This window comes from Jaculus jaculus, chromosome 5 (assembly GCF_020740685.1).
Source record: "Jaculus jaculus isolate mJacJac1 chromosome 5, mJacJac1.mat.Y.cur, whole genome shotgun sequence".
NCBI classification, from domain to species: domain Eukaryota; kingdom Metazoa; phylum Chordata; class Mammalia; order Rodentia; family Dipodidae; genus Jaculus; species Jaculus jaculus.
Window position 1 is genome coordinate 74,397,677 of NC_059106.1, and position 108,157 is coordinate 74,505,833.

A 108,157-nucleotide genomic window follows, 5' to 3' on the forward strand; every position below is an offset into this window, starting at 1 on the left:
AAGAGCCCACAGCAAGATGAATTACGGTTATCCTCTGAAATGAATCCTTGTAGAAGTGACAGTATAAAATTTATCCACTGTTTACTGTGCGGCTGGCCTCTCAGGGCACCTTGGGTAAGGAAGCATCTCATTATAGATGTCACAATCCTCTAATATACATGTTCTTGTTGGGTCCACATTAAGATGAGGAAACCACCACAGCATCACCGTTGCTTTGTACAGCTTCTTTTTTCTGCGTGTATTGGTTGAGGCAGGTATGGACCTGACATGCAGAACAGGGCAAAGGAGTCATAGATCTGGACTTGCCAGTGCAAATGCTGCAATGACCACAGCTGCATCCAGATGAATACAGAATGCTCTAGCAGCAATCTAGAGTGCGCTCCAAGGAGTTCATAGATCTGGACATGCCAGTGTAGATGTTGCAGTGACCACAGATCCAGCCAGATGAACATGGACATGCTCCAGCAGCAATCTAGAGTGTTCCAGTGGCCCACATTGTGAAGGGTTGGCTCCCACTATGGCGATATTGGGAAGTGGTGGAAATTTAAAAGGTGGGACTGTGAGGTGTCCAGGTCACTGGAGATGGACCCTAGCCTGGGGATTTTGGAACCTGGATCATCCCTCTCCCTTTTTTGTTTCTTAGTCATGAAGTTAGATGGATTTCTTTTTGTTTTGTTCTGTTTTTGGTTTTTCAAGGTACAGTTTTAGCCCAGGCTGACCTGGAATTCACTACATAGTCTCAGGGTATATATTCAGTTTGTATCCCAGACCAAACCTCTTGTATTCTAGATGCTGTTTCTTCTTGCCTTCAGGAGGACTTTTCTCTTACAATTCCTTCTGTGTCAGATTTCCCCTTTACATTTGCCTCTATCATTTCAACACATGCTTTTTCAAATTTCTCATCAAGTTTTGGGGTCCAGCCATATTGGCCTTGTCATTCTCCTTTTCTTTTTCTTCCCCTCCACTTCCCTTTTGTTTTTTGAAGCAGGGTCTCATTCTAGCCCAGGCTGACCTGTAGCACACTCAGTAGTCCAGCTGGCCTTGATTCTCCAACCTCAGCCTTCCCAGTCATGTGTCCCCATGCCTGAATCCCCTTTCTTTCTTATTTTCTTTGTTCTGCCTTATTTCTCTTCTCTTTCTTTATTACTTTTTATTCTTTTCTTTCTGAGTTAAGGTCTTGTTATAGTCCAGGCTGACCTGGAATTCACTATGTAGTCTCAGGGGGCCCTCAAGCTCATGGAGATCCTCCTACCTATGCCTCTTGAGTGTTGGGATTAAAGGTGTTCATAAACTTTTTATTTATCAGGGCTAGAGAGATGGCTTAGCAGGTAAGGTGCTTGCCAGCAAAGCCAAAAGGACCCAGGTTCAGTTCCCCAGTACCCATGTAAAGCTGGATGCATGAAGTGGCACATGCACCTGGAGTTTGTTTGCAGTGGCTAGAGGTCCTGGCATGTGCACATTCCCTCTCTCTCTCTGTTTCTCTCTACTTGCAAATAAATAAATTTATTTGAGGGCGACAAACAGAAAGAGAAAGAGGCAGAGAGAGCGAGCGAGAGAGAGAGAGAGAATGGGCACATCAGGGCCTCTAGCCACTGTAAATGAACTCCAGATGCATGTGCCACCTTGTGTATCTGGTTTACGTGGGTATTGGGGAATTGAGCCTTGAATCAGGGTCCTTAGGCTTTATAGGCAAGTGCTTAACCATCTCTCCAGCCCCATAAAAATATAAAAATATTTAAAAAATTATTTATTGGGCCAGGTGTGGTGGTACATGCCTTTAATCCCAGCACTCGGGAGGCAGAGAGGCAGAGGTAGGAGGATCGCAATGAGTTAGAGAGAGAGAATGGACATGCCAGAGCCTCCAGCCACCAGAAATGAACTATAGATGCATGCTCCATTTTGTGCATCTGGCTTTATATGGACACCAAGGAATCAAACTCAGGTCATTAGGTTTTGTAATCAAGCACCTTAACTACTGAGCAATCTTTCCAGTCCAATAATTTTTTTTAATTTTTTTAGTTTTTTGAGGTAGGATCTCACTCTAGCCCAGGCTGACCTAGAATTCACTCTGTATTCTCAGGGTGGCCTTGAACTCATGGTGATCCTCCTACCTCTGCTTCCCGAGTGCTAGGATAAAAGGCGTGTGCCACCATGTCCAGCCTCCAGCCCCCTTTCTTTCTTTCTTTCTTTCTTTCTTTCTTTCTTTCTTTCTTTCTTTTTTTAATATCTTTAAATGCCAAGTGTCTTCTTTATTTCTTTTATTATCATCATAGTCTCTGCATCAGGATACATAGCAACAATAGCAGGATTCTTCTTAATGCTTAGTATTAAATATTAAATATATTTCCCCATTTAAATTTTACATTATTCTGCTAAGAAAAAAAAATCAAAACTCAAGTTATCTGAAGTCTAGACATATTTCCATGATTAGCTGGGGTACATAAAAGTTGGTGGATTTATTCTTCCTGCTGTGTAAGCAGGTCTAGGCCCTAGAAAGATGGGACTAGGTTATAATTGTTTTTGAAAAGTGTGCTACAAAAGTGATGGCTTGTTATAAGCCAGGTTACAAAGTAAGGAAAGGGATATTTTCTTCAAGAAAAACAAGCAAATATAATTTATGAAGAGTTGCAGGCCATAATTTTTTTCCCAAAATGGTTGGAGGGGGAAAATTTCAATGTGAGTTCCAAAGTCGTGTGTCTGTGAAGGACTAGTAGTTGCCTTGCTGAGAAGGTGACGACTGGGGGGGGGGGGGATGGCTGCGTTGACCATTCACACCTTCCCCAGGCAGAGAATGAAAATGGAAAGTTCATTGCCCAGTGGCTGTGAAAGTGAGCTGAAGCTTGACTGGTATTGAATTCTCGAAGAGGTTTCTTCTAGAAACAAACAACCCAGACTCTTCCTCTTGCTTCAGCAAAGAAGTTATTTTTTAAAAGCACTTGGGAAGTTCCTTCTCCACCCCTCAGGTGGGAAAGCTCAGAGCAGGGAGTCATCAGTACAGCCACCTTCTAGGCCATCACGGAATTCCTGAAGGTTGGAGACGCCATAGAAGTGAATAAAAGCTGCTGCCACCACAGGACGTGGAAAATCTGATGAGACTGGAACCATAGATCAAATTTTTCAGGGAAGAAGTGTTCAGGAATGCGAGCAGCATAAAGGCCAGCTCTGGTGATGTACATCACGGCCATGAGGAAGAACTAGCCCATCTGGCCCACGGTGGTGGCCTTGACAAAGTCCTCCGCCATGCTGAAGTGCATGGTAGGCACGACACCACTCAAGCCAAGTCCCAGGAACACTCCTGCTCTTGTCTGACAGTGCTTAGGAGTGGCAAACCGGTCCCACTGTGCCACAATGATGGCAGAAGTGCGTAAGACACAGACGATGGTGAGGTAGATGAGCCGAGGCTGTGGGGAGCAGTAGAAGGAATAATAGAGCCAGGGGACAAAGCTCCCCATGATGACTAGAGCAATCCCTGAATAGTCCAATTTGGAAAAAGTCCGGGAAACCTTCTCTGAATGACAGTAGACAGTGTGAAAGAGCCAAGAGAAGCTGAGGCAGAGCACTGTACCCAAAAAGAACATCCCAAAAACCACTTTCTCCTGCAGTGGGGCTATGAAGTACATATTTGTTTGGAGCATGGTCAAGATTCCCAAACACAGAAACAGCACAAAACCAAGTAAATGGGTCCAGATATTGCCAGTTGCTGTGTGAATGTGAAAGATGCTCTTGAAGCAAGCCCGGAAAGAGGGCATAGGTGGTCTGTGGCCATGTAGCAGGTAGTCACTGTCTTTCAGCCAGTCAGGAAGTACATCATATGGAATGACCCTCCAACGTCCTTCCCAGACCTTATACACAGACTCCTCCATCTTCTCCATAGCATGGTGGGCCTGCAAGGGACGCAGTACTGCGCACCTCTTCCTCTTCTTCCTGGGGCACTGGGCAGGTTTGCTCTTCTTCAGCTTTGGTGGTGGTGTTGGCAGTCCCCTGCTTGCCCTTCTCCTCCAGCAGGTGTCCCAGTTCAGCCAGCTCCAGTGTGTCGGTTTCCCTGTTGCTGGCAGGAGCCCCGCTGCCCTGTGCCACTGCAGATGCTTTGTGGGAAAACATCTTGCTAATCTCTCAATACCCTGTAGCTTCAGCTTGGGGAAAGGGTGGGGGTCTCCCAGGTCCAGGAGGCAGAGATCTTCCTGTGGTGGTAAACAAGCACTGTAAGGCATCTCTTTGGCCAAGGTTTCAAATGCTCCCACATTCCTCTTGAAAATCAGCTCCAAAAGGCCAAAGCCACACAGTCAGGTGTCTAGCAGCAACCCCTCTCCTGGTACCACTTTACTGTTGCAGTCTGGTTCACATTGCTGGTAGAAATCACCCAACAAAGAGCAGTTTGGCTGGGCAGGATGCCTGTGCGGGGGGACACCACGGACCAGGCGCTAAATCCTGTGGCGCTGGAGGCGTTCCCCCTTTCTTTCTTTTTGAGACAGGGTTCCACTATGTAGCTCAGGTTGGCCAAGAACTCACTTATGCAGGCCAAGGTTGGCCTTCAACTCATGAGCCTCCTGCCTTGGCCTGCAAAGTTCTAGTATTACAGCTGATGTATTCTTTCAGACAGGATGGAAGATTTTTTGTTTGTTTTTGTTTTTCAAGGTAGAGTCTTGCTGTAGCCAAGGCTTACCTCCTGGAATTCACTATGTAGTCTCAGCGTGGCCTCAAACTCATGATGATCTTCCTACCTCTGCCTCCTAAGTGCTGGGATTAAAGGCCTGCACCACCATGCCCAGCTGGAAGATTAATTTTGAAGACACTTGTGCCTTTCCCTTTGGCTATTGGACTATTGAAACCCTAAGAAATTGAACCTGGGAAAAAGAATAAGGCTTCTGAATGCCTGGACCTAACCAGAGGAATTTGTCTCCAGGGAAAGATACACAAGTCAGTTGACTCAGACTGGAGTTGAGACAATGGGATGGGAGGGTCCTCACCTTGACTAGAACCGCTTAGCTATGCATACTTCTTGCCTTCTAGTTAAACCCAAACCTCTTTTCAGGACCCCAAATAAGGGGAACAGTCACTGGACCTCTATCTCCTGCTTTTTTGGTTTGCTTTATTTTTCGAGGTAGGGTTTTCCTTCAGCCCAGGCTGACCTGGAATTCACTATTGTAGTCTCAGGGTGGCCTCAAACTCATGGGGATCCCCCTACCTCTGCCTCCCAAGTGCTGGGATAAAAGGCATGTGCCACCATACCCAACTTCTATCTCCCTTAAAAAAATATTATTTGTAAGAAGAGAGAGAGGGGGAATGGGTGTGCCAGGACCTCTTGCCACTGCAAACGAATTAGATTCACATGCCACCTTGTGCATCTGGCTTTATATGAGCACTGGGGAACTTAACCAAGGCCATCAAGTTTTGCAAGCAAGTACCTCTAACTGCTGAGCCATTTCTGCAGCCCCGTATGTTCTTTTTTTCTAGATTTAAATATATATATATATTTATTTATTTGACAGAGAGAAAGAGGGCGAGAGAGAGAGAATGGGTGTACTAGGGCCTCTAGCCACTGCAAATGAATTCCAGATGCATGCACCCCCTTGTTCATCTGGCTTACGTGGGTCCTGGAGAGTCGAGCCAGGATCCTTTGGCTTTGCAGGCAAATGCCTTAACCGCTAAGCCATCTCTCCAGCCCTAGCTTTTAAAAAAATTAAAATTAAATTTTTTTTTAATTTTAGAGAGAGACACAGAGAGAGCTTACGTGCCAGGGCCTCAGCCACTGCAATCGAACTCCAGACGCTTGCACCACCTAGTGCACATGTGCAACCTTGTGCATCTGGTTTACATGGGACCTGGAGAGTCAAACATGGTTCCTTAGGCTTTGTAGGCAAGTGCCTTAATCGCTAAGCCATCTCTCCAGCCCCCAGCTTATACATACATATATATATACATACATACATACGTGTGTGTGTGTGTGTGTGTGTGTGTGTGTGTATAATTTTATTTGAGAGAGAGATAGAGAAAAAGAGAGGGAGAGAGAGATGGGCATGCCAGGGTCTCTACCCTCTGTGAACGAATACCAGACATGTGCTACCTTTGTGCATCTGGCTTATGTAGATCCTGAGGACTCAAACCTGGGTCCTTTGGCTGTACTTTCACGCACCTTAACCAATAAGCCATCTCTCCAGCCCTGTGTGTCCTTCTTAATGTCGCCACACACCACATTATATAAATCTTTTTCTTTTTTTAAAATTAATTTATTTGCAATGAGAGCAGTGGGGGAAGGATAAAAGTGCTAGGGCCTCTTGCCAGTGTAATGCCAGATGCATGTGCCTCTAGCCACTGCAAACAAACTCCAGACGTAATGCGCCACCTTGTGCATCTGGTTTACGTAGGTACAGGGGAATCAAACCTAGGTCCTTAGATTTCGCAGGCAAGCACCTTAACCGTTAAGCTGTCTCTGCAGCCCAGCGTTGACATTCATAAACAACGCACACAGGCCCCATAATTTATGCAGCTACTACTTTCTGTGTCTAGGGAACTTATTATGAACCAAGTTCCCTTGGAGTTAGTTTTCATTTGGGCTTAGCAACCGTTGTTTATTTTTCTCCAACCAGGGGATGCTTTTCTCTATGCAAGCTCCTCGCAGAGCTACGTCTGCCTCTCGCACATCAGTGTGCAGCTCGGGTGACATGTCTTCACATTCTAATCCAGTCTATAGGTATTTCCCGCTCCGTGACTACAGGACTTCAAAAGGCCTAAAGAACCGAGATGCTGATACAGCCTGGGACCTGTCGTCGCTATGCTGTTGCTAGGACGGCAGCTGCGGAGGCCTCTGACATGAGCGGATGTCGGCGGCGCCCGAGTGACGGAATAAGACTGGCGCCAGCGTCGCACAGGGATCGCGTCACTCTACGCGAGCGACGGGGGCGGGTCCAGGGCAAGTCACGTGGTTCGGTTGCCTACGCGCTGCTGGGCCGTGGGAAGATGGCGGACGGAAAGGGAGACGCCGCCGCCGTCGCCGCCGCAGCTGCCGTCGCCGGGGCTGGGGCTGAGGCTCCGGTGGTAGCGGGGACCGGAGACGCAGCCGAGACTGAGTCGGTGGCTCGGGGTCATCGCCCTGCATCTCCGGCGCCGGGAGCCTCGGGCCTGCGACCGTGTCTGTGGCAGTTGGAGAGCGAACTGAGGGAGCAGGAGGTGTCGGAGGTCTCATCGTTGAACTACTGCCGGAGCTTCTGCCAGGTGAGGGACCGGCCGGCCGAGGAGGGTGGCGAGGTGGCGAGACCCGGGGGCGAGGCCCGCAGCCGCCGAGCCGGGACGCAAAAGCACCGGCCCGGGCCTGCTGGCCCAGCTCCGTCACATCCCCACTTGAGCCCCGGCCAGGGCGTCTCGCGCTGGGCCCTACCGTAGAGACCCCGGAACGTCGGCGGCTCCCTGGAACGGCCGTGCCTGGTCGCGGTTGACTAGGTCCCGGCCGGTCGGTTGGAGCGCCACTGCCCCCCTGAGGGATTGATGGCCTGTTCTGCGGGGAAATGCTGCGTTATTTATTTATTTATTTATTTATTTGAGTAGTGTGTTCATTTCCAAACTGGAAAACCTAGTTTTGCTCCCCCCCCCTTGAAAAAATCGGGAGAGGTGGTTTTGGGACCAGAGACTTAGGACAGACTTCTGGCTTGTAAAAGGTAGGACAGTTGACTTTGAAAGGCTTCTAGGACTTTCTAGTTAGGGATTACCGAGACGGCTGGGGTCGTTTTTGTCTTTTTGTGGGTAGGGGCTATGTTGATGCCGTTCTTTCACCTGTTCTGTATTCGTGTGATGATTGCACTACCAATAACGATCCTGGGGAGCTTTGTAGTTGCGTTAGTCCTTGAGTGGGAGAGATGTATAATGTGGCTTTGACAGTCGTACTATTCATCATTTCTGTGCCACAGTAGGTTCCAGTCTGTGACTACATGTGTATCGATGTGTTTAGTTTGGTCTCCAAGAGCACGCCGAGATCTTTTCAGGTGTCTTCCAAGTGTTAATATTTGCCATTGTTGTTTCTGCTTGTGGTATTTGTACTATCAGGTTTCATCCCTTTGCTCCTCACACGGCGTACCTTAGAGAATACAAAATAATGGTAGTATGTCCGTACTTGGGTTCTTAATGAGCAGTATGTTGAATAAATCGTAAAGTTACAGAGTTGTAATGGAAGGGGGAGCAGTTTGCTGTTGGTCCTGAGCCGAATCAAAAGTTGACTTGCTTAAATCCTGTTCTTTTCCCCACTCTGCTGACCCAGAAACACCTTCTTGTCTATTTGGACTTTAGCCTTTGCTAATCTCCCATACATTGTATGACTCCAGATTTTGTGTGCACAGCCTGAGCATTTCCCTGTACTGTTATGCATCAGGGGGTTATCGATCTGTTTCTTTATTTGTGATGCTCATTCTCATTTAGTGCACTCATTTACTCGACTTTTTTTAACCAACTCTAGAATTATAATGATGCCAGAGACTTTACTTAGTACTGAGAAACAGGAATGAAATACAGTGCTTAGCCCTTGATGAGTTTACAGTTGAAGGGGTGTGGCAGAGGTGACATTTGCTGGGCATAGTGGTACACATCTGTAATCCCAGTCACCGGGAGGGTGAGGCGGGAGGATCTATGCAAGTTTAAGGCCTTCTGGGCTTCATAATGAGCTCCAGGCCAGACCAGCCCTGAGTAGTGTGAGACCCTATCACATTTCACTTCCCTATCCACAGAAAAAATGGCTGTGTCTTCAGTGCAGCTTTGGAAAATCATGGAAAAGGAGGTGTTGCAGAGACAATGGTTAAGAGTCCTTATGGGATATCCTAGTGAGAATGACAGTAAAAATAAATGAAAAGTTATGGTTAAATATTGTCATATGTGCTTAAAACTGGTAGAAGCCACTATATTAACAAGCTGGCCAGTTCTCTATGCAACAGCTCTTTCTCTGAGAAACTGCTTTAGACAGGATTAGACCCTGTGGCTGAAAGCATACAAATGAGTCCCATGAAGGTCTTGGGGTAGGGGGAGTGCCAGCATTCCGGTGTCAGATAGAGATGACAAGGGACACACAAAATGCTAAGGGAGAAGGAAGTAATTGCAATAGGAGTTTGGGAATAGGAAAACAACTATGGATTTTAAAAAATTAATTTAGCCCGTTGTGGTGGCAAATGCTTTTAATCTCAGCACTTGGGAGGCAAAGGTAAAAGGATTGCTATGAGTTTGAGGCCAGCCTGAGACTACAGAGTTCCATGTCAGTTTGGGCAAGTAGGCAGAGCTGGTGGGATGGTTTAGTGGTTAAGGCGTTTGCCAGCAAAGCCAAAGGACCCAGGTTTGATTCCCCAGGACCCACATGCACAAGGGAGGCGCATGCATCTGGAGTTCCTATGCATGGCTTGAGGCCCTGGCACGCCCAGTCTCTCTTTCTCTCCCTCTTTCTCTGTCACATAGATAAATAAAAATAAAATATTTAAAAATAAACAAAGTAGATCAAGATACTGAGAACTTTGTCTCATTCTAGACATATTTTTAGTTTTCTTAAGTTTGAGAAAATAATAAAACTCCAATGTAATAGCTACTAGGAAAATGATTCTTAGATCAAGTTATATTCAATAAAAATTTGTATTCACTGACCAGAATGTGATGCTTTTTTTATATACTCTGTTCCTTTTGTGAAAATATTCCCATTGTAAATAAGATTAATGCTAGGAAAACAGTATTTTTGTTTGTTTGTTTAAAAATTGATGATGTCTTAGCCAGGCGTGGTGGTGCATGCTTTTAATCCCAGTACTGGGAAGGCAGAGATAGGAGGAATGCTGTGAGCTCAAGGCCAGCCTAAGAGTACATAGTGGTTTCCAGGTCAGTCTGGACTAGAGTGAAACCTTACCTCAAAAAAACCAAGGGAAAAAAAAAAAAGATGAGGTCTTGGGCTGGAGGGATGGCTTAGCACTCAAGGCATTTGCCTGCAAAGCCAAAGGACCCAGGTTCAATTCCTCAGGACCCACATAAGCCACATACAGAAGGTGGCACATGCATCTGGGGTTTGTTTGCAGTGGCTGAAAGCCCTGGCATGCTCATTCTCATCCCCTCCTCCATAACTAAAATAATTTTAAAAATGATGATGTCTTTTAAAAATGTTTTTGAGTATTATTTATTTATCTACAAGGTACAGGAGGAGAAAGAAAAATATATAAACAAATGAGAATGTGCATGGCAGGGCCTCTTGTCATTTGCATGCACCACCTTGTGCATCTAACTTTACATGGGTACTTGGGAATCAAATCTAGGCCAGCAGCAGCAGACTTTGCAAATAAGTGCCTTTAACTGCTGAGCCATCATCCTAGCACTGTTTTTTGTTTTTTTTTTTTTCCCTCCAGGTAGAGTCTCAGTCTAGCCCAGGCTAACCTGGAATTCACTATGTAGTTTGAGGGTGGTTTCAAACTCACAGTGATCCTCCTACTTCAGCCTCCCATGTGCTCGAATAAAAGTTGTGCTGCTGTGTCCAGCTGATTCTTGCTATATTTTGAGAACCAAGATTTTGAAAGCTTTACAACTGGTGGCTCTATTTGTAACACGTTTTGAAGACTTTAAAGTTAAACTTGATGAACATACATGAAGTTAGTAGGTAAGTGATTATACTTTGAGAATACTAAGGAATTTTATGAATTTTTAAACTACGTGCATATGAGACACTTTTTTGGTTCTGGAGTTTTACAGATTTTTTTTTTTTTCCAAGTTAGGGTCTCACTCTAGCTCAGGCTGACCTGGAATTCACTATGTAATCTTATGTGGTCTCAGGGCGACCTTGAATTCATGATAATCCTTCTACCTCTGCCATCCAAGTGCTGGGATTAAAGGCATGTTCCACCAAGCCAGGCATCAGGCTGGTCTGGAAAACAGTGGTCCTCCTATGTCAGCCTCCTCAGTGCTGAAGAGTAAATGCCTGAATCACCACACCTGGCTTACTTTTTAGATTTTTTTAGTGATGAAAATCAAGTACTGTAGGCTGGAAAGATAGTTAAAGGCAAAGCCTATCAGCCCAGGTTCGATTCCTCAGGACCCATGTAAAGTCAGATGCACAAAGTGTGCATGCATCTTGAGTTCATTCACAGTGGCAGGAGGCCTGGTGCACCCATGTGCATGTGCTGTCTTCCTCACAAGGAAATAAATCAAAATATATTACTTAAGCACAGGGTCTCTGAGTCAAATAGGCCATATAGTAACTCTCCCTTATGCACTGGGAGATACACCACAAGATTGCCAGTGGATACTTTAAACTGCTGGTACTACTAAACTTTTACTGAATTTTTTCCCTTATATTGACCTATGATAAAATTTAATTTATGATTTATGCACAGTAAGCCAGTGACAGGAACTAATCGTAAACTAGAAGAGTAACAACAGTATATAGTAGTGAAAGTTGTGTAAGTGTTGTTTCTCGAGATATTTTAGTGCATATCCTTTGTGTATGATGTAGATGGTACAGTGCCTAAAAGATGAGTTGAAAGAAGTGAAAGTTATAGGCGTTGTGATTTAGTCTTAGGCTATAAGGGTCACTTGAACACAGATACCATAATAACTGAGCTATCTTATTAGAAATACATGTGCAAGCAGAGAGAAAAGATAGAAAGAATGAATGTGAGTGAGAGTGAGTGCACCAGGGCCTCTTGCCAAATGAAACTCCAGACTCATGTGCCACTTTGTGTATCTGGCTTTACTTGGGTACTGGGGAATTGAATCTAGGCCATCAACCTTTGCAAGCAAGCATTTCCAACTGCTGAGCCATCTCCCCAGTCCTGTGCTGTCTGTCTGTCGGATTTTCTTTTCTTAAATGAGAAACTCACCAACAATTTTTTGTGTATTTTGATTTATTTATTTGAGAGCAACAGAGACAGACAAAGAGGCAGATAGATAGAGAATGGATGCGCCAGGGTCTCCAGTCACTGCAGATGAACTCCAGATGCATGTACCACCTTGTGCATCTGACTATCGTGGGTCCTGGGGAGCTGAGCCTCGAACTGGAGTCCTTAGGCTTCACAGGTAAGTGCTTAACTGCTAAGCCATCTCTCTAGTCCATCTTTTTTCTTTTAAAAATATTTTTAAAAATTTATTTGCAAGGAAAGAGAGAGCCAAGATAGGAAGGGGGTACACCAGGGCCTCTTGCCACTGCAAATGGACTCCAGATGCATGTGCCACTTTGTGCATCTGGCTTTATGTGGGTATTAGGTAATTGAACCTGGGCCAGCATGCTTTGCAACTAAGCACCTTTAACTGCTGAACCATCTCTCCAGCCCACTCACTTTGTTTTTTTTTTTTTTATGATAAAGTTAAAGCTTTTATTTTAAAATATGATTAAAACAACATACATATTATGTTGGCTTCCCACCTTACTAAACTTATAGTTTTTAAGACAGTCATAATGTAGCTCCTGCCTCCAAACTCCTAGAGGAGACTAGGTTGGCCTAGAATTTGTGATTGTCCTTCCATTTCCTCCCCAATGTTGGGATTATATATGAGCACCAATTTGCAGCAGTCTCTTTCCCCCCACTCCCTTGAGGTATTGTTTTACTCAGTCCAGGCAGAGTTGGAATTCACTGTAGTCCCAGGCTGCCCTTGAACTCACTGTGATCCTCCTATCTCTGCCTCCCAAATGCCTGGATCAAAGGCCTTCAAGCTGGAGGTTTTTTTTGTTTTTTTTTAAGTTTTTTTTTGTTGTTGTTGTTGTTCATTTTTTATTTATTTGAGAGCGACAGAGAGAAAGACAGATAGAGGGAGAGAGAGAGAATGGGCGCGCCAGGGCTTCCAGCCACTGCAAACGAACTCCAGACGTGTGCGCCCCCTTGTGCATCTGGCTAACGTGGGACCTGGGGAACCGAGCCTCGAACCGGGGTCCTTAGGCTTCACAGACAAGCACTTAACCGCTAAGCCATCTCTCCAGCCCTGTTTTTTTTTTTTTTTTTAACTTGTGACTGAGCCAGGTATGGTGGTGTAAACCTTAACCCCAGCACTTGGGAGGTGGAGAGAGGAGGATCACTGTGAGTTCGAGTGCAGACTTGAGTTCCAGGTCAGCCTGTGTTACAGACCCTATTTCAACCCCTCACCCCCACCCCATAAAGCCAAAACCTTTTGTTATTGACAACCCCTATGTGTATGTCTATACATACATGTGCATGTATGCATGCACACACACAATGTACTTGATCATAATCCCCTCCTTCTGCCTTCTTTTCCCCCTCCTTATCCCCCTACATTGATTCCCTTCTTTGCAACTAGTCCCTGTTCTGTTTTGATGTCATCATTTCTCCCCCTTTTATTATGCAGGTGTTATTGGTACTTGGGATTGGAACTACCTTATGGTACAATACTTCTTTGTTTTGACACTTTGGTTTTTGGTGGTGGTGGGTTTTTGTTGTTGTTGCTTTTGGAAGCAGGGTCTCACTCTAGGCTGGCCTCCAATTCATGGCCACCTTCCTATTTTGCCCTCTTAAATCTGGAGATTAAAGGCATGCACCACCATACCCAGCTAACTGCTAACTAGCTAGCTAGCTGTCTTTCTGCCTGCCCCCCCCCCCCCCATCTAATCTATCTTCATCAGACAAGTGTCTCACTTTGTAGCCCAGGCCTCTGCTGCTGCCCTCTTGCTTCAGCCTCCTTACTGTGGAAATTTACAGGCATAAGCCACCACACCTGGCTGTTTTGTTTGCTGTGTATCTAGCTATTAGTAGAATGCCTGGCACACAAAACTAATTTATTAGATGAGCTGTATTGTACAGACTGCATGGTATACTCAAGTGGTGAGTACTTAAAGGGGAATACCTAGCTGGGTGTAGATCACTGTTTGCTTGTTAGCACGCATAGTGAACTGAGTTCCATTCCCCACATCAAGATAAAACTTCACTAATCAAAAGCAATATTAAAAGCAGTATTTAATGTAAAATCTAGTATGTTAAAAAAAATTTTTTTTTTTTTTTTTTTTTGGTTTTTCGAGGTAGGGTTTCGCTCTAGCCCAGGCTGACCTGGAATTCAGTATGGAGTCTCATGATGGCCTCAAATTCACAGCAGTCCTCCTACCTCTGCCCCCCCAGAGCTGGTATTAAAGGCGTGCGACACCATACCCACTTTGTAAAAAACTTTGACCAGGGCTGGAGAGATGGCGCAGTGATTAAGGTGCTAGCCAGCAAAGCCTACCTACCAGAGTTCAGTTAATTCCCTAAGACCTAGATAAAGCCATATGCACAAAGTGGCTAGAGATCCTTGTGCACACATACTATCTCTTCTGTCTCTGTGTATCTCTGTATCTCTCTGCTGCAAATAATAAATAAAATAAACAAAGAAACCTTTTGCCATAGGAAATTACTGTAAAGGAAGAGGATAAGAGATTTTGATCACTTCTTGGAGACATTACTTTGCAGTTTTAAGTCTAAAAAAAGCACCTCAGTGTGTACCCTGAGGAGTAATGTTGGTGGAGAGAGAATATGCAAGGCATTTTAGTACTGGGGAAGAGTTGATTTAGCAACTAAATAGCACAGTTTGGAGATGCTGAGATAGGGCAATTCAGTCTACCCAACTCTTGAGGTTGGTGCCCCTGATGATTCTCAACTTTGACCTCTTTCATATGTTAAGGATTTTTTATATTGGACTGAGGATGTAGTTAATGGAACAATGTTTGCATAGCATGTGCTAGGCCCTGGTTCTATTCCTAGTACAGCAAACAAGGTTTTTTTTTTTTTTTTTTGAGGTAGGGTCTTGCTTTAGCCCAGACTAACCTGGAATTCACTATGTAGTCTCACACTGACCTTGAATTCACAGTGATCCATCCTCTTGCCTCAGCCTCCCGAGTGCTGGGATTAAAGGTGTGCACCACCACACCCAGCCGAGCAAGTATTTAAAACAAACTAGCCTCTCTTGTATTGTCTTCTCTTAAAAGATGTCTAGAAGCTATATGACAGGTTGTTAGCAGAACCTAGCTTTGTAGTAGTGTATGCAACCAAAACATGTCTGATCTGCAAAGCAGTGACAGGTTGGTTACTGTAGTGTTCTGTGGTGCCCCTCCCCACTCTCACTCTTGCTGTGCGCTGGAACTATCAATTTTTTTTTTTCTTTTCAAGGTAGGGTCTCACTTTAGTTCAGGCTGACCTGAATTCACTCTGTATTCTCATGGTGGCCTCGAACTTGGAGCCTACCTCTGCTCCCGAGTGCTGGGATTAAAGGCATGCGCCACCATGCTTGGCTACTTTTTTTTGGTTGTTTGTTTTTCAAGGTAGAATTTCACTCTAGCCCAGGCTAACCTGGAATTCACTATATAGTCTCAGGGTGGTCTTGAACTCATGATGATCCTCCTACCTCTGCCTCCCAAGTGCTGGGATTAAAGGCATGAGCCACCACACCAGGCTCAGCCCTAGATTTTTTTGTTTTAATTTATTTGTGAGGAGGGAATGTCTTTTTTTTTCCCCAAGACCCTCTAAAGTTTTACCATATTCACTCCTAGAACATCATTCCCCTTCTCCAGAACTTCCATCCTTTTTTCTTTGAAAAGACAAAATGAATAGATATTTGCTAATGTATAAATAAAAACAACCATGATACAAGGTTTTTGTTTTTCTTCATTTGTCCTCAGTTGTTAAAAACAAGTGTTAAATACAATCTAGTAACAGATCAAGTCCAAACACAGCAGTCCAATGGAGAACCAACTTCCCTGCTTTTTTTCTCTGGGAAAGCCCTGGCCTTGTTCCAGTCCTCTTGGCCCAGACCAGCACCCTACAGTATGGGAGAGGGGAGCAATCAATACAGTCAGGGCGTGGGTTTGAGCTACTGGGCATCAAGTTTGTGGTAGGGGATGGAGGCTCATTTGGTGATAGCCTCACCAGTGATATTCAAACTCCAGAAAGGGACAAGACTGAGAGGATCAAAATTGAAAGGGTGCTTAAAATACAGGTGCCAAAACAATACTCCTTTAATACAGTATTTTTTAAAAATCAAAATTAGGATTAAAAAAAAACTTGCTGAACAAACCAAAAAATTAAAGAAATACAGAATCCATTTCCATATTTGCTCAACCCAGGTTTACTTACTTTACCCTAGTACTGGTCTTGTCATATCCTAAGATTCTGATATTTTGCTCAACATGAGTTTTTGGCATTTTTTAAAATGCTGAATTAAATATTTATTTATGGGTGTGGTGGCCTACAGCTATAATTGTAGCACTTGGAAAGCTGAGGCAGGAGGATCACAAATTCAAGGCCAGTCTGGACTACAGAGGCAAGACCTGTCTCCAAAAAAACAGTCTTGATTTCTGAGTAGACTTTTAAATTATGTATCCAAAGGAAGTACTCTTACCATACTAGATTCCATCCCTACCCAAAAATATTCACACCCCTACCTTTGGAACTTCACTGCTTCCTTAAAAGACTAAGAAAGATGGCCATGGTGTCCCAACACTTGGGAGGCTGAGGTTGGAAGACTGCTGTGAGTTGAAGGCCAGTCTGTACTACATAGTGAGTACCAGTCTGGCCAGCCAGGGTTACATAATAAAAGAAAGAAAACAAATGCCTAAGAATCGCCATAGGAAATGATTAAATAAAATATGTTGAGGAAAAAAGGAAACAATGAGGAACCCTTGGCTGGCTTTGTTACTAGGAGTGGGGGAGGGGGAAACAGGATAACTTTCCTGACCAGGTAAAGGAAACGCAGACAAAAGTCCACACACCTGACTGAGGTCAAATGTGGGGATTACAAGGGAATGTCTTTTTGGTTTGAGTGGTCAGGTTCTCTTTGTAGCCTCCCATTTGCAGTCCTTAGCAAGTTGGCCTACCACAACAGCGCTGTAATTACAGGTGTGCACAGCATACCAGCCCAGTTGTCTTTTCTAAAGCAGCATTTCCCAGGTGCCTTCCTCCTAGGTAACACTGCTTTGTTTTCACATCTCTGACTCCTGAGGTGTCTTCCAAAAGAATGTCTTGCTATTCTTTTTTTTTTTAAATATGAAACACTTAATGAATTTATGTGTTATCCTTGCACAGGGGCCATGCTAATCTTCTCTGTATTGTTCCAGTTTTAGTATGTGTGCTGCCAAAGTGAGCACATCCACCTTTTTTTTTTTTTTTTTTTTTTTTTTTGAGATAAGGTTTCTCTCTGTCCTGGGTACTTGCCAAATAGACCATATTAACTGCTGGTCAGCAAGCCTGAGGGATCCCACTTGTCTCTGCCTCCCCAGCATTGGAATTATGAGACTATATATAGGCTTGTGTCACCACTCCCAACTTTTCAAAAAGTTATGTATGTATTAATTTGTCAGGTATGAGAGAGAGAGAATGGGTGCACTAGGGCCTCTTACCACTGCAAATGAGTTCCAGAAACATGCTTTACTTTGTGCATCTGGGTTTATATAGGTGCTGGGGAATTGAACCTGGACTGGCAGAGCTTTGCAAACAAGTGCCTTTAACTGCTGAGCCATTTCCCTGGCTCTTTTAGCACTATACCAACTGAGCTATCTTCTTAGTCAGTGGGGGCATTCTTTGTCATTCATTGTCAGCTAGTTTCTGCTCTTTCCAGTAGGTGCAAGTCCTTGGGGCTTCTTGTCTTGATCACCTAAGAGTAGAATTTCATTTTTGTATAAATACAAACTTATATAATAGATTTTAGCAAATAAAATTTATATGATAAAACTTAAATTGCTGACACAAAGCCAACATATATCCTAGTTGATAAAAAAAAAATTAGAGATTTTTGTTGTGTGTGCTGATTAAGTATTCAGTGTGGGCTGCATAGCAAGATCACACTTGCTTCCTTCCAATCACAGTCCTCATCCTCCGGCATCCCAGTGTGTTTTTATTATACAGACTGAAATTAAGCAACTTTCTTGCAGTCATGCAGTAGCAAGGTCTTCAGGTACCAGAGCTTATGCTTTTTTCTCCTATATCAGCATTTCCCAAGCTATTTTGTGCTTCAAGATGTATTAATCAGTAGCCCTTACTCTTTTAAAAAATATTTTATTTATTTTTTATTCTTATTTTTTGTTTTTTCAAGGTAGAGTCTCACTCTCAAGCCCAGGCTGACCTGGAATTTACTATGTATTCTCAGGATAGCCTCCAATTTAGAGTAATCCACTTACCTCTGCCACCCAAGTGCTAGGATTAAAGGTGTGCGCCACCACACCTGGCTTTAAATGTTTCTTAATATGTCAAGATTTGTGACTGTCCTGTGCAGCCCAGGTCAAAAAGCATTTTGCCATACCTAAAGCCTGGATCAGTCCAAAAGTCACCTGCCTTTTTTTGTAGTAAGCATATAGCAAAACACAGTGATGAAGAATTGCTTACATTGTCATTCTGCAAATCACACTGGATTTTGAGTATCTAGTTTCCATCTAAAACATGTTTGTGACCTTTTCATAACAATTATAGCCCATCTTAGTGGCACCCCTTTAATCCTAGCACTCGTGAGGCAGAGCTAGGAGGATCAGCGTGAGTTCAAGGCCACCCTGAGACTACATAGTGAATTACAGTGAGACCCTACCTTGAAACCCCACCCCAAAAATCAGTATAAAATACATTTCAGTTTATTATATAATTGGGAAGACTCTGAGAATGAATATGTTGAGTTTAAAGTTTTTTTTCGCAGATATACTTGTATTTTAATAACATGGCTGTCTGAGAATTAACCAATTTCTTCTCACTTTTGTGCTGTGATGTTTCTTTCTTTTTTTTTTTTTAAGGTAGGGTCTCACTCTAGTCCAGGCTGACCTGGAATTCACTATGTAGTCTCAGGGTGGTCTCAAACTCACAGTGATCCTCTTACCTCTGCCTCCCCCAAGTGCTGGGATTAAAAGTGTGTTCCACCACACCCAGCTAGGTTATTTGTTTTTTTGAGGCAGGGTCTCTATAGCCCAGGCTGACCTAAAACTCACTGTAGCCCCAGATTACCTCATACTCATGGTGATATTCCTACCTCAGCTTCCAAAGTGCTGGGTTGAAAGGTGAGTGTTACTAGGTTTGGTTTATAGTATTTTTTTACATCCCAAGGATAAAAAGCTAAATGTGTCATGTTATTCAGAACAAATAATTGGGTACACTTAGTCTATGAATTATTGCAACAAGTTGTTTTATTTTATTTACAGTGCTAACTTTAAAAAGCTCACTGAAGTTAATGGGACAGTAAACTAAGTAGAAATCACTTAAGAGAAAGAGGGAAAGCCTAAAATGCCACTCTCTAAAAGAAACGGTAGTTCAGTTATATTAAAAGTAAAAACAAGCTGTTCTCTCTTTCTGTCTGTCTCAAATAAATGAATAAAATGGTTCAAAAAATTAAAAGGGTTCGAGAGAGGGCTTAGCCATTAAGTACTTGCTTGTAAAGCCTAAAGACCCCAGTTCCAGGCTTTATTCCTCAGTACCCACGTAAGCTTGGTACACCCATTCTCTCTCTCACACACACTCTTTCTCTCTCTCTCAAATAAATAAATTAATTAATAAACAAATTGAATAAGTAAATAAATAAAATAAGTGAATAAAATGGTTTAAAAAAAAAAAGAGTAAAAGCAAGCGGGGCATGTTGGCTCATACCTCTTTAGTCCCAGCACTTGGAGGCAGAGGAAGGATGATTGCTGTGAATTTGAGGCCAATCTGGAGCTACAGAGTTCCAGGTGAGCCTGGTCTAGAGTGAGACCCTGCCTCAAAAATCCAAAAACAGGGCTGGAGAGATAGCTTGGTGGTTAAGGTACTTGCTGACAAAGCCAAAGAACTGAGGTTCTGTTCCTCAGGACCCATGTAAGCCAGATGCACAAGGTGGCACATGTGTCTAGAGTTTGATTGCAGTGGCTGAAGGCCCTCGCATGCCCATTCTCTATCTACTTCTTTCCCTCTCTCTCCAATAATTAAATATTTTTAAACAACCCAAAAAGAAAAAAGTAAAAACATACTCATTTATACTAGATGAAGGTGAGCCATAAATTTGCAGTCTGTACTCAAACTACACATGCAGTGAGGACACTCTTATGCTGATAAAATGGATTCACTGCTGCATTTGTCCACTTTTTGTCTAGTGTTAACAAGTAGAGTCGGAGCACTACAACTAGTATTTGGAATAATATGCCTAATGATGGTGTCAGGCATGGTTCATTTTTGTTCTCTGCTGCCTCTCTTTGCGCAGCTAGAGTTCCTCCTCTTCAGTAGTCAGTTTTGGTAGTGAAGCTTTTGCCTATCTTCTCAGGAACCTTCTTAATCATATTGGCAGCAGTTTTACTGTAATGTCAAACTTGATGTCTAAGTAGTTTGCAGCCAGAATAAGTTTCAAAAGTATTATTCTTATACCCTCAGGAGCCACTTACATACATAGGTCACCCTCATGGTTGCTGCATCAGTGAATGGCTTTTTAGTGTTGCTCATTACCATTTGCAGAGGAACTAGGCAGTCACCTTCATCAGTCATTCCTAAATCTTCCAACATGGTGGTGATGATCACAGACTGTTTAGCAGTTTGTTTGCTTGTTTGTTTTTAGGCAGGGTTTCTCTCTACAGCCAAGGCTAAATTGGAATTTTTTTTTTTTTTTTTTTTTCGGAGTAGGGTGTCACTCTAGCTCAGGCTGACGTGTAATTCACTATGTCGTCTCAGGGTGGCCTTGAACTCACAGCAATCCTCCTACCTCTGCCTCCCAAGTGCTGGGATTAAAGGCGGCATGTACCACCATGCCTGACCTGTTTACTTTTATGTTTTATTTTTATTTCCTTTTTGACAATTTAATATGTATATAATATTTTGGTCAGTCTACCCCTCATTACTGTTTTGTCTTCCTCTCACTTCTGCACTGAGTTTAATTAGGGTTGCTTGCATAAGCGTGGTAAGTATGTGGTTATTAACTGGATGGAGCATGAGTAGTTTACCAGTGGCAGTACCACTGAAGATCATAACTCCTCTTCCTTAAAAAAATTGTTTTTGAGCCAGGGTCTCATGCAGCCCTGGCTGGTTGGCTTCTAAACTGGCTGTGTAGCCATAATGACCTTGATCCTCTTGCCTCTGCCTCCTGAGAATACAGGTGTGCACCACCATGCCTAGTTTTATGTGATTGTGGGGACTGAACCAACACAAGGTTTTGTGCTTGTTAGGCAGTCACTGTACCAACTGATGTGTCCTTAGCTCCTAGAGGTGAGATTTTTTTTTTTCATTTTTATTTATTTATTTGAGAGTGACAGAGAGAGAAAGAGAGAGAGAGGGGGAGAGAGAGAGAGAGAGAGAGAGAGAGAGAGAGAGAGAGAGAGCGCGAGCGCACCAGGGCTTCTAGCCACTGCAAACGAACTCCAGACGTGTGCGCCCCCTTGTGCATCTGGCTAACGTGGGTCCTGGAGAATGGAGCCTTGAACCGGGGTCCTTAGGCTTCACAGGCAAGTGCTTAACCACTAAGCCATCTCTCCAGCCCTAGAGATGAGATTTTTTAAAAATATTTTTTTAAATTTATTTGAGAGAGTGAAAGAGGGAGAGGGAATGGGCATGCCAGGGCCTCTAAGCCACTGCAAACAAACTCCAGAAGCTTGTGCTACCTTGTACATCTGGCTTGCCTAGTTCCTGGGGAATCGAACCTGGGTCCTTTGGCTTTGCAGGCAAACTCCTTAACTGCTAAGCCATCTCTCCAGCCCACCTTTTAAAAAATATATATTTTATTTATTTATTTGGGGGGGGGAGAGAGAGAGAGAGAGAGAGAGAGAGAGAGAGAGAAGCTGAGTGGGCACTCCAGGGCCTCCAGCTGCAGCAAAGGAACTCCAGATGCATGCGCACCTTCCTGCATTTGGCTTATGTGGGTCCTCGAGAGTTGAACTGGGATCCTTTGGCTTTGCTGGGAAATGCCTTAACTGTTGAGCCATCTCTCCAGCCCTGAGCCTACCTTTTTTTGAGGGCTGTGCTCTAGCCAAGGCTGACCTGGAATTCACATTGTAGTCTCAGGGTGACCTTGAACTCTTGGCAGTCCTTCTACCTCTACTTCTCAAGTGCTGGAATTAAAGGCTTTGTTCACTACTCATGGCTTGCACTACTTTTTACATCTGGCTTTTTACATAGATGCGGAGAATTGAACCCGGGCTGGCAGGCTTTGTATACAAGTGTCTTCAACCACTGAGCACCACCTCTTGGCATATCTGTCCTTACCTATGTAGCCCCCTGCTCTTAGTGGGCCAGACAAGGGAGAGAGGACTGCAGTCTGATGGTTTTCTGACCAAAATGGTTAATTAGTTCAATCAGCTGTCACAGAAAGAGTCAGAAGAAGGAATTGGAGAGTGATGAGGTTGATTTGCATAAGTAAAACAGAAAGGGCTTCACTGTGGTACCCCCATGCTGGCTTGCCAAGTAGGTTAAAGCAGTGGTCTTGTCTTGTCTGGACCAGATGTTTCAAGGCTCTTGGTGTTTCACGCAATGAAGTGAAAAAGCCACACAGAGAAGTTTTATTACAAGGTAAAGCACAAGCACAGAAAAGACGAGCTGCAGGAAGAGTGAGCTACTTGTGCTAGGGTGCCCAGGACTGGCATGGTACTGCTTGTGGCTGGCTAGCTTGCTTCTTGCCTGCCTGCCTTTTTTTCTTTTTTCTTTTTCTTTTTATCAAACAAGTAAGTTTTATTGGCATCTAAAAACAAAATTCACCCAACATTGAAACGGTTTTGAATATTTACGTTGTTTGCTTTTTTTTTTTTTTTTTTCTTTTTACTCACTGTAGTATGAGTAACAGATCACACTTACTTTGGAGTAACAGAGACCATGGTATAGATTTTACAAAATCATTTGTTAAAATCTCTGTATTATGCTCCTCAAGCATCTAGAGCCAATCTTTGCATTAAATGTCACAGCTTTGTCTATTACCTTAAAATCCTGCAGCAGCCTAGAGATACGGAGAAGATACGCCACCCCTTGCTCCTGTGGAGTGTATCTGCTACCATATCCCACCTAGCGATAGTATCTAAAAAATTCTTTCTTCCATAGGAAGTCTCTGAACAAGCTGTTATTCATTTCCTTGACGTTAAAAGAATCTGGGGCAACATTTATACTTTATCAGAAAAATAAAAAATGTTTACCTACCATGTTCATATTAAGAACAATGTCTATACAAGTCAGTTGTACAATTATTTAAGAGAAAGGTGAACATGAACATCAGATTAACTTAATTCTGGCAGACAAAAGTGAACAACTATGGTCCAGTCAGCCATTAATCTATTACAGAGATGACAACTTGACAAAAGGTATCTTTTACCTACTGAGTGATGATTATGTCCCCTCAGTTTCTGTGCTTTCTACCACCACTGGTTCACTTTCTACATCAGCAACTGTGTCACTCTTCCCCTTGCTTATCTCACTTCCGATGACAGTTTCTCATACAGTTCAGGATCGTTCTGCACTGGTAAAGGCGGAGGCTGAGCATGTCTCTCTATGTTCTCACCATTAACCTGAGGCACATTATCACCTTTTCGTTGTGCAGCGGCCCCTTCAAAATACTCAAACACCCGAGCATGAGGAGGGGGGACCCAAGTGTTTTGAATTCTGTCTCATCCAAGACGATTTCCGTTCACCTATCTGCAGAAGTCAAAATCTCTGTCATCCCTGTCCCTCTGCCTCTCCCAGGGTCTTCTGCGGTCGTCAAAATCTCGGTGGACTTCTTGTCCAAACCCCCTGTTCCAAGGACCACTTCTCGGATCAAATCGATAGCTTCCAGCCCGGAATCTACCTCTTTCTTCGTGTAAACCTTTTGGACCACCAAAGACAGGCAGAACTTGATGCTCTCTCTCATCAAAATCTCTGTGCCCCAGGGCTTTTCTGGAGTAAAACCGAAGTGATCCCTTCGACCAAGATGATCTAGACGTGGCCTCACAAGATTCTCTCTCATATCTACAGGAGGTCTTCCAAAATGATCCCTACCATCTAATGGAGGCCTTCCAGGGCCTTCTCTTGGATCTATAGGCCGCCCAACCATATCCCTAACATCCACTGGGGGAGGCCTACTCATGCTCTCCCTGCTTTCTAAGGGAGGAAACCGGTAATCTCTATCTCCTTCCTGTTGAATATTGTCATTCCCAAGTGGCATCCTTTTGTCTGGGTTAGTGACATTGTCTACACTTGGTCTTACAGGAGCCAGAAAAGGTCTTTCTGGCTGACTGAAAATATCTCCTGGAGGGAAAGGTCCCCGGGGCGGTGGGTGAAGGGCTGCTTCAAGTACCGATGGGGGAGGGATTCCTCACTGGGGTGGAATTCCAGGTTGAAGTAAAGGAAATCTCCCTTCCCTTCCCTCCCTCCCTCCCTCCCTCCCTCCCTCCCTCCCTCCCTTCCTTCCTTCCTTCCTTTTTTTTTTTTTTTTTTCCTTCTTTCTTTGAGGCTGGATCTCACTGTGGCCCATGAAGCTGCTGCGTTTCCAGTTTGGGGTTGTAATAAATCAAGCTGCTATGAACCTTCTGTTCATTTTTTTGAAAGTCAGTTCTTTATATAAAGTCTGCCAGGAGTGGTAGCACACACCTTTAATCCCAGGCAGAGGTAGGAGGATCACCATGAGTTCAAGGCCACTCTGAGACTACATAGCTAATTCCAGGTCAGCCTGGGCCAGAGTGAGACCTTACCTCAAAAAAACAAATAAATAAATACAATACAATTCTTTGTAAAATCAAAACAATAAAAACAAACCAAAAAGAAAGGATAACAAAATTTTAAAACAAAAGAAGAAAGGCAAAGGAGAGAAGCTGTCTCATAAAGAAGAAAAAGTAATCCAAGGAAAAGTTAGGCTTTCTGAATTAGGGTTCATAGAAGCAGACCAGCTGGCAGTGCCTGCAACTGCCTCTCTGTATGATTTTGTGTGGAATAAATGATTTTCCTTAGTTTCTTGGCAGATCCTTAGGTTGAAGGCTGGATTGTTTGACATGTTCTCAGAATAGTTGTATCGTTTTACATTCCCATCAACAATGTATGAGGGTTCTCATTTGTCTCCCTTCTGGCTAACATTTGGTATGGCTAGTTTTTAAGTTACAACTACTTTAAAATTAATAGTATACCACTGAGATTCTACTTTGCATTTCTTATGAGTTATGTTTAATATTTTTTCATATGCTTATTTGCAGTCTTTATATCCAATGAAAGAGGTGTCTTGGCGTCTTCAATATTGAAAGATTATGTTAGCTGGGTGTTGTGGTGCACATCTTTAATCCCAACATTTGGGAGGTAGAGATAGGAAGATCACTGGGAGTTCAAGGCCACCCTGAGACTACATAGTGAATTCTAGGTCAGCCTGGGCTATAGTGAAACCCTACCTAGAAAAAAAAAAAAAGCAGAAAACAACACCCCCCCCAAAAAATCTGGTTGTTATTGAATAACTTTTTGTTGTTGTTTTTTTGTGATAGGGTCTCATTGGTTCTTAATTTTGTTCAATTTCAGTTGACCAGCTTATCTTTATGGCTCTATTTTTCATGTTCATGATACTCTTTTGTATTTCCTTTAGAGATTTTTTAAAATAGTTTTAGGTTTTATAGTCAGGTGTATGACCGATTTTGAATTAAGTTTTGTATTTAGCATGATGCATATGTGCAAGTTCTATTTCTAAAAAAGTATTTATTTATTTGAGAGAGAGAAAGAGGCAGACAGAGTGAGAGAATGGGCATGCCAAGACCTCTAGCCACACTGCAGCTGAAGTATAGACGCATGTGCCACCTGTTGCAGAAATCTCCTGAATGATACTCAGAGTTGTTCGGACAGAGAGGAAGGTTTCTTCGTACTAGTGGACTGATACCCAGATCACTCTGTAATGGCGTCAGCTTCAGGCTTAAGCAAGAGGAGCTTTTTATATCTTTCTTCCTACAAGTAAGCAAGGTTACAGAAGCGTACATGATGTGAGTGGGCAGCTACATAGTTTAAATTTCTTGTAATTTCTCTTCTAGTCAGCCCAAAGCTATCAGTAATTTGCAGTGCCACCAGGAAACTTATCTCTGTGTTCTTTGGTCTCCCCCTGTAAAGGCTTGTGGGCAAGCAGGAGTTTATCTTTGTTCTCTGGTCTCTCCCTGTAGGTAGCTCAAGGGAAACCAAGACTTATATCTGCTCTTTGTGGGTAACTTCTGGCCTGTTGGGGGTGCTCTGTAACCCAGCACAAGTTTTTCTTTTATTGCTATTTTCTGCTAGACACCTTGTGCATCTGGTTTATGTTGATGCTGGGGAATCAAGCCTGGATCCTTAGGTTTCTCAGGCAAGCACCTTAACCTGTAAGCCATCTCTGTAGCCCACAAGTATGATTATGTAGTTTAATACAACATTGAAAAATGACTTTGTCCAGTGAATTGTATTTGTACCTTCTTGAAAAGCAGTTAGTTACATGTGCAGGGGTTTGTGTCTGGATTCTGGTTTTTTCATTGTTCTCTTTTATCTGTTTTATTCAAGCTGAAAATATATGAACGTTATATTGCAAATATAAGAACTGGAAAGTGGGCTGGAGATATGGCTTAGTGGTTAAGGTGCTTGCTGCAAAGCCAAAGGACCCTGGTTTGATTCTCCAGCTCCCACGTAAGCCAGGACAAAAGGTCGTGCATGTATCTGGAGTTCGTTTGCAGTGGCTGGAAGGTCTGGCGTGCCAATTCTCTCTCTCTCTTCCCCCTCTCTCCCTCCCTCTTTCTACCTCACAAATAAGTAAATAATTAAATAAGTAAATAAAACCATTTTTTTTAGAAAAGGTGGAAAGTGATAATTGTTAAGGGCTAAGTAGAGGGGAGAATATGCTTTGGGTTTTGTTTGTTTGTTTTTTATAATGTACAGTCTCACCCTAGCTCAGATTGACCAGGAACTCACTCTGTAGCCCTGGCTGGCCTTGAATTCTATGGTAATCCTTCTACCTTAGTTTCCTTAGTCCTGGAATTGTAGGCAGGGGTTGAGGTTATAAGTATGAGTCAGCTGAGTTTTTTTTTTAATGGATTTAGAGATTGTATTATTTTTTTTAAATATATATACTTTTTATTCACAACGTCCATGATTGTAAACAATATCCCATGGTAATTCCCTCCCTCCCTCACATACCCCTTTGAAACTCCACTGTCCATCATATCCCCTCCTCCTCTCTCTCTCAGTCATACTTTTAGTGCACATCTTTATTTATTTATTTTTGGAGATACACACACACAGAGAGAGAGAAAGGGGGGGGGAGGGAAAGAATGGGCACACCAGGGCCTCTAGCCACTGCAAACGAACTCCAAACACAGGTGCCACCATATGCAGATGGCTTACATGGAACCTGGAGAATTGAACCTGGATCCTTAGGCTTCCCATGTATGTCTCTCTTTTATTTTGATGTCATTACCTTTTCCTCCTAATATGATGATCTTGTGTAGGTAGTGTAGGGACTGGTGAGGTCACGGATATCTAGGCCATTTTATGTCTGGAGGAGCACGTTTTAAGAATTCCTACCCTTCCTTTGGCTTTAACATTCTTTCCGCAACCTCTTCTGCCTGAGCCTTGGAAGGTGTGATAGAGATATTTCAATGCTGAGCACTCCTCTGTCACTTCTTCTTAGCACCATGGTGACTTTTGAGTTATGCCAAGGTCACTGCCACCTGAAAAAAGAAGCTTCTGTAACTAAAACTGAGAGTAGCATTAACATATGAGTATGAACATTAAGAGAAGTGCTTACTGGCAGTTTGGTGAGCACAGTACATACTTTTAGCCACACAGCAGCATATGTTACACCCCTAGGGCTCATGACTACCCCTGTTGTAGGTTTTCAGTATCAGGGATGTATTCCCTCCCATGGAGTGAGCCTCCAGTCAGATTAGAGGGTGCTTGGTTTTCCCCATAACAGACATGCCACTATTGCACCTGTTGGCTCATTTGGTCTGGCTGGCCAAATATAAGGCTTGCAATGTCCATGTTGAGTATCTTCACTGGTTCTTTCTTTCTCTCCCATTGAACTGCATGCAAAATGGCGTCTTCCAGCTTTCTGTCAGCTGGTCTACATGGAGGAGGTTTTCAGCTCTGTTACATCAGGATTTCTCAGTAACCTTGGAGCCCAAGTATGTGGAGTCTCAAGCAATAGAGTCTTACCATCTATTCCTGGTGGAAAACCAAGGGCCTCAGCAATGGCCTGTAATGTTTGGGGACATCAGGGACCACCGTAGCCAAAAGTTCACTGGAAGGTATCCCATTCCTGACATTGAAAATTTTCTAGTAACAATCTATGGCTCCTGACTGTTTGTTCCATTGTCCAAAAAGTAGGTTTCCATATGACTCATTTATATCCTCTTAGATTTTGATTAGCCTTCCCCTCCACCTTTCCTTTACTCAGTCTCTTCCCTGACTCACTGAGGCCTTTCCACCCCCATTAATCTGCTCTACTTTCATATATACAATATCATCCTATTAGATTCCCTCCCTCCCTCGCTTTCTATTCCCTTTACATCTCCTTTCTGACTTACTGGCCTGTGCTACTGAGTTTTGTTCCTACTCACAGAGAAGTCCAATCATTTGTAGCTAGGATTCACATATGAGAGAGAACATGTGATGTTCATCTTTCTGGGCCTGGGTTACCTCACTTAGTATAATCCTTTCCAGATCCATCCATTTTCCTGCAAATTTCATTTTTCTTTACTGCTGAGTAGAACCCCATTGTGTACATGTGCCACATCTTCATTGTCCACTCATCAGTTGATGGACCTCTAGGCTGGTTTCATTTCCTAGCTATTGTGAATAGAGTGACAATAGACATGGTCAGCAAGTATCTCTAAGGTAGTGAGATGGGTCCTTAGGATATATGCCTAGGAGTGCTATGGCTGAGTCATATGGTAGATCTCTTTTTAGCTGTCTCAGGAACCTCCACACTGCTTTCCACAATGGCTGGCCCTGATTGCATTCTCACTAACAGTGTAGAAGGGTTCCTCTTTTTCTGCATCCTTGCCAGCATTTATGGTCATTTGTTTTCATGATGGTAGCCAATCTGACAGGAGTGAGATGGAATCTCAACGTGGTTTTAATCTGCATTTCCCAGATGGCTAGGGATGTAGAACATTTTTTAGATGTTTATATGCCATCTGTGTTTCTTCTTTTGAGAACTCTCTATTTAGCTCCATAGCCCATTTTTTTTTATTGACAACTTCCATAATTGTAAACAATATCCCATGGCAATTATTCCCTCCTTCCCCTACTTTCCCCTTTGAAACCCCCCTCTCCATCATATCCCCTCCCCATCTTTTATTTTGATATCATGATCTTTTCTTGATGGTCTTGTGTAGGTAGTGTCAGGCTGTCTGAAGTCATGGATATTCGGGCCATTTTGTGTCTGGAGGAGCACATTTTAAGGAGCCCTATCCTTCCTTTGGCTCTTACATTCTCTCTGCCACCTCTTCCACAATGGATCCTGAGCCATGGAAGGTGTGATAGAGATATTTCAGTGCTGAGCACTCCTCTGTCACTTCTTCTTAGCCTTCTGAGTGTATACATTTAGCCAGACAGCAGCAGATGTTACACCCCTAGGGCTCATGACTACCCCTGTTTTAAGTTTTCGGTACCAGGGATGTATTCCCTCCCATGGAGCAGGCCTCCAGTCAAATTAGAGGTCGGTTTGTTTCCCCCATAACAAGACATGCTATTCTTGTACCTGTTGGCTCATTTAGCATCGCTGGCCAGATATAATGTCCACTATTGAGTATCTTCACTGGTGTTTTCTTTCCCATTGAACTGCTTGCAGTGTAGCTTTTTCCAGCTTTCTGTCAGCAGAGGAAGTTTTCAGCTCAGTTCCAGCAGTGTTTCTCTGTGGCCTTGCAGCCCAAGTGTGTAGAGTCTTCAGCAGTAGGGTCTTACCAGCTATTCCTGGTAGGAAACCAAGGGCCTCAGCAATGGCCTATAATGTTTTGGGGGCATCAGGGACCTCTCTCACCAACTACTCACTGGAAGGTATCCCATCCCTGGCACTGAAATTTTTCTAGTAACAATCTATGGCTCCTGTGTGTGTTTGTTTTTTTAAAGCATATTTTATTTATTTGATACAGAGAAAGAGGCAGAGAGAGGAAAAGAATGGGCCCATCAGGGTCTTCAGCCACTGTAAACAAATTCCAGATGTATTCGCCCCCTTGTGTATCTGGCTTACGTGGGTCCTGGAGAGTCGAACGGGGATCCTGTGGCTTTGCAGGCAAATGCCTTAACCGCTAAGCCATCTCTTCAGCCCTCTTGTCTGTGTGTTTTGTCGTCCACAGAAAGTAGGTTTCCATATGACTTAGTTATATCCTCTTAGATTTTGATTAGCCCTCCCTCCACCTTTCCTTTACTCAGTCTCTTTTCCTGACCCGTTTGGTAGGATTCCTTCCATTTCTGTTTTATGGAAAAGTTTAAGAAGCATTGGTATTATTTCTTCCATGAAGGTTTGGTAAAGTTCACCAGTGGCCTGGACTGACTTATTTATTTGAGAGCGACAGAGAGAGAAAGAGGCAGACAGAGGGAGAATGAGCACGCCGGGCCCTCCAGACATTGCACACAAACTCCAGATGTGTGCACCCCCGTGTGCATTTGGTTAACATGGGTCCTGGGGAATGGAGCCTTGAACCGGGGTCCTTAGGCTTCACAGGCAAGTGCTTAACCATTAAGCCATCTCTTCAGCCCGGCCTGGACTTTTTTTAGTTGGGAGATTTAATTTAGGTAGGTTATATAAATCAAAGAAATCAACAGTTTCTTTCAGATTTTCAAACTTAGGGGAGGGTTCTTATATTGTATCCCTATGATTTTTTTAAATTTCTCTGGTATCTGTTGTGAAGGTGCCTTTTTATCTCTAATTTTATTTTTATTTATTTATTTTTATTTTTTTGGTTTTTCAAGGTAGGGTCTCGCTCTAGCCCACCCAGGCTGACCTGGAATTCACTATGGAGTGTCAGGGGGAGTGTCAGGGTAGCCTTGCACTCACGGCAGTCCTCTTACCTGTGCCTCCCGAGTGCTGGGATTAAAGGCATGCGCCACCATATCCGGCCCTAATTTTATTAATTTGTGTCTCTTCTCTCTTTTGGTCAGATTTGCTAATTTATCAATCCTGTTTATCCTTTCAAAGAACCAACTCTTTGTTTTATTGATTTTTTTTTTTTTTTTGATTTTGTGGGGTTTTTTGTTGTTCTATTTCATTAATTTCTGCCCTAATCTTTATTATTTCTTCCCATCTACTAATTTTCAGTTTGCCTTGTTCTTTTTCCAAGGCTTTAAGGTGAAACATGCAGTTGTTTACTTGTGACCTTTTGATTTCTTAATATAGGCACTTAAAGCTACAAATTTCCCTCTTAGGACTGCCTTTATTGTGTCCCAAAGGTTTTATGTTATGTTCTCATTATCATTTGACTTTATGAATTGTTTGATTTCCTTCTTGATTCCTTCATTCACTCATCCATCATTTAGTAGTGTATAGTTTAGTTTTCATGCTTTTGTGTATGCTCTATAGCTTTTCTTGCTATTGATTTGTAGTTTGATTCCATTGTGGTCAGATTGAGTGCAAGGACTTATTTCAGTTTTCCTGTATTTGTTAAGATTTGCTTTGTGTCCTAATATATGGTCTATTTTAGTGAATGTTCCATGTGCTGCTGAAAAGAGTGTGTATTCTGCATCATTTGAATATAATGTCCTGTATATATCTGTTAGGTCCATTGTTCTATGACCTCAATTAATCCAGAAGCATCTTTGTTTATTTTTTGTCCGGTTAACATGTCAATTGATGAGAGTAGAGTGTTGAAGTCACCCACAACAACTGTGTTTGGGATTATCTGTGACATTAGTTCTAATAGCATTTGTTTGATGAAGTTGGGAGCCCCCATGTTGGGTGCATATATGTTTAGGATTGTAATGTCCTCTTGTGGGAGTATGCCTTTAATCAATATAAAGTGACCTTCCTTATCTTTCCTAAGTAATGTTGGAATGAAGTCTACCTTGTCAGTTGTTAGGATAGCAATCCCCACTGTTAAAAAACTCTCAGAGTAACCAGAAATGTGACCCTAGGTGTTGGGTTTATAAGAGTAATCAAGTGGGCTGATTGGAACTAAATACAGGCATATTCTAAAATTTAACTAAACAATGTACATATTCAGAACAGAGTATTTGTGTGAGAGTAGGTATTTTGACAACCAGATCCTCTAACAAAGTCACAATCCCTTAGGGTGTGTGTTGCCCCACACCCTTAATTCTGTCAATTAGGAGGCTGAGATTTCTGGTCTGTAGTGGGCTCCAACATCATCTTGTGACTGAATGAGGTCCTTCCCTTCCCCAGAAGAGGAAACAAAGGCACTATAAATCAGGAAGCAACCAATGACAATCCCAAAATATAGCTTATTTAAGAATGGCAAATCCGACCATCCATCAGATTTATCATATAATTTATCCTGATATGGAAGTGCAATTAGCACTTCCATTTCAGGCCTATATACCAGGCTTATTTGGCGTGTACTGACCTGGTGTAATCCCAGTTACCTTTTGGGATGGTTTTGGTCTCAATTATGCTACACTCCTACTTGAGTCCCTCTTTGCTGTGCTGTGGGTTCAGGTTGGCTGGCTGGGTCGCTGGATCGCTGCTTTGATTACCTGTGCTAGGTGCTGTGTAATGGAGCTTCCTTCCCCAGGTCTCTGGTGCTTGCTTGTGCTGGTGGTGGGGGAGGGGAGACTGTGGATGGTGGCTGAAGTTCTCCCACTGGTTTTCACCATCCTCTTTCTCCTCACGAGCAGCTCTTCCATTGGTCCCTGCCATCCTGCCTTCACGTTTCTGGAGTTTGCGAGGAGGAGCACTAGTGTGAGTGGATAATCCCCTCACCTGGCACTTCCTGTGGCTCAGGTTGGGCTGTACAGCTCTGGCCATGCAGACCTGGTGCCTACGCTGCTGGAGCTGTTTCTGCCTGCTTCTGTGGACTCTAGAAGCTCTGAATCTCTACTCCTCTGCTGCAGTTCTTTTTTTTTTTTTTCATTTTTATTTATTTATTTGAGAGTGACAGAGAGAGGGGGGGGGGCAGATAGAGAGAGAGAGAATGGGTGCGCCAGGGCCACCAGCCACTGCAAATGAACTCCAGACGCGTGCCTTGTGCATCTGGCTAACGTGGGTCCTGGGGAATGGAGCCTATAACTGGGGTCCTTAGGCTTCACAGGCAAGCGCTTAACTGCTAAGCCATCTCTCCAGCCCTCTGCTGCAGTTCTTATACACCTCCCTTTTTAGTAGAAGAGTGTATTTTGGTGGGGTGGGGGAGTTTTCCCCTAGGCTACTTTGGTGTGGTTCCTACGCTGCCATCTTAACTAGAAGTCTTGTCTCATTTAAAAAATTTATTTATTTGCAGGCAGAGGCAGGAGATAGGAGGGGCCAAGAGAGGATATGAATAGTCACAGATTTCTGGTTTTTTTTTTTTAAAGAACAAGACCCGGGCTGGAGAGATGCCCTAGTGGTTAAGCCTTCAAAGGACCCAGGTTCAATTCCCCAGTACTCACATAAGCCAGTTAGTTGTACAAGGTGGTGCATGTGCCTGGAGTTCATGTGCAGTGACTAGAGTCCCTGGCATACCCATTCTCTTCATATATATCTGCCTCTTTCTCTCTTTATCTAAAATAAATAAATAAAAGACTTTTTTTCTTTTTTTATTGTCTACATTATTTTTTAAATTTTATTTATTTATTTATTTATTTATTTATTTTTGGAGAGGGAGACAGAGAGAGGCAGAAACAGAGAATGGGTGTACTAGAGCCTTCTACTGCCAACGACCTCCAGGTGCATCTAGCTTACATTGGTCCTGGGGAGTTGAACCTGGGTCCTTAGACTTTGCAGGCAAGTGCCTCAACTGCTAAGCCATTTCTTTAGCCCTTGACTTTTTTTTGTTAATTTTTATTAGCATTTTCCATGATTATAAAAAAATATCCCACGGAAATTCCCTCCCCCCCCCATACTTTCCCCTTTGAAATTCCATTCTCCATCGTATTACCTCCCCATCTCAATCACTGTACTTACATATATACAATATCAACCTATTAAGTACCCTCCTCCCTTCCTTTCTCTTCCCTTTATGTCTCCTTTACAAAAAAAAAGAAAAAGAAAAAAAGAACAAGTGTTAAAGAAGGGCTTGAGCATGTAGCTCCATGATAGAATGTTTGCCAGCACGCATAAGGCCCTGAGTTAAGTCCCTAGCACTGTAAAACCAAACAAAATGCTAGAGAGGTTATCTTAGTGGTGGGGCAGACATTTAAATTCAAAAAACTAGAGGGTATCGTCTTTCAATGTTTTACACAACTACCTTAGAATTGCAAAGCTTTTATAAGTGTGATAAGTATTAAAATCTCTTGCAATTGGGACTGAAAATGGAGTTCAGTTTGTAATTCCATGGCATGCATAAAGCCTTGCCTTCTGTCCTCAGCACTGCATCAACTTGGTCATGCCTGGGCAATTTGAAAATTGAAAATGAAATTAACTAAGGGTTGGAGAGATGGCTTAGCGGTTAAGTGCTTGCCTGTGAAGCCTAAGGACCCCAGTTTGAGGCTCAATTCCCCAGGACCCACATTAGCCAGATGCACAAGGTGGCGCATGCATCTGGAGTTCGTTTGCAGGGGCTGGAGGCCCTGGCACACCCATTCTCTCCTATCTCTCTCTCTCTCTCTCACTCTCACTCTCTCACTCTCAAATAAATAGATAAAAATGAACAAAAAAATTGTTTTAAAAAGAAAATGAAATTAAACTGGAAAGCCTAGCAACACCCAATGACAGAACCAGATTTCTAAAAATACTCTTGGTAGGTGGGATGATGGACTGAATCCAGTGAAATTAAACCAGGATGTATGCAAAATTATAGATAGATCGAGTAAGAAGCCTATTTCTGACTTCAGAGAAACCTTACTATTCTAATATAGAGAGTTGGGGTATAGTAACTGTTCGGTACACACAAGACTTGCGGGTTTGCTTTAGCCACTTACTCAGTGCAGCCTGTACATGGAAAACTTCCCATGTGTCCTTATTACTAGTCCATACTTAAGTCTCCACCATTTACCTGTCCCAATCATTTATATTCATTATTTCTTTCTTCAAGTTGCTCTCTCTGAACTCCTCCCATTCCCTTAATCTTTGCATTTGCATTGTAGATTATCTCATGCTTCAGGGATCCAGTGCAGGTGCCACTCCTTCCTGGGAGTTTTCTCCTTATAGTAATAGTATTCTAATTTGTAAATTTGAGAATTTCATTTGTTGTTTTATATGCCAAATTTAAAATAATACATACCCTTCACTTTTTAAAACCCAGCTAAGTTCCTATTGCTACAAGATGTTCAGCTTTTAAAATAAACATCTGTGCTTTGTGATAAACCACCAACATTCTAAAGTAGCCAGTGTCACTCAGCACCATTGCTGGAAAACATTTCCCCAGAAGCAGCCACTAGAATGAAAGATGTTTTAAGCTTTCAGAATAGTCCAAATGGAGACTGAGCTGCCAAATATTAAATGCCCAGGAAGAAAATGCAGAACTTAAGCACACACTTTAAAAAAATATATTTTATTTGAGAGAGAGAAAAAGAGAATGGGTGCACCAGGGCCTCCAGCCACTGCAAACAAACTCCAGATACGTGCGCCCCCTTGTGCAACTAGCTTACATAGGTCCTGGAGAATAACTCCTTAACCAGTAAGTCATCTCTCCAGCCCTTAAAAAAAATATTTTAATTTGAGAGAGAGAAGGAGAAGGAAGAATGGGCACACCAGGGACTGAGCTACTGCGAACAAACTCCAGACACGTGCACCACTGTGTGCACCTGGCTTTTTGTGGGTTCTGGGGAGTCAACCGTGGGTCCTTAGGCTTCACAGGCAGGTGCCTTAACTGCTAAATCATCTCTCCATCCCAGAACACATACTTAAAAAATATTTTAATTATTTATTGGCAGTCGGGGATGTGGAGGGTAGAAGATAGGCATGCCAGGGATTCTAGCTGCTGCAAATGAACTCCAGATGCATACACCACTTTGTGCAACTAGCTTTATGTGGGTACTAGGGAATCAAACTCTGGTCATTAGGCTTTGCAGACAAGCACCTTAACCGTTGAGCCATCTCTCCAGCCCTGAGCACACACTTTAAACAGTTGTAGAATAGTGTTTTTGCATGGTGCTTTGGAGTCTTAAGACCCTGGTTCAGTCACACTAGGTCTGAAGAACAGTTCTGTCTTTTGTGTACTTCATCGGAGATAATTCATTAAGTGATGAAAATAAAATCCCTTAAGCTAACCAGAGTAAAAAGACAAAATATCTGTCTTTTAGGAAAAAAAGAGAAGTACATTTGAGAATAATGATCTATTTGTTTCATTTTTATTTTTGAAATAATTATTTTTATTTTTTTTAGACCTTATTGCAATATGCAAGCAACAAGAATGCATCAGAACACATTGTGTATCTCCTGGAGGTTTATCAACTCGCCATCCAGAGCTTTGCCAGTGCACGTCCATTTCTAACTACTGAATGTGAAGATGTCCTCTTAGTGTTGGGCAGATTAGTACTGTAAGTCCAAGAACTGAATGTTGTTGGTTGTGATGTTTGCCTGGCTTCTCTTTACAGTGGCAATATTTACTCTTGAAAGCACCAGTGGTGTCATACCTTTGAATGAAATTTCCTTTGCTCTGAGCCTTCGTCCTCTGTTTCCCAGGATATGCCATCCAAGTGAAGCTCTTAACTAAAGAAAGTCTTTAGCTATCTCTAGAGTCTCTTTTCCTACTAAGACTTGGAATCCCAAGTATGATACATTCTTTCTGTGTCCATTAAGTATAGTCTGTATGTTAGTCAATTACATTGTCACTGTGACCAGATGTATCTTAGAAAACCAGTTTAAGGGGCTGGAGAGATGGTTAAGATGCTTGCCTGAGAGGCCTAAGGTCTTAGGTTCAGCTCTTCAGAACACAAGTAGGCCAAATGCGTATGGTGGCACATGCATCTGGGGTTCATTTGCAGCAACTAAAAGCTGTGGCACACACATTTTCTATCTTTTCCTTTCTCCTTCTCTCTCTCTCTGTCTCTGTCTCTCTGTCAAATAAATAAAATAAAGACGTTTGTGTGAAAAAAATTTGACCTGGGTGTGATGGCACACACTTTTACTCCCAGTACTTGGGAGTCAGAGGTAGGAGGATCACTGTGAGGCCACCCTGAGACTACATAGTGAATTCCAGGTCAGCCTATACCTGGACTAGAGTGAAACCCAACCTTGAAAAACCAAAAGAAAAGAAAACCAGTTTAAGGTATGAAGGATTTATTTTGGCTCAGGATTTCAGCAGCTTCAGTCCATCATTGTAGAAAGGACTTGTCAAGTGTAGAGCAGCTCACATCATGAAGCAGGAAACACAGTGAAATGGCTACACTGTTGGGCTCTCTCTGTTTTCATCTTCTATTCCATTCAGGATGGGGACACCAATGTCCATATTTAGGGCAGGCTTCCCCTCTTAGTCCTCCTAGGAAATGTCCTCACAGATACACTCAGTTGTGTGATTTAATGGTCTCCTAGGAATCTATGTCCAGTCAAGTTTAGTCAAGTTGACACACAACTGAGTGTATCTGTGAGGACATTGATTGTTAGAAGTGACAGAGGAGCTGAAAACTAGTTGTCTTTGAGAAGCAGTATGTACTTTGGAGAAAATACTGTGAAATTTGGCTTATTTGATTGCATTATTTATACTAAGAAAAGCATTTTTTTAAAAAAATCCTTTATTTATTTACAAGCAGAGGTAGAAAGATTGAGAGAGAGAGTGGGTTTGCCAGGGTCTCTAGCCACTGCCATTGAACTCTAGATTCATGTATTGCTTTACACATCTGTTTTTATGTGAGTGCTGGGGAATTGAACTTTTGTCATTAGGCTTTCCAAGCAAGTACCTTAACCATTGGGCCATCTCCCCAGCCCCATAAGGAGAGCTTTCCCAGCACAAAATAAATAATCGTGTACCTTTTTTAAAAAATTAGGTTGCCTAGTAGCAGGCAAAATTACACCTTTTAAAAAAATATACTATTTTTTTATTTTAGAGGGGGAAAGAGGGAGAGAGAGAGAATTGGCACACCAATTGAACACCATATGCGCCACCTAGTGGGCATGTGGGACCTTGTGCTTGCCTCACCTTTGCATCTGGCTTATGTGGGATCTGGAGAGTTGAACTTAGGTTCTTAGGCTTCGCAGGCAGGTGCCTTAACCTCTAAGCCATCTCTCCAGCCCATATACTGTTATAACAGTTATTCAGACCCAGTAATATTACCTGTTGAAAACTTCTGTGTTGTTTAGTGGAATAATTATTAGATGGTCATTTGATTTTTCCTAGCCGGGTCTGTTTTCCATTCTGTTTTTCAAAGCCAATATATCTAATATTGAATCTTTAAAGATATTAAGCATTCCTAGTTTTGTTTTATTTATTTAAATATCCTTTTAAAAAATTTAGTTATTTATTTGCAAGCAAAGAAAGAGAGAATGAAGAGAGACATATAGAGAGAGCGAATGGGCATGCCAGGGCCTCTAGCCATTGCAAATGAATTCCAGACACATGTGCCCCTTGTGCACCTGGCTTACATGGGTCCTGGGGAATTGAAACTGTGTCCTTTGGAACTTCTGGGACTCCTTTTTTTGATTTAGAGCCTCAAAATTGGTTTTTATCCACCCCCTATACCCTCACACAAAACAAACTGCTTGGACTATATGTAATTTATTTTTATTTGCAAGGAGAGAGAAAGAGAAAGAGACAGAGACAGACAGACAGAGACTGAGAATGGGCATGTCAGTTCCTCTAGCCACTGCAAACAAACTCCAGACACATGTGCCACCATGTGTAGATGGCTTACATGGGTTCTGGGGATTTGAATCTAGGTCTGTAGCTTCGCAGGCAAGCACCTTAACTGCTAAGCCATCTCTCCAGCCCTATTTGGTTTTAAAAAAAAATTTTTTTTTTTTAATATGGAATGCTTCACGAATTTGCCTGTCATCCTTGCGCAGGGGCCATGCTAATCTTCTCTGGATCGTTCCAATTTTAGTATATGTGCTGCCGAAGCGAGCACTTAAAAAAAATTTTTAAGCAGGATCTCGCTCACTGTAGTTGACCTGGAACTCACTCTGCAGGCCTTTTTTTTTTTTTCCCTTTTTGGGGGGGGGGTGTATACAGGGTTCTGCCCTAACCCAGCTTGACCTGGAATTCACTCTGTAGTATCAGGATGGCCTGAAACTCATGCTTTTTTTAAATCGAAAGGTAAATACAGCAACTGTAGGGCTTTTAAAAAGTTTTTTTGGGGGTGGAGTGGCCTGTTTTTTGAGGTAAGGTCTCACTCTAGCCCAGCTGACCTGAAGTTATGTAGTCTGAGGATGGCTTCTAATTCACAGTGATCCTCCTACCTCTGCTTCTGCCTCCTAAGTGCTGGTATTAAAGGTGTATGCCACCACGCTTGGCAAGAATTTTTAGAGAGTAAAAATGTTTAAAATAGTCCACACGACAATAAAATGTGTATTCATAATTTATTTTATACTGTACTAAATTATTTCTGTAACTCCCTTTACTTATTATTTGCATTATAGGAGTTGCTTTGAATTACTGCTCTCAGTGTCTGAAAGTGAGTTACCATGTGAAGTGTGGTTGCCATTCCTTCAGTCTCTACAGGTGAGTCAGTATTAACTAAGAAAAAAATTCTGTATTGGTATCTAATATTCAAACTTCATTCTCAGTAAACTAAACTTTGAAGCTTCAAACCAATTAATTACATAGTCATATATTTATTTATTTCATTATTTTATTACTTAAAAAAATTTTTTTTTGCTTATTTATATATTTGAGAGTGACAGACAGAGAAAGAGAGAATGGCACACCAAGGCTTCCAGCCACTGCAAACGAACTCCAGATGTGTGCACCCCCTTGTGCATCTGGCTAACGTGGGTCCTGGGGAATCGAGCCTCGAACTAGGGTCCTTAGGCTTCACAGGCAAGCGCTTAACTGCTAAGCCATCTCTCCAGCCCTTTTTTTTAAAAATTTTTTTTGTTACTTTTTGTTTTTTTTGGTTTTTCGTGGTAGGTTCTCACTCTAGCCCAGGCTGACCTGGAATTCACTATAGAGTCTCAGGGTGGCCTCGAACTCACAGCAATCCTTGTACCTCTGCCTCCCGAGTGCTGGGATTAAAGGTGTATACCACCATGCCTGGCTCTTATTACTTTTTTTATTTTTGGTCTTTGAGGTAGGATCCCGCTCTAGCTCAGGCATATATTTATTTTGAGATGAGAAAAAACTTGCCAAGAACATATGTTAAAACTGAAGTTTGGTGCTGGGAGGGATGGCTTAGCAGTTAAGATGCCTGCTTGCAAAGCCAAAGGACCCAGGTTGGATTTCCCAGGACCCATGTTAGCCAGATGCACAAGGGGGAGCATGTGTCTAGAGTTCATTTGCAGTGGCTGGAAGCCCTGGTGCGCCCATTCTTATTCCCCCACCCCACCTCTTTCTGACTCAAATAAATAAATAATAAAAATAATGGGGAAAAAAACCCTTAAGTTTGACTGGGTGAGGTAGTGCATGTCTTTAATAACAGCTTTCAGAAGGCAGAGACAGGAGGGTTGCTGTGAGTTTGAGGCCAGCCTGGGACTACAGAGTAAGTTCCAGGTCAGTTTGGGCTCAAGTGAGATCCTACCTTGAAAACAAAACAAAACTGAGGTTTGGGGACTGGAGAATGGTTCAGTGGTTAAAGTTTCTTGCTTGTAAAGTCTGTCACCCTGGGTTCAATTTCTCAGCCAGTCATATAAAGCTAGACAGATAAGCATGCAGATGCAGTGGCAGGAAACCCTGGAGTGTATATATACACAAAAACATTCCCTCACGTGGGTAGGGTTTGGGGCAAATAAATAATTTTAAAATGTTAATTTAACAGAAATATTTAGTTATATATTAATTATTAGTTATATATTAATTAGTGCCATTTAAGTAATGTTTCTGATTAAAAGTATAGGCTACCTGTATGAATACTGCACAATCCTTTAAATGAAAGCTATACTAATGGCCTTAAAAGAATTAAATGAAGCTGGGTGCACACCTTTAATCCCAGTACTCAGAATACAGGTACAGTAGGATTGCCATGAGTTTGAGGCCACCCTTAGACTACATAGTGAATTCCAGGTCATCAGCCTGAGTTAAAGCAAGATTTTACCTCAAAAAACTAAAAGGAAAGGAAAGAATTAAATGAAAGCAGGCAAGGTGGCTCATACTTATCATCCCAGCTCTCAGGAGGTTTAGGTAGGAGGAGCACCATCAACTTGAAGACAGCCTGGGTTATGTAGTGGTTTCAGATATGTCTGGGCTAGAATAAGACTCTTTAAAGAAAAAAAGAAAAGAAGAGAAAAGAAAAGAAAAGAAAAGAAAAGAAAAGAAAAGAAAAGAAAAGGGGCCGGGTGTGATGGCACACGCCTTTAATCCCAGCACTCAGGAGGCAGAGGTAGGAGGATCGCCGTGAGTTTGAGGCCACTCTGAGACTCCATAGTGAATTCCAGGTCAGCCTGGGCTAGAGTGAGACCCTACCTCAAAGAACAAAACGAAAAAAAAAAAGGGAAATGAAAAAGAAAAGGGGAGAGGACATTAAATCAGCCACTGCCAAAGTTATTGTATCTTCAAGGAATATGGGCATCTTAATTAGTAGAGCACTTCAAATATCGAGATGAAATACAAGGGTTTGAATTGATTTTATTCAAGGGAAATTCAGGGGACTGAGACTACATAGTGAATTGTAGGTCAGCCTGAGCTAGAGTGAGACCCTACCTTGAAAAACCAAAAAAAAAAAAAAAAAAAAATTTGCAAGCAGAGCAAGATAAAAGAGGGACAGAGAGGATGGGTGCATGTGTGACTCCAGATTCATATGCTGCTTTGTGTATGTTGCTTTATGTTTGTATTGGGGGGGAGTCAAAACTGATCATTACACTTTGCAGAGAAGCACCTTGATTGCTGAGCCGTCTCTCCAGCCTCCTAAAAATGTATTCATTAGCTTAGTTGGAAATACCTCAAATATAATTGCTTTGAAGTTAATCTATCCCTCTCATTTTTTTAAAATTTATTTATTTATTTGAGAGCAACAGATACAGAGAGAAAGACAGATAGAGGGAGAGAGAGAGAATGGGCGTGCCAGGGCTTCCAGCCACTGCAAACGAACTCCAGACGCGTGCGCCCCCTTGTGCATCTGGCTAACGTGGGACCTGGGGAACCAAGCCTCGAACCGGGGTCCTTAGGCTTCACAGGCAAGCGCTTAACAGCTAAGCCATCTCTCCAGCCCTATCCCTCTCATTTTTAAGCAATACAACTTATGGGTCCTTTCAATCACAGATATATTAAAAAGGCAAAATTTATATTCTGAATGTGCCATGTTTGTTTTAGGAGTCACATGATGCATTGCTGGAATTTGGGAACAATAACCTACAAATACTGGTTCATGTTACAAAGGAAGGAGTATGGAAAAACCCCATTCTTCTCAAAATTCTGTCTCAGCAGCCAGTAGAAACAGAGGAAGGTAAGTCATATAAAATTGAGTTCTAAAATAATTGAAATTGGTTAACAGATTAAAAGTTTGTGAGTTCTCCCTGTAAAAGGTTGGTCATTTGTTCTTTTCTTTTTTAAGATTTACTTATATCTGTTTATTTATTAGAGACAGACAGGGAGGGGGAGAGGGGAAAATGGGCGCACCATGGCCTCTAGCCACTGCAAACAAACTCCAGAGGCATGCACCACCATGCACAACTGGCTTACGTGGGATCTAGAGAATTGAACGTAGGTCCTTAGGCTTCGCAGGCATGCGTCTTAACTGTTAAGCCATCTCTCCAGCCCCATTTGTTGTTTTTTAAAATACATTTTTTATTTATTTGACAGAGAAAGGTGTGTGTGTATGGAGAGGGAGAGAAAGAAAATGGGTGCACTAGGGCCTCTAGCCATTATAAGCAAACTCCAAATACATCTGCCACTTTGTGCATCTGGGTTTGCATGGGTACTAGGGAATCAGACCTGGGTCCTTAGGCTTTGTAGGCAAGCACCTTAATCACTGAGCAGTCGCTCCAGCCTGTCCTGTCCTGTTCGTTGGTTCGTTTGTTCTCTTTTTTTCTCTCTTTCTCTTTCTCTCCCCTCCCCTCCCACTAAGCCATCTCTCCAGACCTAGAAATGGTTTATTAAAGAGAAAGGCACTCCTGAGAATATGGTAGTAAGGTAGTAACGGGCATGTGCCCCAAAAGCTGCCTTTTAAAATTAATACTTAGGGCTGGAGGGATGGCTTAGCGGTTAAGGCATTTGCCTGCAAAGCCAAAGGACCCAGGTTCAATTCCCCAGGACCCACGTAAGCCAGATGCACAAGGGAGTGCATGCATCTGGAGTTCACTTGCAGTGGCTGAAGGCCCTGGAGCACCCATTCTCTCTCCTTCTCTCTTTCTCTGTCAAATAAATAAAAATAAAATATTTTAAAATTAATACTTAGTGTGTATAGATCAGATGACAACTGTTGAGTTGAACCTCACCTGTCCAATTCACTTGAGGTAGCATTTCTCACTCTGGATTCTTTTTATTCTTTTTGTTTGTTTTACTTTTTATTTTTTAATTAACAACTTCCATGATTATAAAAAATATCCCATGGTAATACCCTTCCCTCCCCTTTGTCCTTTGAAACTCCATTCTCCCCATCTCAATCAGTCTCTCTTATTTTGATGTCATGATCTTTTCTTCCTCTTATGGTGGTCTTGTGGAGGTAGTGTCAGGCACTGTGAGGTCATGGATATCCAGGACATTTTGTGTCTGGGGGGAAGCACGTTGTAAGGAGTCCTACCCTTCCTTTGGCTCTTCCATTCTTTCTGCTACCTCTTCTGCAGTAGACCCTGAGCCTTGGAAGGTGTGATAGAGATACTGCAGTACTGAGCACTCCAGTCACTTCTTTCCAGCACCATGATGCCTTCTGTCACTCTGGATTCTTGCTCTGTTCTTGCCACTAGTTTCTGGGAAAGTCTTCTTCCTCCACCTTCCATCTTACAGTCAACTTGCGGGGATTACAGAAGCCTAACATGGCTTCCAACTTTTGTGTGTAGGGTCTGGGGATCAAACCCAAGGCACTCCAGCTTGAGCAATGCTCACTTTATCCACTGAGCCATCTTCCCAGTCACAAAAGCCACCTTTTCTCTATTTTATGTTTGCACACATACACACAACAGGACCAGATGCATGGGCCACTTTTTTTTGTTGTTGTTGCATCTGGTGTATGTAGGTGGCTTGAATTGAGCCTAGATCAACAGACTTTGCAAGCAAGTATCTTTAACCACTAAGCAATCCTCCTAGCACTGCCCCCTCCCCCCCTTTTTTTGTGTGTGTTTTGAGGTAGGGTCTTACCATAGCCCAGGCTAACCTGGAATTCATTATGTTGTCTCAGGGTGGTCTTGAACACATGGTGATCCTTCTACGTCTGGCTTCCACTTTTTGTTTTATAATAAATTTTTGTTAATAAGTAGGCGTCTCCCCATTCTCTGTCTTTTTTCTATCTCCTTCTGCTTGAAAATAAATATACAAAAATTTTTTATTAAATAAATAAAAAGTATATGCAAACAAAAAAAATAAGTAGGCATCTCCTTCCTAGCTGCCATTATCTACCTATAGATCCTCATTGCTACTCCTTCCCCCAGCATGTTGACTGACCCAGTCGTGTGCAAGTTTTTTTTGCCAGTAATCACAACTGCTGTGAAATCAAGACTTGGAAGTACAGTGTCATGCTCCAGAGATAGTGTTCCACATCATCCCAATTTTTCCTCCAGGTCTTTGTTCTTCTTCTGCAGTGTTCCCTGAGCCTTGGGGGAGGGTGATAAAGATGTCCCACTTATGGCTGAGCACTCATAGGTCTTTTATTCAAAGCACTTTGACCACTTATGAATCTATAGTTACGGAGCCTCTCTGACCAGAGATCACAGCAGCACTAATATGTGAGCATAAGCATAGATATTTTAAAAGATTTGGCTTTGCAGGCAAATGCCTTAACCACTGAGCCATCCCTCCAGCCCAGTTGTGGATATTTAGAAGGCACAACAGTGGTGGCTTCTTCACTAGGGCTGTGTCTTTTCTAGCCAGGCCTTTGACCAGGTTCACAGTATTAGGTGCAGATTCCCTCCTTTAGAATGAGCCTCAGCTCCCAATCAGAAAGCACTTGGTTACCTCCATTACTAAAGTACCGTTATTGCATCAGTGGTTACCTGTTGCCTAGCTGGTTTCATAGTGTAGCACAGAGATAACAGCTGGGTAATACTTTTGATGACAGTCCTCCCCCAGCAGCTTGCATAGCACCCTCTGCCACTATATGAGCTAGGTAATAGGGAGAAAGCTATCTATTCTGGTTCCAGCTTGGTTGCTCTGTGTTCTGTACCAAAGCAGGTGGCATTTTTAGCAACAGCAGCTTACCATCTATTCTGGTGAGCAACAAACAGATGTGGCAGTCACCTTTATTATTTAGGGCGGAGAGGCTGTGAAGACTTCCTGTCAAACTACTTCTAAGAAGGTAGTCTACCCCTGACACTGGGATTTTCATTATTAATCTATGGCTTCTGGGTAGGGCTCCTTTATATTTGGACCTTGAACCTTAAATAAGGTGTATATGTAAGTATCATGATTCCTATAGATTTTTATTTCCTCTGTTTGTGTGTGTGTGTGCATACATATTCATGGGTGTGAGTGCATGTCTACGTATGCCATAGGGAACTTAGGGAGGTAAGAAGACAACCTCAGGTTTCTGTCCTTGCCTTCTACCTTGTTTGAGTCAAGTTATCTTTGTTGTTCACTCCTGTGATCCACCAGTCTACCAACCCAAGAGCTTCTGCATGATCCTCTTCTTTTTGCCTCCTTTCTCATCCTAGGCACAATAGGATGACAGGTGGTGGTGCTATAGCATCAAGCTGTGTGGGCTGTGGGGATCTGAACTCAAGTACTCAGTCATACGTGGGTGGCAAGTTCTTTAGTCACTGTACCTTTACTCCAGCTCTACAACCTCTTTTTCTTCTTTCCCTTCTGCTGTGGTGCTGGACCTAAACCCAGAATTTTGTTGATGCTAGGCAAGTGTTCTACCACTGAACTATATACCTAGTCCACACTTTATTTTGGACACAGAGGGCAGACTGTGATATGAAATAGCATAGAGGAATTAAATTGAATTGAGCTTTCCTTGTGGGAAAGGGGTATTGTGAGAGAATATTGTCATTAATTTTATTTTGGAGAGAACATATTATTATTTTTTTAAATTTTTTGTTGATTTTTATTTATTTATTTGAGAGCAACAGACAGAGAGGAAGAGGCAGAGAGACAGAGAGAAAGAGGCAGAGAGACAGAGAGAGATGGGCACGCCAGGGCCTCCAGTCACTGCAAACGAACTCCAGATGCATGCGCCCCCTTGTGCATCTGGCTAACGTGGGTCCTGGGGAATGGAGCCTTGAACCGAGGTCCTTAGGCTTCACAGGCATGCGCTTAACCACTAAGCCATCTCTCCAGCCCGAGAGAACATATTATTGCAAAAAGAAGCATTGAGTAGCTTTTGGGAGGAGGCTTTGGTGTTTATTTTGTCAATTTTACTAACTCTGAGACTTCCTTCATGCTTTTTGACCTTAGCTATGTATTATGGAATATATGTATATATGTGGATATAGTTTGTTTTATTTTTCTTTTTTTAAATATCTTTTATTTATTTGAGAGAGAGAGAGAAATAGGCGGGAGGGGGGAGAGAATGAGTGTGCCAGGGCCTCTAGCCACTGCTAACAAACTCCAGATGCATCCTCCCCCTTGTGCATTTGGCTTACGTGGGTACTGGGAAGTAGAACCTGAGTCCTTTGGCTTTGTGGGCAAGTGCCTTAGCCACTAAGCTATTTCTTCAGCCTGTTTGTTTTGTTTATCAAGGTAGGGTCCCACTCTAGTCCAGGCTGACTTAGAATTCACTATGTAGTCTCAGGGTGGCCTCAAGCTCACGACAACCTCCTACCTCTGCCTCCTGAGTGCTGGGATTAAAGGTGTGTACCACCACGCCAAGCTTTTTTATTTATATTTTTATATTTAATTAATTTTATTTGAGAGAGAAAAGGAGGCAGATAGAGAATGGGGTTTTTTTTGTATTTAATTTTTCTTTTATTTATTTGAGAGAGAAATAGGCAGGGGAGAAAGAGAGAATGAGAATGAGGGTGCCAGGTCCTCCAGCCAATACACATGAACTCAAGATGCATGTGCCCCCTTGTGCATCTGGATTTTCATGGGTACTGGGGAATTGATCCTAGGTCCTTTGGCAAATTTGCAGGCAAATGCTTTAACTGCTAAGCCACCTCTCCAGCCCAATCTATAGATTTGGTTTTTTGAGGTAAGGTCTTGCTCTATCCCACACTGACCTGGAATTCACTATGTATTCTCAGGGTGTCCTTGAGCTCTCTGCAATTCTACATCTGCCTCCCAAGTGCTGGGATTAAAGGCATGTACCACCACCACTTGGTTCTCATTCTATATAATTTTAAACCAAAATCATGTACTGAGATCCAAACTCTACCTGCCTAATGCACTATATGTGTGTATATATACAAATGAACTTACATAGACAGTGAATTGTCTGCTTGGATAATCTTAAAAATATATAAAACTGTGGTTAATGCAGATACACAGTAGAGTCATAACAGTCATAACAGATTTTTTTTATGAGTGGGAGGGGGAGAGAGAGAATTGGTGCCTCAGAGCCTCCAGCCACTGCAATGGAACTCTAGACATGTGTGCCACCTTGTGCACATTTGAGCACTTGCATCATCTCATATGTCTGACTTAATGAGATCTGGAGAGTCCAACATGGGTCCTTAGGCTTCATAAGCAATGGCCTTAACTGCTAAGCCATCTCTCTAGCCTGTGGGTTTTTTTTTTTAATTTTTGGTTGTTAAATACAAAATTTAAGGTTTCATCTCAAAATAAATCAGAATCTGCACTTAATAAGCTCCCCAGGTGTGGCAGAAAACACTTTCAAGTCTGAGAGACAGTGACTTAGATTAAGCACTTAACACAGTTTTATTCACTTGGCCTGGCATGCCATAGTTTCATCTTTTGTCCACTGAGTAATACTATGTAGTAGAACATCCTTGTTGAGTAGCTTTTCAGAAATAGATGACTTGTCCAGAGCACTGAAACTCATAGTGTTCATTAATGGTCAGTGCAGAAATTTCAAAGCATGTGCTAGTCAAGGAATAGATATCTCACCAGGTGCTACTAATGTAAAAGGGTTCTCTGGTCAAATCAGTTTGGGTAACATTGGGTTAAGTATACATGAACAGTTTTTTGGGTTTTTTTTTTTTTTTAATTGCAGGACTGTTCAGAGATTTGACCAAGGAATCCTTTTTTTTTTCTAGGGCTATCTCTCAGGTCTTTTAATCGGTGGAACACACTTTGAGAAAAGCCTGGTTTAGAGGAAACAGCACCACTGGCTTTGGAATCCTTGGCAAGTTACCTAACTTATCTGAATATTAATTTTTCTAACCTTAAACTGGGGATAATAATACTTGCCTTGGTGGTGGTGTGAAGGTATATAAGAACTCTTGGTACCTCAAAAGTGTTCAGTTGATAAAGTTTGATCGTTACATAGGTTACTTCCTTTTCTTTAATTTATGCTTAAATTTGCAGTATTCCTTACTAGCCTAGTGGCTTAGCTGTTAAAGGCACATGTTTGCAAAGTCTGGAGGCCCCAGTTGAATTCTCCAGTAGCCACATAAAGCCAGGTGCACAAAGTGGTACATGCATTTGTAGTTCATTTTCAGCAACAAGAAGCTCTAGTTATGCTGGGCGTGGTAGTGCATGTCTTTAATCCCAGCACTTGGGAGGCAGAGGTAGAAGGATCGCCATGAGTTTGAGGCTACCCTGAGACTACATAGTGAGTTCCAGGTCAGCCTGGGCCAGAGACCCTACCTTGAAAAACAAAAAGCAGCAGCAGCTCTAGTTACTAATCTCATTATCTCTCCTTAAAAATAAATATTAAAAAAAAATGAGGGGGGATATGGTCACATAATTCATTTTGGTAAAATGTGGGCAGTTTTAATAAAAGGTTTGGTGTTCAGAATGACTAATTAATATGGAAGTCATTAGCTTCATATTCTTTTTTTTTAATGAATATAGAGACCAGAACAAGCTTTTCATGTATATCAATTGAAGTTTTATTAAAATAAAACAAACTGACCATAATAATGCACACCTGTCATCCTAGCACTTGGGAAGCAGAAGTAGGAATTCAGTGTCATCTTTGGCTCATAGTCAGTTCTAGGCCAGCCTGAACTTTATGAGATCCTACCAAAAGGAAAATTAAAAAGAGACATAGAGACGCATCAACAAGAAAAAAAGACAAGAAACTATCATCTTCAGTCTGCATGGTATGTGGTATGGTGTCACATTATTATTTTTTTCTTTTTTTCTAGTTAATAAGTTGATTGCGCTAGAAGGACCTTCTTTTCTACAACTGCGAATAAAACATTTGTTGAAATCTAACTGCATCCCACAAGCCACTACTTTATCAAAGCTATGTGCAGAATCTACAGAAATTTCACATGTGTCATCATTTCAGCAAGCCTATATCACATGTTTATGTGCCATGCTCCCTAGTGAAGATGCTATTAAGGAGGTAAGTATACCTTTTTACTAATACTTGCTACAAGGCAATTGTATAGGGTCGCATGACTTATTTTTGCCTACAGGATGAAAGCCAGTATTCATTTTCAGGCTACTGGAAAGTATTGCTTTGGTTGTATATTTAGTTGTTCATCAGATGGAATTTAATGTTGTTTTATAGGTGAGCTTGTAAAGTAAGTAATTACTGGGCATACACATGGATTTACTTGTTTGGGTGATGAAATCTACAAATGTGAAAGTGCCTCTTAAAGTACTAAAGGTACTACTTTGGGTAATGCAAAAATTCATAGTTATAATCTGGGTAAGCATTTGTAACTTAAAAGAAAATTTAATAATGATGCAAGGGGTAAAGAGAGCGAGACTAATTTTAACTCTGCTAAGATTTAGTTTCATACACTTTAACTCTATAAGCAGACAAGTGAAGGACTCTTAGAGTCCCTATTCTGAACAATAAATAACCAAACGATACCATGGATAACAACATGGTTGAGATGGCGATTTTATTTTATTTATTTATTTTTTTTTTGGTGAGGTAGGGTCTTGCTCTCTAGCCCAGGCTGACCTGGAATTCACTCGGTAGTCTCAGGGTAGCTAGCCTCAAACCCACAGCAGTCCTCCTACCTCTACCTCCCAATTAAAGGCATGCACCACCATACCTGGCATATTTTCTTTTTTTGTTTGCAAAATGAGCACATTTCCAATTGTGGTTTCTCCCCAGTCCTATGTTACATCCTTAAAACAACAACAACAACAAAATCTTCAGTTACTCTTTTTCTTTATCCATGTTTAGTTTTTCATTATTCATGTACATGAACATGGGTGTACTTACGCAACAGTACTGTGTGGAGGTCAGAGGACAACGTTAGATATTAATCCATTCTTTGCACCTTGGAGGGAGGTCTCTTGTTTACTGCTGTTTATGCCAAACTAGATGGCCCGTGAGCTTCTGGGGATTCTGGTAGTTTTGCCTTCCATCTTGACATAGGCGTGTTGGGATTACAGATATGAGCTCCTGTGCCTGGCTTTATGTGGGTTCTGGGGATCTGAACTCAAGTCCTCACACTTGCTTAGTGAGTAGTTTATTCACCAAGCCATTGTCCTAGCCCCATTTTATGTGTTTTTGACAAATTATGTGTGCAGTGTGTGTGGGGGTGTTGCTTAGGCTTTATTTCATCACCTGTTATTTTTGGGTGGGGGGGTTGAGGTAGGGTCTCATTCTAGCTCAGGCTGACCTGAAATTCACTATGTAATCTCAGGGTGCCCTTGAACTCATGGTGATCCTCCTCCCTCTGCCTTCCAAGTGCTGGGATTCATCACCTACTTTTTAATTTTCTTAGTCACTATTCAGATTTCTTTCACCTGGCATCTCATTGTATTTCTACCTTGAAGTTTCTTACTAAATGTAGGCATCCCAACAATATGCTTCTATTCTGTATTCTTAAATTTTATAATAACATTGCCTATACCTATTCTACTGTCTCTAATGTAATTTACACATAGTTCTCTTTATTGACTTTACCCCCCTACCACTGAATTCCTTCTTCCCAATTAGTGTCTCTTCAACTTTGATGTTCTGTGTATGTGTGTCCTCAAGCGTATTTAATTAGGTTGCCTTTAGAGCACAATTGGAATTATTTACCAGAGCATATGCACCTTATCCCCAGTGGCTATAACTGAAGAAAATGTCAGCCATTTTTTTTTTAATTTTGTTTTTTGAGGTAGTGTCTCTGAATTCACTATGTAGACTGAGGGTGGCCTCAAACTCACAGTGATCCTTCTGCCTCTGCCTCCTGTGTTCTGGGATTAAAGGTGTGTACCTCCATGCCCTGCTTATGTCTACCATTTCTCTTACAACCATTAACTGTCAAAAATTCTTCAGGGAGGGGTGGGGGCCTCATGCTCACCTTCACCATCCATGAGAAAATGTTGATAGACCCAATATTGTACAAGTAACAATAGTTACTATGGGGTCATAAATGCAAGGCTGTCGTGTCTAGAAGACAGTGTTCCATAGCATTCCTCCCTATACCCTGGCAAATTATTTCTGTCCTGTCTTTCACAGTGTCTATCTAGTTTTCCAGCACTGTTTGCTGAAGAGGCTGTCTTTTCTCCAATGAGTATTTTTGGCATTTTTGTTGATTAGGTGGCTGTAGCTACCCAGACTAGACTGTGTGCTCTATTCTATTTCATTGATCTATGTGCGTATTTTTGTGCCAGTACCATGATGATTTTTTTAAATTTATTAACAACTTCCATGATTGTAAACAATATCCCATGGTAATGCCCTCCCTCCCCCCACTTTCCCCTTTGAAACTACATTCTCCATAATATCCCCTCCCCCTCTTAATCTACCTCTCTTATTTTGATGTCATGATCTTTTCTTCCTATAATTATGGTCTTGTGTAGGTAGTGTCAGGCACTGCGAGGTCATGGATGTCCAGGCCATTTTGTGTCTGGAGGAGCACATTGTGGGGAGTCCTACCCTTTGGCTCTTACATTCTTTCTGCCACCTCTTTCTCAATGGACCCTGAGCCTTGGATATCTTGATAGAGATATTTCAGTGCTGAGCACTCCTCTGTCACTTCTTCTCAGCACCATGATGCCTTCTGAGTCATACCAAGGTCACTGCCATCTGAAAAGAGAAGGTTCTCTGCCAAAAGCGAGAGCAGCATTAATATACAGGTATGAACATTAAGAGAAGTGCTCACTGGGCAGTTTGATAAGCATAGTATATACGCTTATCTAGACATCAGCAGATGTTACACCCCTAAGGGCTCATGACTACCCCTGTTTTAAATTTTCAGTATCAAGGATGTATTCCCTCCCACGGAGCAGGCCTCCAGTCCAATTAGAGGACAGTCGGTTTCCCCATAACAGATATGCCACTATTGCACCTGTTGGCTCATTTGGCCTGGCTGGCAAAATTTAAGACTTGTAGTGTCCACTGTTGAGTATTTTCACTGGTGATTTCTCTCTCTCCCATTGAACTGCTGACAGAATACCTTGGTGTTTTTGATACTATGGCTCTATAATGTAGGTTAAAATCAGGTATGGTGATACCACCATCCTTATTTTTGTTGCTCAAAATTCTTTCAGATATTTGAGATTTTTTTGTGCTTCCAAATGAATTTTTGGATTTTTTTTTTTCTATTTCCATGAAGAATGCCATTGGAACTTTAATAGGGATTGGCATTAAATGTGTAGATTGCTTTTGATAAGATTGCCACTTTCACAATATTGATTGTTCCGAGTCAAGAACAAGGGATGTCTTTCCACTTTCTAGTGTCTTCTGCAATTTCTCTCTTGAGTGTTTTAAAGTTGTCATTGTAGAGATCCTTCACTTCCTTTAGGTTTATTCCAAGGTACTTTATTTATTTATTGATTGATACAATTGTGAATGGGAGTGATTCTCTGATTTCATCCTCTATGTGTTTGTTATTAGCATATAGGAAGTCTACTGTTTCCTGTGTGTTTATTTTGTATTCTGCTACGTGGCTACAGGTGTTTATTAGCTCTAACACTTTGCTGGTAGAGTCTTTTGTGTCCTTTATGTATAGAACCATGTCATCTGCAACTAATGATAACTTGATCACTTCCTTTCCAATTTGTATCCCTTTTATGTGTGTCTCTTGCCTTATTGCTATGGCTAAGGCTTCCAGTACTATATTAAAGTGGGGACAGTGGACACCCTTGTCTTGACCTGATTTCAGTGGAAAAGCTTCAAGTTTTTCTCCATTTAGTATTATGTTGGCTGTAGGTTTGTCATAAATAGACTTTATTATGTTGAGACATGTTCCTTCTATTCCCAGTCTCTGTAGGACTCTTATCATGAAGGGATGTTGGATTTTGTCAAATGCTTTCTCTGCACCTAATGAGATGATCATGTGATTTTTGTCCTTCAGTCCATTTGTATAATGTATAACATTTATTGATTTGTATATGTTGAACCATCCCTGCATCTCTGGGATAAAGTCTACTTGCTCAGAGTAAATGATCTATGTGATATATTCTTGTATTCTGTTTGCCAATATTTTGTTGAGAATTTTTGCATCTATGTTCATGAGGGAGATTGGTCTGTAATTTTCTTTTTTTGCTCTATCTTTGCCTGGTTTGGGTATCAAGGGGATGCTGGCTTCATAGAAGGAGTTCAGTAGGATTCCTTTCTTTTCTATTTTATGGAAAAGTTTGACAAGCAGTGGTGTTAGTTCTTCCCTGAAGGTCTGGTAAAATTCACCAGTGAATCCATCTGGGCCTGGACATTTTTTAGTTGAGAGATTTTTATAAGTGCTTATATCACCATACTTGTTAATAAGTCCTGTATATATCTGTTAGGTCTATTTGCTCTATGATCTCATTTATCTGTTTATTACTATTATTTATTTAGTTTGGTTTTTTGAAGTAAGGTCTCACTCTAGTCCAGGCTGACCTGGAATTCATTTTGTAGTCTCAAGGTGGCCTGGAATTCACAGCAATTGTCCTACCTCTGCCTCCTGAGTGCTGTGATTAAAGGCATTCGCCACCATGCCCGGCTCTGTGACCTAATTTAATCCAGATGCCTCTTTGTTTATTTTTTGCCAGGATGACCTGTCACTTGATGAGAGTTGGGTGTTGAAGTCATCCAACTGTGTTTGGTGTTATCTGTGACCTTGATTCTAATTGTATTTGTTTGGAATTGGGAGCCCCCATGTTAGGTGCATGTCTTCTAAGGATTGTAATGTCCTCCTTTTGTAGTATCCCTTTAATGGATATAAAGTGAACTTCCTTATCTTTTCTAACTAATGTTAGTCTGATGTCAGATATTAGTATAGTGACCCCTACTTGTTTTTAGGCCCATTTGCTTAAAACACCGTTTTGCAATCTTTCACCCTAAGATAATGCCCATCCTTTGTGCAAAGGTGAGTTTCTTGGAGGCAACAAATCCAAGGATCCTGCTTTTTAACCCAGTCAGCAAACCTGTGTCTTTTGGTTGGGGCATCGAGGCTGTTGATAGTAAGAGTTATTATTGAAAAAGAAAAGAAAAGGAGTTGGTTAGATAGCTGCTGGTGGAATACTGCACATGGTCCTCAGCACTACATAAACAACAAAACCAAGTATCAGAATTTGTCCTGGGGTTATTTAGTTAATTCCTTTTAACAAATGTGTTTGAGTTTGCAAGGAAAGTGTTAAAGGAACTGTAATTTGCCACTATTCTACAGCATAGACCAGCTGACCGTCAAAAATCCATCCAAGTATAATCATGTGTTGCTAAATGATAAGAATGTGTTGTGAGGTGCACAATTAGGCAGTATCATTTTGTGTCATTGTTGTTATATGGTATGGCTTACCTTACACCTATGCTGTACACTGTCATGTGCACACTGATTGTGAAACATCATTATGTACTATATAACTGGACTTCATTATGTGTCTTAGTCTGGGCTTGAACTTTATGTAGCCTGGGGGAGGGTGCCTCAAATTCCTGATCCTTTTATCACAGCCTCCCAAGTGCTGGGATTATAGGCATGTACTCTCATACCTGGCTATAGCTTTATTTGAAATGAAGTTTTGTTAAGAGGCTGCTCAGTGTTTAAAGGCTTATGATTACAAGGCTTACTGCTGTGCATGCATACATACATACATACATATAGGCAGGCAGGCAGGCAGGCAGCCATGCAGCCATGCAGTTTTATATATACATGCAGCTATCTTTCCCCCTCCCCCCAAGGTAGGGTCTCACTTTAGCCCAGGCTGACTTGGGATTCACTATGTAGTCTCAGGCTGGCCTCAAATTCAAGGCAATCTTACTTCCTCTAACTCTCAACTGCTAGGATTAAAGGTAAGCACCACTAGACCTGGAAAACTGGCTTGAAATATTTATCATAATTTGGATCTATTAAATTTATCAGTGCAAAACTTTTAACATACAAAACAATTTTAAAAGGGGCATTGCTACAGTGTGTCGCCTAGTGATGCTTTCTTTTGATATTGACAGAATTAAAAGAATTGGTACTTAGAATTGCTGGATACTATTTGGAGTTTCAAATCAGCATATTTTTAAAGGTAGTATATTTGCATTTTGGCCATATACTTTAGCTGAGTTCAGGAGATGATTTAAATTAACAAGCAGGCAGCAGCTGGGAATAAAAGTTCTTTATGTTGGCACCTGTGGGTTTCCCAGTAATGGGTATATGTAATGAGAAACTCTACTGGGGATCATTTTGCCAGACACATACAATTAAGATTAATTGACTGGATCGTGTGAAAACCAGTATTCACATCCCAGTGCTTAAAGAGAGAGGCCTTTTAGAAACTAGTAGATATCAAAAGAGTACCATGAAATGCTAGAGTTAAGGGTTGGAAAGATACAGAATTGGATGTTGTTATTTTCATTGTATATGTGAAAGAATTTTAAAGTTGTAGTGGTCAAGTAAATATTTCTGTATTCATTACTGAAAGGGAAATCTTTGAAAAGATAGTTTTCCATGCATAAAAGTAAACTGCTTTAAACATGAAGTGCTTATTTTAAAGAGACAAGTATGTCAGCAGAGTTCTTAGGCAGAATAGTAGCTTCCGTGTTGATCCTGAATGAACTGCATCTTCAGTGTATAATATGACTGATAGACTTATTAACATATACTTATTTCTTTTCTTGATGGAGAAAGGAAAAGATGAATAAGATCTAATTTACTCACCAGTCTTAACACTATTGGGAATTGACACAGTTACTAGGTATAAATGATAAGTAGCAAATACATTTAAAACAGAACCCAATGGGAATTCAGTTTGGGAATAGAGGAAAAAGTAAACAAGAACATAGAAATGCCAAGTGTAGCTTAAATAAGAATCATAAAATGAACATTTGGAACAAATTTTCAAAATGCATAAATATGAAATTATCTTAATATTTATTTCTGTTTTAAATATATTTATCTATTTAAGAGAGAGGAAGGGCAGGAGAGAGAGAGAATGAGTGTGTCAGGCCCTTTAGCTGCTGCAAACAAACTCCAGATGCATCTGCCATAGATGTGTATTAGGGAATTGAACCTGGGTACTTGGGCAAGTGCCTTACCACTAAGCCATCTCTCTCCAGCCCTAATTTTTGTTTTTGTTGCTGTTGAGGTAGGGTCTTGCTCTAGCCCAGGCTGACCTGGGATTCACTATGTAGTCTTGGGGGTGGCCTCAAACTCTCACAACAATCCTACTTCTGCCTCTCAAGTGCTGTCATTAAAGATGCATGACACCATTCCTAGCTATATCTATATCTGTATGTATGTATGTGTGTGTGTGTGTGTCTGTGTGTATAATTTTTTTGAGGTAGACAGAAAAATGGGCAGAGAGTATGCGTGTGTGTGTGAGAGAGAGAGAGAATGAAGCACACCTCCTGCCACTAAAAATGATCTCCAAAAGCATACTTTTTTTTTTTTTTTTTTTTTTTTTTTTGGTAAGCAGAGATAGAAGAGAGACAGGTAGAGAAAATGCACATGCCAGGGCCTTCAGCCACTGCAGAGGCACTCCAGATACATGTGCCATTTTGTGCATGTAGCTTTATGTGGGTAATAGGAAATTGAACTCAGGTCCTTAAGTTTTGCTGGCAAGCACCTTAACCACTGAGCCATATCTACAACCTTAAAGAAATATTTTGATGTCTTCATGCACAAGGTATTTCCTATTCCCCATTGATATTCTAAAGAACTTGCTGGGGCCTTAATTCAATTTTCTTTTGCTGAGTGTTTCGTAGCATTTTTCAAATCATGTAGCTATTTATTGCATTAATTGCAGATGAGTATTGTAACCATTTATATCAACTTTATATCAGTTCTTCCTTCATTGTGCCACCATGCCTGTCTCCATGTTTGTTTGTCCCTCCCTCCCTTCTTTGCTTCCCTCTCTTCCCTTCCCTTGATGTAAGCACAACAAACTGGACTTTTTTTAGACAGAAAGAAGGAGTTGGCATGCCAGGGCCTCCAGCTACTGAATTCAAACTCTAGATGCCACCTGGGGTGCATGTGTGACCTTGCTTATGCATCAGTTTGTACCTCTGGCTTAATGGGATCTAGGGAGTAGAACATGTGTGTTTAGGCTGTGCAGGCAAGTGCCTTAACAACTAAGGCATCTCTCCAGCCCTTATTTCTTTCTCTTCTTTTCTTTTCTTTCTTTCTTTTTTTTTTTCCCAAGATAGTGCACAGGCTGACCTGGAATTTACTATGTAGTCTCGGACTCACAGAGATCCTTCTACCTCTGCCTCCCAAGTGCTGGGACTAAATGTGTGTGCCACCACACCTGGCTCCTTATTTCATTTTTTTTTCCATTTTTATTTATTTAATTGAGAATGACAGAGAGAGAGAGAAAGAGGCAGAGAAAGAGAGAGAATGAGCACACCAGGGCTGCCAGCCACTGCAAACGAACTCCACATGTGTGCGCCCCCTTGTGCATCTGGCTAACATGGGTTCTGGGGAATCCAACCTCAAAACGGGGTTCTTAGGCTTCACAGGCAAGCGTTTAACCGCTAAGCCATCTCTCCAGCCCCTTATTTCATTTTTGATTTGTTTTATAGAAATAGTGCTGCCTGCTTGCTTGCCTTGACAGTCTTACAGATTTGTCAGGTAGAGAGAGATAGGACACAAAAATGAGATAATGCAATTTAAAAAAAAATTGAGGGCTGGAGAGATGGCCTAGCAGTTAAGGCACTTGCCTGCAAAGCCAAAGGACTCAGGTTTGATTTCCCCAAAACCCACGTAAGCCAGATTCATATGGTGGTACATGCATCTGGAGTTTGTTTATAGCAGCTGCAGGCCCTGGTGCCCTCCCTCTCCCTCCCTCCCTCTCTCTCTCAAATAAATAAATAAAAGTATAAACACACACACACATTTGAAGGCTGAGGTGATGGTTCGGCAGCTAAAGGTGCTTTTCTTGCAAAGGCTGCCACCCCCCAGGTTCACATCTCCTATACCACATAAGGCCAGATGCACAAACTGGTGCATAGCTAGCATATTTTCTCTCTCTCTCTCTCTCTCTCTCTCTCTCTCTCTGCAAATCAATAAAATATTTTCTAAGTGTTTGAAAAGCATAAAATAGTTACTAGAAATACAAATTCTGCCTCACAGAGTTTCTGGTGCCATTTCTTATCTTGGAGGAGATATATTGCTCTCCAAATTGAGTTTCTGAATTTTTAGACAACACGATAGTCTTTGTTCTAGAGCAAATGTTTCCACTTATTGTGGACCATTGTTGGTCTTTGAATCAGGGCAACTTTAAGAAGATACGTGATGGGCATTTCCTCTGTGGATAACCCTTCTTATTTATTCATGCAATTTAAAAAATATACAAAGATTTTTTAAGTTATTATTTATTTGAGAGAGACAGGGCAAATAGATGATTGATTGATAGGTAGGTAGGTAGGTAGGTAGGTAGGTAGGTAGGTAGATAGATAGATAGATAGATAGATAGATAGATAGATAGATAGATAGATAGATAATGGGTGTACCAGGGCCTATAGCAGACAAACTCTAGATGCATGCACCACATTGTGTATCTGGCCTATATAGGTATTGGGGAATCAAACCTGGGTCCTGAGGCTTCACAGGGTAGAGCTTTAACCCTTAAGCCATCTCTCCAACCCCCAGGCATTTGTTTAAAGCAGTGGTAAGATTCTGTCTTCGTGCTATATGTTAATCCTCCCAAAGCCCCCCCAAAACAATTTAACTTTAAGAGTGTTTTCAGCTTTAAGCAGTTCAGTTTAAGCTTTAAGCAACTTAATTTTGCCTCTTACATTTGGATATAAATTTATATCAAGGACTCTTTGAGAATTATACTTATATTTTAAAATGTTTTCTGGTGTTCCCACCTGCCCTAGGGTAGGGTCTCACTCTAGCCCACTGTGACATGGAATTCACTATGTAGTTACAGGCTGGCTTTGAACTCACAACAATCCTCCTACCTCTACCCCTGACTGTTGGGATTAAAGGTATCTGTCACTACACCTGAGTCTAGTGTTCTTTTGTTTTAGTGTTGAGAACCAAACTAAGGATCTTATTCATGCTATTCCATTAACCCAAGCATTCCAGCTTTCTGAAGCTTCACTTTTTATCTTCCCTCCCTTTTTATGATATATATATTTCCTGAAAGTATCATTTTTTTGTTTCTTTTTTTTAAATTTTCTTGTTCATTTATTTATTTATTTGAGAGTAACACAGAGAGAGAGGCAAATAGAGAGAGAGAGAGAGACAGAGAGACACACACTCTGGGTGCGCCAGGGCCTTCAGCCACTGCAAATGAACTCCAGACACGTGCGCCCCCTTGTGCATCTGGCTAACGTGGGTCCTGGGGAATCAGGCCTCGAACCGGAGTCCTCAGGCTTCACAGGCAAGCGCTTAACCACTAAGCCATCTCTCCAGCCCGTTTTGTTTCTTTTGAAGTGCTGGGGATCCAGCCTAGGGCTTTGCACATGCCAGACAAGCACTTTATTATTAAGCTGTGTCTGTAGTTTACAAAAACAATTTTTGGAAATCATTGATAAATTGCTTCCTATTTCCAATTGCCTTTAACTATGTATTACTAGGGCTTATTAAGGTCAGGAAGATGGCTCAGTAGTTAAGAGTGCTTGTTTTTGTCTGGCATGGTGGTGCATACCTTTACTTTTTATTTTTTAATGTTTTGTTTTATTTTTTTCTCATTTTTTATTAACATTTTCCATATTTATAAAAGTATCCCATGGTAATATCCTCCCCCCCTTTCCCCTTCAAAATTCCATTCTCCATCATATCCCCTCCCCATCTCAATCAGTCTCTCTTTTATTTTGATGTCATGGTCTTTTCCTCCTCTTATGATGGTCTTGTGTAGGTAGTGTCAGGCACTATGAAGTCATGGATATCCAGGCCATTTTGTGTCTGGAGGAAGCACATTGTAAGGAGTCCTACCCTTCCTTTGGCTCATTCTTTCTGCCACCTCTTCCGCATTAGACCCTGAGCCTTGGAAGCTGTGATCAAGATGTTACTCAGTACTCCAGTCACTTCTTTCCAGCACTATGATACCTTCTGAGTCATTCCAAAGTCACTGCCATCTGAAAAGAGAAGATTCTCTATCCAAAGTGAGAGTAACGTTAATATAAGGATATAAATATTAAGAGAAGTGCTTACTAGGCAGTTTGATAAGCATAATATGTACATTTTTCCAGACATCAGCAGATGTTAACACCCCTAGGGCTCATGACTACTCCTGTTTTAAGTTTTCATTATCAGGGATGTGTTTCCCCCCGTGGAGCGGGCCTCCAGTCCAACTGGAGGGCAGTTGGTTTCCACCATGACAGACATGCCACTATTGCACCCATTGGCTCATTTGGCCTGGCTGGTCAATTATAAAGTTTGCAATGTCCACTGTTCAGTATCTTTACTGGTGGTATCGCTTTCTCCCATTGAACTACATGTAGAATGGCTTCTTCCAGCTTTCTGTCAGCTGGTCTACATGGAGGAGGTTATCAGCTCAATTCCAGCGAGATTTCTCAGTGGCACACACCTTTAATCCCAGCACTTGGGAGGCAGAGGTAGTTGGATTGCCATGAGTTCAAGGCCACCCATAGCAAATTCCAGGTCAGCTTGGGCTAGAGTGAGACTGTACCATGAAAAACCAAAAAAAGGGTGGGGGACCTTGTTTTCAAAGCATGCTGGCCTGGGTACAATTCCCAGAGACCCATGTAAACCAGACATAAAAAAGTAGCTTGTGCTTCTGGAGGTCATTTGCAGCACCAAGAGGCCCTGTTGTGTCCCCCTTCACACACATGTATAAATAAATAAATAAATAATACAGAAAATAAGTAAAAATGTATCACTGATTTTTAAAATACTATAAGGGGGGAGTCCATTTCCATTTAACAAATGGAGAAACTAGCCCAGAGAAATTGTATAACCTGCCAAGGGTCGCATGGCTAGCACAGCTGTGGAGCTAGGAAAAGAATCAACACCATAAAATTTTTGTACAAGATTATCTTACCCAGCAGCTGTCTATAATGGTCTTAAACATCATATAATGCTGCCCTTGCATTGCCTCTGATATTAGAGATCACAGAATTTTAGGATGTTTGTTTTGCTAGCATTTTTATCACAATTTATTCCTTTAATCAGCACCTTCTTACTGTCTTTCTTTTTTATTGCCCAGACACCGAATACTCGTATGCACAAGAATGTGTCTAGCTTTTTTTTTTTTTTTTTTAAGGCAGGGTCTCACTCTAGTCCAGACTGACTTGCAACTCATTCTGTAGCCAGCCTGGCCTCAAGCCTACGGCAGTCCTCCTGCCTCGGCTTCCCCAGTGCTGGGATTAAAGGTGTGCATCACCACACCCAGCTGACTTTTTGCATTTTATATTCTATCAAAGAAAACAGATACTAATCAGTTGCTCCACTAATGTTTGAGTTGTAATTGAGAAAAGGCATGGTGACCCATGTCTGTAATCCCAGCAGTTCATAGACTGATTTAGGAGGATTGTGAGTTTGAAACTAGCCAGGGCTACATAGTGCCACCAACTCAAGAAATTGCATTGGTGGGCTGGAGAGATGGCTTAGCGGTTAAGGCACATGCCTGTGAAGCCTAAGGAACCAGGTTTGATTCTCCATGTCCCATGTAAGCCAGATGCACATGGTGGCACATGCATCTGGAGTTTGTTTGCAATGGCTAGAAGCCTTGGTGCACCCCTTCTCTCCCTCTCTCTCTCTGTCTCTCTCTCTCTCTCTCTCTCTCTCTCACAAATAAATTTTTAAAAATGAAGTTGTGATTAATGTTACAGAGGAATGTGTTTAATGAAGATCCTGAAGATACACACTTAGAATTCCATGAGAGAATGGTGTTTGAGCAAAGTTTAGAGAAAAGTTAAACATAGATAACACTCTGGAGTGCTGAGCTGCATCTCCTTTGCAGTGATGGTGATTCCTGTTGTGAATATATATCATTTGGTTTCATGAGGTAGGGTCTCAATATAGCCCAGGCTGACCTGGAATTCACTATGTAGTCTCAGGGTGGCCTTGAACTCACAGCAGGCAAGGCAGGCAGTCTCCTACCTCGGGCTCTCAAGTGCTGAGATTAAAGGCATGTGCCGCCACGCCCAGCTTCTGTCCTGAATATTTGATCCTCAGTACAGTTGATATTTGTGATTCTGAGAGAGCAGTGCAATCGATAATATATATGTGTATATATGTATTTAATTGCTGCAACAGGGCTCAAGAGATGGCTCAGAAGTTAAAGGCTTGCCTGCAAAGCGTAACCACCCAGGTTTGACTCCTTGGTACCCACGTAGACACAGATGCACAAAGTAGGGAGGCCCTGCCATGCCCATTCTCATTCATTCTGTCTCTCTGTTTCTGCTTGCAAATAATTTGTTTTGTTTTGTTTTTTTGAGGTAGGGTCTTGCTCTACTCAGGCTGACCTGGAATTTATTATGTACTCTCAGGGTTGCCTCAAACTATGGGAAATCTTCCTACCTCTGCTACCTGAGGACTGGGATTGAAGGCATGTGCCACCACGCCCAGCTTAAATAAACATATTTTTAATTTAAAAAATATGTTATTTATTTACTTGACAGGGGAGGAGAGAGAATGGGTGTGCCAGGGTCTCCAGCCTCTGCAAACAAATTCCAGGTGCGTGTGCCCCCTTGTGCATCTGGCTTACATGGGTTTTGGGGAATTGAACCTGAATCCTTTGGCTTTGCAGGCAAACACCTTAACCGCTAAGCCATCTCTCCAGCATTTAAATATTTTTTTTTGTTTTTTTTTTTTAATTTTTAAATTTTTATTAACATTTTCCATGATTATAAAAAATATCCCATGGTAATTCCCTCCCTCCCCACCCCCACACTTTCCTCTTTGAAATTCCATTCTCCATCATATTACCTCCCCATTACAATCATTGTAATTACATATATACAATATCAACCTATTAAGTATCCTCCTCCCTTCCTTTCTCTTCCCTTTCTGTCTCCTTTTTAACTTTCTGGCCTCTGCTACCAAGTATTTTCCTTCTCAGGCAGAAGCCCAATCATCTGTAGCTAGGATCCACATATGAGAAAGAACATGTGGCGCTTGGCTTTCTGGGCCTGGGTTACCTCACTTAGTATAATCCTTTCCAGGTCCATCCATTTTTCTGCAAATTTCATAACTTCATTTTTCTTTACCGCCGAGTAGAACTCCATTGTATAAATGTGCCACATCTTCATTATCCACTCATCAGTTGAGGGACATCTAGGCCGGTTCCATTTCCCAGCTATTATAAATTGAGCAGCAGTAAACATGGTAGAGCATGTACTTCTAAGGAAATGAGATGAGTCTTTTTGATATATGCCTAGGAGTGTTATAGCTGGGTCATATGGTAGATCAATCTTTAGCTGTTTTAGGAACCTCCACACTGTTTTCCACAATGGCTGGACCAGATTGCATTCCCACCAGCAGTGCAGAAGGGTTCCTCTTTTTCCACATCCCCGCCAACATTTATGATCATTTGTTTTCATGATGGTGGCCAATCTGACAGGAGTGAGATGGTATCTCAATGTAGTTTTAATCTGCATTTCCCTGATGACTAGTGACGTAGAACATTTTTTTAGATGCTTATATGCCATTCGTATTTCTTCCTTTGAGAATGCTCTATTTAGCTCCATAGCCCTTTTTTTTTTTTTTTTTTTTTTTTTTTGGTTTTTCGAGGTAGGGTCTCACTCTGGTCCAGGCTGACCTGGAATTAACTCTGTAGTCTCAGAGTGGCCTTGAACTCACGGAGATCCTCCTACCTCTGCCTCCCGAGTGCTGGGATTAAAGGCGTGTGCCACCATGCCTGGCCATAGCCCATTTTTTGATTGGCTTGTTTGATTCCTTATTATTTAACTTTTTGAGTTCTTTGTATGTCCTAGATATTAATCCTCTATCAGATATATATCTGGCGAAGATTTTTTCCCATTCTGTAGGTGCTTCTTTGTTTTTTTCACTGTGTCCTTTGCAGTGCAAAATCTTTGTAATTTCATGAAGTCCCAGTGATTAACCTGTGGTTTTATTGCCTGAGCAATTGGCGTTGTATTCAGAAAGTCTTTGCCAAGACCAATATGTTGAGGGGTTTCCCCCACTTTTTCCTCTAGCAGTTTCAGAGTTTCAGGTCTGATGTTAAAGATCTTTAATCCATTTGGACTTAATTCTTGTGCATAGCGAGAGAGAAGAATCTATTTTCATCCTTCAAAAGATATATATCTAGTTTTCAAAACACCATTTGCTGAAGAGGCTGTCTCTTCTCCAATGAGTATTTTTGGCATTTTTATCGAATATCAGGTGGCTATAGCTACTTGGGCTTACATCTGGGTCCTCTATTCTGATCTACATGTCTGTTTTTGTGCCAGTACCATGCTGTTTTTGTTACTATGGCTCTGTAGTATAGGTTAAAATCAGGTATGGTGATACCACCAGCCTTATTTTTGTTGCTCAGTATTATTTTAGATATTCGAGGTTTTTTGTGATTCCAAATGAATTTTTGGATTGTTTTCTCTATTTCCATGAAGAAAGCCTTTGTAATTTTGATAGGTTTTGCATTAAATGTGTAGATTGCTTTTGGTAAGATTGCCATTTTCACAATATTGATTCTTCCAACAAGGGATGTTTCTCCACTTTCTAGTGTCTTCTGCAATTTCTCTCATGAGTGTTTTAAAGTTCTCATTGTAGAGATTCTTTACTTCCTTGGTTGGGTTTATTCCAAGGTACTTTATTTTTTTTGATGCAATTGTGAATGGGAGTGATTCTCTGATTTCATCCTCTGTGTGTTTGTTGTTAGCATATATGAAGGTTACTGATTTCTGTGTATTTATTTTGTATCTACTACATTTTGTATCTGCTACATTGCTGTAGGTTTTGATCAGCTCTAACAGTTTGCTAGTAGAGTCTTTAGGGTCCTTTGGCTTTGCAGGCAAACACCTTATCCGCTAAGCCATCTCTCTCTCCAGCATTTAAATATTTTTAAAAAATTAAGTTACCACCACAAATAAACAATTAACACTTGCATCATATTTTGCATTTGGCTTACATTGGCTTGGGACTTGAACCTGTGTCAGAAAGCTTTGCAATCAAGTACCTTTACCCACAGAGCCTTATCCCTGCCCCTTTATAAACTATTTATTAAGACAGAAATGATAGACTGAGAGGTTCACTTTTAAAGGTACAATTCTGGGGGCTGGGATGAGGTTCCGTGGGAAGAGTGCCTGCTTAGCATTCACGAAGACCCAAGTTTAATCTCCAACACTGCATAAACTTTAGTGTGGTCGCACTAGATGTAGAGGAAGAAGAATCAGAAATTTAAGGTCATCCTCAGCTACATTGCAAGCTTGAGGCCAGCCTGAGGTACAAGAGACGATCTCACACCTCCTCCACCACCAAAAAATGGGTCCACTGGGCATGGTGGCACACGCCTTTAATCCCAGTACTCAGGAGACAGAGGTAGGAGGATCATGGTGAGTTCAAGGCTACCCTCAGACTACATAGTGAAACCCTACCTTGAAAAACCAAAAAAAAACCAAAAAACAAAAAACGTGGGTCCATTGTTTTAATTTCATATTTGATTAGTTAGTGTATTTTTCAAGGTAGGGTCTTGCTTTAGCCCATGTTGGCCTGGAATTCACTTAGTAACCCAGACTGTCCTCAATCTAACAGTGATCCTTTCTACCTCTGCTTCCTGAGTGCTGGATTGAAAGGCGAGTACCACCATACCTGGCTTTTTTTTCCCCCCATTTGGAAAGCAGAGACAATGAGAGGATCAAGGCCTCCTACCAGTGCAAATGGAACTCTAAGTACATGTACCACTAAAAATAAAAATATTTTTAAATAATTTATTTGTTCATTTGAGAGAGATTTGAGATTGAGTGAGAATGGGCTCTGGCCACTGCAAACAAACTCTGGGTGCATGTGTCTCCTTGTGCATCTGGTTTTACATGGGTACTGGGGGATTGAACCCAAGTCGTTAGGATTTGCAGACAAGTACCTTAACCACTGAGTCATCTCGCCAGCCCCCAGTTCTTTTTTATTATATATTTATTTTTAGGATAGAGCTTCGTGGGGCAGGCTGGCTTTGAACTCCATGTGTAGTCAAAGATGACAGAATTATTTGATTCTTTGCCTCCCAAATGCTGGGATTCTAGGTGTGGTCCACTATACCTGACCACTTTCTTTTTAGAGTAGAAAAAATACTTCTTCAAATGGAATGAATGAAAATAATACATTTCTTAAAAGTTTTTGATTGTGTAAACTCAGTGGTAGAGGTTTGCATGCACAAAGCCCTGCACTAAGTCCTGTCAGTACTGCAGACTCATAAGTGGGAGGTGAAGATGGGGATATCACTTTAGCCCAGAAATTCAAGACTAGCCTAAAAATAGTACTAGAAGGACTATATCTCAAAAAACAAAACAAGAAACAAAGACACATTTATGTGCTAGGTGTGGTGGCACACATCTTTAATCCCAGCACTTGGGAGGCAGAAGTGGGAGGATCACCTTGAGTTCCAGGCCCTGAGATTACAAGTAGAATTTCAGGTCAGCTTGAGCCAGAGGGATACCCTACCTCGAAAAAACAAACAAACAAAAACTCCTTAATTGTTTTCCTTAACCCTGTGAAAAAATGTTAATATAGTACTTGCCTATGAAAAGCCTAAGTAGGCCTGAAAGACTGCTTGAGAGTTCAGTCCCCTAACCCCCCATAAACAGCTGTGTGTGGCCATGAGTATCTGTGGCCCCAGGTCTGTAGTAGAGCACAGACCCATAAATTGCAGGAGCTCATTGAGGGCCATTGTGTTTTGGACACAGCAAGGCTTCAGGGATCAGTAATAGACTGACTCAAATAAGAATAGGCCTAAAGTGGTATACTCTAGCCACCACTGGTAAGTGCACAGGGTGCCACATAGGCACATATGTGTGCATGTACACACACACAATTTCTGAACTGACTTTTTTTTTTCTTGTTATGACTTTATTTTTAAGTTGTAGCTGTTTAAAAATATGTTTGTATCTTAACTTTCATACTAGGACTAAAAGTAAGCACCATTGCAATAATATAGTAGTCTGTTTGTCTAGATTTACCTTTACCAGTGAATTTCATTTTCTATAATTGTGGTAAGTAGATGTTTAGAGCCCTTTTGTTTCAGTTTGAAAAAATACTGTTTAGACAGCCAGCTAGCTACTCATGAGGCTGTGGTGAGAAGATTGCCTGAATCCACAAGTTTTGAGAGAAGGCTCTATAAAAACAACAAAATAAAAGCCTTCTCTTTAGCATTTCTTGTCAGACAGGTCTAGAGGTGATGACCCTTTCATCTTTTATTTGTTTGGGGAAGCCATTTCTTTCTTTCTGGTTTTTGAGGTAGGGTCTCACTCTAGCTCAGGCTGTCCTTGAACTCCCAGGATCCTCCTGCCTCTACCTCCCCAGCGCTGTTTTTTTGGTTTGTTGGTTGGTTGGTTGGTTTCTCAAGGTATGGTCTTGCTCTATCCCAGACTGACCTGGAATTTACTTTGTAGTCTCAGGGTAGCCTTGAACCGATGACAATCCTCCTACCTCTTCCTCCCAAGTTCCCTGGTGAGGTGCAATGGGCTGATTCTCTCCTTAGGATCTGCATCCATCTTTCCTTCCCTGGGAAGTACAGCATGGTTAGCCGTTGTCTTGACCGGAAGACCTCTGAACTGACTTCTTTAGGCCCACTAGCAGTAAGGAACCATGTATTTTACTGCCTAACTGGAGTGACTTGAATAAAATTAAAGAGCGTGATAGAATGCGGGGTGCAGTGGCATGTAATCCCAAGGGCTCAGGAGCCCAAGGCTTGAAAATTGCAACTTTGAGGCCTGCTGTGTCTCAAAATTTGAGTTTTAGGAGGAGCTGTGGATTGGCAGTGCTCTTGTTACTGTCCAATCTGCCCCCTTGCCATGTACTCAATGAACTTGTTTTCCTACTAAAAAACTTCTGGGCAGGGAGAGGAGTGGTTGGGAATGTAGCTCAGTTTTAGAGCATTGTTGAGACCCTGATTTCAATTACAGGAACTTGGGAAAAGAAAAAGATGAGGCTACTTCAAATGTAAATAACCAAGGTTACTGTGTATAATTTGGCTCACTTACATAGTAGCAATGTTCATGAGCAATTTTAAAAAAGATATCTTTATCTTTATAAATAGAGAAGATAGTAGAACTTCCTTGTGTCTGTTCCTTGCCTTTTAATAATTTGGTATGTATTTGTGTCATATTCACACTGTCTTATTCAATAGAAGAAAATTATATACCTATAATTAATTCTTGCCTGTCAATGATAAATTACCAAAGATTTAAAATGTTATAAAGAAATTTCACATTACAAAACAAAGTCACCATTTTATTTTTAACTTAGTTATCTCATTTTTGATAGATTGCAAAGGTCGACTGCAAAGAAGTTCTAGACATCATATGTAATATGGAATCTGAGGGTCAGGATAATACCGCATTTGTTCTTTGTACGACTTATCTTACCCACCAACTCCAAACAGCAAGTGTTTATTGTTCTTGGTAAGTATGCTTAGTTTGTATACATGTACTTTATTTGTTAGTACATCACATAATATTTAGGGTTTTATGTCCAGTTTAAGTCTTAATAAATTAAATGATGACATGTAAATAAAATTTTCCTTTCAAATGAAATCATTTAAATGACAAAAATCATTTAATCTAGTCAACAAAGTTTCCCTTGACTGGCCCATGGATGATTGTCCCATGATTAATAAATACTTGCTTTAAATATTTTTAGATTTCTCTCTTTTTTGGATGGAGGTGGGGTAGCAGTTTCAAGATAGGGTCTTGCTATAGTCCAGGCTGACCTGGAATTCACTATGTATTCTCAGGGTGGCCTCAAACTCAGGTGATCTCCTACCTTCCTACCTCTGCCTCCCAAGTGCTGGGTTTAAAAGCATGGACCACATAGCCCTGCTAAATTTATTTATTTATTTGAGAGAGATTGGGCACACCAGGGCCTCCTGCCACTTGCAGATAAACTCCAGACACTTAGGCCACTTTGTATATCTGGGTTTACGTGGGTATTGGGGAATTGAACCCTAGTCTAGAATGCTTTGCTAGCGAGCACCTTTAACTACTGAGCCATCTCCTCTGGCTCCAGTATATACCTTCTTCATTAAAAAATTAATTTAAGCCAGGTGTAGTGGTGCACCCCTTTAATCCCAGCACTCAGGAGGCAGAGGTATGAGGATCACTGTGAGTTCAAGGCCACCCTGAGACTACAGAGTGAATTCCAGGTCAGCCTGGGATGGATTGAAACCCTACCTCAAAAAAAAAAAAAAAAAAAAAAATAGGGTTGGAAGGATGGCTTAGCAGTTAAGGTGCTTGTCTGCAAAGCCAAAGGATCCAGGTTCAATTCCCCAGGACCCACATTATGCACAAGGGGGCGCACATGTCTGTAGTTCATTTGCAGTGGCTGGATGCCCTGGTGCGCCCATTCTCTCTCCCTCTTTCTGTGTCAAATAAATAAATAATAAAATATTTTTAAAATTGATTTATAAATTTATTTATTTTGAGAGGGAGACATAGACATAGAATGAATATGTGCACACCAGGGTCTCCTGTCATTGCAGATGAACTCCAGATATATGTGTTACTTTGTGTATCTGGCTCTGCATCAGTACTGGGGAATCATACCTAGTCCATCTGGCTTTGCAAGCAAGCACCATTAACTACTGAACCATTTCTCCAGACCTTATGCCTTTTTTCTTGTAGATGAAATGGTGTCAATATGAAACAAATAGGTATTGGATTATTTTCTCATTATTATTATTATTATTATTATTATTTGCTCATTATTATGTTCTGGTTATACCTTACTCTTCTCATTGTTTAGGCTTTCATTTAATTCAGTTGTTTGCTTATAGGGTGCTTATTAATTTCTTTTTTTCTTTCTTTTTTTTTTTTCTTTTTAAGAAAAAGGAGCAGTTATGGCCAGCCGTGGTGGCACACACCTTTAATCCCAGCACTCGGGAGGCAGAGGTGTAGGAGGATAGCCATGAGTTCAAGGCCACCCTGAGACTACATAGTTAATTCCAGGTCAGCCTGGACCAGAGTGATACCCTACCTTGAAAAACAAAAAAAGAAAGACAAGAAAAAGGAGCAGTTAATGCATGCATGTTTCTCTCTCTTTTGTCTCTTTTTTTCCACCCAAGGTAGGGTCTCACTTTAGCTCAGGCTGACCTGGAAGTCTCAGGGTGGCCTCGAACTCACAGCAATCCTCCTACCTCTGCCTCCCGAGTGCTGGGATTAAAGGTGTGCGTCACCACTCCTGGCTTTCTCTTTAGTCTTTTTTGTTTGTTTTTTCAAGGTATGTTCTCACTGTAGTAATCTTTGCATACATGAGGCAGTTGAAGATCATATTGATCAGAAAAATCTTAGGATTGCTCATGTTCAGAGTCTTATGACTGGAGTTGTAGAGCAGGGACTCAAGCCTGGTCATTTTGTGTGGAAGCAAAAAATGATGACATACATGAAACAAGTTGTTTAAATACCAGTACAATATTTTGTCACTAAATCAAGTAGATGGCCTTTTCATTAGTAATTGGAGATTGGCAGACTTACCTTCAGCAATTTAGTTCTGGATCATACCTCCATTTTTCTTGGTTATAGTTAAATTGATTTCATTGTCAATGGTGGAAAAATATCTGTGGTTACAAGTTGATTATCATTACAAAAAATAAAACTAGGGAGGTGTCCAAGTGGGTGAAGTGCTCTGCTCATCATGCAAGCAGGAGTGCCTGAGTTGGTTGTTTGGTTTTGTGTAGTTCTTCATAAAGGAGTTATAATCATCCAAGCTAAAAGTGGATCCTAAAATGGCTTTATTATACAAGGTGTGAGGCATTTAAATTCTTGGCCAGGGATAGAAGGGAAATTCTACTCATTGTGTGGAAATCCTCACGTAAGCTTCAGAGAACCTCGAGCACTAACCACCCATGAACCTTCAGCTAGTCATCCCTTAGCCAATCCAGTCTCTGTCAGGTACTGACATATGTTCTTGGGCTGGGTGTTGCATTGCAGTATGATTGCAGGCAAATTCCTTAAATGCCTTCACTAGTTTTTTTTTTTCTTTTTTAAATATAATCTTTAACAAATAATGATTTGAGGGGCTGGATGGATTGCTGAGCAGTTAGGCATTTGCCTGCAGAGCCAAAGGACCCAGGTTTGATTCCCCAAGACCCACATAAGCCAGATGCACAAGGGGCACATGCATCTGGATTTCATTTGCAGTGGCTAGAGGTGTGTCCATTCTCTATCTGTGTCTCTCCTCTCCCCTCCTTTCCCCTCCTCTCCCTCCCTCTCTCTGTCTCTCTCTCCCTCCCTCTCTCTCTCCCCTAGAAAATAAATAAATAAAATTCAAAAAGTTATTTTACAGAGAGAATGGGTGTGCAAGAGCCTCCAGCTGCTGCAAACAAACTCCTGATACATGGACTGCTTTGTGCATTTGGCTTTACAAGGTATTGGGGGATTGAACCCCAAGACTACCAGGCTTTGCAACAAAGCACCTTTAACCATTAAGCCATCTCTCTAGCCTTCTCCAACCCCCCTTTTTATTTTATTGTATTTATTTATTTATTTTGGTTTTTCGAGGTAGGGTCTCCTCTGGTCCAGGCTGACCTGGAATTAACTATGTAGTCTCAGGGTGGACTCTGGCAATCCTCCTACCTCTGCCTCCCGAGTGCTGGGATTATAGGCGTCCGCCACCACGCCTAGCTTTCCTTTTTTAAATAGTAACCCAGAGATTCCCTAGATTGAAGTAAAGGTCTTCCTTCCCTTTGTTTTATTCTTGTATGGATTTAATTCTCAATACCAGAAGCAGGTCATCACCCTTACTTACATTAGCAAAAGGCTCAAAAGAGTGGAGGATCTGTATAGAAGATATGATATTATTGTATTGGTTGGTTGAAATGGCACGTGGAATATGGTTGCAGGAGAAGATTGGTGGGAGAGATGGGTTGGTCCAAAAGCGAGGGTGAGGCACCTGAGTCTTCAGAAGCAGCTCAGTGGTTGGAAGGTGGGAGTAGGCTTGTATGTTTGAGGTAGAGTTATTGCTGTGTATCCCTGCTAGCCTAGTACACATTATATAGCCCAGTTGTGCTCAGAACTCAACAATTCTCCTGCCTCCAACTCTCAAGTGCTAGGATTATAGGTATGTGTCACTATGCCTTGCTCTGCATAATTATAAACATTGTTTATCATTTTATCTTCATAATCAAGTATAACTGATCAAACAGGATAGATTTTCTAAAATATTGGCTAAGGGCTGGAGAGATGGGTTAGCAGTTAGGCGCTTGCCTATGAAGCCTAAGGATCCTGGTTCAAGGCTCAATTCCTCAGGACCCACGTTAGCCAGATACACAAGGGGGCACATGCGTCTGGAGTTCTTTTGCAGTGGCTGGAAGCCCTGGCGCGCCCATTCGTATTCTCTCTTTCTCTCTTTCTGCTTCTTGCTCTCAAATAAATAAATATAAATTTTAAAATGGGCTAAAGAGATGGTTGAGTGCTTAAGGTACTTGCCTAAAAAGCCTAAGGAGCCGGGTTTGACTCCCCAGAACCCATGTAAGCCTTGAATTTATATATATTTATTTCATATATATATATATATGTATATATATGTATATATTTATTTATTTATTTACATATATCTTCTTAGAATGATCTATGTTGTAAAACTAAAATTAATAAAATATTAGCTTTTTTAAATTAAAAAACCTGAGAAATAGTTTTTTAAGATTTTTAAAAATCATTTTGTTGATTTGAGAGAGGAGTAGAGAGAGAATGGGCACACCAGAACCTCCTAACCACTGCAAACAAACTTCAGGCACATGTGCCACCTTGTGCATCTGGCTTTATGTGGGTACTGGGGAATTGAACCTGAGTCCTTTGGCTTTGCAAGCAAGCACCTTAACCACTAAGCCATCTGTCCAGCCCCAAGAAACAGTTTTTGAAAGCACAGTTGTACTTCAGCCACAATTCTGTTGTTTTTATTTCTCAGTTGTTTTTTGCTGTGGTTTTAATGCAAGGCCTCACTCTAGCCTAGGCTTATCTGAAACTCATTCTTGTAGTCTAGGCCAGCCTGAAATCATGGCATGCCTCCTACCCTCAGTCTCCTGAGTGCTGGGGCTGGGGTTACAAGCATGAACTACCACTGGTACATCCCCCTCTTTTTTAAATATTTTATTTCTCTCTTGGGATAAATAGATTATGAATGGGTGCCCCAGGGCCTCTAGCCACTGCAAACTAACTCCTGACACGTGTGCCTCCATGTACATCTGGCTTACATGGGTTCTAAATCTGGGTCCTTAGACTTCACCAGGCAAAGGCTTAACTGCTAAGCCATCTCTCCAACCCACCCCCCCCCCACCCTTGGCCACTGCCACCACCCTGTTAAAGCAGTAACATCCTCTTCTATCTTGTACTGTGACGTATTACCATTAGCATTTCTCTCCTTGGTGTTTTTGTGTTTCCAATTTTTTTTTTTTACTTGAATGTATTTGTTTAATTATTCCTTTCAGACTTTTCTTTGCTTCCATTATGAATGTTTGGGAATTCCTATGAGATTCAGGAGTGCTATTTTACTGATTTCATTAGTAATAGGACGTCTGGAAAATACAGGATGAAGTAGCATCATTACATTATAGAACAAGAAAGAACCCATAAAATTATTGTGCCATTAGGGTATTCACTGTATAGCTGTCTTTGGCAGTGTAGGGGTGTCAGTGGCCCTTGCTCAGTTAAGCAAGGCACAGTTGAACTTCGTAAGTATAATTAATTACCAATGTAAGGGTTTAAACCCTTTACACCAAGGTTGGATCTAAGTATGTTTTTAAAAATGCTATTATAAATTCCAGGTCAGCCTGGGCCAGAGTGAGACCCTACCTCGAAAAAAAAAAATGCTATCATAAAAGAAAAAAAATGTGACTTTTTAAAATATTTCCCTAGACACAAAGAAGAAAGAATCCACAGTTTTCAGAGAGGAATCTTAACCATCTTACCAATTCAGGAGGAAGCAGCTTTGAATTCAACAGCTTTTTGTTAATTTGTTGTTGTTGTTGTTTGTTCTTATGTCATCTTATTTTCATTAACCAAAGAAATAATGTTGCTGCCTGGCGTGGTGGCGCACGCCTTTAATCCCAGCACTCGGGAGGCAGAGGTAGAAGGATCACCACAAGTTCGAGGCCACCCTGAGAATACATAGTGAATTCCAGGTCAGCCTGAGCTAGAGTGTGGCCCTACCTCTAAAAAATAAAAAAGAAATAATGTTGTCAAGAGTGGAACAGCAGATACCCATTTAAATGTTTTAATGTGATCTTTTGTTTTGCAGGGAGCTGACTCTCTTTTGGAGTAAACTGCAGAGAAGACTCGACCCTTCTGTAGACATTTTTTTGGAGCGCTGTCGGCAGTTTGGTGTTATTGCTAAAACGCAGCAGCACTTGTTTTGCCTGATTAGAGTTATACAAACTGAAGTGAGTAGCTTACACTTTTATGCTAATTGTCTCTACAGAGAAGGTACAAGTAACTTCTCTAGGAATTAAATAAGGAAATGTAAAAGTAAAGAATTGGCCACATCTTAGGAATCTGTGCTTTTGGCCACTACATAGTAAGCCACTCTGCCTTATGGTCAGCTCTTCGATTGTGTTAATTCTCATTCCATTTCAGTTTTCCAGATAAGAAATTACCTTTCATATAATAAGCTTATCATTTCTAATTTCTGTTGTACTGTGGAGGGCCAAGATTCACCTGAAACACAGAAGGAAATGGGATCATGGTCATTTACCTTCACTTTGAGCTTTTGAAAATCCCATGTTCCTCATACATAGGGTTCCTTAAATTGAATTCAATTTTACACTCATTTCTATATTTGTGTTTCCTCTTAAAATTTGTGTTTGCAAGGTAGCATATGCATCTGGAGTTCGTTTGCAGTGGCTAGAGGCCATTCTCTCCCTATCTCTCTCTCATTCTCAATTTTTTTTTTTAATTTCTATTTTAGGTTGGTTTTGGCAGGGGAGGGATGTTGTTCTTTTGTTTTTGTTTTTCGAGGTAGGGTGACCTGTAATTCACTCTGTAGTCTCAGGATGACCTTGAACACACGGTGATCCTCCTTCCTCTGCCTCCCAAGTGCTGGGTCTAAAGGTGTGTGTCACCATGCCCGGCTTGTTCTTTTGAGAAAAAGATCTTACTGTGTAGCCCAGGCTGGCTTCAAACTCCCATCCTCCTTCCTCAGTGCTAAGTTTAGAGGTGTATGCTACCACACTTATCTTTAAATTCTTACTTTACCCAGCATCCCACCATTCTTTTTTGTTTGTTTGCTTTTCAAGGTAGGGTCTCACTCTTGCTCAGGCTGACCTGGAATTCACTTTGTAGTCTCATGGTGGCCTCAAAGTCACGGCGATCCTCCTAATTTGGCATCCCAAGGGTTGGGATTAAATGTATGTGTCACTGCGCCCAGCTCACTATTCTTAAATTCACATGCATTTTTGTTTGTTTTGGTTTTGGTTTCTCAAGGTAGGGTTTCACTCCATCCCAGGCTGACCTGGAACTCACTGTGTAGTCTCAGGCTGGCTTCAAACTCACAGCAACCCCCTACCTCAGCCTCCCAAGTGCTGAGATTAAAGGTGTGTGCCATCACTCTCAGGTCATTCATGTGTGTATGTATGTGTGTGCGTAAAAATCCTTTTGAATGTTTTTATTTGTTTGCAAAGGGAGAAAGAGCCTTGTGCAACTGGCTTTATGGGTGTACTGGGGGATCAAAGCTGGCTGTCAGGCTTTTCAAACAAGTGCCTTTAACAGATTCTGAGCCATCTCACCAGCCCACACTTACTATTTTTATATTTGGCACATAGGTAACTTTCTTGAGGGATAGGGGCTACTTTAATATATTAGAGTGCCATGAACTGATAGGATATTCCTATAATTCTAGCACATACCAAAACTTTATCTTGAAAACAACCACCTGGGCTGGAGAGATGGATTAACCTGCAAAGCCAACAGACTTGGCACAATTCCCCAGGACCCATGTAAGCCAGATGCACAAGATGGTGCATGCACCTGGAGTTCATTTGAAGCGGCTGGAGGTCCTGGCACACCCATTCTCTCCTTCCCTGTCTCCCTCCCTCCCTCTCAAATGAATAAAGTAAAAAAATAAAACAACCACCAGGAAAACATAATATATGCTATAAGATGGCTCACTTGGGACCTGAGTTCATGTCCTCAGAACATACATATGTAAAGCCACATGCTATATTGGTAATGGCTGTAATCCCAGTGCACCTATAGTGAGAAGTGAGCTGGAAAATAGGAAAAGCCTCTGAGAGCTTGAAGCCCAGTTAGTTTAGCAAGCATAGTGATGAACAGCGTGAGACCCTGTCTCGAGATGAAAGACAAAGACCAGAACCCAGGGTTCTCCTTTGACTTACACATGTACACACAGAAAAGTAAAGTAAAACCAATATACAGTGCTGTGTAACTAAAGATACTGTACAAAAGTACCCATCTTCAAGATTAGAGTGTCTAATCCTGCCTTTGTATGTTGAGACAAAAAGGATCTTTTTTTTTTTAATATATTTCATTTTTATTTACTTACTTATTTATTTGACAGAGAGAAAGAGGCAGAGAGAGTGAGAGAGAGAATGGGTGTGCCAGGGCCTCCAGCCACTGCAAATGAACTCCAGATACATGCACCACCCTGTACATCTGGCTTACATGGGTCCTGGGGAATCGAACCTGGGTCCTTTGGCTTTGCAGGCAAGTGCCTTAACCGCTAAGCCAACTCTCTCCAGTACCCTCTCCTTTATTTTTTTATTTTTTGAGATAGGTTCTCACTCTATCCCAGGCTGACCTGGTATTCACTATGTCGTCTCAGGGTGGCCTTGAACTAATGGCAGTCCTTCTATCTCTGCCTCCCAAGTGCTGGGATTAAAGACATGAGGCACCATGCCCAGTGACAAGAAGGATCTTAATGTCATTTGCTTCCTCACATCATGACAGATAATTGTGCTCCCAATACTTGGGAGGAAGTAGTTCAAGATAAGTCTGGGATGTCATAAAAATAAAAACACAACACAAAACAAAATGGAGCACTTGAAATAACTTAGTGGTAAAGATGCTTGCCTGCAAAATCTTAAGGCCCCAGGCTTGATTCCCCAGTTCCCATGGAAGCCAGATGCACAAAGTGGTACATGCATCTGGGAGTTTGTTTGCAGTAGCTGGAAGCCCTAGCATACACATTCTCTCTATATATCTGCCTCTTCCTCTCTCAAATACATAAATTTTTAAAAGAAAATCCCAAAAATGAAACAAAATGTAATTTTAATCTGCATGAAGAACTATTTAGTAACTCTTAAAACATTTTGTTGCGGGGTATTTTGCAGTGCAGGGAAGAATTTTGTTGTTTTTGAAGTTCCAATTCACTATGTGTCCCAGGCTGGCCACTTGTAATCCTCCTGCCTCAGCCTCCCAAGTGCTGGGATTATAGACATGTGCCAAAAGCTCTAGAATTTTTGAGAATTAAAGTAAAATTTCAGTGGAGGAAGTTAGTATAATCTCTTTATGTGTGAAGAAATGACTTTTATTTCCCCTTTTCATTACAGGCACAAGATGCTGGCCTTGGCGTGTCCATTTTACTGTGTGTCAGAGCTCTTCAACTCAGATCAAGTGAAGATGAGGAAATGAAGGCATCAGTTTGTAAAACAATTTCCTGTCTCTTACCAGAAGATTTGGAAGTTAGAAGAGCCTGTCAGCTTACAGAATTTTTAATTGAACCCACTTTGGATGGATTTAATATGCTAGAAGAACTATATTTGCAACCAGATCAAAAATTTGATGAAGAAAATGCACCTGTTCCAAATTCTCTCCGATGTGAGCTCTTACTAGCTTTAAAAGCCCATTGGCCCTTTGATCCTGAATTCTGGGACTGGAAAACATTAAAACGACACTGCCACCAGCTTCTAGGACAAGAAGCTTCAGATTCTGACGATGATTTAAGTGGCTGTGAAATGTCTTTCAATGACACAGATGTCTTGGAGTCATTTCTCAGTGACTATGATGACAATAAAGAAGATAAACAATACAGAAGAAGAGATTCAGCTGATCAACAGAAGGAAAAAAGAGACAAAAAACCCATTGGTTCCTCTGAAAGATACCAGCGGTGGCTTCAGTACAAATTTTTCTGTCTGTTGTGTAAGCGGGAATGTATAGAGGCCAGGATTCTTCATCATTCTAAGATGCATATGGAAGATGGAATTTATACCTGTCCAGTTTGTATTAAAAAGTTCAAGAGAAAAGAGCTATTTGTCCCTCATGTGATGGAGCATGTTAAAATGCCACCAAGCAGAAGAGACCGCCCTAGAAAGAAATTACTATTGAAAGGCTGTCAAAAGGGTATTTATCCCAAGAGTCCCTCTGGAAGTCTGGAACAAAATCAGTCATTGAGTGAACAAGCCAAAGGAGAATCTCATGAATATGTCACATTCAGCAAATTAGAAGATCGCCACCTACAAGACAGAGATTTGTACCCATGTCCTGGCACAGACTGTTCCCGTGTATTTAAACAGTTTAAATATTTAAGTGTGCATCTTAAAGCTGAACACCAAAATAATGATGAAAATGCCAAGCACTATTTGGATATGAAAAATAGAAGAGAAAAGTGTACTTACTGTCGAAGACATTTTATGTCTGCTTTTCACCTGCGAGAGCATGAGCAAGTGCACTGTGGTCCTCAGCCTTATATGTGTGTGTCTATAGACTGCTATGCAAGGTTTGGATCAGTGAATGAACTACTTAATCATAAACAAAAACATGATGATCTTCGTTACAAATGTGAACTAAATGGCTGTAATATTGTTTTCAGTGACTTGGGACAGCTTTACCACCATGAAGCACAACACTTTAGGGATGCATCCTACACATGCAACTTTGTTGGCTGTAAAAAGTTCTATTATTCCAAAATAGAATTCCAGGATCACCTTTCTATGCATAATGTTGAAGGTTCAAATGGAAACAGAAAGAAGTCACTGACTCTTGAGGAGAAGCAAGGTCGTGTGGGCCAGCCCTGTCTACCTAGCCAAGTGGACAAGTCCCATTCACCTGAGAATCTTCTCTTCTGCTCGGGGTCAGCCAGTTCTCAGATTGATACTGCAGAAACACTGAAAGAAAACAGTGACAGTAACTCTAGTGATCAGTTAAGTCACAGCTCTTCAGCTTCAGTGAATGATGAGTTAATAGACACACTGGACCACACTGAAACCATGCAGGATATATTATTACCTCATGAGAAAGTCTTTGTGGCCTCCAGTTTAAAAGAAAAATGTCCCAATGTGGCCGTTTGTTTTGATGGGACTAAGTTTACCTGTGGTTTTGATGGCTGTGGTTCCACTTACAAAAATGCTCGAGGGATGCAGAAGCACCTGCGCAAGGTGCATCCATACCATTTCAAACCAAGAAAGACAAAGACAAAAGACCTCTTGCCCTGTGTGGGCAACGAGCAAAGTCCGGCTGCTGACAAGTTTGACGTAGAGCCTAAACCCAGCTCAGATACAAACAGTGACTCCCCAGACGAAGGTCTGGACCACAGCATTCATACCAAGTGCAAACGAGAACATCGAGGTTATTCCTCAGAACCTTCCATTTGTGCTTCTAAAAGGCCATGTACAGAGGATACTATGTTGGAACTTCTCTTACGGTTAAAACACTTAAGCTTGAAAAACTCAATAGCACATGGATCTTTCTCAGGGTCATTGCCAGGGTACCCATCCAGTGGTGCTAAGTCCCTTCAGTCAGTTTCGTCTATCTCAGACCTTCATTTTCAGAATCAAGATGAAAATGTGCCAAGTCAATATCTTGCACAATTGGCAGCTAAGCCTTTTTTCTGTGAGCTTCAAGGATGCAAATACGAATTTGTGACCAGGGAGGCTTTGCTAATGCACTATCTTAGAAAGCATAATTATTCAAAAGAAAAGGTCCTTCAGTTAACCATGTTTCAGCATCGGTATTCCCCATTCCGGTGTCATATTTGCCAAAGGTCATTTACCAGAAAAACACACCTTAGGATTCATTATAAAAATAAACATCAAATTGGCATTGACAGAGCATCACACAGACTGTTGGACAATGAAAAATGTGATCATGAAGGCCCATGCTCAGTAGACAGATTAGAAGGTGATTGTTCTGCAGAACTTGGTGGTGATCCCAATGGTAACTCTGAGAAGACACAGTGTCATTCTAAAAAAGATGATTGCAGTTCAGAAACAGACTTAGAGTCATCTTGTGAAGAAACAGAAAGTAAGACATCTGAGATTTCATCACCAATAGGCAGCCATAGAGAAGAAGGAAGAGAGGGGCGAGGTAGCAGGCGAACTGTTGCTAAAGGAAATTTGTGCTATATTTTAAATAAGTACCACAAACCATACCATTGTATACATAAAGGTTGCAATTCCTCATTCACCAATCTAAAAGGCTTGATACGCCACTACAGAACTGTTCATCGGTACAACAAAGAACAGTTATGTTTAGAAAAGGACAAAGCAAGAACCAAAAGGGAACTTGTAAAATGTAAAAAGATATTTTCTTGCAAATACAAGGAATGTAACAAACGCTTCCTGTGTTCCAAAGCCCTTGCTAAACACTGTAGTGATGCTCATAACCTAGACCACATCGAAGAGTCTAAAGTTCTTTCTGAAGCAGAATCTGCAGCACGGTTTTCTTGTAACCAGCCTCAGTGCCCTGCTATTTTTTATACATTTAGTAAGTTGAAACACCACTTGATGGAACAGCACAATATTGAAAGAGAAATACATACAGATTATGAAATTCATTGTAATCTTAATGGCTGTGGCCAAATTTTTACCCATCGCAGTAACTACTCACAACATGTATATTACCGACATAAGAACTATTACGATGATCTGTTCAGAAGCCAGAAAGTAGCAAATGAGAGGCTACTAAGGAGTGAAAAGGTATGTGAAACAACTCTCACTCAGGAGCAGGAACAGCAGACTACCAGGAGGTCATTTAATGCTAAAGCCAAAAAATGTGGCTTAATCAAAGACAAGAAAGCTCCAATTAGTTTTAAAACAAGAGCTGAAGCCCTCAGTATGTGTGTAGAGCACTCTGAGCACACACAGTTCCCATGCATGGTTGAAGGATGCTTATCTGTGGTGAAGTTGGAGAGCAGCATAGTGAGGCATTACAAACGCACCCATCAGATGAGTAGTGCCTACTTAGAGCAACAGATGGAAAATCTTGTTGTTTGTGTTAAGTACGGTACTAAAATTAAAGAGGAACCCCCTTCAGAAGCAGAGCCCTGCATAAAGAAAGAAGAAAATAGTAGCTGTGAACCCGAGCACACACAGTGCAGCCATTCCCCGGGGGACAGCACTGTGCCCCTACAGAATGCGGATTCCTCCTATTCTGGGGAAAGAGATGGGGCTCAGGAAGGGTGTACAGAGAGCAACCCAGTGTTTGATGCAGACACTCTGCTCTACCGGGGAACTTTGAAATGTAACCATAGTTCAGAAACCACTTCTTTGGAACAGTGTAATTCAGGTCAGTCTCCTTTCTGTAAAATAGAAAATTCCATACCTGATCCCAGTGGGACTGAAAATGGTACTTATTTCACAAGTTTCCAGCTGCCTTTACCACGGATCAAAGAAGAACCTGAGGAGCCAAGTTCAGGGCAAGAAAACACTGTTAAAAATTCAGTTCATGTCCCAAAAGAGAATGTTAGGAAGCATTCACAGCCCAGGTCGTTTGATTTGAAGACTTACAAACCTATGGGATTTGAATCTTCATTTCTGAAATTTATTCAGGAAAGTGAAGAGAAAGATGATGATTTTGATGATTGGGAGCCTTCAGAGCACTTAACATTAAGTAATTCCTCACAACCCAGTAATGACTTAACAGGGAATGTTGTGGCAAATAGTAAGGTAAACAACAGTGACCCTGACGTTGACATACCTCAACCCTCCAGTGACTCTCCAATTCATGAGAACTTGACTGCACCTTTAATAGTAGCTGAAGCGACAGCAGTTCCTTCCCTGGAAAATCTAAGGGTGGTATTGGACAAAGCATTAACAGACTGTGGAGAGCTTGCCTTAAAACAACTGCATTATCTTCGGCCAGTAGTTGTCCTTGAAAGATCTAAGTTTTCCACACCAATTTTAGACTTATTTCCAACTAAAAAGACAGATGAGCTTTGTGTAGGAAGTTCCTAAATAGCAATTTTGTTCTAGAAGCAGACTAGCTCCAACACTGCAACATGGGGACAGTTGCCAACATGAACAAAGGCTGAGAACCAGCCACACTGTTGTTTAGGGTAGAGTAGGCTGTGTATTTACATGAATGTATCATATCTATGTCAGCAGTATTGGCTGAGTCCATTAGCTCTCCAGTTGGTATACTGATTGGTTTTTTTTTGTTGTTGTTTATTAAAAAAATGGAACTGTACTCTTGTTTGGTGCTAATTAATACATCAAAATATACTGGGGCTTCCTTTTTCAAATTAAGTGTGCATGATTGTATATGGAACAAATACTAAGGTCCCAGGGTGGGAGGGCTAGGGAAAGGGATATGAAGTTCTTACTTGACTTGAATGTGCACCTGTGGGTGCTTTGTGTAATATATTGTATACTACAGCATCTTATATTTTTTGAGTTGAGTTTCAATAAATTACAGTTTTTCACCCATTTCTTGTTTACTCAGTATAATGAATTTTTGTGCCACATGTAAACTGGAATTGACATGTGTTTTGTGGAATGTGCACTCATATCTTGTCCAGGGTTTTTTTTTTTTTTTTGCGCCCTCCCCCCACCCCCCAACAAGTAGGGTCTCACTCTAGCCCAGGTTGACCTGGAATTCATTATGTAGTCTCAGGGTGGCCTCAAACTCACAGTGATCCTCCTACCTCTGCCTCCCAAGTGCTGGGATTAAAGGTGTGCGCCACCTTGTCTGGCCTTGTCCTGAAATTTTTGTGGAAGCTGTAGCCCTGGAATTCAGGTTGTTCCCTTAGGAGGAAGTATAGATGACGACCAGGTAGCCAAGTGGGAATGCCAGGCACCAAGGGCATAGCAGACACAGAGCATATTTTCAGGAAGCTACACAAAATTTAACATGTTAGAAATAAAAGGGATGGGGTTATGTAAAGATAGGCAGGAACTAGGGGAGGAAATGGATGTTTAGGAAGAAGATAGCTGATTCTGGTCTTGTTCTTTGTTTCTCAGTGCACTGAACAATGGGTGGGATTTTTTGTTTGCCTGGTTTGGTTTATTTCCAAAAAAGTTTGTGTTATGTGTACACACATCAAGGCCTCTTGCCACTGCAAACAAGCATAAAACAATTATGGCATTTTTTCTTTTTTTTTTTTTTTAGTTTTTCAACATAAGGTCGTGCTAGTCTCAGGCTGGCCTTAAATTCACCTCCATCCTCTTACCTGTGCCTCCTGAGTGCTGGGATTAAAAGCGTGCACCACCACGCCCAGCTCTACCACTTTTTGTTTTAGCTTTATATGGGTGATTTGGGAATTGAACCCTGACCTGCAGGCTTTGCAAGCAAGTACCTTTAATTGCTGTACCATCTTGCCAGCCTCAGATTTGGTTTCTTGTTTTGTTTTCTGAGGTAGGGTCTTTCTTTCTAGCCCAGGCTGACTTGGAATTCACTATGTAGTCTCAGGGTGGCCTTGGAATTCACAGCAATCCTCCTACCTCTGCCTCCTGAGTGCTGGGATTAAAGCTGTGTGCAACCACACCCAGTTCAGATTTGGTTTTTCTGAGACAGGCTTATCTATTCTAGGCTTACCTCCAACTTTTTGCTTTAAAATTTTTTTTATTTATTATTTGCAAGCAGGCAGAGACAGAAAGCGTTAATAGGTGCACCAGGGCCTCTAGCCACTGCAAATGAACTCCAGATGCATGTACACCCTGTACATCTGGCTCTATGTAGATACTAGATAATCTCATTTATTAGAGATAGAAAAGGGTGGGAGGGGAGAGAAAGTAAGAATGGGCGCACCAGGGCTTCTAGTCACTGTAAACGAACTCCAGACACATGTGCCACCATGTGCATCTGGCTTATGTGGGACCTGGAGAATCAAACCCGGATCCTTAGGCTGTGCAGGCAAGCACCTAAACCACTAAGCCATTTCTCCAGCCATATATTTTATATATATATGTTCACATACATACATACACATATGTTGACAACTTCCATGATTCTAAACAATATCTCATGGTAATTCCCACCCTCCCCCTATTTTCTCCTTTGAAACTCCACTCTCCATCATATCCCCTCCCCCTCTCAATCAGTCTCTTATTTTGATGTCATGATCTTTTCCTCCTATTATGATGGTCTTGTATAGGTCGTGTCAGGCACTGTGAGGTCATGGATATCCAGGCCATTTTGTGTCTGGAGGGAGCATGTTGTAAGGAGTCCTACCCTTCCTTTGGCTCTTACATTCTTTCCGCCACCTTTTCCACAATAGACCCTGAGCCTTGGAAGGTGTGATAGAGATGTTTCAGTGCTGAACACTCCTCTGTCACTTCTCAGCACCATGGTGCCTTCTGAGTCATCCCAAGGTCACTACCTTTTGAAAAGAGAAGGTTCATGAGCTTTAACCAAACCAGCTATTTTGTTTTGAGACATCTGATGTACCCAGGCTAGCTTTGAACTTACCATGTAGTTCAGGATGACCTCCTGATCCTCCTGCTTTCATTTTCCAAGTGCTGGAATCATATGCATGTACTTACCCTGCCTGATTTATGATGTGCTGCTTTTCAATTTTATTTTTATTTCTGAACAGAGAGAATGGGCATGCCAGGGCCTCTTGCTGCTGCAAATGAACTTAGAAGCATGTGCCACTTTGCCTTACATGAGTTTGGGGGAAATACCCATAATATGTTCTTTGGGTTGGTTTTTATTTTTATTGACAATGTTTGTATATGTGCATAATGTATTTTCACCATAACCCTCTCTCATTACCTTCTTTCCTCTTCTCATTCCCCTCCCACTGAACCTCTTCTTTCCAACTAGTCTCTCTTCTGTTTTAAGAGTGTGTTTTTGGTTTTTTGCCCTTCATTATCCATGACAAAATGTTGATGGGTCTAACATTGTGCAAGTGATGTGCAGATAATGACAGCTGCTGTGAGGTCATGAATGGAACAGCCACTTCATGTCCAGTAGATAGCATTCCCCAAACCCCCATATTCTTGGCTCTTACATTCTGTCCTCTTTGCAATGTTCACTGAGCCTTGGTGGGCATGATAATGCTGTCTTTAGCGCTGAACACTCAATCACTTATTCTCAACACATTGGTGGACAGTTTTGTTGTTGTTTGTTTTGATGGGTTTTCAGTCTCTCTAGTCACTGTCATCAGTTAAAAAAGAAGAATGCAGGGCATGGTGGCACACACCTTTAATCCCAGCGTTCAGGAGGCAGAAGTAGGATTGCCATGAGTTCGAGGCCACCCTGAGACATAGTGAATTCCAGCTCAGCCTGGGCTAGAGTGAGACCCTACCTCCAAAAAAAAGAAGCTGCTTTTCTTGGGGGTGGTGGCACATGCCTTTAATCGCAGGACTGAGGAGTCAGCTGGGAGGGTCTGAGGCCACCTGAGACTACAAAGTGAAATCCAGAAGCGTCTCTGTCCAAAGGTGAGAGCAACAGTAATCTATGAGCATAAACATAAATATTTAGAGTATAATTTGATGGGTATAGCATATCCATTTAACCAAACAATAGTAGTAGCTCCCCACTACAACCTATCAACTTTCCAGCTATGAGCTTATGATAAGGCTTTCAGTACCAGACATGAGTTCCCTCCAATGGAGTAGTCTTCACATCTAATCAGCTGTTGGCTACTCCCATAACAATTGTGGCACTACAGTAATACATTCTTATAGTGGCTTTATTCTCTGGTCCTTGTGAAGTTTCCATCTACTTTCATTAGCCAACAATTAAATGACTCAAAGTCTTATCTCTTTCTCATTACTGCATTCAAATTTTCAAGATGTTTTCTCATTCTGAAACTGGTTTCCTTGTTTGTTTTGTCAGCTTTTTGGGAATTTCATTCAGCTTGCTGCTCCTTACCCTAGGAGTCTGAAGTCCTCTCCCATTACATTCCAATATACTTCTTTTTGCAGATGCCAGTGGGTGGCTGAAATTCTCAATGAGACTGTTGAAAGAAAACAGCCGAAAGACACTTGAAGGCTGACTACTTAAGTCTGATTTGGAGGCTGACTTCTCATCTACATACTTCAGTTTCCTCAAGGATTTATGGGTAGTCATGTTGGAGGATCCTCTGTGATCTGAGCATGAGAATGACCTGTAGATCTCAAGAGAACTTGCTTGTGCTGGGTGTGATGACACGTGCCTACATCACAGCACTTGGAAAGCTTGAGCAGGAGAATTACCACAAGTTTGAGGCCACTGTGATCTGCATAGCAAGAGTCAGGGCAGAGGGAACCACATTGCACTAGACTCAACTGCAATGAGGAGGAAAGAAGAACCACACCAAAACAGCCTAGGGGAGGGGAAAAAAAAGAAAACCAGCAAAATACACTCTTCTACTGAAAAGTGAAGGTATATAAGAAATTAACCACAGCAGAGAAGTGGGAGAGATCCAGAGCCTCTAGAGCCCGCAGAAGCAGCTCCAGCAGTGGTAGAACCAGGTCCCCACCGCCAGGGCCACCAGGCTCGGCCTGAACCACAGGAAAAGCCAGGTGAGGGGATTTTCCACTCAAACCAGCCTCCTTGCAAACTCAAACATGGAAGAGAGGATGGCAGGGACTAGCCGAGCAGCTGGTGAGTAAAAGGATTGTGAGGACCAGCAGGAGAACTTTAGCCACCATCCACAGCCTCCCCTCTCTTACCACCAGGGCAAGTGCCAGCAAGCACCAGAGACCTGGGGAAGGGAGCTCACCTACACGGCACCCAGCACAGGCAATCAGAACAGCGACCCAGCCAGCATAACTGAGCTCACAGTATAGCAAAGAGGGACCCAAGTGGGCACGCAGCATAACTGAGACTAAGCAATTCCAAAAGTTAACTGGGATTACACCAGGTTAGTACACACCAATGAGAGCCTGGTATATACACTTGAATTGGAAGCGCTAATTGGACCTTCCATGTCAGGGTAAATTATGTGTCAAATCTGATGGGTGGTTAGATTTGCCATCCTTTATTAAAATAATTTTTTTGTTCTTTGGTTAAGGTCTCACTGTAGCCCAGGCTGACCTGGAATTCACTATGAAGTCTCAGGTTAGCCTCGAACTCAAGGTGATCTCCTACCTCTGCCTACCGAGTGCTGGGATTAAAGGTGTGTGACACCATGCTCTGCTTCTTTCTTTCTTTGACAGAGAAAAAGAGACAGAAAGAGAGAATATGGGCGCACCAGGGCCTCCAGCCACTGCAAACGAACTCCAGTCATGTGCGCCCCCTTGTGCATCTGGCTAACTTGGGTCCTAGAGAATCGAACACCCATTTTCTCTCCTTTCTCTGTCAAATAAATAAATATTTATAACTGGGTGTGGTGGTGCACACCTTTAATCTCAGCACCCGGGAGACAGAGGTAGGAGGATCACCGAGAGTTTGAGGCCACCCTGAGACTACATAGTGAATTCCAGGTCAGCCTGAGCTAGAGTGAGACCCTACCTTGAAAAACTATATGTGTGTGTGTGTCTGTATAATTTTTTAGAGACAGAGGGATAGAGACAGAGAATGGGCACACCAAGGCCTCCTGCCACCGCAAACAAACTCCAGACACATGTGCCACCATGTGCATCTGGCTTATGTGGGACCTGGAGAGTCAAACCTGGGTCCTTAGGCTTCACAAGAATGTACCTTAACCACTAAACCACTAAGCCATCTCTTCAGCCCAAATACTCTGCAGGCTTTTTTTTTTTTTTTCTTTTTTTTGGCTTTTTGAGGTAGGGTTTCACTATAGTCCAGACTGACCTGGAATTCACTGTGTGGTCTCAGGGTGGCCTTGAACTCATGGCAATTCTCCTACCTCTGCCTCCCAAGTGTTGGGATTAAAGTACTCTGCAGGTTTCAACTTATATTACGGAGCCATAGTAACAAAAACAGCATGGTACTGGCACAAAACTGACATGTAGATCAATGGAACAGAATAGAGGACTCAGATGTATCTAAGTCCAGGTAGCTACAGCCACCTGATCTTTGACAAAAATGCCAAAAATACTCATTGGAGAAAAGACAGCCTCTTCAGCAAATGGTGCTGGGAAAACTGGATAGAAGGATGAAAATAGATCCTTATCTCTCTCCATGCACAAGAATTAAGTCCAAATGGATCAGTGTGGTGGTTTGATTCAGGTGTCCCCCATAAACTTAGGTGTTGTGAATGCTACCTCCCCAGCTGATGGATATTTGGGAATTAATGCCTCCTGGAGGGAGTGTATTGTTGGGGGCGGGCTTATGGGTATTAAAGCCAGTTTCCCCATGCCAGTGTTTGGCACACCCTCCTGTTGCTGTGGTCCATCTTCTGTTGGCCAGGGAGTGATGTCCACCCTCTGCTCATGCCATCGTTTTCCCCTGCCATCATGGAGCTTCCCCTCGAGCCTGTAAGGCAAATAAACCTCTTTTTCCCAGAAGCTGCTCTTGGTTGGGTGATTTCTACCAGCAATGCGAACCGGACTGCAACAATCAGACATTAGCATGAGATGCAAAACTCCGAAACTGCTAGAGGAAAAAGTAGGGGAAATGCTTCAGCATATTGATCTTGGCAAAGACTTTCTGAATATAACCCTAATTGCTCAGGAAATAAAGGATCAACCCCTAGAACCTTAAGAAATTACAAAGCTTTTGTACAGCAAAGGACATTGTGAACAGAGCAAAGAGACAATCAACAGATTGGGAGAAAATCTTTGCCAGCTATACATCTGAGAGAGGATTAATATCAAAGAACTCAAAAAACTAAACAATAAGAAGTCAAACAACCCAATTAACAAATGGGCTATGGGGCTGGAGAGATGGCTTAGCGATAAAGTGCTTGCCTGTGAAGCCTAAGGACCCTGGTTCAAGGCTCGATTCCCCAGGACCCACATAAGCCCTATCTATCTCCTTCTTTTTCTCTCTGTTGCTCTCAAATAAAAATAAACAAAAACAGGGCTGGAGAGATGGCTTAGTGGTTAAATGCTTGCCTGTGAAGCCTAAGGACCCCGGTTCGAGGCTCGGTTCCCCAGGTCCCACGTTAGCCAATGCACAAGGGGGCGCACGCGTCTGGAGTTTGTTTGCAGAGGCTGGAAGCCCTGGTGCGCCCATTCTCTCTCTCTCCCTCTATCTGTCCTTCTCTCTGTCACTCTCAAATAAATAAATAAAAATTAAAATAAATAAAAATAAAAATAAACATATTTTTAAAAAATGGGCTATGGGGGCTGGAGGGATGGCTTAGCGGTTAAGGTGTTTGCTGCAAAGTCAAAGGATTACTGTTATATTCCTCAGGACCCACATATAAACATTTAAAAAAATATTCTACATCCCTAGCCATCAAGGAAATGCAGAATAAAACTACATTGAGATTCCATCTCCTGTGAGATTGGCTACCATCATGAAAACAATTAACCATAAATGCTGGTGAGGTTGCAGAAAAAGAGGAATCCTACACCATTAGTAATGCAATCATTGTGGAAATCAGTATGGAGGTTCCTAAGACAGCTAAAAATAGATTTACCATATGACCCAGCTATAACACTTCTAGGCATATATCTTAAGGACTAGTCTTACTACCTTAGAGATACCTGCTCAACCATGTTTATTGCCTCTCTATTCACAATAGCTAGGAAATGGAACCAACCTAGATGTCCCTTGACTGATAAGTGGATAATGAAGATGCAGCACATTTATACAATGGAGTTCTACTCAGAAGTAAAGAAAAATGAAATTATGAAATTTTCAGGAAAGTGGATGGATCTGGAAAGGATTATACTTAGTGAGGTAACCCAGGCCCAGAAAGCTAAACATCACATGTTCTCTCTCATATGTGGATCCTAGCTACAAATGATTAGACTTCTGTGAGAGTAGGAATAAAACTCAGTAGCAGAGGCCAGTAAGTTAGAAAGGGGGTAGAAAAGGAGGGGGGGGGACTTAATAGGATGGTATGGTATATATTTAAGTAGAACAGATTAATGGGGGTGAAAAGGCCTAAGTGAGGTCAGGGGAAGAGATTGAGTAAAGGAAAGGTGGAGGGAGGGCTAATCAAAATCTAAGAAGAAAGCCGAGTATGGTGGCACACGCCTTTAATCCCAGCATTATGGAGACAGAGGTAGGATTGCTGTGAGTTGGAGGCCATTCTGGGCTAGTGTGAGACCCTACCTTGAAAAAAAAAAACAAAAATCTAAAAGGATATAAATAAGTCATATGGAAATGTACTTTTTTGGACAATAGAACAGACAGAAGCCATAGATTATTACTAGAAAATTTTCAGTGCCAGTGATGGGATACCTTCCAGTGAATTGTTGGCTACAGAGGTCCCTGATGTCCCCAAACATTACAGGCCATTGCTGAGGCCCTTGGTTTTCCACCAGGAATAGATGGTAGGACCCTATTGCTTGAGATTCCACATACTTGGACTTCAAGGTCACTGAGAAATCCTTCTAGAGCTGAACTGAAAACCTCCCTGTAGACCAGCTGACAGAAAGCTGGAAAAAGCTACATTGCACTTAGTTCAATGGGAGAGAGAGAGAAATCATCAATGGAGGGCTGGAGAGATGGCTTAGTGGTTAAGCACTTGCCTGTGAAGCCCAAGGACCTCAGTTCAAGGCTTGATTCTCCACGTTAGCCAGATGCACAAGGGGGTGCACACATCTGGAGTTCATTTGCAGTGGCTGGAGGCCCTGGCATGCCCATTCTCTCCACCCCCCATCTGTCATTCTCAAAAATAAACAAAAATTTAAAAGAAAAAAATCAATGGAAATACTCAACAGTGGACATTGCAAGCCTTATATTTGGCCAGCCAGACCAAATGAGCCAACAGGTGCAATAGTGGCATTTCTGTTATGTGGGAAACCAACTACTCTCTAATTGGACTGGAGGCCCGCTCCATGGGAGAAAATACATCCCTAATACTGAAAACCTATAACAGGGATAGTTATGAGCCCTAGGACTGTAACACCTGCTGCTGTCTGGCTAAATGTATATAGTATGCTCACCAAACTGCCCGGTAAGCACTTATCTTAATGTTCCTACCCATATATTAATGCTACTCTCACTTTTGGTTAGAGAAACTTCTCTTTTCAGATGGCAGTGACCTTGGGATGACTCAGAAGGCATCATGGTGCTGAGAAGAAGTGACAGAGGAGTGCTTAGCACTGAAATATTTCTATCACACCTTCTATGGCTCAGGGTCCATTGCGGAAGAGGTGGCAGAAAGAATGTAAGAGCCAAAGGAAGGGTAGAACTCCCCACAGTGTGCTCCTCCAGACACAAAATGGCCTGGATATCCATGACCTCACAGTGCCTGACACTACCTACACAAGATCATCATAATAGGAGGAAAAGATGATGACATCAAAATAAAAGAGGCTGAGAGGGAGAAGTGATATGATGAGAGTGGAGTTTCAAAGGAGAAAGTGGGGGGAGGGAATTACCATGGATTATTGTCTACAATTATGGACATTGTCAATAAAAAATCAGCTAAAATAAAAATTAAAGCAGGCAAACAAAATAAATAAAAGTAAGTTGGGCCAGGCATGGTGGCATATGCCTTTAATCCTAGTACTCAGAGGCAGTGGTAGGAGGATCACAGTGAGTTCGAGGCCACCCTGAGACTACATAGTGAATTCCAGTTCAGCCTGGGCTAGAGTGAGACCCTACCTCAAACAAAAAAAGAAAAGAGAAAAGAAAAAAGGAAGCTGGGCATGGTGGTGCATGCCTTTAATCCTAGCATTGGGGAGGATTAGTAGGAGGATCACCATGAGTTCAAGTCAACCCTAAGACTACATAGTGCATGGGCACATTGTGCATTTGTCTTCATGTTGGTACCCAGGTTGGCAGGCTTAGCAAGGAAGCACCTTTAGCTGTTTAGCCTAGATTAGGATTTTGTTTGAAAGACAGTGAAGAACCTACTGGGAGCTTAATAGTACCAGTTAAGGACTGGAAGGGTGGCTTAGCAGTTAAGGTGTTTGCCTGCAAAGCCAAAGGACCCAGGTTCAAGTCCCCAGGACCCACGTTAGCCAGATGCACAAGGAGGCGCAAGCATCTGGAGTTCGTTTGTGTGCCCATACTCTCTCTACCACTTGCTCTGTCAAATAAATAAAAGTACGAATTAGGTCAGTAAATCCTATCAGCATGATGTGTAAGACTACTGAATAGAAGCCACTTGAGTCTTGGTGGCACAGTTAGAAGTGGACTGAGATGCCTATACATTCTTTTTTTTTTTTTTTTGAAAAAAATGTATTGCTTATAAACATTTAAACATGTATTGATATACCCAAGGTAGATCCTTTTAAATTTTTGTGCTAGGCATGGTACCTTTAATCCCAACCCTCTGGAGGCTGAGTAAGAGGATCACTGTGAGTTCAAGACCAGCCAAGCATACAGAATGAGTTCTAGGTCACTTTGGGCTACAGAGTGAGACACTGAGACACTGCCTCAAAAAAAAAAAAAAAAAAAAAAAAGTTGTTTTTTTTTTTTTTAAATTTGCTTTGCTTTGTTTCATTCTCTTTTGAAGCCTAGCTTTCTGTTGTTCATTAAATTCATTCTGACATCCAAAGCATTCAAAGCCTGATCCAGCATTGTATCAATTCACTCTCCAGCTATGTAGCAACTGGACAGAAATCTCAGCCATTTAAATCTGTTCGCTGCTCTGGTCTTACTGAGTCCAACCCTCTGGGCTCTGGCTTGTGTTCTTTCATCCCTACCCTTCAGGCTCAAGCACTATCATTTTTACGGTCTCTTGAAGAATCTTTTCCTGGCCTGCTCAGTTTTGCATTTTTTTAATTTAATTTTATTTTTTCTCAATTTTTAAAAACATTTTCCATGATTATAAAAAATATCCCATGGTAATACCCTCCCCCCCCCTTTTCCCCTTTGAAATTCCATTCTCCATCATATCCCCTCCCCATCTCAATAAAACTCTCTTTTATTTTGATGTTGTGATCTTTTTCTCCTCTTATGATGGTCTTGTGTAGGTAGTGTAAGGCACTATGAGGTCATGGATATCCAGGCCATTTTGTGTCTGGAGGGAGCATGTTGTAAGGAGTCCTACCCTTCCTTTGGCTCTTACCTTCTTTCCCCCACCTCTTCTGCATTAGATCCTGAGCCTTAGAAGGTGTGATCAAGATGTTACTTGGTACTCTAGTCACTTCTTTCCAGCACCATGATACCTTCTGAGTCGTCCCAAGATCACTGCCATCTGAAAAGAGAAGATTCTCTACCCAAAGTGAGAGTAGCATTAATATAAGGGTATGGATATTAAGAGAAGTGCTTACTGGGCAGTTTGATAAGCATAGTATATACACTTATCCAGACATCAGCAGATGTTATACCTCTAGGGCTCATGACAACCCCTGTTTTAAGTTTTCAGTATCAGGGATGTATTCCCTCCCTTGGAGTGGGCCTCCAGTCCAATTGGAGGGCAGTTAGTTTCCACCATGACAGACATGCCACTATTGTACCCATTGGCTAATTTGGCCTGGCTGGTCAATTATAAGGCTTGCAGTGTCCACTATTGAGTATCTTCACTGGTGGTATCTTTCTCCCATTGAACTGCATGTAGAATGGCTTCTTCCAGCTTTCTGTCAACTGGTCTACATGGAGGAGGTTATCAGCTCATTTCCAGCAGGATTTCTCAGTGGCCTTGCAACCCAAGTATGTGGAGTCTTCAGCAATAGGGCCTTACCATCAATTCCTGGTGGGAAGCCAAGGGCCTCAGCAATGGCCTATAATGTTTTGGGGGCATCAGGGACCTCCCTGGCCAAGAACTCACTGGAAGGTATCCCATCCCTGAGATGCCTATACATTCTTTTTGAGGGAGTGAGAAAAGAGAGAATGGGTGTTCCAGGGCCTCTAGCCATTACAAACTAACTTAGGACATATGTACACTTTATGCATCTGGCTTTATGTGGGTACTAGAGAGTGGAACCCAGGTTGTTAGGCTTTACAAGTGTGGTAGTTTGAATAGATGGCCCCCAATATATTCAGTTGTTTATTTGCTTGTAGTTTACATTCTGCATACACCTGGCTGGAGGCAATGTCACTGGGTGGATCTTTATGTGTGGTGGTGGGTTTCAGATTTCAATCTAAAGATATACAAAGTGTGCCTAGCTGGAGTTCCTGAAGTGTGCTGTGGCTTTGACCTTTAGGCTTCACTCTCTCTCTCTGCTTGGTCCTGTGAAGGCAGGCCAGCTTCTTCTGCCATTTATGGAACTTCCCCTGGATCTGTAGGCTTCAATAAATATCCCTTCCTCCATAACTGTGCCTGGTCTAGGAGTTCATCTCAGCAAAACTGAAGCTGTCTGCTACAACAAGCAAGTACCTTTAATGGCTGAACCATCTCTCCAGCCCTAGACAAAATTATCCTTGAAGAGGTTCAGTTGTCCAAAGAAGAGTCATCCAGGTGTGGTGGCACACACCTTTAATCCCAGCACTCGGGAGGCAGAGATAGGAGGACTGCTGTGAATTTGAGACTACATAATAAATTCTAGATAAACCTGGGCTAGAGTGAAACCTACCTCAAAAAAAAAAAAAAAAAATCAAAGCCTCACGTGGTAGCACACGCCTTTAATCCCAGCCCTCGGGAGGCAGAGGTCAGAAGATCGCCATGATTTCGAGGCCAACCTGCAACTACATAGTGAATGCCAGGTCAGTCTGGGCTAGAGCAAGACCCTATCTCGAAAAAACAAAGCAAAAAAAATAATTTTTAGGGGCTGGAGAGGTTACATAGAGGTTAAGGTACTTGCCTGCAAAGCCTGCAAACTCATGTGCATTTGACTCTTCAGATCCCAGGTAAACCAGACACATGATGCAAGCATGCAAGGTCACACATGTGTACAAGGTGGCACACACATCTGGAGTTCAATGACAGTGGATGAAGGGTCTGGCATGCCAATTCTCTCTCCCTCTCTCTAGATCTTGCTCTCTTGCATTTAAAAAAAAAAAAAAAGAAAGAAAGAAAGAAAGAAAGGCAGACTATTAGGCTTGCCTCAAAAAAATTAAAAAAAAAATTTTTAAAGGCCAGAGCCAGGCCTGGTGGGTTATGCCTTTAATTCCAGCACTTGGAGGCAGAGAAAAAGATTAACATGAGTTCAAGGCCACCATAAGACTACATAGTGAATTCAAGGTCAGCCTGGGCTAGAGCAAGATTGTACCTTGAAAAACCAAAAGCCAGGTCTGAAGAGGTGGCTTAAAGGTTAAGGCACTTGCCTGTGAAGCCTAAGGACCCAGGTTTGATTATCCTCCAGGTTCCACATAAGCCAGATGCACGAGGTTGCGCATGCTCCTAGAGTTCCTTTGCTAGACGCCCTGGCGCACCCATTCTCATTCTCTCTCCCCCTTTCTCTCTGTCTCAAATAAAAATAAATAAATTTAGAAAAGAAAAACCAAAAAACAAAGCAAAGAAAACTTCTTAAATCCTATGTTCTCAGATTTCCACTCAGCCTTAATACACCTATTTTCTCATGTTATGTCAAAGTATTACCTGTAAAAGTATTAAAAGAATCTGGGCATGGTGGCACATGCCTTTAATCCCAGCACATGGGAGGCAGAGGTAGGAGGATCGCAGTGAGTTTGAGGCTACCCTAAGACTATAGAGTGAATTCTAGGTCAGCCTGAGCTATAGTGAGACCCTACCTCAAAAAAACAAACACCCCCAGATACAAAATGGCCTGGATATCCATAACCTCATAGTGCCTGACACTGCCTGCACAATACCATCATAACAGGAGGAAAAGATCATGACATCAAAATCAGAGAAACTGAATGAGAGGGATATGGTAGTGAGTTTCAAAGGGGAAAGTGGGGGAGGGAGGCATTACCAAGGGTTATTGTTTATAATTATGGAAGTTGTTAGTAAAAAAAATTTGAAAAGAAAAACAAACAAAAACCTAAAAGATTAACTGAAATTTGCTGGTAGAGAGAAATGTTAGAACATTTCATTTGGAAGCTAAGTCTTACTGGGGAAGGGGTTGATATGGTACACCATGAAAGAACCTTGGCAGTATTCCAAAGCTGAGGCTTCAGTTCCAAGAAACAAAGGGAGGTTCTTGCTTTTCATGAGATTTTAGGGAGGAGGGCTGTGTGGACATAAACTGCATAGGAGAAATCACAGAAGCAGTGGAGGAGAGAATGGAAGATAAGGCCTCTGGCTCTTCAAGGTCTCTAAGGAGAAAGGGTGAGGGTTGGGGAAAGGCAGGAAGGCACTTAATTTGACAGCAATTGAAGCTGTGATTACAAGTTGCTTCAGGTCAGACAGCAGGGCCTTTTTAAAAAATAAAAAAATATTTTATTTGTTTATTTGAGAGAAAGAGGGAGTGAGAGAGAGAGAGGGAGGGAGAGAATGGGCACGCTAGAGCCTGTAGCCACTGTAAATGAATTCTAGACACGTGCCATCTTGTCCATCTGGCTTATGTTGATCCTAGAGAATTGAACCTAAGTCCTTTGGCTTTGTAGGCAAATGCCTTAACTGCTAAACCTTCTCTCCAGCCCTTACTTAATACTTTATTCATTTATTTGTAAGCAGAGACAGACAGGCAGACAGAGACAGAGAGAGTGGGCATCCCAAGGCCTCCAGTCACTGCAAACTCCAGATGCATATGCCACTTTTTGCATCTGGCTTTATGTGGGCACTAGAAAATCAGATAGTGGTCATTAGGCTTTACAGGCAAGTGCCTTAATGGCTGAGCCATCTCTCCAGCCCTGAGCAGGGCATGCTAAATTGATCACACCTGTGTTCTAACATGACCCTTCCATAGAATTACTGAAAATGTTCTATATCCAGAAGTACCCATGTTACTAAATTTAATTAAAGCTAAGATGTAAGGGTGGAGAGACTGCTTAGTGGTTAGGGCACTTTCCTGCAAAGCCAAAGGACCCAGGTTTAATTTCCTAGTACCCAAGTAAAGCCAGATGCAAAAGGTGGACCACATGTCTGGAGTTCATTTGCAGTGTCTAGAGGCCCTGGCACATACCCATTCTCCCTCTCTCACTCCCTCTCTCTCTCTCTCTCTATCTATCTGCCTCTTCTCTCTCTAATATATACATAAAAATAAAAAAGCCAGGCATGGTGTTAGATGCCTTTAATCCCAGCACTCAGGAGGCAGAGGTAGGAGGATTGCCATGAGTTTGAGGCCACCCTGAGACTACAGAATGAATTCCAGGTCAGCCTGGGCTAGAGTGAGATCCTATCTCTATCTTGAAAAAAACCAAAAATAAAAAATAAAATGTAAAATTCTGTCCCTCTGAAACACTGTCCTTTTTTCTCTTTCTTTATTTTTTTAAATTTATTTATTTTTTTGGTTTTTCAAGGTGGGGTCTTGCTCTAGCCCAGGCTGACCTAGAATTCACTATGTGGTCTCAGGGTGGCCTTGAACTCACAGTGATCCTCCTGCCTCTGCCTCCTGCACATTTTTTTTTTTTTTTTGAGACAGGCTCTCATGTAGCCCAAGTTGACTTTGGACATCCTAAGCAGTGAAGGATGACCTTGACCTCCTGATCCTCCTGCCTCCACCACCACCCCTGAGTGTTGGGATAATAGTTGTGCAACATCATGCCCAGTTTATATAGTTCTGGGTATCCAACTCAGGGCTTCCTGACTGCCTAGGCAAGCACTCTAACACAACTGAGGTACATGTGCCCAGCTCCCACTGTCACCTTTTAAGTGAGTGTGGGCTACCATGTTGGACAATGCAGATATAGAACATTTCCCTCATTGCAGAAAGCACTGTTGGACAGTGCTGTGTTGGGACTAGCCAAATATGTGAGAAAAGAACATGGATGAACTGAAAGTAAGCCAACATCCTGTTGATTCTGTCTGAGTGAGAAGGGTCTGTGGGACAGTGGGAAGTAGGCTGAGCATTTCTGCAATAGTGACATCACAAAACATAGCTCACAATGGCTCCAGAGCAGTTGAGCTACCGGCCCACTGCCTGTGTCTAGATTCCTGAAAGCCTCTGTACATGTAGTGCCTGGAGCTGCTGTTTTAGAAATGCCACCACCTCCATCTTCACCTTCCTCCTGGAACAACCTCTTCGATTTTCTCTCTCTCAGCGCGATGTGGAATTGGCTACAAGCAGTATTCATGGGGGAGACTAACGTGCCTCAGCAGACAAATTTTGGAATACTAGATAATCTTGCTCCAGCTGTGCAAGTCATCCTGGGGATTTCCTTTTTGATTTTGTTAGCGATAGGGTTATTTGCCTTATGGAAGCGAAGTGTTCGGTCAATTCAGGTTGTACTCTTGTTCCAGAAGCATTTAAGTAGTTTATGTGTGGGGAGGATGTTGTTTTTGGTGGTGGTGGTGATGTGCTTTTTGGTTCTGGTGTTCTGAAATGGTCTCATTATGGCCTTAAAGTCACTGTAGATCAGGATGGTCTAAATACATGAATCTCCTGCCTCAGCCTGCCCCCTCACTCCCACCCTCTTACTAAGCGCTAGGATTACAAACATTCACCACCATGCCCAACTGTAATCTGAATTTTGATTACTTCTCTCTCATATGGCTGCCATCCAGATTTAAGATTTGCCAAGGAGCAAGGGTGGATGGTTGTGTCTGAAGTTGCTTGAAACTAGGTTACCCTGCAAACCTCCACTAATGAGGCTTTGATCATAAACACGCACTTTCTCCCAAGGGGGTGGCTTGTCTCTATTATAAAATGATTAAAAGAAGTTCATCACCCAAGAAGGCAGATTTCCCCACAAGCTTATTTGATCACTAATCTCTTGTTTCAGAATGGTGACGAAGGGATAACCAGGCTCTTGTGTATGACCCTTTTGTTTATACTGTCACTGCTCTTTAGCTGATGAGGAAGCATATGGATTTACTAAGTTATCACAGTGGTTTCATTATTGTGTTTTAGCAAGACAAACCTCCATAAATATCCAAGGGGTTTTTGGAGAATAGGAATTTAACTGGCTGGGATTGTGAGGAATATTTGGGATTTACATAGTTCTGTTTAATCATCAATAATAGTTTATGTATAACATAGTCTTAAGTGTTTGGGGGAATCTCAATTCAATGAAATGGGTAGAGTTTATTTTCACATGAGAAATGTTACAGGTGCATAGAGGTTCAGTAGAAATTTAAGGAGACAATTTTTTCCTTTACAAGGTAGGGTCTCACTCTAACCCAGGCTAACCTGGCATTCACTTATGTAATCTTAGGGTGGCCTCAACACGGTGATCCTCCTACCTCTGCCTCCCAAGTGCTGGGATTAAAAGCATGCACCACCACACCCGGTTTTTTTGTTTGTTTTTGTTGTTTTATTTTATTTTTATTTATTTATTTATTTATTTACTTATTTTATTTTTGTTTTGTTTTTTCAAGGTAGGGTCTTATTCTAGCCCAGGCTGACCTGGAATTTACTATATAGTCTCAGGCTGGCCTCAAACTCTTACCTCTGTACCTCTGCCCCCTAGTGCTGAGATTAAAGGTCTGCACCACCACGCCCAGCTCAGGAGACAGAATTTTAAGAGGGCCTTTGTTTTATTTTGAAACAGTCTCATGTAGCCCAGGCTAACCTTGAACTCACTGGGTAGCTGATTCTGGCCTTAAACTTTTCATCCTGCTTTTACTTCCCAAATTCTGGGATTATAGGAGTGCTCCATCATGCCCAGCAAGAAGACTTTCTTATGCGTTGTGGCACAAATCTTTAATCCCAGCACTCAGGGAGGCAGAGATAGGAGGATTGCCAGTGAGTTCAAAGTCAGCCTGAGACTACATAGTGAATTCCAGTTCAGCCTGGTCTAGAGTGAGGCCCTACCTCAAAAAAAAATTTTTTTTGTTGTTGTTTGATAGAGCACCGAGAAGCTATTTTCTGGGGTCGTTTTATAGCATTCACATTTTTCATAAATTACTATTGTTTAAGAATCATGGTCACATGCATATTCTGTTTTTAACAATATTTGTATTTATTTGAGAGAGAGAGAGAAAATAAATGGGCACACCAGTACCTCCTGCCCCCGCAAACAAACTCCAGATTCATGCACCACTTTGTACATCTGACTTTACATGGGTCCTAGGGAATCAAACCCAGACTGTCAAGCCTTGCAAGCAAGCCCCCTTAACTGATGAGCCATCTCTTCACACCCATGTTCTATTTTAATCACTCAAAACTCTTATACAGCCAGGCATGGTAGCTTATAGCTTTAAACCCAGCACTCAGGAGATTGTGAATTAGGAGGATCACCGTGAGTTCCAGGTCATCGTGGGCTACAGTGAAACCTTGTCTCAAACAAAATAAAACCAAACATTGCATACTATGCAGGGCAGGGATTATTATCTCCGCTTTGCCCAAGTTCATATAGCTTTATTAGAGTTAGCAATTATTCAATTTGAACCCAGTTTTTAGGATTCCAAATTTAGTTCTTATTCAAAATCTCATTTGGTATAATCGACTGACCTACATCCTCAACAAGAGAGGGGGCAGAGAAAGAGTGCATGCATGCACTCACACGCACACACTTCAATTAGCTGGTAGGATAATGTTGTACAGGAAGAAACCTTTTTAGCTTAGTGAAGTCAGAAAAGTGAGCTTGCTCTGGCTCATGTCCACTTCTTCAGTCTCAGCACTTGTGTGGCTGACATAGGAGGATGCTATGAGCTCATGGTCAGCCTGTACTACAGCAAGACTCTGTCTCAAAAGAAAAAAAAAGATGAGTTTGCAGCCCTCCTAACACTTTAGCCAACAACAAATAAACAAAAACACAACCAAGTATTTTGGTGATGATGACTGTGGAGGAAGGGGCATCAGAAGTTCAAGGTCATCCTTGATTATATACTTAGAGCAGCCTGGAATATGAGACCCTGTCTCAAAAAGGGGAGTGGGAGGGCCAGGAGTGGTGGCACATGCCTTTAATCCAAGAGGTTGGAGGATCGCCGAGAGTTCAAGGCCACCCTGAGACTAGAATTCCAGGTCAGCCTGAGCTAGTGTGAGACCCTACCTCAAAAAAAAAAAAAAAAAAAAAGGAAGTGGGTAGACAGCGCAATAGTGGATAACAATGATATGGCTCAGGAGTCAGGCTGTTTGGGTTTAAGTTTTTGTTAGCACTACCTTCTCTGTGAGCTTAGAGCAATCATCTAAGCCTTAGTTCCTTTGTAAGATGGGCTCGTTAGCAGTGTTTCCTGATTGGGTTATTGTGAGTATTAAAGGAGATACTATCCATACCTGTATTCAATGAGCAGTGCTAGTTGCTATAAATAAAAATCTTTGTTTGATTCTCATCCCTGCAGGAATTTGTCCTAACATTAAAATAACTTCTTTCATGACAAATGTTGTTTTCACCCAACTATACTTGGAACAAATCCTGATCCCAGTCCCTGGCTCCAACACTTTCCATATGTGACCTTGGACATTGACAAGGTCCACACTGGAAGATATCTAAATAGATATCTAATTCAAGTTTTTTTTTATTCCTGCATAGTTTATGCAGGGGGCTGGAGAGATGGCTCAGCACTTAAGGCACTTGCCTACAAAGCCTAAGGACCCAGGTTTGATTACCCAGAGCCCACATAAGCCAAATGCACATGGTGGTACATGTGTCTGGAGTTTGTTTGCAGTGGACAGAGGCCCTAGTGCACCCATCCTTTCTCTAAATGAACGAATGAATAAATAAATAAATAAAGGGCCAGGCATGATAGCACATGCCTTTAATCCCAGCACCTTGGAGGAAGAGATAGGAGGATCGCCATGAGTTTGAGACCAGCCTAAGAGTACATAGTAAATTCCAGGTCAGCCTGGGCTAGAGCAAGACTATCAACCCAAATAAATAAAATATTTTTAAAAAGTAAAAAGGAGAGGGAAGGCTTGGCATGGGTAGAGGGGAATTACTGTTACTAGTAGGCTTTTGTTCTGTTTTGCATCCGTAGTTAATTGTGCTATTTCACATGAATGAAAAGTAACAGTCAACTTCTCTCATTTCCTTTTAGAAAATACTGATGTTTGTGATCACACTCTACCAACTTTACAAGAAGGGCTCAGATTTTTTTCAGGCTCTGTTAGCCAATCCAGAAGGAAATAGTCGCCAGGGTCAAGACAATAGTAATATCTTCCTGACCTTGGGTTTGCAAGAGAAAATTCTGAAAAAACTTCAGCTGGTGGAAAACAAAGTGAGGGACCTGGAGGGTATTATCATTGCCCAGAAACCCTCTGCAAAGAGGGACTGCTCTTCTGAGCCCTACTGCAGCTGCTCTGACTGCCAGAGTCCCTTGCCTACATCAGGGTTCACTTCCACATCTGAAATGTGATTGACTCAAATCTTTTCAAGAAGAGCACTGTTTCCTTCATGTGTGCAGTGGTGTGTCAATAAAGATAGAGAACTATATTGAAATTACCCTGCAAGGACTGTTTCTTTCTCTCTTGTTTTTGAATATCCATTTCTGTTTTATTATGACATTGGGATCCTTTCATCACTATGTAAAATGAGTTGCATAAAAGTGTAAAAAGTGTAAGACATCACTATGTAAAATGAGTTACATAAAAGAACTTTTACATTTGAGAATTTATTGTCTTTTCTTTTATAAAACAGGGTTAGTTCTTCGAGGTATGTTTGACTCATACTCCGGGAGGCAAGCAACACTTCCACCTGAGTCGTCCTGGAAGCTCAGCTTACAGGCCTGGGCCATTGTGCCCAACTGTTCTCCAGTTCTTCCTTTGCTTCTTGGTTTCCTGGGTTGTTTCTTCAGAAATCAAATGCCTTAGTCAACTCTTCAGGGGGCACGGGGTACCATTCAAGTGATCCAAGGGAGCCTTCAGAACGTGTCAGTTCTGACTTTCTCCATACACATGAATCCTCCTCCCCTGGGTACAACTCAGGGTCCACATCAGTCTCCAGATCACAACCATCAGGCTCACATAGTGTCAGAGGTGGATCCTCAGAAGAGCTCTTGGCACAGAGTTCCGTTTTCAAATCTGGATGCCAGGCCATCCTTCATCACCACCGTCGATTTCATCTGTTATGTGCCACACGTTCCTGCACAGTCCTCCTTCCCCTTCACTCCTGAGGTCCCATGGGGTGCCCCGCAAGCCCTTCTCTGCCCCTATAGGAATGGGCCTGGGGACTCCATCTCCACTCTGCTGGAGCACACCCTGCATGGAAGGCTGAGTAGTGTTGTTGCCAGTGACGCATGGGTTCATTCCTGCAGATGTTTTATTTTCCAGGCTGATGTCTGCTCAGACATGGGAAGAAGCTCAGTGGCTTGTGGCGAAGTCCTGTGAACTCTGCTCTCTTTTCTCTTTTTTTCCTACTTATTTATTTATTTTATTGACAACTTCCATAATTATAGACAATAAACCCTGATAATTCTCTCCCCTCTCCCATTTTCCCCCATCCACTCTCCATCATATCCCTTTCCCCTCTAAATTAGTCTTTCTTTTATTTTGATGTCATCATCTTTTCCTCTTATTATGAGAGTCTTGTAGGTAGTGTCAGGCACTGCAAGGTCATGGATAGTGAGGCCATTTTGTGTCTGAAAGAGTGCATTGTAAGCAGTCCTACCCTTCCTTTGACTCTTACATGCTTTCCACCACCTCTTCCACAATGGACCTTGCTGGCTCTCTCTCTCTCTTTCAATATTTATTTATTTTTATTTATTTATGAGAGAGAGAGTGTGAGAGAGAATAGGCATGCCAGAGCCCCTAGCCACTGCCCACTGCAAACAAGCTCCAGATGCCACAATATGCATCTGGCTTAAGTGGGACCTGGAGAATCCAACCTGGGGCCTTAGGCTTTGCAGGCATGTGCCTTAACTGCTAAGCCATCTCTCCAGCCCAGCTCTCTCTTTAGTAGGGCCCAACCTGTATTTGTATATCCCGTGGGTACTGTGAGGTCAGGGTAGTTAAAAAATGTCTTGGAGGGGATGGAGGGATGACTCAGTGATTGAGGCATCTTCTTGCAAAACCTAATGACCTGCATTCAATTCCCCAGGACCCATGTACAGCCAGATGCACAAAGTGGCACATGCAGCTGGAGCTTGTTTGTAGCAGCTGGAAGCCCTGGTGCACCCATTCTGTTTGTCTCTCTCTTCTTTCTTTCTCTGCTTGCAAATAAATTAGTTTTTTTAATATCTTGGAGAAGGCTTGGAGGATGGCTCAGCATTTAAGGCACTTACTTGCAAAGCCTGACGTATCAGGCTCAATTCCCTAATACCTATGTAGAGCCAGAAGCACAAAGGGCACATGCAACTGAAGTTTATTTGCACTGACAGGAGTCTCTGGTGTGCTCATTCTGCCTCCCCCCACTTCTCTCTGCTTGCAAATAAATAATTTTTTAATTAAATTATTTGTTAGTAACAGCTTCCACGATTGTAAACAATATCCCATTATAATCCCCTCCCTCCCCCACTTTCCCCTTTGAAACTCCCCTCTACATCACGTCCCCTCCCCCTCTCAATCAGTCTCTTTTTTTAATTTAAAATTTTTTTTGTTTATTTATTTATTTATCCGAGAGCGACCGAGAGAGAAAGAGACAGAGAGAGAGAGAGAGAGAGAGAGAGAATGGGCGCGCCAGAGCTTCCAGCCACTGCAAACGAACTCCAGATGTGTGTGCTCCCTTATGCATCTGGCTAACGTGGGTCCTGGAGAATCGAGCCTCGAACCGGGGTCCTTAGGCTTCACAGGCAAGCGCTTAACCGCTAAGCTGTTTCTCCAGCCCAAGTCTCTCTTTTATTTTGATGTCATGATCTTTTCCTCCTATTAGGATGGTCTTGTGTAGGTAGTGTTTTATTTGTGAGAGAAAGAGAGGGAGAGAGGATGGGTGCACCAGGGCTCTTGTCACTGCCAATGAACTCCAGATGCACGTACCACTTTGTGCATCTGGCTTTACATGGATAGTGGGGAATCAAATCTGGGTCCTTAGGCTTTACAGGCAAGGGCCTTTAACCACTGAGCTGTCTCTCTAGCCCAATAAAAATATTTTATAAGAACAATTACAGCTGACTTATCTGAACCCACCTTGTCTGCAACTTGAACTATGCTCACTCTTTTTTTTTTTTTTTTTTTTTTTGCCAAAAAGGCGCCTTTTTTATTCCTTCAAGGCAGGGTCTCACTCTGGCCCAGGCTGATCTGGAATTCACTCTGTGTGCAAGGATGGTCTCCAACTCACAGTGATCCTTCTTCTCCTGCCTCCTCCTGAGTGCAAGGATTAAAGGCATGAACTACCACTCACCTACCATTTTTCACATATTTATGCTTCACTTTTATTTATTTATTGTTGTTGCTTTGGTTTTTCAAAGTAGGGGCTCAGTCTAGCCCAGGCTGACTTGGAATTCACTCTGTAGTCTCAGGGTGGCCTTGAACTCTTGGTGATCCTCCTGTCTCTGCCTCTCAAGTGCTGGGATTAAAAGTGTTCACCACCATGCCCAGTTTATGCTTCATTTTTGCTTTGAATTTTCATTGAAAACCTTACTAAACACAGTGAGCAGTAAATATGCCACAGCTTGAATATTACACTTCTATAAATTTCTTCTGAAGATGGGGAGGTGTCTCAAAGGCTAAAGGCGCTTGCTTGCAAAACCTGATGGCTTGGATTCAATTCCCCAGTACCCACATAAAGCCAGATGCACAAAGTAGCACATACATCTGGAGTTTATGTGCAGTGGCAAGTGACTCTGGTGTGCTCATACTCTCTCTCCCCCCTCTCTCCCTGTCTCTCTGTCTCTATTTTTTTTTTTTTTTTGGTCTTTCAAGGTAGGGTTTCATTCTAGCTCAGGCTGTCCTGGAATTTAGTATGTAGTCTCAGGGTAGCCTCTAACTCATGGCACAGTGGTGTACGCCTTTAATCCCAGCACTGGAGAGGCAGAGGTAGGAGGATTGCCTGAGTTCAAGGGCACCCTGAGACTACATAGTGAATTCCAGGTCAGCCTGAGCTAGAGTGACACCCTACATTGAAAAAAAAAAAAGCCAAAAAATGTTACAAAATATTTCTTCTGGGGACTCCACATACTTGGGCTGCAAGGTCACTGAGAAATCCTGATGAAGCTGAGCTGAAAACCTCCTCCATGTAGACCAGCTGACAGAAAGCTGGAAAAAGCCATGCTGCATGTACTTCAATGGGAGAGAGAGAAATCACCAGTGAAGATACTCAACAGTGGACACTGCAAGCCTTATATTGGCCAGCCAGGCTAAATGAGCCAACAGGTGCAATAGTGGCATGTCTGTTATGGGGGAAACCAACCACCCTCTAACTAGACTGGAGGCCCACTCCATGGGAGGAAATACATCCCTGATACTGAAAACCTACAACAGGGGTAGTCATGAGCCCTAGGGGTGTAACGTCTGTGCTGTGTGGCTAAATGTATATACTATGTTCACCAAACTGTCCAGTAAGTACTTCTCTTAATGATCATACCCTAATAAGTTAATTAAAAGTTTCTTCTGCTGAACCACTACTTTTTAAAAAATTCATTTAAAAATATTTATTTATTTAAGCAGGGCATGGTGGCGCATGCCTTCAGTCCTAGCACTGGGGAGGCAGAGGTAGGAAGACCACAGTGTTTGAGGCCACCCGGAGACCACAGAGTAAATTCCAGGTCAGCCTGGCCTAGAGAGAGACCCTACCTCGAAAAAAACTTATTTATTTATTTAGGAGAGAGAAAGCAGCAGATAGAGGGAGAGAGAATGGGCACTCCAGGGCCTCCAGCCACTGTAAACAAACTCCGGGTACATGTGCCACCTTGTGCATCTGGTTTACGTGGGTCCTGGGGAAATCAACCTGGGTGCTTAGGTTTCGCAGGCAAGTGCCTTAGCCGCCATGTCATCTCTCCAGCCCTAGATTCCATTTTTTAAAAATTTTTAATTTTTTAAAATTTTTATTTATTTATTTTTGTTGTTGTTTTTTATTTTTTTGTTGTTTATTTTTATTTATTTATTTGAGAGCAACAGACAGAGAGAGAAAGAGGCAGAGAGAGAGAGAGAGAGAGAGAGAGAGAGAGAGAGAGAGAGAGAGAGAGGAGAGTGGGCACACCAGGGCTTCCAGCCACTGCAAACGAACTCCAGACACGTGCGCCCTCTTGTGCATCTGGCTAACGTGGGTCCTGGGAATTGAGCCTTGAACCGGGGTCCTTAGGCTTCTCAGGCAAGCACTTAACCGCTAAGCCATCTCACCAGCCCCTATTTATTTATTTATTTATTTGAGAGCGACAGACACAGGGAGAAAGACAGATCGAGGGAGAGAGAGAATGGGCGCGCCAGGGCTTCCAGCCTCTGCAAACGAACTCCAGACGCGTGCGCCCCCTTGTGCATCTGGCTAACGTGGGACCTGGGGAACCGAGCCTCGAACCGGGGTCCTTAGGCTTCACAAGCAAGCGCTTAACCACTAAGCCATCTCTCCAGCCCTAGATTCCATTTTTAATGTGTCCTTTGTTTGGTAAGGTATCCCAGGGATGCACCTGTCGCCCCCTGAATACATGATCAGAGGGACAAATGCCTTTTAAAGTCTGAGAAATCCGTTACTCTCCCTTCTTTCCTTGCTAC

The 108,157-nt window shown here is 42.0% G+C and overlaps 2 protein-coding genes, 2 non-coding genes and 1 pseudogene across 4 annotated transcripts; 2 read left to right on the forward strand and 3 right to left on the reverse strand.

Annotated features, from left to right (window-relative positions):
• Positions 1-2,853: 2,853 nt before the first annotated feature.
• LOC101608038 lies at positions 2,854-4,101 on the reverse strand (annotated as a pseudogene).
• Positions 4,102-6,957: 2,856 nt separating this feature from the next.
• Positions 6,958-83,145, forward strand: Rlf (RLF zinc finger). The gene is made up of 8 exons (XM_004665294.2): positions 6,958-7,212; positions 36,259-36,413; positions 39,448-39,529; positions 42,272-42,404; positions 49,324-49,526; positions 68,896-69,032; positions 74,860-75,001; positions 78,125-83,145. Exons 1-8 carry the CDS (start codon positions 6,958-6,960, stop codon positions 82,742-82,744), a joined length of 5,727 nt encoding a protein of 1,908 aa, XP_004665351.1. The 3' UTR covers positions 82,745-83,145.
• LOC123461124 lies at positions 16,950-17,056 on the reverse strand. The gene has a single exon (XR_006637442.1). It is a non-coding gene; the product is annotated as a U6 spliceosomal RNA (small nuclear RNA).
• Positions 38,830-38,936, reverse strand: LOC123461103. The gene has a single exon (XR_006637421.1). It is a non-coding gene; the product is annotated as a U6 spliceosomal RNA (small nuclear RNA).
• A 15,531-nt stretch (positions 83,146-98,676) lies between the features above and the next one.
• Tmco2 (transmembrane and coiled-coil domains 2) lies at positions 98,677-102,933 on the forward strand. Its single transcript, XM_004665295.2, has 2 exons — positions 98,677-98,919; positions 102,616-102,933. The coding sequence occupies exons 1-2, from the start codon at positions 98,677-98,679 to the stop codon at positions 102,931-102,933; spliced, it is 561 nt and encodes a 186-aa protein (XP_004665352.1).
• Positions 102,934-108,157: the final 5,224 nt, after the last annotated feature.

Excerpts from the sequence above, each read along its gene's own strand:
- Rlf (XM_004665294.2), top strand. The coding sequence starts at position 6,958 with ATGGCGGACGGAAAGGGAGACGCCGCCGCCGTCGCCGCCGCAGCTGCC. Across the intron at positions 69,033-74,859 it reads GCAAGTGTTTATTGTTCTTG|GGAGCTGACTCTCTTTTGGA; the intron begins GTAAGTATGCTT and ends TTTGTTTTGCAG. Across the intron at positions 75,002-78,124 it reads TTAGAGTTATACAAACTGAA|GCACAAGATGCTGGCCTTGG; the intron begins GTGAGTAGCTTA and ends TTTTCATTACAG.
- Tmco2 (XM_004665295.2), top strand. The coding sequence starts at position 98,677 with ATGCCACCACCTCCATCTTCACCTTCCTCCTGGAACAACCTCTTCGAT. Across the intron at positions 98,920-102,615 it reads GAAGTGTTCGGTCAATTCAG|AAAATACTGATGTTTGTGAT; the intron begins GTTGTACTCTTG and ends ATTTCCTTTTAG.